Source organism: Solanum lycopersicum, chromosome 6, assembly GCF_036512215.1.
Source record: "Solanum lycopersicum chromosome 6, SLM_r2.1".
In the NCBI taxonomy this organism is placed as follows: Eukaryota; Viridiplantae; Streptophyta; class Magnoliopsida; order Solanales; family Solanaceae; genus Solanum; species Solanum lycopersicum.
This window is the reverse complement of record NC_090805.1, coordinates 36331225-36475403: the sequence shown is the minus strand read 5'-3', so window position 1 is coordinate 36475403 and position 144179 is coordinate 36331225. Positions and strand designations below refer to the sequence as shown.

At 33.8% G+C, this 144179-nt stretch overlaps 4 protein-coding genes, 1 long non-coding RNA gene and 1 pseudogene across 7 annotated transcripts; 1 reads left to right on the top strand and 5 right to left on the bottom strand.

The window, feature by feature from the left end:
* The first annotated feature begins 30526 nt into the window (after nt 1-30526).
* Nucleotides 30527-31780, top strand: LOC104647955 (LOB domain-containing protein 12-like). Its single transcript, XM_010323861.4, has 2 exons — nt 30527-30753; nt 31393-31780. Exons 1-2 carry the CDS (start codon nt 30595-30597, stop codon nt 31747-31749), a joined length of 516 nt encoding a protein of 171 aa, XP_010322163.1. The 5' UTR covers nt 30527-30594; the 3' UTR covers nt 31750-31780.
* A 4387-nt stretch (nt 31781-36167) lies between these two features.
* Nucleotides 36168-60503, bottom strand: LOC138349372 (uncharacterized; annotated as a pseudogene).
* A 2626-nt stretch (nt 60504-63129) lies between these two features.
* Nucleotides 63130-73761, bottom strand: LOC138349144 (uncharacterized). Of its 3 annotated transcripts, XM_069299183.1 has the most exons (3): nt 71901-72501; nt 70923-70992; nt 69145-70386 (listed from the first exon to the last, which is right to left on the bottom strand). In XM_069299183.1, exon 3 carries the CDS (start codon nt 70090-70092, stop codon nt 69145-69147), a length of 948 nt encoding a protein of 315 aa, XP_069155284.1. In that variant the 5' UTR covers nt 70093-70386; nt 70923-70992; nt 71901-72501. The 3 variants fall into 3 exon arrangements, with proteins under 3 accessions (XP_069155285.1, XP_069155284.1, XP_069155283.1); XM_069299184.1 differs by adding an exon at nt 63130-63424 and having other exon boundaries at nt 68790-72501; XM_069299182.1 differs by adding an exon at nt 73370-73761 and having other exon boundaries at nt 69145-71976.
* Nucleotides 65521-69051, bottom strand: LOC138349371 (uncharacterized). The gene is made up of 6 exons (XM_069299697.1): nt 68916-69051; nt 68532-68762; nt 68121-68444; nt 66858-67004; nt 65991-66248; nt 65521-65927 (listed from the first exon to the last, which is right to left on the bottom strand). Exons 1-6 carry the CDS (start codon nt 69049-69051, stop codon nt 65521-65523), a joined length of 1503 nt encoding a protein of 500 aa, XP_069155798.1.
* A 1345-nt stretch (nt 73762-75106) lies between the features above and the next one.
* On the bottom strand, nt 75107-84037 carry Endo-LE (endo-beta-N-acetylglucosaminidase). The gene is made up of 11 exons (NM_001312885.1): nt 83458-84037; nt 82954-83091; nt 82366-82475; nt 82094-82205; nt 81903-82010; nt 81092-81204; nt 80217-80298; nt 79563-79643; nt 78759-78814; nt 76722-76857; nt 75107-76064 (listed from the first exon to the last, which is right to left on the bottom strand). Exons 1-11 carry the CDS (start codon nt 83956-83958, stop codon nt 75321-75323), a joined length of 2181 nt encoding a protein of 726 aa, NP_001299814.1. The 5' UTR covers nt 83959-84037; the 3' UTR covers nt 75107-75320.
* Nucleotides 84038-93540: 9503 nt separating this feature from the next.
* On the bottom strand, nt 93541-94540 carry LOC138349049 (uncharacterized). The gene is made up of 2 exons (XR_011221579.1): nt 94068-94540; nt 93541-93971 (listed from the first exon to the last, which is right to left on the bottom strand). It is a non-coding gene; the product is annotated as an uncharacterized lncRNA (long non-coding RNA).
* Nucleotides 94541-144179: the final 49639 nt, after the last annotated feature.

The following is a 144179-nucleotide window of genomic DNA, read 5'->3' as shown; positions in this document are numbered from 1 at the left end:
TCTGTTGTAGGAATGAAAATGAGTCCTCATTCAAAAACAACGAAGGACATCTACGACCAGTAGACCCATCCACAGTCCGTGGATGGGCAACCGTGGGTGTTGGTAGTTTTTGGTGATTTCATTTTAAGTTAGACTTTCGGGATTAAGATGGTTAATAAATTATGGGCTTAGGGATAGGTTTAGTAGTTAAATAAACTCCTATAAATATTTAGTAGACCCATAATCTAATGACTTAAATCATTAGAACTCAAGACTCTAGATCAAAACCCTCTCTCTCAAAATATCTTCTCTCTAGAACACCATTTAAGACATCAAGTTCCCAAGGCTGATTTCACCAAGAGTTTCAAATATTTTTCAAGGGGATTTATTGGATTCTCATATAATAGGTATCGTGATCCTTTATCTACGATTATCTTCACCCTAAGTCAATTAAAAAATGGTTTTCAAGTTTCCAAAATTTATGATAAATTATGATTATATTGTTGTTTATTTGATTATTTAAGATGAAAAACTCCATAAATTCATGACTTCTCTTCTCAATCTGACCTTATGAAATGGGTTTGTTGAATATGAATTAATGATGATGGATTCATGCGTAGATTGATTAGATTGTTTATTTGTATTATTATGTAAGTCAAATTATAGTGAAGTGTTGGTCAATTGAGGAATTGTGGTTATATCCTAGAAACGATGAGTTTGACCTAAGTTCATGTTAATGTAGAACTGATATAGAATTGTGATATATTTGATGTGTGATCTACTTATGGTAGAGGTGCTTATCTGATGGTTATATGAACGTGAATTCAATGACGTTAAGGTGATCATGTCTTGAAGTATATGTGCATGTGATTCCTAATGACCTTTTGAAAAATGTTTGCTTTGACTTTCTTCTTAACTTCTAGACTTGACTCTTAACTTATTTGACTTTGGTATTGACTTTTCTTGAATTGGATTATGAATTTGAGGTTTATGATTTAATGATATTTAGATGTACCTTAGAGTGTTGGAATCAACTAAGAAATATAGGTACATCACTAAGGAACTAGTATGGGAAGATGGGGGGGGTGGAGAGAACTAGCGTCCTAGGCGCTCTAAGAGGTGCGGGGAGACAACCCTCAAACTTCAAAGAGGTTCCTCTGGCACTCTGAATGGTATGACATGCCAGAGGCCAAAGTTCAGAGAAACTTTTGTGGCGCTATGGCAGGTGCGACACCCCAAGCCATGTCCAGAAAACCTCCCAATTTTCTCCTTCGTTTTTTCATCTCTAAACCCTCTAAACATCCATGGTTCTTTTCCCAAATTCTTTGGATAATTAGTACCTTCAAAATAAAATAGATTTAACTCAAAAATTCATCTGGAAACATGAATCAAATAATCAAGAAACTACAACAACACAAGCATGAAGAACTCAACAGAATTTTCAAAATTGTTCTTCAAGAACTTACTTTCTTAACATTCAAAAACTTAAAATTCGTTGAATTGAAGCTGATTGGCGTGTGGATCCAATGTTTTTTGTTAATGGGTAGAGAGCTCCCTTCAACGTAGAATTAATACCTATCATAAAATGTAAGAGCATAATATTTGGAATCCATCAATAAAATATATTTAAAGAAAAAATATAAACAAAGAAGCAAATGACTCAACAAAAAAGATATAAAAAGGGCAGGGAAGGAAATGAACATGAAAGCAAAAAAAAAGGAAATATTAACAAATTTGAAGAAAAATCAAGAATAAGGAAGCATAAAAAAAAGGACTAGTTGTACGAGATAAAATGAAGGAAAAGAAAAATTAGAAAAAGATAATGAATCTCATAAACATTTTTGTGTCACATGAAAATCAAACATGTGAACACTTTAAAAGCAATGCCATTTTAACTTCGGCTCTCAAAAAAAATACCCACACCAAATTTTATTTTGGGGTTATATTCAATGATTCGGTCTTGATTTATAAAATTTATATTTAAGGATGGATACATAGGTCATGAATGATTCAATTTGTGTTTGAGCACCTAAAACACTTTATGTGTATCTGCCCATACTAAGAATATCATAATATTATTCTCCTAATTAGGTGTAATTATGAAGATTATTACATGCATAAATAAATTTCTAAAAAAAAATACCATTAAGATTTTAAAGTCAACAATATAGTTTTTACTTTTATATATATATATATATATACATACATATATATATATATATATATATATATATAATTAAGGAAAATAAAAGCACACTAGCCAAGAAAGCCTCTGTCATTTTAAGAGTAAATGTAAGTGTATCTAGATCCTCTCTGGTGAAAAATAAAATAATAAGGCCTAAGTAAGTTATATATTTTATGAGTATATATACTAGTGAAGCCTAATATATGTATAAAAACTAAATAACTATATTTATATATTAGGAAATATAGTTATTTAGTTTTTAAACATATATTAGGCTTCACTAGTATATATACTCATATATAAATTACTTAGGCCTTATTATTTTATTTTTCACCAGAGAGGATCTAGATACACTTACATTTACTCTTAAAATGACAAAGGCTTTCTTGGCTAGTGTGCTTTTATTGTCCTTAATTCTTTCCAGTTTCAGCCATTTGGGTAAATGTGTGGAAATGGAAAAACAACAAAGTGTGAATGGATGATATGCACAAGTTCCTCAAGGATGCAATACTGCAGCGGATTGTACAACTTTTTGTAAATCTATTGGCTACAAAAGTTGTGGGTGTAATAATAAGCATTGTTGTTGCATTATTCCACCACCAAGTTCGTAAGTAAAGATAGTCTAGAACTTCTATTTTGTAAGATGTTATTTGAATGAAATTTAATTATAAAAAATGTCATGATTTATATATTATTTAATTGCTTGCTTTAGTTTTGAGAATTTTATTTATTTATTGCGCATCCTGATAGTATGCTTGATTCTCAACTCTCTCTCTCTCTCTCTCTCTCTCTCTCTCTCTCTCTCTATATATATATATATATATATATATATATATATATATATATATATTTAAAACATAAGTATACAAATTAAAGACCTTAATAAGTATATAGATTGAAACGTTTATGGAACAAAAAAACCACACACGATTTACTTTCATTCCATGATTTTCTCTCACTCTTTTACCTTCCACAATTTACTCAAACTAGTTATACATTCTCTTCCATAAAAAATATTTTTCAACCAAAATAAAACTCGATAATAAATCAAAACATCAAAATATTAAACTTTTGATCATAATACAAGATATACAAATTGCATCAAGTAAGCAGTAAAGTTTTAATTTTCTAATCTAAGAGACAAAGTATGACTCATAAATTAAGTCCACTCACCTTTTATGGTAAATAAACTAATGATATTACCCATCAATCACAAAATAAGTTCCCTTGAAAGAAGAAGTAATCTTCACACTCAGATCCAAGAATTCAATGTAAATTAAGGGCTAAGTTAACATCAAAAATTAACTCTCACACTTACATATGAATTCACATATGTGCAAAATAACGACAAACTTTTCCATTATATACATCTAAGCGAATTAGATATGTATGCACAAGTAACCCCATCCCCCAATCTTTGCCCGAAATTCCAGGGCACATAATTTAATAAAACTTCAATGGATTTATAATATTGGCTACAGAATCAGTACCTATATGACAGTGACTTACACTTTTCTATGTACTTACACATTTTGTAGACTTTATAACCCTTTATTCTCTTCTCTTAACTTTTGTTTATCCCAAACAAACACACAAGTATATGTGGTTTTCAATTAATAAAATGATAAAAATATAGTACCAAACCTACGAAGACTTGTAATTAATTGTTATCAAAATTAAACTAACACCAAATTTTAACATACTTGTATTTATCCTGTCCAAGTCACTTTCACGCCTATATGTCTATGGAGTGAAACTTAACAAGAATTTAGGTATATGTCCATCCTAATTGTGCATTTTTTCCGATGCTCAGGATTACAAACTTGCTCTATTTAATTCTATAACAATCTTGAATTCGAACTTTCATGTTCAATTTAAAATTTGTAGATAATATTTTATCGTTATCAAAACAAATTATTACTAAATTGGATCAAATGGGTAAGCAATATCATAAATGAAATATACGTCAATTATAAATTCAAAACATTAACATTCATATGTAGCTCCATACCCTAAAACTAAGAAACTATAACATTACAGACTAGAGTGGGAAAGAAAATTCGAAGACCTTAATTTTATGTTTCTTTCATACTCAAATTTTGATTCTACCAAAACCAGAGATATCACTCTAAAACTAGATTTCACACAGTACTATGATCTATAAAAATAATTTGGGTAATTTTTAAATACATTTATGAGTGTTGTCATTTTGATTATCAATTTATTTGCTTAAAATTGATTCAAGAGGGTTGTAGACAATAAAATTTGCATCGAGAAAATAATAATCAATTATAGAAAAATATGCAATAATCGTTTTATTGATTTCAAAGTGTGAGTGTTACAATCTCAATGATTTCAAAGTGCGAGTGTTACAATCTTGAATTTATCTTGAACTTGAACTTGAATTTTTCTTGATCCTAATATTGAACTTGAAATTTATCTTGATTTTGATTTGTAGTTGAATCCAAGGGCTTCGAGCTTGATCTTGTTTGTTCTTGAACTTGACTTTTATTTTGATTTTAACTTCTAGTTGAATCCAAGGGCTTTGAGCGTGATACTGATTGTTTTTACACTTGAACTTTATCTTGATCTTGACTTCTACTTGACTACAAGGGCTTCGAGCTTGATCTTGAATCCGGAGGTCTTTATCTTGATCGTTATTGAACTTGAACTTGAACTTTATCTTGACCTTAATATCTAACTTGAACTTGAATTTTATCTTGATCTTGACTTATTCTTGAATTCAAGGTCTTCGAGCTTGATCTTGAATCAGCGGTCTTAATCTTGAAAGTTCCTGAACATGAACTTTATCTTGATCTTGAATTCTAGTTGAATTCAAGAGCTGTGAGCTCGATCTTGAATTCGGTGGTCTTGATCTTGCTCGTTCTTGAATTTTTGAACTTGTCGCTTAAAGAGAAATTTGCAACTTTTGATCCTGGAGTTTTCTCTAGCTCTTCGATAAAATTCTTGGTTCTCTTTTCTGAATTATGAGGGCCCCTATTTATAGTTTTAAAATAGTGGAGTTGTGATTGAAACAGGATTCCCTTCAGCTAATCAAATATAAGTGACATGGACATATGAACTTTATGGAGCGGACTTTAATTAAACTCATATTTATTGAAATTAAACTAATTAACCAAATCATATTAATCCATAATATATTTGGACTATATATTTATGAATTTAATATAATCTGAATCATTGGATAAATTTATATTTAATAAATTGTAAATGATTACAAATGTCATTTCTTCAAGTCTTGTTGATATATATTATCTTTCAAAAACTAGGCTTGAAGAATTTAAAGACTTCAACTTACAGATTTAAAGAAATTAAAGACTTCAACTAGCAAACATGAAGATTTTGAAGACTTCATCTTGAAAATTGATTTGAGACTTTAACTTGAAGATTTGAAGAATTTGAAAACATCAATTTTCAAACTTGTTTGAATTAATATCCAATTTGTATACTTGGTTGAATTAAAAAAAAATTCATGTTTCTAAAGAAACTCATATTTTACAAGGGTTTCCCCTATGTTGACCCATCAATGCTTCGTACAATTCAAAAGTTTGATGAGACAAAACAGAACACAAAATACTTATCACTTTGACTTTCATTTGACAAATCAAGTTGGAACATGTAGCATTTTGACACTCATACAATTGAAGTGTTCTTTTTTTTGTATTGTATATAGTTTATACTCTTTCGGACCAAGAGCGAAATGCAGCTTAGACTTGTACCTTAAGGAACATTTTGACTTGAAGATTTAGCTCAAATTTAAAGAGCTTTATGATATATAGTTAGGATCGTGCTAAATAAGCATTTGAACTTGTAGATTTAGCTCAAATTTGAAGAGTTTTATGATACACAGCTTAGGCTCGTGTCTCAAGCAAAATTTAATTTGAAGATTTAACTTAAATTTGAAGAGATTAGTGACATACATCTAAGCTCATGTTTAGAGGGTAATTTCAATTTGAAGATTTCACTCAAATTTGAAGAGCTATGTGATATACAATTTAAGATTGTGTTTTGAGGAACATTTCAACTTGAAGATTTAACTCAAATTTGAAGAGTTTTGTGAATACAATTTAAGCTTGAGGAGCATTTCAACTTGAAGATTTAGCTCAAATATAATGAGTTTTATGATATATAATTTAATATCATGTTTCAAGGATAATTTTAACTTGAAGATTTAACTCAAATTTGAAGACCTTTGTGATATGCAGTTTTGCCTCATTTAAGTAGAGGCATTGTAATTTGTAGTTTAGGCTAGTGTGAATAGGATCATTATAAATTTAATTTTGAACTTGTTCATTAAGGAGCAGTGTAACTTGAAGTTTAACCTCATGTGTTAAGGATCATTGCAATTTCAAGTTTAACCGAAAGCGTTAAGGATCATTTAGATATACATTGACTCTTCTATAACGACCCTAAAAATGAACTAATGAAACTAGAGACTCATATTTGTGTTTGAAGTTGGTAACTTTATTCAAAATATGAGAAATTACCTTTTAATTTTAGTTTAAAGTGTTTTGAGGACAAACGTTAAAAAATGACTAACATCTGGAAACAAGTCAATTGAGCTTCTCTGTTCTAAGGCCTTGTCGTTGAAGTTCGGTGAGTTGGTTGAGGCCTAAAACTTGTAGAAGGGACACCTATACTTAGAAGATAATTTTAAGAGTTAAACGTACGGGTACAACTCCCCAAGTACCACCAAAGGAGTCCTTGAAGAGGACCCCAACTTTGCCCAAAAAGTTGTAAAAACAACCCCATCTACCCCCATGGTATACACCTCTTAGACCAATCTACACCCCGTAGGCCATGGGCATAGTTCAAGGTCTGTTTCAGGAAAAAAAATGAGGCCTCATTCACAAACAACAAAGTCTATCTACGGCCAGTAGACCATCCACGGTCCGTGGATGGGCAACCGTAGGTGCTGCCAGTTTTTGGTGGTTTCGTTTTAACCTAGACTTTGGGGGTTAAGTTGGTTAATTAATTATGGTCTTAGGGGATCGGTTTAGTAGTTAAATAAACTCCTACAAATATTTAATAGACCTCTAAGCTAATGGCTTAACTCATTATAACTCAAGACTCTAAATCAAAACCCTCTCTCTAAAAATATTTTCTCTCTAGAACACCATTGAAGAGATTAAGTTTCCATGGATGATTTCATCAAGAGTTTCAAAGATTTTCCAAGGGGATTCATTGGATTATTATATTAGAGGTGTGGAGATCCTCTATCTAGGGTTAGCTTCACCCTACAGTCAATTTTAAAATAGTTTTCAAGTTCCCAAACTTCTTGAAAAAGCCTAGATTTCACTCAATCTCACTGGTTCTTGGATCACACACTTCAAATGATATTATATTGCAGTTTATTTTATTTTTTTAAGATGAAAAACTCCATGAACCCATGACTTCTCTCAATTCCTCAAATTTAACCTTATGAAGTGGATTGTTGATTATGAAAAAATGATGACGGTTTCACGCGTAGATTGATTTATATGTTGATTTGTATCATTATCTAAGTCTAATTATAGTGAAGTGTTGGTGAATTAAGGAATTGTTGTTATATCCTTGAAACAATAAGTTTGACCTAAGTTCATGTTAATGTAGAATTGATATAGAATTGTGATATATTAATGTGTGATCCACTTATTTTGGAGGTTCTTATTTGATTATTATATGAATATGAAATCAATGAAGTTAATGTGATTATGTCTTGAAATATATGTGCATGTGATTCCGATGAAAAAATGATGATCTTATGTACAATGTGAATGTCTATGTTGAATTGTTAGTCTCAGGCATCCTATTCTTGTATGAATGAATGTATAGGATAATATGTATCTTGAATTGGAAGGCTTAGCATCCTATTCTTGTATAAATTGATGTAAAGGTAAATTTGTATTTTGAATTTGTAGGCTAGTGCATCCTATTCTAGACTAATGAATGTATCTTGACTTAATTGCTAAATGATCATGATTTAGTAGACCTATAGTTCGTAACCTTGTCTTGAATGAATGAATAAATTTCTTGGTTTGGTAAACCTAATTTTGTTAGCCTCCCTATGAATAAATAATTAGGCATCTTAGACTTCGTCTTGAACCGCTGGACCTAAGAGTGGTGGCCCTTCTTGATTAGTGTAGAACCCATGTGAATATAAATCCTTGAAGAGGTAGACCTAATGGTGAGTGCCTCTTTCTTGTCTGAAATGATGAACCTAGGAGCGGTATACCTAATGGTAATGGCTCTTCCTAGGAAGATCAAAGAGCTATCCTTTATACCTTGAAGCGAAAGACATAATGGCGGTAACCTTCTTCATGTGTATATGTCTTGGGTCGGTAGCCCTTATGTTGGTGGACCTCTCAAACACACCAATGTAATGTCAATGTATCTACTATATGGTAATGTAGGCTAAGCACCACGCGAATATGGCTATATGGAGGTCCTATCTATAGATCAACCAAAGCTTGATAAACTGGTCTCCCTTAGGCAAGGGACCGCCTTTTTACTATGTTGGGAAAGAACATTAGATTACATGAGTTAGATCTCATGGTCTACGCCGGTTAAATTCTTATTCCCAACATGTGGGATGTGCATAGTAGTTACTTGATAAGTTCTACAAAGTGTAGGTAGTAGTATGAGATAATGTCTACACATCGCACGAGTAGGCTTGGATAAGTCTTGAGTGAGTTCTCTAATGTGAGATAGTCCTCTAAATGAGCGAGCAAATTATTATCTTTATAATGTGATGCATGTTCTCTTATATTGATGAAATGAGTTACTTAACATGTCATACTGAAATATAATGGTTCTTGTCTAAATGTAACCTTGTGGAACACTTAGATGTGGCATGAAAAGGTAGTATGGGCTGCCACTTTATGTCTTACTTAAGAGTGTCTAGGATTTAGATACAGGCCTTAAAAATGATGCATGATCTACTTAATGTATGTGCTTATGTATTGTGCGTTGGTACTAGTTTAAGTATGATCACTTGAGGTGAAGGTCAAAAGGGTAAAGGTAATGGCTTACATGCGATATTGTGAATTGTATGCTGTTTGTTACTTACATTATGCCTCCAATGTTCAATGTTCATGAAGTTTTACCAAATGGCACAAAAGCGTGACTTTCAACAAAATGTCCATTTTTAGAATGTTTTTGTATGCTCATCATACTTAGTGTTTAATTGTACTAGCACCATCTTCTTTATGTTTTTATTACAAGTGTAGGTTATGGTAACAAAGTGGATTATCTAGTTGAAGGCTTGGATTTTTATTCCTCCAAGACTTGGTATGTTTTCATGGATTCAAGGACAGAATTCTTGTGTTTCATCTTTAATGTAATAGATAATTTAGTATTAATTTCAATTGAAAAGGGTTGTGTCCCTATGATGTTTAAAGATTGTGTCTAAGATGACCATGTGAGACTTAGTATTTACGTTTCTTTATAAATGATTACTTGAAGGTTGGTTTTATTGAAAAAGTTTTAACTCTGCGTTATTTTTATTACCTATGTGATGAATAAATGCTAAGAGGCTTGTCCAATACCCATTCGAGGTCAAGTACATTGTGCCACGACTTGGGGGTGTTCTCGGGTCGTGACAAACATGGTATTAGAGCATAAGGTTTTGGGAATGGTTTTTAGGTTGATGTCTCACAAGACACATCTAGTAGTGTCTTATTCATTGGTGTGAGTCGTGATACATATATGAGCGAGAGAGACTATAAGACGATAGAAAGATACACTTCTTTCATTATTCTTGAAGTCGTGTCGTGGAGTTGAGTTCTATAAGTGACCTTTTCCTAACTCTTCTCTTGTGTTTATAGGATATAAATACGAGAGGGAGACCCGAAAATAGAGTGGAAGAGGAGATTGATAATGATTAAATTCCTCTCTAGGTCCACAAGATGGACAAGCTCCTCTAGGTGAGCAAGTCTCAGTGGTTCCCCCAGACATGACAAATCAAGAGATTAGGACGACTTTTCTACCTTTGGCCCAAGCTATGACGGCCAAAGTGAATAGATATGTGGCCCTTAGATTTAATGCTTCGGAGAGTACCATGTCCACTATATTGAGAGATTTTATGAGGATGAATCCTCCTATATTTCTTGGCTCGAGAGTGGGAGAAGATCCCCAAGAATTTTTTGATGAAATTTATAAGATAGTGGATGTTATAAGGGTAAATTCTAGGTAGAAAGTGAAGTTGGCTTTCTATAAATTGAAAAAAGTGGCCCAAGTGTGGTTCAATCAATGAAAAGCCAATAGCCCAGTTGAAGCGGGTCCTATAGGATGGGGAGAGTTTAAGAAGGCGTTTCTTGGTAAGTACTTTCCCCGTGACAAGAGGGAGGTGAAGGTTGAGGAGCTTAAATCTTAGGCAGGGTACAATAAATGTGGAGGAGTATTCCTTGAAGCTCACCCTATTGTCTAAGTATGCTCCAACTTTGGTGTCTAACCCTAGATGGGATTAGTAGGTTTGTTACCGGTGTATCTAACCTAGTTAAGGAAGAATGTCGTACGACAATTTCTATGCTGAGATGAATATATATAGACTTGTTATGTATGTTCAATCTATTGAGGAGTCCAAACTTAAGAGGATAAATAGGGATGTAAAAAGGGGGAAGATCCGATGAGAAAGGTCAACCTAGATTCAAGAAGAGAGCTCGAAGAGGAGGAAAAACTTAAGGGTTGGGATTCAGATTTTGAAGAGGAGGCAGTGCTTGGTATGAAGTGTTGGTCTAATGAAGATTTGACGTGGTTAAGTCGATGGTGGAAAGATTTTGAGTAGGGTTGGAGGGTGGGTTATTTAGGATATGTTCCCAATTTGAAGTCAGAGGAGGAAAATGGAGTGAAAGCCTTCCATTGCCTAGAGTGTTAATATCAATAGTCAAAATTGACAAATCTTATTTTTTTCTAGAGCTCAACCCTCAACTCAGCAATCTGTTGCATCAACTGCGCAATTAACTCATTTTGTTGAACGGAAGGAGGTTGAACTACAACAACTTCAGTCAAGCTGGTATTCTCATTATTGTGAGTCATTTTTCTTCTCTCTTTCAACAAATTTCAATTGGGAAAGTAATCTTTGAAAACTTTGAATGTTCAACAACTAATCAACACAAATAAGTTTAGAGTACCTGACAAGGAAAAGTAACTTAAAGGCAAATATGTTTGTCTGTGTAGGTAGTAGGTAATAGAAAATATAACACACAAAGCTGTAAGCACACAAGAGTCGCTCCATTTGAAGAAAGACTAGCCCAAAGATATAAAGAAATGATTAGATAGACAGGAATTTGTCTATCTGATTTTTAGCTTTGTGAGTCAAAAATGTCGACCTGCGTCAGGATAAAATCGATTGAATATTTTATTGTCGTTCTTCTTGTTTTTGATTGAGTTGTAACTCTAATTTCTTTGTAAGAGTTAAAAAAGATAAAATTTCTCAGAATGGGACCAAGCCTTAGAAGGCTGCATACGTATCTCACGAGGGGAGAATTCAGGTCCTACGTAGTTCCACCCGCTTGAATTTTTTTGTTTTTATTTTTTTCACTTTGAGATGAATCTTTTATGATATGAGAGTAATAATTTTCAAAAAATAATGTTCAAATTTTATCGGAAAACTAAAGACTCGAAGAGTATTTGGACGCACTTTTGATAGTGACTTGACATTTGTGCTTATGGATTCTTAAAAATGAAGAAGAGTGAGCTATAATATCTCCAAATAAAACAACATATTCACATAGGCAATTATAACACATAAATAGTTATTACGCGGTCTAAACATATATGTGACCCTTTTGTGCCAAGGTAGGTCTAACGATTTGACGGATGTATACATGATTTGAAACATTTCATTGCCCCCAAAACACTAATTTATACAAACTTCATAAGTAAACCGAATGGGGATATATAGTAGGGAAAGCGGGATACAGAATAATCAGTCTCACGCAGGGGTATAACTCTAAATTATGCCTCCACGAAAGATTCTTCTTTTTTCTTGATATTTTTGTCATCTCCGGGTGACAACGTCTTTGGATGGACTAGTAGTTTGTGAAGCGCTTTCATCAACCTAAATAAACTATAACCTAATCCTTACCCCATGAGACAATTTTCAAACAACGTATACATCCTTCAAATTTAAACACATAAATATAAACATCCGCTTTGGACATGGGCCGTTCTGAACTTAAGGTGGTCTCTTTAATGGGCCCAACACACCTTGGGTGTTTGGTCGTCTTAGGCTAATGCTTAGATTTGGATTTGGTTCGCTCTACTCTAGGTTGACTAGAATGGTTTAGAAATGACGGTTACCCTAGTCGGACAAACAACAGGGTGAAGATTAATAAACGGCGTTGGATGATTGCAAGCCAACTATTCATTTATTACTTTCAAAGATTAGACTTCTGTATTTTTCTTAAGAAAGTCGTGGTAAGCCACGTAATTGTCTTTGTCCTAATGCGAACTATTATTCGTTCGGCAGATTTGATGCCATGAAATGCAACGGTTTAATTATACGCTAAAGAAAACAAGTAAACAGTTATTCACACATAGCCAAAAAAGTTACTTTAAGGTTAGAACCCTTCAAATCCCCAGAAGAAAGTCGTCATTCTGTTTTGTTTTGGAAAACAAAAAATATTTTATTAGTTTTCGAGACTTAGTTTTAGAATCATCATTCTGTTTTATATCGGAAAAAATATATTTTATTAGTATTTGAGAATTAGTTTTAGACTCACCACTTAGTTTTTAAGAAAACTATCCTTTCAATCGATTAAAACAGGAAACCGGTTGCAAATGTTTAAGGACGTTCGGGGGTTTCTAGTAGAATTTTAGGAAGGTGTTTAAGACACCTAAAATACCCGTTAATATGATTTTCCGACAACTAACTTGTATGACTAAAAATTAGACTTAATTCAATTCATTTGAAATTCCTAAAAAAAGCGAAGAAATCAACTTATTATCTAAGTGAATTTTTTAACTTGCGAAATTTGTATTTTTAAATATATTTAGACTAGGATGATTTAACTTAAATTGTTAGATAGCGTCTTGTGGAGATTTAAAATTTTTAAACCCTAATACTATCGACAAATCAACAATTAAATATGCAATAAAGTAAAAGATTGAGAAAGAGAGAGTTGAGTCTAAATCCGATTTATGTCCACCTGAACCGGTGTTGTGACCCATTTCATTTTTGGGTCTTTAGCCCATTTCAATTGTACCTGTCCTAAACTAATCTAAATAATAATAATACAACATGATAAGGGGCTCAGACCTAAAAATAACAATATATAATATTTTGAAAATAAAATTAAACTCTTCAGCCCATTCTCTCCGACTTCTTTGCATGTACGTCGATTTTTAGTTGGCTGACTCGAAAAAAGGAATTTAAGCCTTTACGGCTCTCCCATGATGCAAGAGGAAAGGAATGGATTCAATGGACCCCAACGATGTTCACATGTGACAAGAATGAGAGAATACACAAGTAACAAGTCATTGATTTAACTAAAAAATATTAAATTAAAAGAAGACCATATGCTATCGTTCCGAGTATCCAAATATTATAAAGAGACAAAAGTACCTAAAAAACATGATTTGTACTATAATATCAAATATTTTCATTTACGATAGTAAATCATTATTTCACAATGAAATTTAATAGTAAGCAATAAAGCAAATGAAAACAACACTAACCAAATTCGAAATCGAAAATAATAAGTTACTATCAATTCAAGTAAGATCACTAGGAAAGAATGACCAAACTACTGGCCAAACGCTATCTAATCTTAGGCAAGTACTCTTAAATGAGAGGAGATCACACTTTAGACATGAGAAAGGACACGTACAGAGAAAGTTGAACCTAATGCAGCAGGTTGAAAATTTTAGAGAAAAGACATAAAGTGACACCTAAAGTTGTCCCGAATTTTTAATAAGACACTTTAACTATATGAGTGTCCTATTACCCGACGAAAGTAGGAGATATTTTTGTAAATACGCCACTTTGACCCGTTTTCTCCCTATGTTCGTTTTCACGCAAATAATGCGCGTGAATGATAGATTTTTCTTCCAAAGAACGAATTAACAAGTGACACGCGTCATTTTTTAATCTATTATTTAATTCTTTCCTTTTTAAAGTACTCATCTTCCCCAACTTTCCCCCATTCTTTCAAAGGAACCATTTTTGACAATTGTTGTTTTTATTCCATATGGTCTCCTTGTTGCCTCTTGTTATACTAATGAAAAAAAATTCTTTTCTCTTTAATGAAGGTACTGCCGAAGTGAATCTTGCCCAAGCTCGTAGATAAATGCTTCGAAGCAGGCAAAAAGGGTAAGGCAAACTAGAGCTTCATTGAATCAAATTTGATGAAAGGCGTGAGGATCTTGGTCCCTCTGTAGAGACTTTCCTCTTCTTTTTTTTCAAATTCTTTTCTTTTTTTAAAATTGGTGATTTTTTTTTTGTTTGTCTGAGTCTTTTTAACCCAAGTTGTAATTTTTTTCTCATTTATTATTAATAATAATGGACCATTGGTCCAAGATGAATTTTTTAAAAAAAGAAGGTAAGATTCTAATACTTTTTAGTTTTTATCTTAAAATAATTTCTAACATGTGTTTTTCTCCGGAAGATCACAAATCCATGAAGAAAAAAATATAATCTTTATCAAATACTAAATGAACATGAAAACTTCTTGTTTGCTCAGCTAATTTCCCAAGAAATTGACCAACAAATGGCAAAATTGAAATAGATGTAAACTTCAAAAGAAGTTGTAATTGAATTGCAATTGAGAAAGAAAATAAAATATAAAGAAAGAAAGTGAGAAATTTAGAGAGAAGAAAAGAAAAGAAAGTGTACCATTTATCTTTTTAACGATTTGGGTCGGGTTAAACCTGTACTTAATTGATATTTAAATTAAATTAATTAATTAAAAGGAGAGTGTGTCTCACGCGTGTGAGGTTGATGAGAAAATGAGTCAAAATGGTCAATTTACAAAGATATTGAATACTTTTGTGGGGTAATAGGACATTTACATAGTTAAGGTGTCTTTTTAAAAATCTGAGACAACTTCAGGTGTCATTTTATGTCTTTTCTCAAAATTTTATCATAATAACTTCCTATGCATCCAACAAGGGGCGGAGCCACGTAGGTTCCAGGATGTCCAATTGGACACCCTTCGTCGAAAAAAAATGTTATATATACACGTACAATTTTGATTTAATATTGGTATATATAAAAGTTGGACCTCTAAAATAACTAAGTGAGATGCAGTGAATTTGGCAATAGATGTCGCATCCCTACATTTTAATTGGGTTCGATTCCCCTCTAACACTAATTATTTTTTTCCAATTAAAATTAAATTATATCCTTAAATTTTAATATCTTTTCACTATGGAATAAGATCTCCTAAAATTTAATATTTTTTCCTTGAGGATATTTTTTCAATTCAAATAGAATTATTTCCTTAAATTTTAACAACTTTCCTTGTAGAATAAGATTTCATTTTAAAAAATTAAAAAAAAAATTTATGGAATAAGGTTTTTTCTCTATAAATAGGAGACACGATTAACCAAATTATATCATCATATCATTAAGAATAGAATCTCAATAATTTCTATCTCTTTTTTTTTCTAGTTCTTTTATTTTATAACAAAATACCAACATAATATTTTAGTTTCAAGTTTCAATAGACATGAGGAATTATTATAATAGATTACTAAAAAAAAGTTCGACTTCTCTAATATTGCTTAACTTGATTATTTGTTTTGATAGTTTAAATTATCGTTTTATTTTTTAAAAAAATATTATTAAAAATTTGGACACCTTTAATGAAATTTTTGGCTACGCCACTGCATCCAACGACAGCAAGTAAGTTTGGTGATAAGAGCATAATATATGAAATTCACACTTAGCCTATCAATCACATAAAGAAAAAGTATTTGGTCTCAATTTATGCCTAACAGATGGCAAAATAACTACTATTCTTATTAACGAGTAAAAAACCACAAAGGCATTCAAGAAATGGATGACTCTAACTATTGGAATAGGCCTGCACATATATCAAACATTTTAACCATATAGTTGAGTTGAAGACTTAAACTTTCATGAGTAACAATTATTAAACAGTAATCATGCTAAACCCAACACACCTTATACGATCTATACTCTCTAGCCTCTCCATATGCATGACGACAAACATGAACACTAGTTCAACAAAACAAAATAAACAAAGCCAAACAAAATAAACAAAGCCACAAAGACAATAAGATGGAGTAAACAAGAAGGCGCCACTGACTTAATAACGTCAGGCAAAATATTTGGGAAGAAAAAAAAGGACGAGCAAACTCAACAGATGTTAAAGAATGACAAAAGTCTCGCATCTTTGTAAGACTTGGGCAATCTTTCTCTCTTTGATCTAGCTTTTGGGGTGTGAGTTAGGCCTAATACCTAATTTCACATGGTATTGACAAAAGTTCCACATCGGTGATTAATGAGATGGATAGACTCTTTATAAGCTTGAACAATCCTCATCCGTGTGAGTTAGGCGTAACTTAATTTTATAGTGACCCAAAGACGACAACCTATAAGATAAACTAAAAACCCGACTCGGTCCAATCACGTAAGCTACTACGAGAGGACTCTGTAATTATCCATGTGTCCAACCTTTTCCAAATATTTTTTCTCCCAACTCTCTGTAACTCTTTTTCAACCCCACAAAATGAAGAAGAAGAAGCTATTTATAAACGAAAATTAGGGCTGAAAAAGGTTGGAAATCGGGTTCAACTTTTGGATGGATTTCGAACTTTTTCAAAAACCTCCTAAGGAGATAAAGTTGAAAGCTAGAAGTTGTACTGTTCTTGTCTCATTCCTCAACAGAAAACTATTTGAGCCACTGGATTGAAAGTGAAGGACGAAGGAGGTGCGAGATCGAGACACTTGGTTCTTTTTACGAACGGATAAGGGAGAAGGAGAGGGTCACACGATTTGGGCTCGGTCGATTCAAGGGTTGCTGGATTTTTGGATCGAGTCGTGCAAGGGAGAAGAAGAGAATGCGCAAATCATTTTTTGGATTCTCTACTGTGAACGAACAGGGGAAGTGGGTTGGGTCAGAGGAAGAATGGGTAAGCTGGGAAATGGGTTGGGCTGATTTCAATTTAGAGGAATTGAAACATAAGCAGACTTGGGCTGGCAGAAAAGGGGAAGAGGGCCCAAAATAGTTTTGTTTCTAGGAGATTTGACTATTAAGTAAATGAAAACGAATTAACATAAATCAATTATTGAGCTCATAATCTTAACAAAATAAAATAATAAACTTAATTATAAACTAAATAATTTAAATTATGAACTATTATATAACTAACTAATTAATTAAATATTAAAACAAAATCATTTTGAAACGATTTTTAAATATTTTTAAAATATACTAATTATATAAAAAAAATTTATGTGAACCATATATCTTATCTAAAAAATCATAAAAAGTGACAAAACTATTTAAAATAACGTGCAAACTTTGTATTTTTTCTTAAAATTTTATAAAAGCTAATTAAATCATTTGAAATCGAAAAAGCTCAAATTAATTAATTTGTATTATGGGGGTCAAAAACCGGGTGTCAACACATGCTACTACAAGATACTTGGCATTTAACACCTACAATGCAACACACTAACATAAAAAAAAAAGGTTAGAAGTTTTGAAATAGGTAGTAGTTAATTAAGGTGCACAGGCTTAAACTGTTTAGTTGCATCTAGGAATAATATGGTATACTAGAGTCATTCCAAAGGCCGTTACAAAGTTCTTCTGCTTTAATCTCCCAAATAGAAGCTCAGGTGATTGTACTGATTCATGCAAAGATGCTCCTTTTAAAATTTGGCAAACTATCATCACCTATGGTTAATTTTTTTAAAACAAAAAATTGTTTATATAGAGTTATAGTCTAAAAGTTTGAGCTTTAATTAGATTTTAGACAAATCTTATAAAAGATAGATCGTAATTTTACTTCTTTTAGTAAGGAATCTTTTAAGGTAATTACATCCCACACTTTACTTTCTTGTTAGATGCTTGGCTCTTCAATGCATTAGGTGACAACTTAAACTAATAATATGAAAAATAAGTGGACGGCAATGAATCTCATTTCACAAGGAACACCATACGTTATTGTCAAACCAAATAAAAAGGATTGTGTTACAATAATAGAAGACAAGAATAGAAGCTCGAATCATATGAATTGATTTGAAATTAGTTACATAGTTAGAAAATAAACGATTCTTTAAATGTGAATAGAAGACGACTAAGTCATGTGACATGAAAGAATGAGACTTGTCCTTGAATTGTAGTAGTTGATCAAATTACAAGTAGAAGCCATGGACTTATTATGTAAAGTGTCTTTTGCTCTTATTCACTTGCATTATTTAAATTATACTCCTCCTGTCTCTTTTTACTTGTCAAATTTTTACTTGTTACACTTTGTATAATGAATTTATCATTTTACCGCTAGTAACGGATAAAAAACTTAAACATATTTACTCACAATATTTTTTTTAAAGATACTAACTCATTGTTGATAAATCAAGGATATAATAGAAAGAAAAAAAATTTGACAAGTAAAAAAAGAAATTAAATTAAAAAATATCTGATAAGTAAATAGATAGAGACAGAGGGAGGGAGTATTAGCTACAACTTGCTAGAAAATTAGTTCCCCTTATTAAATAACATGGCAGCTAACAAAGTTCAATGAACACATACTGGTGTGCAAGAACTGTTTTATGCAAGCAGACTAGCTCTTTCTAGTGAAAATCTTAGTCCACTCTATTATTCCCGTGATATTAACACTGTACTCATCAACTTGATAGTCAAAAATTCGAGAGTTTGTAGGAAATTTCTATTATTTTTGCCCTTTAAAGTGATAATTTCAAGAGAGCTGGAAATTTATATTTATGATTTTACTTTAAATTATTTTTATTTTCAAGAATAGTTTGAAAATAACTAAAAGGTCAAAAATAAAAAGAATGTGTTCTATTTATGTCCTAATTTTTTCTTAGAGCCTATTTGGCGTAGCTGTTAGTGGTATCAATGGAACAGTTCGATCTTTTATTTGTAGAAAATTATATAATCTCAACTTTTCGAGTATTTTATAATGTATGACAAAAAATAAATTTTTTAAAATCATCCACTCGTTTAGGTTTTTTTTCTGGTATCACTATGGTTCGGTTAATTTATTTTTCTTTTTTTTACTTTTAAAGTATCACCACAAAATATACTTCGATTAAAATATCATTTTTGCAAGAATGTTCTTAAAGAACCGTGAAACCTTGTTTGAGCGAGAGAAACGGACAACAGATAAAGAGTTGTAGCACTATAATTTTTCACCAGGAAGTCAAGAATGTAAAGTTTGATCTTGAGCATTTAATAGGAGTGTTTGCACAACTTTTGTCGTATTTTTTTGATGGAGTATAGATTATAATATCATTTAATTATAAACCTCATAAATTAAAGACTAATTAAAGAGTAAAGACCCGAAGTCATCCGGTCACTATAGGTCTAATTAGACGTAGGTTATATTTATATTTGAAAAATATTATAAAATATATTTTGTAATGACCCTCCGGGTCATATTCGCCGTTTTCGATTTTTTCAGCGTTTAGAGCTTTTCCATAGTGACCCAAGTGATTTATGACTTGTTTGAATTGACAGTTCGATCGTCAGTTAGTTGGTTTGGATTTGTGCAAGTTTCTGTATTTTGGATCCTCTGAAACTTGAACATTTGACTTTGGTCAAAAGTTCAGGAAGATAACTTTAGAATGCAGTTTTTACAGTTAAGTCAACTCCGAAATGGCCATTTTAGGCTTGGGGCATAGAATTGTCGAGCCTCAAGACTTCTGATGTGAGTTTGTTCATTAGGAGTTTTCACTTTGAAGTTTAAGTCAAGGTTTAACTTTGGTTGATTGCGGAGCTAACTGCGGTGATGAAATTCTCATCCGAGCATGATTACCAAGAACGTTGACCAAAATTAATCCTTGACTTAATTTTCAAAGTTAAAACGTCTTACATCATAAATTCACACCAAAATCTCGGAGCCCTAACCAACTATGGCCCTAACCTAAAATGGTCCTTCTGAAGGGGTTACACTTTAAGATGGGTGCACCCCTAACATTTGAGACACATTTTCTTATATTTTCTAGGGATCTCTTCTCCTTAGCTCAATTCCAGTTAATTGTTTTTCAAATTTTTCAAGTAAGAGCATCGCAATTTCTGAATTTTTTTTCATCGATTTAAATTGAATTTTCTTCTATTGATTTATTCAAGACCACAATTAGTAATCTGCATGCAGATTCAATCGAACTCAATAAATTTTACTCAAATAATACATGTCTGTTATTACATATGTACAATTATTAAATTCCAAAAACAATTATTATCAATTATAAAATTCAAAACTCATTTAATTGAACTCTTTAGTTTTGTCGTTGATTACTGATAGACCATGTAGACGTGCATTAAAGGATTTTCTTTTTTATTTTCGTTGGTCTTTATGAGAGAGAAAAACAATTGTTGGTAGGTTTAGCTCGTAGAAACTTCATAGGCGCCTATTGTAGGCTGTAGCTTGAAACTTAAAAATTTGAAAATTAAATCCTATTTCAAATGGGTATTTCTAGAAAATATTGAATATGCATCAAGGAAACTGAATTTGAAATGCAGGGTGATTTGATGTGATTTTTTTAGGTGTTTTGGATGGATTTAATCCTTGGTTTTAAGAAAAAAAAAAAAGGACAGTCAATTTCTGTACAGTAATATGTAATATTGTATAGTATATGAATATATATACACCTCCTTTAATTTTGTATTACGCCGTGTATGGGTGTATTGTATTGTATATCAAAATTTTAACGATGTTATATAAAAACATAACCAAAACTTGGTGTGTGAAAAAAGAGCTCTATCAACATAAAAATTTGGCTACCTAAATAACGGTTAAAACACTATTTTTCATCGAGAATGGGCTTATTATATTTTTGAGCTAAAAATTGCAATGTAAATTTCAGATTATATTTTTATAATTGAAACTAAATAATAGTTTATTATTGGATGCACACGGTGGGGTGGGTGGGCGGGGAGGGGGGGGTTGCATGTTCACGTGACTGCGTAACAAACATTCACGTTGAGACTTGAGTCTCCTCTCAAAAGTCAAAATGAAACGAAGGCAAGTGTAGACCGACCGGGCCACTAACTTTCCCATCATTTTATTTTTTATTACCACTAAAATAATTTCACAAAGCAAATAGTATAATACGGAATTAATAATGGCGCTAAAATTTTTATCAAGAATATTTAAAAATAATGGTGTATGGCTGTTAGTATAAAATAAAAAATATTATATTATTTAGAGTTTAAATTTAAATTTTTTTTATTTAAATGAATATTTATTATCACCATATTATAGGTATAGCTTTTGTTAAAGATATCTAACCTTAAATATATATTCTTTAAACGTAAAATTTTACATATATATCAACGCCCCCCGATCAGAGTCATCTTAAGCAAAGAATGGACCAGTGTATATTCTTCATTAAGAAAATTACATGATATACAAAAGTTAAAAATTAGCTATAATGAAATTAAATTTTATACACCTTTCATACAATTGAATTTTTTTTTATATATCCTTTGTTAAATTTCTGGCTCTACCATGAAAAAATAGCTGGTAAGACCATCTCCAACTCACTTCTATTTTACTGTCCATTCTCTATATTTGGAGAGTAAAATAGAGAATGCCCTCTCCTACCCCCTCTTCATATTACTCTCTATACTCCATTTATAGAGAGGTGAATAGTAGTTCTTCAAATTTAAAGAACTACTATTCATGCTCTCTATTTCACTTTTTCAATATTTTAATATTATTTTTATTACTTTTCAATTAACATGTTATTTTACATATAATTTCATTAATTAAATATCTAATATTCATGATTCCTTTTAAAATGTATATATTATTTTAAAAAAATATATTATCTAATATATACTACTTTATTTTCAATTAATATATTTTAATAATTTTCTCCAATAATAAAATTTTATTTATTATTATTTTTCCTTATAAAGAATACACAAAATTAAAATGGTAAGATGAAAAAATTAATTAATATAAAAATAACAATACAATACATAACAATAATTTAAATACAAGATAAAATACAATACATGACATAATAATATATTCGCTATAAAACAAGAATCACGTCGAAAAGATGTGGAACGTGCATTCGGAGTTCTGCAATTATTGCAATACCGACACGTTTTTGGAGAAAGGAAGTACTACCTGATATAATGACTACATATATTATACTACACAATGAGATAATTGAGGACGTGATCTTAATGCGCCAATTTAAGATGTCGTAAAGGCTCCACCTGCAACGACAGAAATGGTGGTAGATAAAAATCTCCGATTTGAACAACTTTTAGCTAGACATAATAAAATTAAGGACAAAAATGTTCATTTTGAACTCAGTAATGTATTAATAGAACATTTATGGGAACAACGTAATAATTTCAAAGATTGAGAGATTATGTAATGTTTATGTGATCGTATTTTACTTTTATTTGAATTTGTTCATTAATTTATATTATATAATACTTTCGTGCAATTTATGATATTTAAAAATTTAGAATAAGGTATTATTTATATGAAATAAAAATTTTGAAAAGATAAAAATTTTATCACATGAGAATTATACAAAAAATCATCGGGAAAAAAATAAATGATTTATATGAAATAAGAAATAAGAATAACTAGAAATAATAATATATTATTAAGGACAGAGAGAAAAAGATTCTTTTTAGAGAGTAAAATAGTGAATTCAATTAGATTGATTGTCTAAAAATAAACACTCTATATTTGAAGAGTAATATAGAGTATAGGATTGGAGATGTCCTAACTATGAAAAATTTTATTACGTATGAGGCACAACTTACTGTATTAGGGAGTACTTTATTACTATTATATTTGAAAATGTAGAACCTGCACTTTATTTTTATTCTTTTTCTCTTATTTTTCTTTCTTTGTTTTTTCACTTTCCTCTTTTTTTTTTCTTTAAATTTATTTTGAAACTAATTTAATTACTCTATCATTTTGTACATATGAAAATAATCTTTTTATCTAATTATTTTAGTTGAATTTTTAAATTGTTTTATTTTTTCATTAATTCAAAAAGGCATGAGCATACAAAAGTTCAACTTAATTCTTTAAATGATCACTTATATCATAAAATTGACCACTAATTTCTATTTATTTTCTTCTATTTTTCATTTATAGTACTTTAAAAATTTTCACCTTTATATTTCGTATTATTTTAATTTTTACTTTTAAAATTTATCTAAAAAATTCCATATATATATATATATATATATATATATATATAATATTAATTGTATTGTATTAGAGATTCATTTTACTAATTTAATCTTATTAATTATATTATTAAAAATTATGTTAATTATTAATATCTTACGTAATTTTGATAAAAATAATATTTTCTTAAAAGTACTTTTTGCTAAAACAAAAAAATAATCTAAAAGAGTAATTGAATACTGTTATAGTAAATAATCTATTTTTTATGTGTTTTTTTAACAAATATTTTTTTAAAAATAGGGAAAATGCATAAGTACTCCCTCAACCTATGCCCGAAATCCCAGAGACACACTTATACTATACTAAGGTCCTATTACCCCCCTGAACTTATTTTATAAGTAATTTTCTACCCTTTTTTAGCTTACGTGGCACTAGTTTGAAAAAAAAAGTCAACTATCATTGGGCCCACAAGATAGTGCCACGTAGGCTAAAAAGGAGTAAAAAATTATTAATAAAATAAGTTCGGAGAGGGGTAATAGGACCTTAGTATAGTATAAGTGTGTCTCTGGGATTTCGGGCATAGGTTGAGGGGGTACTTGGGCATTATCCCTAAAAAATATAATTTTTGTAATAACTACATAAAATATTAATAATTAACATAATTTTTTCTAAATGTTATTAATAAGAATAATTTAGTAAGATGAATTTCTAATACAATACAATTTAAAATAAGTTTAAAGAAAAAAAAAAGAAATGAGAAAAAAGAGGAAGGAGAAAAACAAGAAAGAGAAATAAGAAGCAAAGAAGATAAATCAAGTGTAAACTTCATGAGTTCAAATTTAATAATAAATACTTCCTCATACAATTAGTATAAATTGTGCCTCATTCATGATAAAATTTTGGAAAAATTTCTTAATTACACATCATTTGTTATCATATTTTCTTATTTTCCCTATTATTTCAAAAAATATCAAAAATCCCTTCTTTTTCTTTTAGCATCTCCTTTTCCTGATACATTAACTTGAAATCTCATACCCATGATTTTCTTGCATTTTTTCATGCCACAAATCTCTCTATAATTACATCAATTAATATATTTTTGAATTTTAAATCTTTTTATTTCCAATTAATAATTTCAAATTATTCAATAGGTAGATTTCTTTCCATCTCTTCAATCTCCGATTTTTTTTATTATTATTTTTTAGCTTTTCATCTTAAAAAATAAAAATAAAATTATCTCCTCCCCTTGATCCTATTGAAATCTTATTGAACCTTTGTAATTTTAGTTAATCATATCGTCGTTGAAATTTTTTCTTGAAAAATATTTATTTTCTTTTAATGTATCTACAGTTAAAAACGTCCAAAAAAATAAAATGTTGAATCTGCCATTGCACGCCATCACTGTCAAAGATACATAAGATACATATTTTTAATGTATCTCGTTTATTTAGAGTCTTAAATTAGTCTTTGTTAGTGTTATCATTGATCTGATACAGTGCTACAATAATCTTTGTTGTATGCAATGTATCATGTTCATATTTAAGGTAGATACATAACTCTAATATTGTTGAATCTTCAATTAGTGTTTATCATGTTCAATATAAATGTACTTGATACATAAAATTTGTGTTATGTGTCACACAAAAAATGGAAGCTAATTTGATACAAATACATGTATAATGTATTTTTTTAATTTTAAATTGTAGAATTTCTCAAACAAAATAAAATACATAAATAATAATGTCTCATCTACTAATTTTTTAGCTTTGATATATAAATTTGAATTTATACTAAATGTATATGATACATAACAATTACCAAACAATAATGTATCGATCTCAAATTAAAATCTTATGAACAACACTTTCTTATTTAATGTATCAAGTAAAAATATTTGAATCAGTACAAAGAAAGTGAAATATAAGAATAAAGAATCAACAGAAAGATGGTCAAGAAATAATTATTTCCAATTACTACAAACTGAGAAAACAAAGTCTACGGCAAAAATAAAAGTTTTTTGTTACATATGTTCTTTTCAAAATTTCTTAACAGGAAACAAAGTAACTAAATAGAGATTTTTCATGCTTTAACTTTCAAAGACACGGACGTTCTTTTTGCCAATTCCTTCAATTATGGACAAACCTTCTAATTAAATATCTTTACAACTTATTTTCTCTTGATTTTGGAAGGATCTTCATGATGTGTCTCCTCAAATTTTTCGATATTATGAATAAAAATTTGAAAGGATCTTGAATGAACTGGAGATGAATTTTGAATCTCAAAATTTTCGACAATCTTGTATCAAAATCGAAAGGATATTCGATGAACTTGAAGATTCACAAAAGAAATTGTTTGTCCAAAAACAATTTCATCACTTTTGTATCCTTCATAACTCACCCTGCTTATCCAAAATTTTGACAAAAGTTTTTATGAAACAGAGAAAACGATGAATAAGAAAAAATTCAATTTTTGATTTTTTTTGGATAGTTATACTATATGATTGAATTCTTGACAATATGGAAGGAAATAACACAATTTATGGGACTTATATTATTTTCAACTCCCCCCCCCCCCTTAATTAGTGTAACAGATGGATAAGATCGTAATTTGATTTTTCAATTTTTTTTCCTTAACAAGTGCAACAGATTGATACAGAATGTATCAACAATAATCCTGATCCTTTATTATGTATCAAAAATACTTAAAAAACATGGAATTTATGTAATTAGAAAAATAATAGGGATAGAAGATAATTAAGATCTTACACTATGGAATTTATGTAAGTTATAAAAATTTTCCCTAACTACCCATTGTTTAACAAATATAAACCACTTCTTGTGTATTTAGTAAAATTTCTTTTATTAATTTTACGTATAAATTAAGTCATAAAATTATTATGTTTTCATATTAATGTATTTCAAATTTATCGACTATAACTATATTATCCCGATTATTTATTTAGACATCTCAACTAGACGTACTACCTATTGAACACTTCAACCATTCTGAATTTGAACCATTTGAACATTTTTTTGAGAATAAACAAAAAATAGAGGATGTGTGAAATACACTCGCGCTGACATGTCAATTTGACCATTTAAATAATGACAAGTGTTATATTTTAATCCAAAAAATTATTTAAACATTATATTATAAAGTAAAAAAAATAAAAAAATATTTAAAGTTAAAAAAATGAAAAAAAAGAAGTAAAACTTAAACACCCACTTCCCTGCCTTCAACTGGAATCCAAAACATACATTTCCCTCTAACTCCATTAATGGCGACCCTCCCCTCCCTGTACAGTTTCATCTTTAACCCGACAATTTTTTTTCATCAGTTTTTTTATTAATTATAACTTTTTACTTTATCTCGTTTTTTAGGTAGAGAAAGATGGGAAAAAAATCTATCCGAAAAATTTATAAATGAAACAAAATGTTAAGAATTTTGAAACCATTAGAATAATGGGGGAAGAAGATAACCACTGATGTTAAGAATTTTGAAATCATTTGAATAGTGGGGGAAGAAGATAACCACTGGTGCATGGGTATAGGGGTTGGGGTGGAGTTGATAGAAATAGGAAAGAAGAAGACAACTGTTCTTCTTCTTTTTTGTTAATTATTTTTTTTAAAAAATTAACTTAGGGGTATAAATTAAGAAAAAAAAGAAAAATATTATTTTTAATAAATTAACGCGCTCAAGGAAAGTGAATTACATGTTTTTTGTCATGTCAGCATTTTGTGTCTAATAAGAATGACTTTTGAACAAATAAAGTGTTCAATTGGCATAAGGATTAGTTAAGGTGTCTAAATGAATTATGCGGATAACTTTGAATGGCTGGAGATGACTTTTATATATATATATATATATATATATATATATATATATATATATATAGTATATTCTTTCTTTAGCTCTATTTAGTTGTTTATTTTAAAAATGAGACACATATTAAGATAACAATAATTAACATAATGAAGCTATAATTTTACCTTGATTAATTACTCCCTCTGTCCCTATTTACTTGTTCATATTATCTTTTATATTTATTTTTATTTACTTGTCCATTTTAACAAATCAAGAAAGAATAATAATTTTTTTCGTAATATGTCCTTATTTAATTCTAAAAAATTCTCAATACTACAAAGTTGTAATGCATGCTTTTTGGAACTAGAAAATACATTTATTATACTTGGGGAGTTGTATAAATTTTTTAAGTTTAAGAGTAAAGTAGTAACTAACCTATGATAATCATTGGTATCTTAATTTGTGTGTCAATTTTAAAATGAACAGCTAAATAGAAACAGAGGGAGTATAATATTAAAAATAAATTAAAATTTAATTTTTTTTAAAAAATAAATAATAATATATTTACAATAAAATAAAAACTATCGTTTCTTAATTTATCTTAGTAATTTAACTTAGGTATCAATTTTCGAAGGTACGAAAAGATGTGTTTTAGTAGTTTAGTAAGCGCAAAAACCATGAAGTGATTAATGTGAATAAAGTGGAAAATCAAAAGAAAGTCAGGCGAAGCTGAATAAGATAAATGGGACACGTGTTTTAGCCTTTGGAAATAAAGGGACACGTTATTTATCGCTGTCTCCACAACGACATCATTTTTAACCTCGCTCCTTCCATTAAACTCACGCTTACTAAAATGTTTTCTTTAAAAAAAATTACACTTACGAAAAGTTATTATTATTTAAAAAATTATTTTATTTCAATCCATATGAACCTGTTGTGATTAACGAAATAAATCAAAGGTAGCTAATTATAAAATCAAATTACTTTATCACCAAGGTGGCAGTAATAAAATGAAGAATGTTCAAGGTAAAATTATGTAAAATAGCAAATATTTAACTTATATTATGTACTTTAGTTATAGTTTAAATTATAATTTATGAGTGCAATTTTTTTAAATTTATGTTATTCGTTTGATTTGTATAATTTGATTTATGGTTATATAAATTAAAACTTTTATATATGAGTATCCTAGCTATTTGTATACGATTTATAAAAATTCATAATAAATTATCCTATTTGTATATTGACAAACAAAATATTTAAACAAAATTCTGGAAATTTTTTAAATGTATAGATATAAAATTTGTAGATACTTATCATATTTGTATCTTTGCAAACGGAATATAATGCAGGGGAGGACCAACGTGCTTTTTCGGGGTTCGTCAACAAAAAGTTATACCGTATATAGAGTAAATTTTACGTGTGTCTGTAGATATATATATTTTGAACCTCTCTCTGCCAAAGGGAATTGATGACGTATTGTTAAGGCCCCTTGAAATTAAGCTTTATGTCTCGTAACTATTGTTACAAATCGCAATTAAAAAACTATATTTACAAAATATACTCTATCGGTTTAAAAAAGAATGACCATATTTCCTTTTTAGTCTGTTTAAAAAATAATGTCCCCTTTTATTTTTTTGCAACATTTTAATTTTAACTTTTCACATGACATATTTAATACCAGAAGATCAAAGGACATTTTAATATATTTAACACAATTTTAATTTAAAATCACAAAATTAAAAAATCTCCTATTAATTTTTTAAAAAATAATTTTAAAAAAGGGTCTCCTGTTAAGGCCTTTTTTTAAACGGATAAAGTATATGTCTATTACATTTGGTAATCGTAAAATTTTTCTAAAATATTAAAATTTAATTTTCTTGGGGGCTGGAATTGGTAGACTTTTGATGGTAGTGGAATTCGTTTGACTAACTAGGTTCTATACCTATTATAAAAATAAAAACAATAAAAAAAAAGAATTTTTTAATATAGTATAGAAAAAGAAAATACAAGTCAATTGTAGATGCTCAAGGTGGAGTATTCAATTGGAAGTCCTCTTTAACTCGAAATGCTTTCCTATTAATCAATTATACTTATTTGCATGATAAATAAGTTGTCATTTTTATCATGTGGAGAATCAATTAATACTTACTATAGAAAAAATCTATTTATATCATATGACTATCAAAATATGTTTTCACTATCAATTATATTTAACTTAAATTTTCATGAAAAATATTATTATAAAAAATATCTAATTAAAGTACAACGTGCTTAGGAATTAGGACACCACATTAGACCAAGAGAGGTCGTAGCTATTTCTTGATTCTGTTTAGCCTTTTTAACGCTCTGCCACATGATTTCTCATGATTCTGTTTAGCCTTTTTAACGCTCTGCCACATGATTTCTCAAAACTCAATGAAAGAAATATGGCTAGAAACTCATTTGAAATACTTACTTTCTCAAATTCAATTTATTTATTCTATTTTTTATTTGATAAAACCTTTTTAAGAAGGTAAAAATAATGTTGAATCTTTTCATTATCAACAAAAAAATGTGTTAATATATTCTTGGAATCTAATTTATGAACTTAATCATGTTATATGAAAATTGAAATTAAAGAATTATCTAAAAAGATGAATATTTTTAAATAACTAAAAAGGAATTAATTGAGCCTCTATTCCAAACATATAAAGCACTTTTTTTATAATTCTAAAAAGAGTAAAATATTTTTATGTTGAGTAATAATCAAACTTTAAAAAATATCTATTTTATTTTTAATGAATTAAATAATCACATAAATATTTATAACTTATTTTAAATTATAAATTTTCAACTTCTTTAAACATTAGCCTTAGTCAAAACACCTTTACCAAAATTGAAACAAGGGAGAACTGACTAAAGTAATAACAACTATTATTCATTTGTTTTTATTCATGTTAATTACTTCCTCCCTATTAATTTGTTGATCTTAATATTCCTAGAAAATGAATTCATATTTTTTTTCTTTTTAACAATTCGTTAATTTCCACTTTAAACTTGTCATATGTAAATTATTAACTAAATGACATTTTAATATGTTTTACGTAAATATTCTCGTACTTTCATAAATTTTATGTCAAATTAAAATAGATTAAAAAAAAAGTAATTACTTTAAATTAATTAAAATAAAATGTTGAACGCGGTGAGGTATGGAAGCTATAAATATATAGAGTTCCATTCTCTAAAATTAAGACAAGTCACATATTATAGGAATAGGAGTAGTCAAATTTCTTTTTTATTAGTGTTTGAATATTCCTATGGGTGCAGGAAACTCACCATGTGCTTCATGTAAGCTGCTGCGACGCCGTTGCGCCAAGGATTGCATATTTTCTCCTTACTTCCCTTGTGATGATCCTCACAAATTTGCCATTGTTCATAAGGTCTTTGGCGCAAGCAACATCAGCAAAATGTTACAGGTACCTACGTCTATAATAACGATGCTTCTTGTTAAATTAGGTCTAAAGGAAAGAAGATTATCAAAGTCTAATTAGGAGTCTACCATTTCATTAATCTATCAATACTTTTGTCATTCTTTTAACACCTACTTCACGTCCAGTGACGGCGGAGATAGAATTTTTAATAAGGGGCTCAAAAAGTAAACATACAAATAAATTGAAGGGAGTTCGACATCTAGAATATATACATAAGAAATAATTTTAACAATGTGCAAATAGTAAGATTTTTTGTCGAAGGACCCCTTGACACACTGCTGGCTTTGCCCCTGCTCACACCCGATGTTTAGCATCTGATTTGATTTTCTTGAGGGGTCTAACATTGAGTGGCTTTGATATAATGGACCAAATTTGGTCCGACAGACTTTTCTCAACTATGAAATTGAAGAGTTAAAATAGAATAAGATTGAGATAAAGTGTTAAAAATGAAATTTCAGGGTGCTTGTCGATATATGTATTTGGCCGATCTTTATTAAATTGCAACATACACATACGTTATAATTAATTATTAGATCATAAAAGTGTGCTCTATCGCCTCACCGCTATCTGTTTCCGATATGATTAACTAATAAAAATGTGAATTCTCGAACCGGTTTCTCTCAGGAGGTTCCGGTGAATGAAAGAGCAGATGCTGTGAGCAGTTTAGTGTATGAAGCAAATGCAAGAATGAGAGATCCTGTATATGGGTGTGTGGGTGCAATATCCTACTTGCAGAACCAGGTCATGCAATTGCAAATGCAGCTAGCAATGGCTCAAGCTGAAATACTTTGCATCCAAATGCAGTCTGAGACACCACAAGTAGAAGCAGCAACAGTTTTGCCCATTACACCAGATAATCAATTAGTAGAAAATGATCATGACATTGACAAGTCCTTTTTTTTATCAGATCAGTACCTCAACTTTGACTCTACCTCCCATAAATCTTGTAATTCTCAAGATGGACTCTTTCTTTGGAGATAATCAAAACAAAATCTCACTTTTAGTTCATTAATACTTTTGTTTTCATGTTCATCACTTTAGAATTTATGTTGGTGAAAAATACACATACTATTGTTGAAAGTAAAACTAATATAAATAATTAAATATTCAGGTTGAGACACATGTATCTCATTTCTCCTAAACAGATTCAAGCTTATCGATTCAACAATATATTGTTGAATTGCTTTTTGCATGATACAACAACGTAACCTAATAATATCAATCGTATAACTCAAACAATTTAAGATAGAGGTTAAAGAATTAAAGTTTCATCAAAACGATATTTTTTATTAATAAAAAATAATAACACCACCTTATATCTACTTATAATTGTCACATTAGGAGTATTTTAAATTTATTATTTAAATGCACTTAGACATCGACATTTATATATTTACTCCTATTACAATATTGTATTTTTGTCTTTTTTCCCCTCTTGTTTTGTCATGAGGAATAGTATTAGACAATGAAGGGTTTTTTTGTTTTGTTTCTTCTACTCATCATGTGAGGCTATAGTATGAACAAGATAATGCACTATTATAGTTGAGTTAATTAAAAATTAGATTTAATTTGTCTGTTGAGTACTTGATAATTAAGTCAACCAAGCATGTGGGAGGTGCAAAATATTATAAATCTATATTATATAATATTCCTAAACATTATTCTTATTACTATGTCAGATTTGATTATTCAACCAACTGTGCAATGGGCAAGGGTCGGTGCCCATACATGACAAGAGAAAAATTGGACAATCCTCAGCAACATCAACAAATTAAAATAATTTTTCCCATAAACATAGTTGTTTGTTATTGTATTAGTTATTATTATCTGAACATAGAAGTTTTGATGTTTAATTTATACCAACAAAAACCTAAAGTAAGCACAATTAGCCTCTTATTGTGAGAAAAAAAAACACCCTAATGAAACTTTATGAAATCTAGAAAAGGTAGAACGTACGCAATCAAATTTCTACCTCATGAAATTTAAATAAACCTATTTTTAACTCGTTAATTCACAAAGAGAACGATAGTGGAAAAGTCAACCAAACAACGGATTCAAATTTATATATAACAGTGACATTTTAATATTAATTAATTAAGGTCTATTTGACAGCCTCATTATTATGTGGTGAATCAGTTTATTGGTTAAGGTGGACAAGTGATCTATAAATTAGAAAAAAAAGTCCTATTTAATTAGCTTTGTTTTGTATACATGGAAATTAAACATGTATGTCCCACACCAAGGTCAAACTTTTTTTGTTTTCTACAATCACAATCAGATCCGCCTTTTGTATAATTTTTATATATGTTATCAATGCCTTTATGGCCACTTTGAGTTAGGTATGCTTTATACAGCAGCAAAAATAGTTTTATCATATACATATGCATATGCCAGATGATTCAAGTAATTATCACTAATTGGGCATTTCAAAGCTCTTAAACTCATTATGAAATAAATAATTTAATGCTTTGAAAAAGTTCAAATACTTGTGTTATTAGAATAAACAATGTAGGTGATAGCCCTGTTTTATTATTCTAGTAGAGTGGAAGAAACTATGAATGTGACTATTAATAAGAATAGAGTATCAATTGTTAGCCATAATTCTCCAAATCATATATGTACCCCTTCATAAGTTTTAACAACATTTGCATGCTTTCTCCTCCTCTTTCTAATACTTGTAACGATCTCTTGTGTCAATAACATATTTTGTGAAACATTCCTTCCCTTTATAAATCCTAACTGATTGTAGGAAATTAGTGTAGGTAATAAGCTTTCCAACTACAAAACATATGCTAATTAATTGATGTGAAGTCTTAATTAGACCACCTCAAGTTTTAAATTCACATTTAAATATTACAAATTTTAAGTATAATTACATACCGATGGTAGTTATTACGAATGTAAATTTCTGCTTAGATTATTACCATGATATTGCTGGAAAACTATATATGCACAGCGGAAGCATATTCAGATCTTTAATGCTTACATGAATAAATGGTAATCAATACACATTAACCAGGCTAGAACACATTAACCACGCTAGAACACATAAACATACTGAAATTTACTCCCTCCATTTCAAAAAGAATGACCTCCTTTCCTTTTTAATCTGTTTAAAAAAGAATGACCTCTTTCTTTTTTTTGGTAACATTTTAATTTCATCTTTCCACGTGGCATGTTTAAGGCCATAAGGTCAAAGGGCAATCTTGTATATTTAACCTAACTTTAATTTAGGACCACAAGATACAAAAGTCTTCTTCATACTCTTAAACTGCGTGTCAAGTCAAACCATGTCATTTTTTGTGAAAGAAGGGAGTAATTCGATAAATACCTCTTGAAGCGTAAACAAATACCTTCAAGCGAATTCCTACGTTAGACAATCCTTCAAGTGAATCTTCGAGATAGTTACGGTCTTCTATAGTGATTCCAAATCATATCTGAACTCTCTCAATACTTGGGTGAACAAGTATATAGAAAACTAACTTATCTCTTTTCTAGGTTATGAGAATCCCTATTTATAATGATTTCTTCCTAATCAAAAAAAGACTAGAAGACCTTGTTTTTCTGCAATTACTTGACGGGTCAAATAAGGAATGGCTTCAAATGCCCAAGCCTGTAAAAAAGAAAAACATGCCACTAATCAAATGTTGAATTACTTAATATAATATAAAAATATTAAGAACATTTAGTTTTACCATGAAAGCCCATGGAAAGCCAAATAAGTTATTGGTCTTTTCTCCTAAAGGTTCCAACAAATATTTGAGAGTTAATTCAAAGCTCTCATGACCCCAAGGGTAGTTGTTGAAAGCCTCAATATCTTGACAGAAATTCACTCATTTAAAGAGTATGTTGTTGTTGACATCCCTCGGCAAAAATATATTATGTGTAAATCAGAGTAAGCACAATGGCTCCTTGTGCTTCCTTGGTGTATCCTCGTGTTCTAGCAAATTTACTAAGTCGGAACTTTTGATCTTTTGTCAACAAGGAAATTAAGTCCTGCACCTCAATTGGCAGTGACTTTGTCCTGCTTCTGCTATTTCTTTCTTTCTTCTTTATGGTTCTTTTTTGACAATGTATTCAGGGATGGGCTCAAGAGGAGGATGATATTTTAATCCTGTAACTATGACAAACTCTCTTTTGCCAAAGAAAACTGGCGTGCCACAATAATTAGTTACAATCTCAATCTTCTTTTTAGGATTTTTAAAAATGAATCTTCTTTTCAGAAGTTCATACACAATGGTCATTTGAAAACGTATCAGATGTATCAAGTTTTCTTTTGATAGGAGCCATTATATTTGTATCTGCAACCACAAAAATAAAATATTTGAATGCCACACATGAGCTACAAACAAACAAACAAACCACAAAATCCTTCCAAAACAAACCACAACGTACTACAATGAAGTTTTTTGAAATCAAAAAATATTTCAAAAATAACTACATAACCAACCAAAAAAGTGATAAAACCACTCAAAACAGGACAAACAAGTAAGCAGATAAGCACATGAATTTCAACCCTATATTACCTGAGAATATATATCAACGATAAACTATAAATGATGAGGATAACAACGCCTTGCTGTAGAAGAGGATCGCAACAGATTACCACTAGCATTTTAGAAAATATCGCAAAAACAATGATTTGTGAAAGAAGAAATAATGGAAGAGAAACAAGAGAAAAGAAAACTGAAATTAGTATATAAATAAAATTTGAAATATGAAACGACTTTTATAGAAGAGAGGAGAGAGGAGGGAAAATGAAAATGAAAATTAAAGCCGTTTTAATTTTCTTGAATTATGACAATTCAAACTGTGACATATGTTGCCACATATATACTTTCTGTTGGGGGACATATGTTATATTTATAGTATACTGTTGCCACATATTTCATTTCTATGACATATCTTACCACGTATCTCTTTTCTGTGCTATATGTTGTCACATGACCCCTTTCTGTTGGTACACATGTAGACAAGCGATGATTAATATTATCAGCAAAAAAATTGAAATTACTTTTATAGGAGAAAGGAGAGAGGAAAAATGAAGGGACGATTATATTAAAGCCATTAATTTATTTTTTTTAATTTTGACAATTCAAACAGTGACATATGTTGCCACATATATGCTTTCTGGGACATGTCTTACCACATGTCACCTTTCTGTGAAATATGTTGTCACATGTATCCTTCTGTTTGTACACATGCAGATAATTGTACTAATACTTCACTAATTTTTTTTATACAACTTATCAACAAAAAGGTAATTCACAATGATATACATAACCACCCATCTAATCAATGGTGGTAATCGCAATATTTTCATCGATCTTTGCTTTTTTAGGTCTAGGCCTCTGTGGGTCTTCATTGTCACTAACATAGTCATTCCGATCCTTTAAAATTCAATAATTCCATAGGAGTGAAGCATATCTCATGCGAAGTGTGTCTGCACTAATTCCACAAGATGGTATTTCTAATCCATCACTCGAAAATTCAGCGTATGCAGCAACAAAAAGTTCACAATATCTGCATGGTATATCATCAATTAGAAAATATAATATCATCACATTTTTTTATAGTCGTAAGATAAAAAAATAATGTGATACTTACAGACTACTGCTTTCTTGTTGTGCAATACCAGTAACATGTCTGTTTTCGAATGGGTGGGATTTGTTCTTTCCTTGGTAACATTCAAGAATAGACCAGTTGGTTCACTCTTTTTGCTCAAAAAATCTACGTAACTCAAGATACTTTGGCAACATTATAGACAACTTTTGAAGCTCGGATGACAATTTTCTATTAGACCTAGATGAGGACATGGAATCATGCACTTTCATGCATCGTTCCTTCAATGCAACGACTGCCAAGACCCAATGAAATTCCCCATTACTATTTACACAGACATAAACATCATCTGTCAAGTGTCAAGGCAGTCCACAAGGTACAACAAACCCTTTCATTATGCCAACGATTTTATCCTCATATTTACTAGCATTGTCATGTATGTTTTGAAAAAATAACTAGTTGTTGTATATCGATATTTAGAATGACTCTGTTGTTGATTCGACTTTTTATGCAAAATATTAAAAAATGTCATCCACATACTGCACAGATGCATCAAAAGAGTGTATCTCTGTATAAATATATTCGTATATATTCATGTATTAGTCAAACATAAAAGTGGACATGAATTTACCTCATCAATCCAACACTTATTGGGATGAGACATTACGTGGAACCAATCCTTATTCTTTGGAAATGCAACTACAAAATCAAGTTGGTCAAAATCAAGTTTTGAGCAATTGTTTAAGTAGAGATCGTCCTTGTCTTTTCTGCAATTCTGTAATCATTATAAGTAATTATTTAGTGGACAACAAGAAGAAATACTAATATAGTTGAACGACCTTACTTTTTTGCATGATGCCTGTAAAGACTCTCATTTATCCATTGCGAGAAGGATGACATTATTTCAGTTGGACCCTCGTCGTCAATGTTAAAACCTTCGAATGAATATTTTCGCTTCACATCACAAATGGCGACTTCGACTTTCTTCTCTTTCTTTTTTGCTTTAGCTTTTTCTTTCTCCTTCTCCTTTTCCTCCTTCTCTTTCTTCTTCTGCTTCTTCTTCTTATCCTTCTCCTTCTCGTGCTCTGTCTCCTTCCTCTTATCATCCTTCTTCTGCTTCAGTTTCTCCTTCTCCTCCTTTTTCTTTTTCTCTTTCTCCTCCTTTCCCTTTTTCCCCTTCTCCTTCTTCTCACTAGTTGTAGAAAGTGTTTGGGAAATAGATTTTTTCAACCTCCTACACTTCAGAGGCTGTGAATTCTTCTTGGATCATTGGACATCAATATTATGAGATATTTTCTTAAAAGTATTAGTGAGTTTTTTAACACGACTAATAAAATAATCATGTTGCTGCTCACATTCTTCGCACAGACAAAAAAAAAGCATTTGATGTTAGAAGAGGATGCAAGACCAATAAAAGATTGATTTGTTGTCATGGATGAAGATTCTTGTATCATTTCATCTACAAGGCAAATTAAAAAGATTGAGACTTTTCAATTTATTATAAATAATATTAACATTATGTTGCCACAGATGGATAGTTTGTTGCCATAAATTAATATTATGTAGCCACATATGTATCTACTGTTGCCACACATGAAATTTGTGTTGCCACTATTGAATCATGTTTTGACACATATGAATCTTATATTGTCACAGATGAATTTTATGTTGCCACAGATGAATCTTATGTTGCCACAGATGAATCCTAAGTTGCCACAGATGATTCTCATGTTTCCACAAATGAATTCTAAGTTGCCACAGATGAGTCTTATGTTTTCACAGATGACCATTTTGTTGCCCTAACGCATAAGTGAGATGTTACAATATATGATGAATGTTGAAAAATGCACCACCATATCACTAAAATGTGACAACGTACAATACATCTTTCAACAAATGAAATATATGTTGGACAACACAACAAGACTATATTTCTAAAATCATATCAACAAAATAGACGTAAAAATAACAAGAAAAGCAATAAAAACTGACTTTTCACTAAAATGTTATAAATACATATACATTTCCTCAAAATTAGGGGTTTTTGGGGTTGGTTGATTGTCTTTAAAAAACAATAAGTAATAGGCACCATTACATCATTATTCAATTTTTACATCTATAGAACATTTTATTGTTCATTAATACAAGAAAAAAACTTCGAAAATTGTAAAATCTTTCAAAATAATAACTTACCAGTTTAAGACGAACACGATTTCAGTTCAAAAAGAGGAGAGAGTAACGATTGGAGATGAGGAGAAAAATAATAGAGATAGAGATAGTCGGGGAGGAATATAGTGGAGGAGAGATAGTCGAATTTTTCGATTTATGAGGAAAAAGAAGAAGAACAATCCCAAAGAGAAGAGAGAGAACGCTAGGAGAAGAAGATGGAATGATTTCTTTTTTTAAATGATTTGAATTAAATTATAGAAGTTTAAAAATGAAGTATTTTTTTTTGTATAAAAGATTAGAAAGTATTAGAAATGTTAATTTGGTCCCATATTTATTTAATTACATTTTAAAGATGATTTGACCACCTCTTGGTCAATCTATCACCAAAAACAAAACCAAGACTTATTTGACACCTTTCGCTTAATTTTCTCATGAAGCTAAACCTTTTTATCACTAGTTTGACTAAAAGTTACATAAAGTCACTGCGAAATGAAATAATACTGTATTGTATAGTTGTTGCCGTCGAGTGCAAAATGCATTACTTTTTTAAAAAATTGGAAAACAAACTTAAAAAAAATTAGATTTTAATCAAGTTTCCACAAAGTTTGTGGAAACTAGCCAATAACCAAACCTCGTTCTTTTATTTCTTTGTTTTTCTTGAAGTACCAATTAACAATTATTAATTACAAAAGAATCAAGAAAGAAAATGATACTGAAAATTGGAGTTTTAATACTTATGCAAATCTGCAGATTATCTACTTCACAATGTTTAGCACTCCATTTTCTTCGCTTCTTTTAATTCTTTTTAACTTCACAATACGATGTAACTCATCTTGCAATGATAAAGAACTTTTAAGATTGGTTTACATATGCAATTATAGTGATATACACCACTATTAACAATACTTACACAAAAGTGAACTTGGCTATACACCCAACTCTGGTAAAAACTGCATATTAATATATATATATCGAAACCATATACAAAAAATGAGGTAAAAATGCCTTTTAAGTTTTCAATTAAAAAAAAGGGACAAGTGGGTCCCTCCCCCCCCCCCTCTATTTTCTTGTTTTTAATATTAATAAAAATGGATCAAACTACTAATTTTAAAACTTAAATGACTCAAAATAATATTTTTAAAATTTTGATAAACTTCCAACTTAAAAGGACTTTGAGGAGTTCTTCATTAATAGAATAGAATCAAAAGATTGGAACGGCAAAGAAACGACAAGTTGGAAAAACATTCAATCTTTTTCAATTTTAAAATCACTAATCAATAATTTATACTGTGTTTTCTTCCTAGTAAATTTTCTTCTCTTTTCTATTTCAAAATATCAAAACTAGTTTCATAAAGAAGAAAATTATTATCATATATCTATAATATTTTTTTGTTATTTTGCATTGCACTTATTCGGCTTGAAATTAAAATTAACTCAAAAAAGCTTTTTAGTCTGTATAAAATTATTTTGTGTTAATGATTTAGCCAATTTAGTTGTTTCAGCCAACAACTTTTACAGCTGCCTAGACAACTACCAAAGTTATTTATAGGAATAATTATGCATATCTTTTCAGATACAAAATGATCCAACAACTGCATGTAGTTGCCGAACGAGTAGATAAGTTGTTCCCACAACTATGATATTTGTTAGACAACTGTGTTCAGTTGTTGATCAATTGATTAGTTGTAAAAAAAACAATATAATTATTGATGTTTAATGTACTATAATTATGTATTTTCTATTGATCCAATTAAGTTAATTTTATATCATTTACTAACTTTTTAACTATTTTAGTAAGATATAATGTGTCAATATAAGAGAAAAAGTATTGAAACATCTTCACCGAATCCAGATTCTGGAGAAAATGACGAGAGTTATACGACTACTAAGAAAAGAGGTACTGCAACACTTCAAACTAGTTAAAGCAATAATGACTTATTAGCAGAACAAAAAACTGATGAAAATAGCGAGAAGCAATCTAGTGAGATGGAAAAAAAAAATGTAAGAGCAGCAGTGACCTATAAGGTGAAGAAAAAAGTATGGAAAATAGATAAAATTCAAGCGAAAAAAATAAGATGATGGAAGTGATGGAGATAAATCTAGTGGAGAAGAAAAAGATGATGAAAGCGAAAGTGATGCAGAAAGCTTGATTCAAGTTTATGATTGCAATATTCATGTGTGCGATGAGTTGACTTTTTTCACACTGATCCAACTTATTCTCATATTGTGGCCCAAACTACTCAAGTAAAGCGGGATGTTCAATTATTTGTCTGAAAGTTTGTTGAATGATCCATGGTTATATGAGCGTCTAAAAAATGTGTCAAGTAGCCATTCTTGTGCAGCATATGGACCATATGCTTGTATTTTTATTGATCACTTGCTTGTTGGGATGAGCTGACTTATCTTAACTTAGTTTATACTTAATAATGTATAAAATGGCTAGATTGATCTTCAATTATTATTAAACGACTTAGTCTATACTTAATAGTTTACAAAATGACTAAATTGATATTAACCTAGTATTAAACCACTTAGTTTATACCTAATAATTTTACAAAATGGCTAGATCGATCTTCAATTATTATCAAACGATTATTTTATACCTAATTATTTACAAAATGTCTAGATCGATCTTCAACTATTATTAAACAACTTAGTCTATACTTAATAGTTTACAAAACCACTAAATCAATCTTCAGTTATTATTAAACGACTTAGTTTATACTTTATAGTTTATAAGATGACTAAATCGGTCTTTAGTTATTATTAAACGACTTAGTTTATACTTTATAGTTTATAAGACGACTAAATCGATCTTCAACTATAATTAAATTACTCAGTTTATACTTAATAATTTACAAAATAACTAGATTGATCTTCAGTTAAGATTAAACGACTTAGTTTATACTTAATAATGTACAAAATTGCTAGATTGATATTCAATTATTATTAAACGACTTGGTTTATTCTTAATAGTTTACAAAACGACTAATTGATCTTCAATTATTATTAAACGATTAGCTTATACCTAATAATTTACAAAATGGCTAAATCGATCTTCAGTTATTATTAAGCAACTTAGTTTATACTTAATAGTTTACAAAAACACTAAATTGATCTTCAACTATTATTAAATGACTTACTTTAAACTTAATAATTTATGAAATGACTAGATCGATCTTCAGTTATTATTAAACGACTTAGTTTACACTTAATAGTTTAAAAATGATTAAATCGATCTTCAATTAATTATTAAACGACTTACTTTATACTTAATAATTTACAAAACGACTAAATCGATCTTCAATTATTATTTAACTATTAGCTTACACCTAATAATTTACAAAATGGCTAGATTGATCTTCAGATATTATTAAACAACTTAGTTTATACTTAATAGTTTACGAAATGACTAAATCGATCTTCAACTATTATTAAATGACTTAGTTTATACTTAATAATTTACAAAATGACTAGTTCGATCTTCAATATTATTAAATGACTTAATTTATACTTAATAATTTACAAAACGACTAAATCGATATCCAATTATTATTAAACGACTTGCTTTATACTTATTAATAGTTTACAAAATGACTAAATCGATCTTCAATTATTATTGAACGACTTAGTTTTCACCTAACAATATACAAAATGGTTAGATCAATCTTCAATTATTATTAGACAACTATGCAAAGTTGTTAACAACTCTCCAATATTGTTAGACAACTCTTCAATATCGTTGGACAACTAATGTAGTTGCTTGAAGGACTTGACCCTTCAACTGCTACAGTTGTCCAACAACATTAGAAATTGTTAATATAAAAATTAGAAGCTTTTGATAAAAATTAAAAGTTGTTAAGATACAAAGATTAAGTTGTTTGATCTAATAATCATATCATTAAGTACATGTTATAAATACGACAAAAAGTATATTTTTATAATTCTTCAATTGACCAACAACAAAACACAATTGTCGAACAACTGCACTAGTTGTTGGGACAACTTCTACTATCACCGGACAACTAAAGACAGTTGTTGGACAACAACAAAGACATATCTAATTATTTCAATAAACAACTTCGATAGTTGTTCGGACAACTACGAAAGTTGTTGACTGAAACATTCGTTTTGGGTTCACTAAATGCAGAATAAGAATTGACACAAAGTGATTTTCATACTTATCAATAGTACTCTTTTTAGTTTATTCAAAGCTTTAACAAAACAAATACAATGCAAAAAAACTCAAACATATATATTTTGATATTCTTTTTTCATAAATTTTTCTTGATAGATCTTCTATATAAAAGCAAGATGAAGAACAAGAAGAAAAAGAAAGAAGGATTGACAAATATAGCTGCAGTTGAATAGGATCGGTGGGAAGAGAATGAAGTTGAGAAAGAAGGCCTTTTTTTGGTCAATTTTGTAAAATTTTCAATATTTAAAGGTAAATAAATGAAGAATATAAGGACAAAGTGTACAACTTAAAAGTTTGGGGCTATTTAGAGAATACTTTCTAATTAGAATTAATATTATTTATTTATTTGTCACTTTTACTCAATATTTAAAACATAAAGGACTCTCACCTAATTACCTAACTTCTTTGTCCCTTTTAATAGACCATCCCCACGTATATCATGTTATCAAATAAGATGTAAGTGTGACTCTTGATGCCAATTGCTGGAAAACTATATATGCACAGCGAAAGCATATTAGGATATTTACTGCTTACATGAATAATAGATAGCCAATACCGTGAATAAATGCCTTCAAACGAATCACCAAGTTAGACAGACCTTCAAGTGAATCTACATGATAGCTATGGTCTTTTATAGTGATCCCAAGTCACATTTGCACTCTTTCAATACTTGGGTCGGCGGGCAAGTATTGAATATAAAACTAACTTTTCTCTTTTCTAGGTTAGGAGAATCCCTATTTATAGAGATTTCTTCCTAATTCAAAAAGGACTATAAAACCTTGTTTTTCTATAAGACTAGAAAAAACACATATTATTCTTCCTTTTTGCATAGAAATAGGATTATGAATTCTAGTTAAATATGGGTACTATAGGGACCACATAATTAATTACCTATAGGCTTCCTATTATGGAAATAATCCCAAATAATTAATTTGAATTATTCTTAGCATAATAAATTACAAATAATAATTGCACTCCTCTATTTCGTAATTTCCTATTAAACACTTAGGTAATTTCCATTTTAAGATTTCAGATACTAATCAATAAATTAAATTACTAACAAATTTAACTTAATGATTAATTTTTTTACAACATTACTTAACTTATTTCATGTGTTGGATTCATAAATGCACTTGCAAGATTTGACACTGTGAAAACTTATAAGTTTCTTAAAAAGGTATATCAATCAATCTCTATAACGAGACATGAATTCCATCAACTAACTTATTATTTCACCAATATATACTTATCAGGCATATTTACCCATCTCAGAATCTCACCTTTGAATAAATAAAAACGATAATCAATATATATACATATCATAATAGATATATCATGATTAAGAATATAAGTACATTTAATAGTTTAGCGAATATGTTTTTGTCAGTCAGTCCAAAACAATTATCTCTACTCGATCCCGTTCAATACATACAAAATGTACTAGCACAAGAAGTTGAAACTATATCGTTTTCATAATCAGGATAAACTACATATAATCTTGTGCTACAATCGTATCCGTTGACATGTCCAATTTTCATCCTAGATTATGAACAAAAAAAATTATACTTACGAATCGATGATTTAATACTCTCTGTATAAGCTAAAACTCTACACACTAAATCATCTACTATATAAGTACATAAATACCATAAACGAATATATGATCTATTAAAATTGAACAAATATTTATTCTCTAATAAATATTATTTCTTAATACATGGTTAATAGTATATATCCCAACAGATATATCCTTCTACCTTTAGAGAAAACTTCTCGTAAAATTCCTTAAAATTGAAAAAAAGATAGTGGCAACTAAAAAGGAAACTTACTTAAATATACTATATTAAAAAAAATTACCATTTATAGCAATAACATTTTTTTTCACTTAGGGTGTGTTTGATATGAAGGAAAATGATTCCATGAAAAATGTTTTTCCTCGAAAATGTTTTCTTAGAAAACAAGTAGATTTTTGACTTACTTTCTCATGTTTGGTTGGTGAGTATAAAATATTTTCCGTAACATATTTTAGTGTTTGATTTTGAATGAAAAATATTTTTGAGAAATATCTTTTATTTTTTTACTAGAGAAGAAAAATTTTTTAAGTTAATTTTTTTTAATAAAAAATAAACTTAAAAAAAAATCGTCGTGGAGGTGGAGGGTGAGGGTACGAGGGTAGGGGTGAAAAAATTAAAATTTGAAATTGATTTTTTTAAAAAAACAATATAAAGTTTTTTTTTGGGTGGAGGGGGAGGGGGGAGGGCTGGTAGGGGTGAGTTGGGGATGGTAGGGTGAGGTTGGAAGAGAGTTTTGAAAAATGTTTTCCTTGAGTTCTTAAGGAAAGTCATTTTCCTTAAATTTGAGGAAAATGAGTGGATTTGGAAAACATTTGACCCAACGAAATATGAGAAAATTGAAAAATATTTTCCTTCATACCATTCACACGTTTAATCATTTATAATACAATTTTAATACATATTAGAAAGAACAATTTATTATTTACATATAGAGAAAAAGACATAAAATCACCATTGAAGTTATTTCTAATTTTCAAAAAGATACTTTAACTTTGTGAGTATCCTATTACCCCACGAAACTATCTAAATCTACAATAAATATACCATTTTGACTAATTTTAACACCACTCGTGTTGTCACAACATATGGGCGCGTGAAATACTGTTGATACGCTTCATACCAATGTAAAATTGTCATTTGGCACTTCCAATTTGCCTTGTTGGAAAAAAATATAAAAACTCATGTATTAATTATTATTTTTTAACTTTATTAAGAATAGTTTTTAATTTTTCAAAACAAAATTCTCATCTTCCCTACCATCATTAGCTTACTCATGTTTCTTGAACATCCATGTCTTCATTTTTTTTCTCTTTTTCCTTTCTGGCGTTCTTTTTTAAGCTCATGTTATTGAGCTCTTGTTGTTGTTTTTTTTTTAAAAATAAATTAGTTTAGTGATTTTTTTTCTCTTACGAATTAAGATTAGGATCTGGGAGTAGTTAAACTATGAAAATTCAATTTGGAAGTAAGAGTTGAAGAAAGTGGTGATTTAAATATCAGATTTTGACTTGGTAATATTTGAGTATTTAGATTTTAATTATTTGACGATATTTATTTTTATATATAAATTAATTGATAGTAATTTGACTAAAAATTGATAGTTACTGCGAAATTTGCTCAGCCACAATGGATTTGAAGATTCCTGCAGCACAAAGAGAATGCGAAAGAACAGAGTTAAGGTGAAGAAGAAAGAGAAAAAGAAATAACAGAGTTGAGGTGAAGAAGAAAGAGGAAGAAAGAAAAAAAGAAATACAAAAAAATTAGATAAATTATTTTTAACACGTGGCAAGTGACTATTAGTGCGTGACATACAAATATTTTTGTATAAATGGTATTGAGTGAAAAAGGGGTATACATTCTATTTTGAAGTTGTTTAATGGGGTAATAGGACACCCGTAAGTTTAAAGTGTCTTTTTAAAAATTCGAAACAACTTTGATGGTGATTTTATGTCTTTTCTCTTTACATATAATACAAGTTTATTGATAGATAATACATTTATCACACATTTTAATACACTTGTAATACAATGTGTCAATTTCTTACAAAACAAGCATAATATGTTTTTTTAACAATATAAATGCATGCATAGTTACGGTAAAATGACTGAGGAGTTTGTACCAAGGAACCTACTAATGTGACAGGCAAAGCAAGTGTAACGACCTGTTTAGTCGTTTTGAGCAGCAGATTTTATTTCTGGAAAAACAGGCTGAGGCGACGGACCCAACGACGGACCGTCGCAGGGCCTCGTTTCAAAACACTTAGAAAAACTGAAAATTGGGTACTGAAAATCGACTCTCTGAAATTCGTAACGAAATGGCAGGACGGACCGTCACAGGTGTGACGGACCGTCACAGACCCTTGGTGGAAATTTGAGTCTCTGAACTTTGCGACGACCTGCAAGACGGACCGTCGCAGGCACGACGGCTCGTCACAAGTTGCGCAATCCCAGTCCTGGTCGGATTTCTTTATACGTTTTAAGGGACGTTTTTGACTATTCCTGCCTTAATTATAAAGTTAGTGGGTTAATGTTAATAAGTCTAATTACTTGGGGGTTAAAAGAGTTAACCTTAAGTTAATTAGTGGGGTATTACTGCCATCTTTTATCCTTAATTATATGTTAATTAGGGTAAAAGAAAGAGGGTTTGAATAAGAAAAAAATAAGAAAGAACAAAGAGAGACAGAAAAAGAAAGAGAACGAGCAGAGAGAGAGAGAAACGAAGATGATAGCAAGGATTCTGAGAAGATAGCTTGTTGATCGCAATTCTTCAGTGGAGGTAGGTTATGGTTTTCATGCTTTCATAGTAAACTCTTAATAGAGAATGATATGTATTGATAGTATTGTAAACCCTGCTATGTGCTTAATTGTATGCATGCATGAACGTGATTATATAATTGTGATTATATTAAGCATGATGAAGTCATTGAATCCCAATTCTTGATAAAAACCTAATCTCTTTTTAATGATGATGCCTTGGTAAGGGAGAAGGCTTGATGAACTAAAGTAATGAGAAGTGATGATGCCTTGGTAAAGGAGAAGGCTTGATGAGTTGATAGAATGAGATTAGGGGATCGGGTGTCACGAACCGACATGTAGATTTAGGGGATCGGGTGTCACGAACCGACACATAGATTTAGGGGATCAGGTGTCACAAACCGACACGTAGATTTAGGGGATCGGGTGTCACGAACTGACACGTAGATTTAGGGGATCGGGTGTCATAAACCGACACGTAGATTTAGGGGATCGGGTGTCACGAATCGACACGTAGATTTAGGGGATGGGGTGTCACGAACCGACACGTAGATTTAGGGGATCGGGTGTCACGAACCGACACGTAGATTTAGGGGATCGGAGTGTCACGTTCCGACACATAGTAGTAGGGGATCGGAGTGTCACGTACCAACACATAGTAGTAGGGGATCGGAGTGTCACGTACCGACACAAGAGGATTAATGAATATGAGGGAGCGGAGTGTCACGTACCGACACAAGAGAAATAAAGATAATGAATCTTGAAAGATGTTAATATACTCAATCTAATGAACATGATTCCCAAATGAGTATGGTGTTGAGGCTTGAGTCCTCATGTGTGAACTTGACGGAAATTGTTAATGATATAGTGCTTGTTGTTGTTACATGTTGAGTATCATAGTTGAGTTTATGATATTACTTGGTATATATTGTTTTCTATTTTGAGTTGGCCGATGATATCTACTCAGTACCCGTGTTTTGTACTGACCGCTACTTTTATGTTTTCTTCTTGTTTATTTGTGGAGTGCAGCAAACGTGCCATCGTCTTCAACTCAACAGTAATTCAAGCCAGTCTTACTATATCGGAAATTCAGGGTGAGCTAATGCTTCTAGCTTGGACTGGATCTTCTTCTTCAAGTCTTGATGCCTTGAACTTCTTGCATGGACTAGCTTCTTATGTATTTTTAGCTTTTAGAATACTCTTAGTTTAGTCATTTGATCATAGATGTTCTTGTGATGATGACTTCCAGATTTTGGGGAATAATAGATGTTGAATTTTAGAAGTTAATGAATTGGTCTTTATTTAATGAGTTTAAGTCTTCCGCATTACTTTCTGTTGATATTATATTGAAATGTTAAGGTTAGATTGGTTGGTTCGCTCACATAGGAGGGTAAGTGTGGGTGCCAGTCGCAACCCGGTTTGGGTCGTGACAAACTTGGTATCAGAGCATTAGGTTCGTTGGTCTCATCACACAAGAACAGGTCTAGTAGAGTCTTAAGGAACGGTAGGGGGACGCCTTTACTTTTCCTTGAGAGGCTATAAGACTTTAGGAAAATTTCACTCTTTCATTCTTTCTTTCATGCTACTACTTGGGTCCAATTGGTATCTAGGTGATACAAATTGGTATCTGACCATCTTCACTCTTTTTCGCAGATGGTTAGAACTAGAGCAACAACTACGCCAGCACCAACATCAGCACCGGCGGGACAGGGTGAGTCTGAGCCAGCCAATGGGGTTGTAGCTCGAGGAAGAGCAGCGGTAAGAGGCCGTGGTAGAGGTCGTGGGAGGACGTCCTCTAGTGGAAGAGGACGAGCACCTAGTCCATCTGATACTAGGGCAGTGACTCCTCCACCGACTGAGGAGGTAATAAGAGAAGGGGAGGATGGGGAAAATGAACAAGTGCAGAATGAGGGATTGCCACCCCAGCCTACCCCAGAGATGATAAATCAGGTGCTCGCTTATCTTAGTGGGTTGTCCGATCAGGGTCAGGCACCTCCAGTGTTTTCTGCACCAACACCTCCAGTTTCAGAGGTACAACATGCAGCCACTATGGCTCATCGTATGGATGCCTCATTGGACATAGGCACGTTTCCACGCCTGACTACTGGGCCTATAATGACAAATGATCAGCATGAACTTTTCAGTAAGTTCTTGAAATTGAAACCTCCTGTCTTCAAGGGTGCGGAATCTGAGGATGCTTACGATTTTCTGGTTGACTGTCATGAGCTACTACACAAGATGGGTATAGTAGAACGGTTTGGTGTTGAGTTCGTGAGTTATTAGTTTCAAGGGAACGCCAAAATGTGGTGGCGGTCACATATTGAGTGTCAACCAACAGAGGCACTACCTATGACTTGGGCCTCATTCTCTAGCTTGTTTATGGAGAAGTATATCCCCCGAACTTTGAGGGATAGGAAAAGGGATGAGTTCTTGAGCCTAGAGCAAGGTAGGATGTCGGTCAATGCATATGAGGCTAAGTTTCGTGCATTATCCCGGTATGCCACTCAACTTTGTTTCAGTCCACAAGAGCGGATTCGTCGTTTTGTGAAGGGGTTGAGGTCAGAGTTGTGGATTTCAGCCTTACAGGTAGCGGCTACGGCAAAATCCTTCCAAGAAGTGGTAGACTTCGTGATAGAGGTGGAAAGAGTGAAGCCAGATGACTTCACCACTACATCGACATCAAAAAGGTTTCTAAAGGGAGGTGAGTTTAATGGTTCTTACTCTAGAGGACAAGGTTCCGGAGGTTACTCAGTTCGAACCATTCAGTCTTCACTACAGACTGTAGTTGGGGGTCCACCTCAGACTGGTCAACACTTCTCTGAGAGACCTATGCTTGACTCCAGAGAGTGTTATGGATGTGGGGAGACTGGACATATTAGGAGGAATTGTCCAAAACAGAGTTATAGACCCCCAATGGCTAGAGGTAGAGGTGGTCATGGTAGAGGCCGTTATTCTGGAGGACGTGGTGGTCGAGGTAATGGTGGTCACCAAAATGGCCGAGGTGATGGGCAAACTGGAACCACTACATCACAACATGGTAGGGGCAATGGACAGACAAACGATAGGGCCCATTGTTACGCTTTCCCTGGGCGGTCTGAAGCGGAGGCATCTGATGCTGTCATCACAGGTAATCTTCTGGTTTGTGATTGCATGGCTTCTGTATTGTTTGATCCTAGATCCACATTTTCTTATGTATCTTCCTCATTTGCTAATGGTCTAAATTTACATTGTGAATTACTTGATATGCCTATTCATGTTTCTACTCCGGTGGGTGAGTCTGTGGTAGTTGAAAAGGTATATAGGTCTTGTTTGGTGAGCTTTGTGGGGAGCAACACTTATGTAGATTTGGTTATCTTAGAAATGGATGATTTTGATGTAATTCTGGGTATGACTTGGCTTTCTCCGCAATTTGCGATCTTGGATTGTAATGCTAAAACGGTGACGTTAGCCAAACCTGGGACAAATCCGTTAGTGTGGGAGGGTGACTACACTTCCAATTTGGTGCGTATCATCTCCTTTCTTCATGCTAAGAAAATGGTTAGTAAAGGGTGTTTAGCTTTCTTGGCACATCTCAAGGATGACACTACTCAAGTACCTTTGATTGAGTCGGTTTCGGTAGTCCGCGAGTTTTTGGATGTGTTCCCTGCAGATCTTCCTGGTATGCCACCAGATAGGGATATTGACTTCTGTATCGATCTTGAACCGGGCACACGCCCCATTTCTATACCCCCTTATAGAATGGCTCCCGCAGAGTTAAGGGAGTTAAAGGCCCAACTTCAAGAGTTGTTGAGCAAAGGCTTCATTAGACCAAGTGCATCTCCTTGGGGTGCTTCGGTTTTGTTTGTGAAGAAGAAGGATGGGAGTTTTCGGATGTGCATCGACTACAGACAACTGAATAAGGTAACTATTAAGAACAAGTATCCTCTTCCTCGCATTGATGACTTGTTCGATCAATTACAAGGTGCTTGTTTTTTCTCTAAGATTGACTTGAGATCTGGTTATCATCAATTGAAAATACGGGCAACGGATGTGCCAAAGACTGCTTTTCGAACGAGGTATGGACATTACGAATTTGTGGTGATGTCTTTTGGTCTTACGAATGCCCCTGCTGCGTTCATGAGCTTGATGAACGCGATTTTTAAGCCATATTTGGACCTCTTCGTGATCGTATTTATTGATGATATATTGGTATACTCAAAGAGCAAGAAGGAACATGAAGAGCATTTGAGAATGGTATTGGAAATGTTGAGGGAGAAAAAGCTTTATGCCAAGTTCTCTAAGTGTGAGTTTTGGCTAGATGCAGTGTCCTTCTTGGGGCACGTGGTTTCTAAGAAGGGAGTGATGGTGGATCCTTCTAAGATTGAGACAGTGAAGAATTGGGTAAGACCTACTAATGTGTCAGAAATAAGGAGCTTTGTTGGGTTAGCTAGCTACTACCGTCGATTTGTCAAGGGATTCTCTTCTATTGCTTCCCATTTGACGAACTTGACTAAGCAGAATGTTCCATTTGTATGGTCGGACGAATGTGAGGAAAGCTTTCAGAAGCTCAAGACCTTGTTGACTACCGCACCTATCCTTACCTTGCCAGTAGAGGGTAAGAACTTCATTGTTTATTGTGATGCATCCTATTCTGGTTTGGGTGCAGTACTAATGCAAGAGAAGAGTGTGATTGCTTATTCTTCAAGGCAATTAAAGGTGCATGAACGTAACTATCCGACCCACGATTTGGAATTGGCTGCGGTAGTATTTGCATTAAAGCAATGGAGACACTATTTATATGGGGTTAAGTGTGAGGTCTACACGGATCATCGTAGCCTTCAGTATGTCTTTACTCAGAAAGATTTGAACTTAAGACCGAGGATATGGATGGAGTTACTAAAGGACTAAGATATCACTATCTTGTATCATTCGGGAAAAGCGAATGTTGTGGCAGATGCTTTAAGTAGAAAAGCGGGAAGCATGGGAAGTCTAGCTCACTTGCAAGTTTCTAGACGTCCATTGGCTAGAGAGGTTCAGACTCTGGCTAACGAATTGATGAGGTTAGAGGTAAATGAGAAGGGAGGATTGTTTGCTAGTGTGGAGTCAAGATCTTCTTTTCTTGACAAGATTAAGGGAAAACAGTTTAATGATGAAAAATTGATCCGGATCCGAGATAAAGTGTTGAAAGGAGAGGCTAAGGAAGCACAAATCGATGAGGAAGGTGTTTTGAGAATCAAGGGAAGGGTATGTGTACCCCGAGTTGATGATTTGATTAACACTATTCTGACAGAGGCTCATAGTTCAAAGTATTCGATACATCCCGGTGCAACCAAGATGTACCGTGACCAAAAGCAACACTTTTGGTGGGGTAGAATGAAGCGTGATATTGTTGATTTTATTGCCAAATTTCCAAACTGTCAACAAGTAAAGTATGAACACCAGAGGCCCGGAGGAACACTTCAGAGAATGCCCATCCCTGAATGGAAGTGGGAGAGAATTGCAATGGACTTTGTGGTCGCTTTTCCCAAGACATTGGGAAAGTTTGATTCTATTTGGGTAATTGTTGTTAGGTTAACTAAGTCTGCTCACTTCATTCCGGTCAAGGTGACTTACAATGCAGAGAAGTTAGCCAAACTTTACATCTCGGAAGTGGTGCGATTGCATGGGGTTCCATTATCCATCATATCAGATAGAGGTACGCAGTTTACTTCTAAGTTTTGGAAAACATTGCATGCGGAATTAGGTACTAGACTGGACCTCAGTACTGCATTCCATCCTCAGACCGATGGTCAGTCTGAGAGAACGATTCAAGTGTTGGAAGATATGCTTCGTGCATGTGTGATAGAGTTTGGCGGCCATTGGGATAGCTTCTTACCCTTAGCGGAGTTTTCATACAATAATAGCTATCACTCAAGCATTGATATGGCTCCATTTGAAGCTTTGTATGGTAGGAGATGTAGGTCTCCCATTGGTTGGTTTGATGCATTTGAGGTTAGGCCTTGGGGTACTGACCTTTTGAGGGATTCGATAGAGAAAGTGAAGTCTATTCAAGAAAAGCTTCTAGCGGCGCAAAGTAGACAAAAAGAATATGCAGATCAAAAGGTTAGAGACTTAGAGTTCATGGAGGGAGAACGAGTCTTGCTGAAGGTTTCGCCCATGAAAGGGGTGATGCAGTTTGGTAAAAGGGGTAAACTAAGTCCAACGTACATTGGACCATTTGAAGTACTTAGGCGAGTAGGAGAGGTGGCTTATGAGTTAGCCTTGCCTCCAGGGCTGTCCGGAGTACATCCGGCATTCCATGTGTCGATGTTGAAAAGATACCATGGGGATGGAAACTACATTATCCGTTGGGATTCAGTTTTGCTTGATGAGAACTTGTCTTATGAGGAGGAACCTGTTGCCATTCTAGATAGAGTTCGCAAGTTGAGATCAAGGGAGATTGCATCCATCAAAGTTCAATAGAAGAATCGACCCGTTGAAAAATCCACTTGGGAGAAGGAGGCGGATATGCGAGAAAAATACCCACATCTGTTTACAGATTCAGGTACTTCTTTTCGCCCTTGTTTTCCTTCTTGTGATCGTTCGGGGACGAACGATGGGTAAATTGGTATCTATTGTAACGACCTGTTTAGTCATTTTGAGCAGCAGATTTTATTTCTGGAAAAACAGGCTGAGGCGACGGACCCAATGACGGACCGTCATGGGCACGACGGACCGTCGCAGGGCCTCGTTTCAAAACACTTAGAAAAACTGAAAATTGGGTACTGAAAATCGACTCTCTGAACTTCGTAACGAAATGACAGGACGGACCGTCACAGACCCTTGGTGGAAATTTGGGTTTCTGAACTTTGCGACGACCTGCAGGACGGACCGTTGCAGGTACGACGACCCGTCACAGGCACGACGGCCCGTCACAGGTTGCGCAATCCCAGTCCGGGTCAGATTTATTTATACGTTTTAAGGGACGTTTTTGACTATTCCTGCCTTAATTATAAAGTTAGTGGGTTAATGTTAATAAGTCTAATTACTTGGGGGGTTAAAAGAGTTAACCTTAAGTTAATTAGTGGGGTATTACTGCCATCTTTTATCCTTAATTATATGTTAATTAGGGTAAAAGAAAGAGGGTTTGAATAAGAAAAAAATAAGAAAGAACAAAGAGAGATAGAAAAAGAAAGAGAACAAGTAGAGAGAGAGAGAAACGAAGAGGATAGCAAGGATTCTGAGAAGATAGCTTGTTGATCGCAATTCTTCGGTGGAGGTAGGTTATGGTTTTCATGCTTTCATAGTAAACTCTTAATAGAGAATGATATGTATTGATAGTATTGTAAACCCTGCTATGTGCTTAATTGTATGCATGCATGAACGTGATTATATAATTGTGATTATATTAAGCATGATGAAGTCATTGAATCCCAATTCTTGATAAAAACCTAATCTCTTTTTAATGATGATGCCTTGGTAAGGGAGAAGGCTTGATGAACTAAAGTAATGAGAAGTGATGATGCCTTGGTAAAAGAGAAGGCTTGATGAGTTGATAGAATGAGATTAGGGGATCGGGTGTCACGAACCGACACGTAGATTTAGGGGATCGGGGTCACAAACTAACACGTAGATTTAGGGGATCGGGTGTCACAAACCGACACGTAGATTTAGGGGATCGGGTGTCACGAACCGACACGTAGATTTAGGGGATCGGGTGTCACGAACCGACACGTAGATTTAGGGGATCGGGTGTCACGAACCGACACGTAGATTTAGGGGATCAGGTGTCACGAACCGATACGTAGATTTAGGGGATCGGGTGTCACGAACCGACACGTAGATTTAGGGGATCGGGTGTCACGAACCGACACGTAGATTTAGGGGATCGGAGTGTCACGTTCCGACACATATTAGTAGGGGATCAGAGTGTCACGTACCGACACATAGTAGTAGGGGATTGGAGTGTCACGTACCGACACAAGAGGATTAATGAATATGAGGGAGCGGAGTGTCACGTACCGACACAAGAGAAATAAAGATAATGAATCTTGAAAGATGTTAATATACTCAATCTAATGAACATGATTCCCAAATGAGTATTGTTTGAGGCTTGAGTCCTCATGTATGAACTTGACGGAAATTGTTAATGATATAGTGCTTGTTGTTGTTACATGTTGAGTATCATAGTTGAGTTTATGATATTACTTGGTATATATTGTTTTCTATTTTGAGTTGGTCGATGATATCTACTCAGTACCCGTGTTTTGTACTGACCGCTACTTTTATGTTTTCTTCTTGTTTATTTATGGAGTGCAGCAAACGTGCCATCGTCTTCAACTCAACAGTAATTCAAGCCAGTCTTACTACATCGGAAATTCAGGGTGAGCTAATACTTCTAGCTTGGACTGGATCTTCTTCTTCAAGTCTTGATGCCTTGAACTTCTGGCATGGACTAGCTTCTTATGTATTTTTAGCTTTTAGAATACTCTTAGTTTAGTCATTTGATCGTAGATGTTCTTGTGATGATGACTTCCAGATTTTGGGGAATAATAGATATTGAATTTTAGAAGTTAATGAATTGGTCTTTATTTAATGAGTTTAAGTCTTCCGCATTACTTTCTGTTGATATTATATTGAAATGTTAAGGTTAGATTGGTTGGTTCGCTCACATAGGAGGGTAAGTGTGGGTGTCAGTCGCAACCCGGTTTGGGTCGTGACAGCAAGACCATTTGACAGTTCAATAGGTTCATCTAGATCTAATAAATCCATAAAGAAGGTATGGATCATCAAGTGTTGTTGGATAGGTTTAAAAAAAGCCCTCTATTTATACAACATTTTTATACATTAGGCCATCAGAAATGGCCGACACTAACTTTACACTTGGCCTATATTAATTCGGCCGACACAAAACGACAAACTACTAGTGGCCCTTTACTTTATTACTGGCCGACATAACTTTACATATGGCCATCTTATCTTCTGGCCGACACTTCACGACAAACTACTTTAATAAAGACATAAAGATAAAATTACAAAATACTTTTTTTTACTCTAACTGTACGTCTGAAACGTAATTATCTTCTCCTTCACATTTTGAGCATAGATGGTCAAGATATTTCTGTCCTATTAGTTTGCAATATCTTGTCATTGAATTAGAAGAAATGAAATTCTTCTGTATTGCTCTTGTCGTAGGAGTTTGTTCTGGTCTTAGCAGACTTAATATCCACTGTCTTAAATCTTCCATATCTGCTGCTCGGATATCTCCACAGTTTGAGTAGATGATTGTCTGATCTCTATTATAGTAGCTCCATATTACATTTTCGTTTAAATAATTATTTGTTATCTCATTCAATATGGTAGCTATTCCAATAGTTCTCTTATTTGCGTAGAACTCCGGAATATCTACTTTCTGTATTTCCTCTTGTGTATCTATCTTTTCAGGGATTATCATTTCCCTAGTTATTCCAATCTTTATAGCTTGTACTGTTGGCTTGACTTTATCATATAATATTTCAGCTGTATCTGAGTATAACTTTATAAAAAATAGAGTTCCTTTAGTTACTCTTTTGTACTGTAAAAAGGCCTTATATAGTTCTGGTATCTTAGATATCTCTTCTCCTGTTATTGTATATACGGTACTCAATAGTCCATAGTTGTAGAAAGTTGCTACTAGATTTGGATTTGTTCTAGGTTGTGCAATTAACTTATTATAACCTTGTAGATATTGGGTTATATAATCCTCATTGGGGTTTTTTGTATCTTTAGCTCTGGGTTTTGGTTTATGAAGGTTTGTACTTTGTATATATTTTCTATATATGTTCTACTGATGTAGTTGTATGTCTGTTTCTGAGAGTCTAGGCTGGCTTTATAGGTATTTGTCTGTGGAGGGACGAATGTATCTTTTTGGGTATTCTGAGGAGTATATGGTTTTGAAAATAATTTATTCATGTTTATATTTATGTATTTTACCTTAGTTTCTTCCCTTTTTGTAGGTTGTCCTGCTGTAGATGTGATGGATGTAGCTGCATTTAAACAAACATTGTTATGGATTTTATGGAGTTTCCCAACGTCTCCTTGTAGCTTTGGAATTTTTCTGTCTTCCGATCGACATAGCTCCGCATTTTTATAGTCATGCTGCTGACTTATATTAGCTTTAGACTTCAGGTTATCTTCATTAGTCTGTAGCTTTTGTATCTCATTATCCATTCTGTCCACTTTGGTACAAAGTGTAGCAATGACTTTGAATAGCTCTTCAATTGTATGTTCATTTTTGTCCTCAGTTTGAGTAGCTTTGTCTTGATAAGTAGTCTGCAACCATATTTTTGTCAGTTTTAATTACCTCAATTGTAAATGTAAAATTTAATATGTTTAATACTAGTCTCCTTATTTCTTTTGTTGTAACTGAATCTTCTACCTTTTTAGTTATCCACCATTTTACCTGAGTATTATCTGTTCTCAAAATAAATTTATTGTAAAAAATATATGGTTCAAATGCTAATAAACATTTATATAATGCAAATAACTCTTTTCTATTTATTTCCCATTTTATTTGTGCTTCTGTATAGGATCCTGAATAATATCTACAATGATGTTCTATTTTATCTTTTTCATATTTGTATTTTAAAACTCCTCCATAACTATGATCACTTGAATCTATTTCAACAATATAAGTAAATGATTTATTTTCATCAGGAAAGTAAAGTTTTGGTAATTTTTTACATAATTTTTAAATATTTTTTATATGTTCTTTATCTTTATTGTCGAAATAGTATTCAACATCTTTTTTGAGTTTTTTATGTAATGATTTTAAATGTTCTACTAATTTTGGTATGTATTCTGTTACTTGATTTACTAATCCTAGAAAGGATTGTAATTTCTTTTTTGTATCTATATTTTCATCAAGGGTGGTTATTTTTGTACTATATGAGTTTGCATTTTTATTCCATTTTTGTCTATTTGTATTCCTAGAAATTCTATCTGTGGTTTCATAATTTCTGCTTTCTTTTTACTTAAGCTTATACCTGAGTGTTTAATTATATGTATAAATTTTTCTAAAAACCTTATATGTTCATCTTGTGTTTTAGAATATAGTAATATATCATCTATATAAACAATACAATTTTCTAACTGGTTAAAATAGTTATCCATAAAATGTTGATATCTACCTGGTGCATTTGTATATCCAAACGGTAAAACATTCCATTCATAGAAACCTTGCGGTGCTGTGAATGCTATTAGCTGTTTAGATTCTTCTTCTAGTTTTAGATGATAAAATCCTGATTTACAGTCAAATTTACTAAAATAGTTATATCCTTGTATGTCTTATTTTTAGTATTTTATTTGGTATTAGGTAATTGTATGTTTTAGTTTTAGCATTTAGATTACGATAATCTATGACCATTCTACTTTTACCTCTTTTTTGTTCACTATGTTTTATAACTATAAATGCTGGGCTTGTATGTTTACTATTACTTTCTTGTATGTAATTATTTTCTAATAGTTCATCTATATGTATTTTGAATTCTTTTAAATCATCGAAGTTATATTTTAATGGTTTCTGTGTTATTATACTATTTTCATCTATTAGTTCAATTTTTACTTTTGTCTTATGTTTTTTCCATCCTTGTAATGGATCTTCATTGTGTTGTTGTTCTAGTTGTTCATTAATTAATCTGACTTTGTCTATTGTAAATATGATAATTTCTAACTGTGTTATTTGTTTCTTATTTATATTTTCCATTTCTTGGTTTATTTTTTCACTTCCTTTTATCCATTCCATAGGTTTTTGTTGTTTATTATTTACTCTTTTTGCTCCTATCTTGTTTCCGCATGGTGTAGTAAACCACCAGTGTGTTTTTGTTATTATATGTGGGTAGAATTTATTTAAAAATGGCATTCCTAGTAACATATCTTTTGTTGTAAACTCAAAATTATACATTTCTTCTATTGTCAGTATTTTATCCCATATTTGTATTTTTATATTTTTTGCTTTGTATTTAATCATACTTCCTTCATTATTAAATCCTGTTACTACCATCGGTGTTTTTAATTTTTCCCATTTATCTTCTGGTAAACAGTTATATTTACATATATTTGCTTCTGCTCCTGTATCTATCATAGGGGTATAATATCTGTTGTGATATCTTTCTACAATAATTTTTGCAAGTATAAATATTTTCATTATTCATTTTGTTCTTTTTATAATTACTTTCTTATTTTGGCAAGTTATTGTTAATTGTTCATTTTCTATATTGTATAGTTTAACTTTTTCTAACCATTTTATTCCTAATATAACATTTTGATCTCCTTGGTAAATTTTAAATGGTATAATTAAAGGTATTCCTTCTATAATTACTTCTTTCTCTATTATTTCTTCATTTGTATTTACTATCTCGCTAGGTAGTCCAGGGCATAAGTGTCCTGTTTTTATGATTTCTGTTTCTAATACTAATTCTCTTGCTATGTAATTTTCTTCTTGTCCTGTATTTATTAAAATTTTATATCTTCTTTGATCTATTATTCCTGTTATAAAATAATGGTATGGCGTTATATCTTCTATTAAATTTTGTGGAATTTCATAGTTTCTTCTAGATGTACTCATTCTTGATGAGGTAACTCTTGTTAACGTATTTGGTACACTTGAAGTACTTAATCTTTCTTTTACAATTTCTAAATCTTCTTCTATGTCGATTTCTTTATAGCTATAGTCATTATTGTCTATTACAATAATTATTTTTTCGAAAGGATTTTCTATCTTTATTTATCAATTTTATTTCTTGTTGTTACTTTATGTTTTGTTGTTAATATATATAAGTTTTTACATCTTGCTGTAAATATTTTACTGTCTGGTGCTAGTTCTATTCCTGACATTTTCCAATATAGAACTAATGATTTATCTATATTTCTATCTGTTAATGCTACTGTATAATTGACACTTATTATAAATTTAAATTTTTGATATATTAGGTTTCCTTTTACTGCACTAATTACGCTTTTTTCTATGGGGTGTATGATTCTATCATCTGCCAAGTATATTTCAATAGGTGTATCTATTCCTTTTCTAAAACAAGCTTTTATTAATATTTCTGTTCCTCCTAAATGTACATATTTTATTGGTGTTTTAGCTTTTATATCTTGTATTTTTTTATTTATTATTCGTTTACTTAGTATAGGTATATGTGCTTTTCCTCTTGTATATTTGCAATCTATGATATGTTCTTTCTGACTAACTACATAGTATTCTTCTTTTTGTCTTTTAAACCAATTTCTTAAAGTATGTATTTCAAGTACTTTTTCAACACTTAAATCTAACTCTTTTCCTTTTATTTGTTCAAATATTGTATTATCAAATATAATTTTTTGTTCTGATAATTCTTCATTTTGATAATCTTCTTTAGATATTATTTTTATATCATCTTCAGACATTATATTTCTTCATCTGTTTCATTATTATCTAGATTAATATTTTCTTCTTCATTTTCAGTTTCTATATCTGATACTTCATATATACTATCATTTTCACTTAATTTATAGTCTATATATTCTATTTGCATATATTCATCATTATCTATGATTATTTCTGCAATTTATTTATTTTTTGGATCTTTGGGTAATTTACAATCTCTAGCTAAATGTCCTATCTTTCCGCAATTATAACAAGTACATTGGGATATTTTTCTTTTTGGTCTATATGGTCTTTTTATTTTATAATTTTTTATATAATATCTTCGTCTTGGTTTTTTATATTTATACTTGGTTTTAGTTTTTCTATAATTATTATATTGTCTAGGTTTTCGCTTTTTATAATATTTGTTTGTACATCCAAACTGTGGTGCTGTTTTATCTTTACAACATGCTAAATTTTTAATTAGTACTTTCTCCATTTTTAATTTTTCTTTCTGATTTTCACATAGTTGTACAAACCATTGATGTAAGAATTTTATTCTACCTCCTAAAGTATCTACTAGTCCTTCATCATTCCAATCTTTAATTACTTTTGTGCTAAATGGTTCTGGTAATTTTGTAAAATATTGTTGTCTTATTTCTCTTGCTTCATTTATATTGTATTTTGCTTTGTAGTAATATTCTTTAAATGCACATGTATATTCTTCTATGTAACACATTTTACATATAGCTAATTTTGTCATAAGTTGTCTATTTATTATTTTTTCTCTGTTTTGTTCTCTTATATCTGTGGTCATACCTCCAAATTCATTTCTTATTGCTGATTCATATTTATCTAGTATATCTATATTTGATGCTGATGGAGATCCATCCATTTTCTTATCACTTCTAAGTACTTCTAAACTTTCTGGGGTAAATTTTCTATCCATAATTTTGTTGTTCCTACAAATGTTCTTTCTATATATTTCGGCGTTTCTCTCACTGTTATTTTATTATCAATCAGTTGTTTAGATATATTCTTTATCCATATTAATATTGCTTTATTTATATTTGTAACACAATCTAGATCTAAGAAATTATATTGTTCAGTTATTGGTTTAGGTGTCCATTTTTTATTTAATCTGCTATTCCATATTGCATTTGCTCTGTCTGATTGTTCATAATTTTCTGTATAATAAGTTGGTGGTGTCCATTTAGGACTATTTCTAGGACTATTATCTGGGGTTTTAACTCCTGATGTGCTAGGTTTATTCATAACTCCTGTGTTTATTTCTAATTTTTTTTGTTTATTTACTTGTTCTAGGATTTCTGTGTATGTTTCACTTATATTACTTATTTCTGAATTTTGATCATTTATCGTATCTGATTCGTTTACTTCATCTATTTCATTTACTTCAAGGTTTTCCTTTAATTTTTGTTTTATATCATTTATTTCATAAGTTAACTCGAATTCTTTTTCTTTTTGTTTTTCTTTTTGTTTAATTACATATAATAATTTTAACTTAGTTAATTCTTGTTCTAATTCACTTATCCTTGTATTTTTTATTTCTTCTAAATGTTGTACTTCTTATTTTGCTTGTATTTTTATTTTTTCAATTTCTTTTGATTTATCTATTTCTTCATTTTCTTTTGTTATTCTTATCATAGCTGTTAAACTATCTTCTAATTTTGCTATTTCTTTTTCTAACATTAAATATAAATTATTTCCTATTTTTTTATATCGTCTTCCTAGGTTTGAAAATAGTATTTTTATCATTAATCCATCTTGATTTTCATATGTCTTTTCATCTACTGCAAACTCTTGTTTATTCATTATAATTTATAAATTATGTTATGTTGTAATTTATATTCAAGGTGATCTATTTGTATTTCTAACATAAATATAACTTTTTTTTTGTGCTAATATTAATTTATTACATACTCCTGCTAACATGTTTTCTATTAATCTTTCTTTCCTATGTTGTAGTTCTTGTCTTTTTTCATCTATTTTTCAATCAATTGTTGCTTATATATTTCTTTGTTCATATTGTTTTTTTAGATAACAAATATATTTATATTCCGTTTTTGAAATTATAAATTATCAAATGATTTGTCTTATCATTACTTGTCTTAGTGAGTTGTGATAGTTCATATTCTATGTATAAAGGTTTTAACTTTTTCCATATCTTTCGTACTTTTATATCTATCCTGATTTTTGTTATTTTAGTTTCTTTACTTAGTGTTGTATTATTCTTCATGTCTTTAAGAAAATATTTTTTCTATTAGCCTTTGTCTATGTTCTATTTTTTTTATCCATTTATATTTTTCTGTACAAAATTTTAAAAAGTTTACTTAATTTGCTTGAATCTTTAATAAATTTTATCTTATAAATATTATTACTTCGTTTTTGCCAAATTTGAAACCTTTTTGGTTCAATCATTCTTTTATAATTCTAATTCTTTTTTATCATATAGATCTATGTTTTCTTTAGTTTTTATCCAATATTGTAAGTACATATAATTTATCATTGATCTCTGAATATTTCTAGATCATCATACAAGTTTATGTCAAAATTATTATTATAAAAATCATCTTGTATAACTAATTTAGCCCAACCTTGAGTTGTTACTTCTATTATCTCATATGTTAATAATTGTCACGACCCAAAATCACGAGTCGTGATGGCATCTATATTCCCAACCAATAGGTAAGCCAACCAACATATTTTAACAAACTTAACTAACAAGAAGTGAAAAGACAACAATTTCCAAATCTCCAACACTGAGTTCTTATAAGTACGAATGCGGAAAACTGAAAAAAAATACTACCCAAGAAATGGTGTCATGAGTACAAGAGCTTCTAAAATACGATGCAAGTCTGAAACTAAAAAGGCAAATCTAACATAAGGGATATCCAGTCTGATTAATGAATAACAGAATAAGTAAAAGATAGAGGGAGGTGTGGGCCACGGAATAGCCAAGCAGCTCACCACAACTCCAAGACACTCCAAACTCGGACTCAAACTGCTCCTCGAGATGTGCTCCTACTTGGAATCGAATCTGCACCACAAAGAGTGCAACAAGCGTAGTATGAGTACGAAACCACGTGTACCCAGTATGTCTCATTGACCGACAACGAAGAAGTAGTGACGGGAGTTATATAAGAAAATAAATTCTTAGATTGTACAAGTATATATATATGTATTACACTTACTATTTAAGTATCATCAATAAAGGAAATCAACATTTAATATTTTCCAAACACCAAACGAAACATATAGTCATCAAGAATGAATGATGGGATGAAATGCAATGCAATATGATGTCATGTAATGATATGGCTCAGAATACCCAGTACTCACTCAATCGTATATACATGATACTCCTCGGAAATACATCGAGAGCTCATGACCCATGGGGGACTCGCGAGGTCCATATACCGACACGGACGATCTCCACGTGTCTGTGCGGACGATCTCACCGCACTATCATAATATCAAATAATTTTCGCACGGACGGTCTCCACGTGCCCAAATTACAATCTTAACATCTCACCATCCCCAGCACGGACGATCTCCACGTGCCCAACTTATACTCAGTCTCATGTCTATGCATGTGCACAATATTATTTCAATAGAGGGGATGATGCATCTCAATCAATCAATATGAACATAATACATACCCACCTAAATTATCACAACTATACGGGTGAAATAAATAAAACACAATCACACAAGGAATTCAAGTCAATAATATATCAGCTAATGCCCATATGCTTTGGCATTCTCAAATTTCAATCCGCATTCTATAATAGTAATTTTCCTTTTTATAACACCGGTACTCGTACCAATGCCCGTCACACCATTGATACGAGACCACCATCCTTCCCCCTTACCCCTTTGTCTATTTTCATTTTTAATCTTTAATTAGGAAAACGTCCTTCAACAAGTCTAAAAGTCTTAACATACCTCAAGTGTCGAGCTCGTGTCACGAATCCTCAAGATAGTTCTTTCCCTTTTCGTTAAGTTTTGGAATGTTCACGATCTACCAATGATGCAATATTCATAAGTAAGCGAGTTTGTGGACATTCAAATTATTATAGGTATATCATAGATCCTAAACTCACTCATATCTCTAATCAAACGTCAAATCTTGGTATAATTTATATGCCAATTCGTCAAATTTCAAGCCAAGAACTTAACCTTAACCTCTCCAAGTACCCTAGATTCAATGTTAAATCATATAATATACACCTAATATTTAATTACCTATCTCAATATCTTAAAAACTAGTAACTAATTTGATAAATAGATAAATAAATAAAAAAAATAAAAAAAAACAATATAAGAGAATAACGATTTGCACTGTGAACGAGACTGTGTTCTTTCTTTCTCCAAACTAATATGGCCAATTTCTATCCCTTTAATAATAATACATTCAATGCCAATCATTGGCATAATTGCCTAATTATTGGCTAACAAGTTTGTCCCCCCTCCACCATTTACTAACACAATACACAGCAACGAAAATTGAGAATTCGTCAACAACAATTTCAACCCTACTGACCGGGTTTTTCTCGAATCTAACCCCAACAATATAATACATATAATGAATCATTTTATACTAAATTAGATTATCAAATAATTCATGTAAAGTTACAGATTCTGAGAAGGGCGGTTGTACCTGAACGTGTTCTTCTCAGATACCAAGGAGAAGTTTCTCCAATTTTTGTTTTCCTCAGATTATGATATAAAAATTTTAACCCACTAATTTATTCCAATACATGGTCAAGTATAAAGGTATTAAATTAATTATATATATGACCCACTAACTATTAACTATATACTAATTTAATAAAAATTTCCTCAATTAGGCACTCGTAGTTACCGAATAGTTAAAATATCCCCCTTTAATTTTCTAAAAGGAGTCAAACTAGTCCTAGTTCTCAAAACGACCTAGCGGGTCGTTACATCACCTACCACTTAAACAAACGTTCGTCCTCGAACGGGAAAATACAAAAGCTAACCTGAATGATCAAAAAGATGAGGATATTTACTCCTCATGTCTGACTCTGTCTCCCATGTAGCCTCCTCCATTGGACGATGCTTCCACTGAACCTTTACTGAAGTAATCTCCTTGGACCTTAGCTTTCGAACTTATCTATCCAAAATGGTGATCGGCTCTTCCTCAAAAGTCAAATTTTGATCAAGCAACACTGAATCCCATTGAATCACATGATCACCACCCTGATGATACTTTTTAAGCATTGAAATATGAAATACAGGATGAACACCTGACAAACCAGGTGGCAAAGCCAATTGATACGCCACCTCACCAATACGCTCAACAATCTCGAAAGGACCAATATACCTTGGGCTCAACTTGCCCTTCCTTCCAAACCTTATCAAACCTTTCATGGGTGAAACCTTCAATAAAACCCTCTCTCCAACCATAAACTCTAAATCACGAACCTTCCTATCTGCGTAACTCTTTTGCCTGCTCTGAGCTATGAGAAGTTTATCTTGGATCAACTTGACCTTGTCCAAGGACTCCCTTAACAAATCTGTACCCCATGGTCTAACCTCAAATGTGTCAAACCAACCAATTGGAGATCGACATCTCCTACCATACAAAGCCTCAAATGGTGCCATCTCAATGCTCGAATGATAACTATTATTGTAAGCAAACTCTGCTAATGGCAAGAACTGATCCCAGTGACCACCAAAGTCAATCACACACGCCCGTAATATGTCCTCAAGAACCTGAATAGTCCTCTCAGACTGACCATCAGTCTGAGGGTGAAAGGCTGTACTAAGATCCACCCGAGTGCCCAACTCTTTCTGCATTGACCGCCAGAAATGAGATGTAAATTGGGTGCCACGATCTGAAATAATAGATATAGGAACCCCATGCAAACGAACTATCTCTTGAATATAGATCTTGGCTAACTTCTCTGAGTTATAGGTAGTCTGAACTGGTACAAAGTGTGCAGACTTAGTCAGTCGATCCACGATGACCCATATAGCATCAAACTTACCCAAGGTACGTGGCAACCCTACCACAAAGTCCATAGCAATGCGCTCCCACTTCCACTCAGGTATGGGCATCCTCTGAGTCACACCTCCAGGCTTTTGGTGTTCATACTTCACTTGCTGACAATTCAGACACTAGGATACAAAATCTACTATGTCCCTCTTCATACGACACCACCAATAATGTTGCTTCAAGTCACGATACATCTTAGTATCCCCCGGATGAATAGAGTACCTCGAAGTATGAGCCTCCTCCATGATCAATCTAGTCAAATCACCTGTACGAGGAACACATATACGACCCTTAATCCTCAAAACTCCCTCACTATCAAGAATTGCAGCCTTGGCTTCTCCTTTTAAAACCTTGTCCCTAATCTTACATAAATCACCATCATCAAACTGTTGAGCCCGAATCTGCTCCAACAAGGATGACCTAGCCTCCATATAAGCCAACACCTTACCAGATTCTGAAATATCAAGTCTCACAAAGCTATTGGCCAGGGATTGGACATCCCTAGATAAATGACGCTCGCCAATCTGTAACATGGCTAGACTACCCATACTTACCGCCTTCCGACTCAAGGCATCTGCTACAACATTTGCTTTGCCTGGGTGATAAAGAATAGTCATATCGTAGTCTTTGAGCAACTCCAACCATCTCCTCTGCCTCAAATTGAGATCCCTCTGATTGAATATATACTGCAGACTACGATGATCCGTGAACACCTCACAATGCACACCATAAAGATAATGCCTCCAAATCTTTAATGCAAACACAACAGACGCCAACTCTAAATCATGAATAGGGTAGTTCTTCTCATGAACCTTTAACTACCTCGAAGCATAAGCTATCACCCTTCCCTTCTGCATCAACACACAACCAAGACCAATCCAAGAAGCATCACAGTATACAACAAAACCCTCTCCCTCCACGGGTAGGGTCAAAATTGGAGCAGTAGTCAATAAAGTCTTGAGCCTTTGGAAACTAACCTCACATTCGTCAAACCACTGAAAAGTCACCTCCTTTTGTGTCAATCTAGTTAATGGAGATGCAATGGATGAGAAACCCACAACAAACCGTCGATAATAACCTGCAAGGCCCAAGAAACTCCGAATCTCAGTAACTGAAGTAGGTCTGACCCAATCTCTAACCGCCTCAATCTTCTTAGGATCCACCATGATACCCTCCTTGGACACTACATGTCCCAAGAATGCTACCGAACTAAGCCAAAACTCACACTTTGAAAACTTTGCATAAAGTTTCTTCTCCTTTAGAATCCCAAGAACAATCCTCAAATGATGCTCATGTTCCTCCTTAGTGCGTGAGTATATCAATATATCATCTATGAAGACAATAACAAAGGAATCTAAATACGGTCTGAACACTCCATTCATCAAGTCCATAAAAGCTGTTGGGGCATTAGTCAGTCCGAAAGACATCACCAAAAACTCGTAATGACCATAACGTGTTCGAAAAGCCGTCTTAGGGATATCCTCCGCCCTAACCTTCAGCTGATGATAGCCAGATCTCAAGTCAATTTTGGAGAAAACTGAAGCACCCTGCAACTGATCAAATAAATCATCAATACGAGGTATCGGATACTTATTTCTGATGGTTACCTTGTTCAACTGCCGATAGTCAATACACATACGCATAGATCCATCTTTCTTCTTCACAAATAACACTGGAGCACCCCAAGGAGATACACTTGGTCTAATAAAACCTTTGCTCAACAAATCCTGCAACTGCTCCTTCAACTCTTTCAATTCAGTCGGTGTCATACGATAAGGAGGAATGGAAATAGGCCGAGTGCCTGGCTCCACATCAATACAAAAATCAATATCACGATCTGGTGGAGGACCTGGCAAATCAGTCGGAAATACTTCTGAAAATTCACTCACTACTGGAATAGACTCAAGCATAGGAGTCTCAATACTAGTATCTCGAATGTGGGCCAAGTACGCCAAACATCCTCTTTGTACCAACTGACGAGCCTTAAGGAATGATATCACACCCTTAGAAGGATGACTAAGAGTACCTCTCCATTCTATTGTAGGAATTCCAGGCATAGCTAAGGTGATGGTCTTGGCATGACAATTTAAAATTGCGTGGTAAGAAGATAACCAATCCATACCAAGAATCACATCAAAATCTATCATTTCTAAGACCTTTAGATCTGCATGAGTGTCATACCCCATCAAAGTAACAGTACATAAACGATACACTTGATCTACAACTACAGAATCCCCGACAGGAGTAGAAACACGTATCAGCAAATCAAGAGACTTACACAATATATCCAGACTAGGAGCAAAATATGTGGACACATAAGAATAAGTAGAGCCTGGATCAAATAATACAGTAGCTGGTCGATGACAAACCGGAATAATACCTGTGATAACAGCATCTGAGGCTTCAGCCTCTGGCCTACCTGGAAAAGCATAACAGTGAGAACGACCTCCATCAGATTGTGAACCTCCACGACCACCACCTCGACCAGAAGGAGAACCACATCTACCATTCTGTGCACCACCTCTACCATTCTGTGCACCACCCCTAGCTGGAGGTTGTGCAGCCTTGGAAGTCGAAGCCTGAGAACCCTGATGTAAGCCACCACGTCTGGTCCTAGGGCAGTCTCTCACAAAGTGTCCCATATCACCACACTCAAAGCAACCCCTACGAGACGTAGGCTGATAAGAGGAACCTGAATGACCAGAATGCCCTCCACGAACTACAGGTCTAGAAGATTAACCCTGCGAAGTATGTACCGAGCTCAAAGAGTTATGCTCAGCGTAACCAGCCTCAGACGCTGGTATAGCAGCATGAATGGGTCTGCTGGACTGAGGGTGATAACCTCTGCCCAAGTAACCCCGACTCCTAGCCGGAGCACCACCATAATCACCTAAATAACGAGTCCTCTTGCCCTCTCGCTGCTCAAATCCCTCACGTCGAATCATCTCCAACTCCTTAGCAGCATCTACCACTTTCTGGAATGGAACACCAGAAGCAGCAACCTGAGAAACTCCTAGACGAATTGGAATAATCAGCCCCTTAACAAACCTCCTCACTCTCTCAGCATCTGTGGGAAGTATCATCGAAGCATGCCTAGCCAAGGCATGAAATTTACCCTCATACTCTGCAACTGACATACCATTTTGCTGCAAACCCTCAAACTCGGCCCTCTTGCGCTCCCTCTCACTGCGTGGAACAAATTTGGATAGTAATACCAGAGTAAACTCAGTCCAGGATAGTGGATGAGATCCAGCTGGCCTACTACTAATATAATCCCTCCACCACTGCTTAGCAGAGCCAGTCATCTGAAACGCTGTGTAGTCAACTCCATGAGACTCCACTAATCCAAGATTATGCAACCTCTCATGACAACTAACTATAAACTCATATGCGTCCTCAGCTAAGTCACCAGTATAAGTAGGAGGATTCATTAGTCTGAACCTCCCAAACATCTTTTTTTCATCAATAGTCATAGAAGGCCTGTTCACCAAATTTGATGTCATATCTGGAAACTCCATACTATCCAAACGAGGAGCTACAACGGCAGCTGGCTGAGTCCTGGGAGTCTGAGAATCTGGAGCAACTTTCGGATCTGGAGTTTGACCTCCAACACGGGTCTGTGAGCCATCAGAAGTGACAGGCAAAGCTCCTGCCTGGGCCATCCCCTCTAGGATTCCTAACATACGAGCTAGGGTATCTTGAAGCACTGGGGGAACAATAGTACTGGTTGGAGCCTGAGCTGGCCCATCCCCCTCGACACGATCTTGCACATCCCCATGAAGAACATCTGCGTCAGGAGGTACGGTCCTATCATGACCCTGGGTAGCTATTGGTACTTGACCACCCACAGGTGCTGCAATACGGCCCCTACCCCGACCTCGAGCTCACCCCCTACCTCTACCTCGGATAGTGTTCCCAGAAGCAGACGCAGGATTAGGATCCTGACCACCACTTGCCGATGTACGATTCCTCGCCATCTGAGAGAGAATGAGATATCAAGATTAGAATTTCTACAAGGTCAAGTGTGCACGATAATGAATAAAAGAACAGAATATTTTCTAAATGTCCTATAGCCTCTCGAAGATAGGTATGGACGTCTTCATACCGATCCGCAAGACTCTACTAGACATTGCTCTTGTACTCTTGAGACCGATGAACATAGGGCTCTGATACCAAATTTGTCACGACCCAAAATCACGAGTCGTGATGGCACCTATATTCCCAACCAATAGGTAAGCCAACCAACATATTTTAACAAACTTAACTAACAAGAAGTGAAAAGACAACAATTTCCAAATCTCCAATACTGAGTTCTTATAAGTACGAATGCGGAAAACTGAAAAAAATACTACCCAAGAAATGGTGTCATGAGTACAAGAGCTTCTAAAATACGATGCAAGTCTGAAACTAAAAAGGCAAATCTAACATAAGGGATATCCTGTCTAAATACTGAATAACAAAATAAGTAAAAGATAGAGGGAGGTGTGGGCCACGGAACAGCCAAGCAGCTCACCACAACTCCAAGACACTCCAAACTCGGACTCAAACTACTCCTCGAGATGTGCTCCTACTTGGAATCGAATCTGCACCACAAAGAGTGCAACAGGCGTAGTATGAGTATGAAACCACGTGTACCCAGTATGTCTCATTGACCGACAACGAAGAAGTAGTGACGGGAGTTATATAAGAAAATAAATTCTTAGATTGTACAAGTATATATATATGTATTACACTTACTATTAAAGTTTCATCAATAAAGGAAATCAACATTTAATATTTTCCAAACACCAAACGAAACATATAGTCATCAAGAATGAATGATGGGATGAAATGCAATGCAATATGATGTCATGTAATGATATGGCTCAGAATACCCAGTACTCACTCAATCGTATATACATGATACTCCTCGGAAATACATCGAGAGCTCATGACCCATGGGGGACTCGCGAGGTCCATATACCGACACGGACGATCTCCACGTGTCTGTGCGGACGATCTCAACGCACTATCATAATATCAAATAATTTTCGCACGGACGGTCTCCACGTGCCCAAATTACAATCTTAACATCTCACCATCCCCAGCACGGACAATCTCCACGTGCCCAACTTATACTCAGTCTCATGTCTATGCATGTGCACAATATTATTTCAATAGAGGGGATGATGCATCTCAATCAATCAATATGAACATAATACATACCCACCTAAATTATCACAACTATACGGGTGAAATAAATAAAACACAATCACACAAGGAATTCAAGTCAATAATATATCAGCTAATGCCCATATGCTTTGGCATTCTCAAATTTCAATCCGCATTCTATAATAGTAATTTTCCTTTTTATAACACCGGTACTCGTACCAATGCCCGTCACACCATTGATACGAGACCACCATCCTTCCCCTTTACCCTTTTGTCTATTTTCATTTTTAATCTTTAATTAGGAAAACGTCCTTCAACAAATCTAAAAGTCTTAACATACCTCAAGTGTCGAGCTCGTGTCACGAATCCTCAAGATAGTTCCTTCCCTTTTCGTTAAGTTTTGGAATGTTCACAATCTACCAATGATGCAATATTCATAAGTAAGCGAGTTTGTGGACATTCAAATTATTATAGGTATATCATAGATCCTAAACTCACTCATATCTCTAATCAAACGTCAAATCTTGGTATAATTTATATGCCAATTCGTCAAATTTCAAGCCAAGAACTTAACCTTAACCTCTCCAAGTACCCTAGATTCAATGTTAAATCATATAATATACACCTAATATTTAATTACCTATCTCAATATCTTAAAAACTAGTAACTAATTTGATAAATAGATAAAAAAATAAAAAAATAAAAAAAAACAATATAAGAGAATAACGATTTGCACTGTGAACGAGACTGTGTTCTTTCTTTCTCCAAACTAATATGGCCAATTTCTATCCCTTTAATAATAATACATTCAATGCCAATCATTGGCATAATTGCCTAATGATTGGCTAACAAGTTTGTCCCCCCTCCACCATTTATTAACACAATACACAGCAACGAAAATTGAAAATTCGTCAACAACAATTTCAACCCTACTGACCGAGTTTTTCTCGAATCTAACCCCAACAATATAATACATATAATGAATCATTTTATACTAAAATAGATTATCAAATAATTCATGTAAAGTTACAGATTCTGAGAAGGGCGGTTGTACCTGAACGTGTTCTTCTCAGATGCCAAGGAGAAGTTTCTCCAATTTTTGTTTTCCTCAGATTATGATATAAAAATTTTAACCCACTAATTTATTCCAATACATGGTCAAGTATAAAGGTATTAAATTAATTATATATATGACCCATTAACTATTAACTATATACTAATTTAATAAAAATTTCCTCAATTAGGCACTCGTAGTTACCGAATAGTTAAAATATCCCCCTTTAATTTTCCAAAAGGACTCAAACTAGTCCTAGTTCTCAAAATGACCTAGCGGGTCGTTACAATAATATATCATAAATTGTTCTTTTTATATCTGTATTAATATCTTTTAATATATAGAATATTAATATCTTGTAATTAACATCATCATCTAATAAATAGGAGTTCATTTTATTCATTTTTTCGCTAAAACATTTTATTCCTTTCAACCTCTTAATAGATTATACTTATTTATTATGTAATAATAATGATATAATAATCATCTCGTCTGGTCACTACTACAGTTTTCTTCTTTGATCAGTTACCCTAACAGCGCCTCAACTTTGTTTACTCCCCTAAACGGCCTTCTTGCCTATCGGTTTCAACTTTAGGATGGCATAGTCTGGGCATACCTATTCGCAGAATATTTCTGTAGCAAACTTTCTAAAGATGGTTATTAGAACATTATTAAAACATGATAAACAATTATAATCAACAAGAGATTATCGGGAATAAATTGGTTTAGCTACTCATGAACTTAAATGAGTATACCTGTTTCTGTAGATTTGTTGCTTCAGATTTGTTTTTCATATCTCATTATTTGTTTATTATCTAGCTTTGATACCAATTATGGGTGGAAGCGATTTTTTAAGTGAAGAGAGAATAAGAAAGAGAGTGGAGAGTAAGTAGCTTTTTTCAGCTTGTTTATTACTGAGGGAGAGCCCTCTATTTATACAATATTTTTATACATTAGACCATCAGAAATGGCCGACACTAACTTTACACTTGGCCTATATTAATTCGACCGACAGAAAACGACAAACTACTAGTGGCCCTTTACTTTATTACTGGCCGACATAACTTTACATATGGCCATCTTATCTTCTGGCCGACACTTCACGACAAACTACTTTAATAAAGACATAAAGATAAAATTACAAAAATATTTTTTTTTAACTCATGTTCCACAAATTTGTAATATATTCACAAATATTAATGAAGATCAATAAATGTCAAGAAGATCTATATTATCCTAACTCAAGATATATGTTAGTAACAATCTTTATGGAGAAATCTTAAAAAAACTTAGAAGAGAATTAGAGAGTATCTTAAGAGATCTTAGGAGAAAGTAATCAAGAAATAAACACGTTTATACTCACAATATTTATTAATAAAATTATATTTCTTTATATTTTTTTGTGATTACAATTTATTTTCTACAACTTTAAAATTTATGACAAACAAGTTTTCAAACTATATTAGAAACTAAAATCTGAACATCACTTTTCCTTCGTTGCAAGTAACTTGCGCTTTTAAAATTTGGTTCCACCTTTAGCTTTTCGTCGTCTTCTATTATAGGAAACTTACATAATATACCGTAACAAAAAAATATTTATTATTTATAGCAATAGTATTATTTTTTTTCACTTAATCACTTTTAATTCATTTATAATACAAGTTTAGTATATATTATAAAAAACAATTTATTATTCACATATAATACAAATTTTAATGATAAATATACATTTATCACACATTTTAATACACTTATAAAACAATGTGACAATTTTTTTCCAAACAAACATAATATGTTTCAAAAAACAATATAATTCATATATATTGCATACATAATTCACTTTTAATACATATTACAGATTTAACAATGCATTACTACAAATGATAATAAACAAAAAATATTGCTAAAATCATTAATTATTTTTTAAAATGAATTAATTTATGTAATTTTTCTTTCTTTTATTATGCTCATCTAAGTTATCTTATTACGTATTAACCATTTAGAGTTTCAAAGAACACATACTTTCTTAATCCTAACAGAAATAATCATGTGCTACAACTCAAAGGTGATTTGGCAACTTTTTTCCTCAAATCAAAAGGTATTCTTTCAACTAGTATCATCTCAATTAATGTGGTATCGCTTTTTGCAATTTAGAGGGTTCAACTATTTAAATGTTTTATAATTCTGGCCAAACTTCGTAAATTAAGGCCTAACCCACTTGTTTGTACTTATTCCTATTGATATCTTCTTATTTTCCCTTAATAAAGACCGCTAAATAATCCGTACAGTAGTTAAGTTGAAAGGAAAAAAAAAGCCTCGGAAGTTGGATTAGGATGTAGTGAGAACTTGCCCTTTTGAACTTTATTCAATTGTTTTATTCTAATTCTAAAATAAAATGACCATTTGATCAACATGAATAATTTCCAAATAAGACTAGTGTTCCAACCATGGTACCAATTCCACTACAATATACCTTTGATTGATAACTCTCCTTATCAAGCCTTTAACTGTTAACCTGATACTGCAATATCAAACATTATGAAGAGGAAATTTCCGCAATTACCGCCTTCGCACGTTCAATAATTATACATTATTGTACAGATACAACAATCTGCATACATAAACCACATTATTCTGCATCACGTCTAAATGTGCAACACTTAATTTTAGTCCAACCTGGAACAGTTGACAATTTAATTTATAGATTTAAGAACCTTGAACATCTAAATCAAGAGATGGAGACTCTTCTAGCTTTTGGAGAGATCCATCCATACTGCAAACTTGAATGATGAATGTAACGCTTGAAGTGCCAGAGGGAACTACAAGATCAGATACATAATATGCTTCAAGTACCGTAACTCCCAGGTACTCATGGACTAGCTGAAGTGATCCATTTGATTCTGCAATTAAGAGATTGGGTTGTTTCTTGACGTAGATATTATACTTAGGGAAAGGGTGAGTCTTCCCGCCTTTCAATTTCCAATCAAGCTTGACATTGAGTTTCCTGGAGCCATTTGAATTGGAAGATGACAATTTAGTGAAGTTACCTTCAACAAGCCATGAAGTTGATGGTGGGAAGCCGGAATTCAGCGTCAAACTATTTATTGCAAGATGACCAAGCACTGCATGATATTCTGATGGAGAAAGCGCCATGGTTTTACCTTGACTTTCTGATTTGTGAACTTCAGGTCTTAATTTATAGCATACAGCATGGATTTTTGTTAATGTATATCCTTCCATTGATATACTACTTTCTTGTATGACCCATGATGATTCACTCTCTAATTTAGTAACACGATGAGGCATTATAACATTGTCAAAATGTCTAACAAAACGACTCATAGTCAGCAAAGAATCACCCGAAGAAGCAAGTAATACTGATTTTTGCTCCGTGGCAGCAGAAGTGAACTCAAGAGATAAGCCCAACAGAGAGCTTCCATTTGATTTTACCTGCATTATAAGCGTAGCAGATTATAAATGAACAAGCACAACAAGGGAAACAAACATACATGTATACCATCACAACATGAACTTTTCATATTTCTGCAGAAGTTGGGCCATTTGGAGGGGTAATAAATCTCAGGAAACACACCAAGCAGGAAAGAAGGATGAGTCCATACAAAAAAAAGAGTAATTAACTGGCAGTCCCTAGGGGTAGGATATTTTTTGGTAAGGGCCTTAAGGGTAGAAATTGATAATTCAAAGTCAGTATTTGACATTGGCCACTTGAAAAAATAGAATATAAAATTTAACATAGGTACACATTCTTTAGAAAAAACCTGTAAATTTCAATGTCCTAGAGAAAGGTAATGTATTTATTCTTGTTGAGTAAATTAGATCACCTGGAGAATTTTATTACAGGATCCTGAGATACAACACAGCACTACTCTTAGGTGAACACTAAAACAACTGGCCTTAGGTAGTATAAATCCCCTCCACAAGAGAGGTAACAAATCTTTGTAAAAGGATTTCTGTGGTTGGTGAAAATTATCAGTATGTCTTTGCAAGTGATTTGTAACAATTAGGAACTGCAACAACTATTATCCCAAAGAAAAAGGTGGCTTACAGATAAAGTTACCAGTTACCCACAAAAAAAAAGTGGCTTACAGAATATGTAAAATGAACAGGTGAATCTGCTAACAGAAGCTTCCCTTCAAACAACCTTGCTGAGAATTGAAAATCACCCTCAAGTGTTCCATTGAATGTTAGGTTCCCTCCTCCATTATAAGATGGCTCCTTGATACTGCAACATCCAAGCATTGGTCAAATCCAATACAGATGACTAGTTCCCAAATCAAATCATTGAACATAAACGCACACCAGCTAGAAGCTATTATGAAAAAAGGAATAACATAAAGCCCCAATATGTTAACATGCGTTACATATAGACACACGCGTAAGCGTGTGCGCGCACACACACACACATATTTATATATATATTTATGTGTGTGTGTGTGTGAGAGAGAGAGAGGGAGGATATTTTGCTATCATACCAAATGAAAGTAGTAGCCTAGTAGGTCAGCAATCTACCCACTTCTCTTCCCATTATCTGCACCCCTAATTACCCTTTCCAATTCATTATTTGAAGAAAAATTTTTATCATTAATTTTCCACATTTTCTCGCTGTTGTCTATTTTATCCGTGTTCTTTGAGAATCCACTCCAGTTGCATTGTTTTGTCTAAGCTTTGACTCGACCTGTCTCTGGTCGGTGGCTTAATTTGTGTTTCTGGTTTGGCACATTATTCTCATATGTTGATTGGTTATTTCTAGTGAGTCTTCTATGGGAAACTAAGGCTGCTTTTGTTGGCTAGTGAGCAGCTCCAAATTTTTTCTTTTGGTGCTATTTGTTTGGGTGCTAGTCTGCAGCAAACCTTGGTTTTGTTTTCCAATTCTAGAGGTTGAGGTTCTGGTGAGTGATTGTGCTATTTTGATTCGACAACTGGAACACCTGATATATTTGATACAAGTTCCCCATGATCAACCATAGGCATGGTCCATGGATTTGGTGGAACATAAGCCATCATTAGAAGTGATATGCAAGGAAGGTGAAAATGGAATCTAATGGTAGAGCAGGATATTTGTTTACATATAAAAACTTACAGGGTTCTGTAACCTACTACATGGTAGATATAAGGGTTATGAGATGGACGGGTGCTATGTGGGATTTGACTGTTACGAGGATTCAACTCTAGTCTCTAGAGGTATTCTTCCTCGTGATTAATTGTGACCAGTAAGAAAAAGCAAAATATATTTTGAACTCAGAAAAGGATAGGCATGCTGCTTATATATCATTCAACCTACAAACATGAAGGTACATCTAAATGAAGATGTGAAAGTCCCATTTGCTTATGCTCTTCAATGAAATCAAAAGAAAAGAGAAATAACAGATGATTTTCCAGTGAGGGAATAGCTAATAGGAGATTTGATGATTGCAGGGACTAAAAACTTTCTGAAAGAGAAAAAGGGGAAACGTGATTTTTCTGGGTTTGTTAAGAAGATGATAACCTGGGGTCCCAAAATAAGGTGATTGGAAATGGGAAGATAGCTGGAGATAGGGAAATATTTTTGTTGAAAGGCATAACTGTGCTTACTGTTAAAGAGAATGTAGGGACATTAAGGAGAACTAAAAAGTAGGAACTGCTATAACCTACTAATAGCAGGATAGCAAAACCAGACAGCTTTCAGCTGAATTGCTGGTTAAATCCTCCAATGTTCTGAGTTGCTGAACTGGTGGGCTTTAACATTCCCAATAAATAGGCATTTCTAAGATTCTTCACTGATAAACTATCAAAACAAAGGGCATGTTTGGTTATCTCGAATAAAGCTGCTGTCACAAACTGCATTGGGTCTCAGAGAGAGACAATTTAAGGTTCACCAATGTCACAAAAATTTCTAATTTAGAACAGCAATGCAATGGAGGAGGGCAAAGAGACACTACAGTTTACATGTGCTGGTGTCCAACTTTGGTCATTTTTATGTATTTATGACGGCTTATGTTGAAAGATTTACATATTAAACCATTTTCTCCAGAATTTAAGTGTCAAATGCTTCAATAAGACTTTACATGTGATAGATCATCAGACTGAAACAAGGGACTATCAGGAAGATATTGAAAACTAAATGTAATAAGCACAGAAACTTACTCAACAGCAACTTTTAGATTCCCTCCAGTTGATTCTCCAGAAAACCTCAGGAAAGGCTGAGAAGAATGTCTATATGTTAGAAAGGGTGACAAGTTTGTAAAAGGGGATGGATTATCTTAGTGATGACATGGTATAGAATCTAAGAGCTAAGATAACATCAGTACACTCATAAACATATTAAGAATTACGTAGATTGCAAACAACAACTCTTACCAGATATTCAATTATTTTACTGTGCAGTGGTTAAAGAAGAATTTTTGCAAACAAAACTCAAGAAAGATATTTCACAAGGTGTTAGACAAATTCAAGTAGGGAATAACAACAAGGAAATATTATTGTGCTGTCAGTTCTAGTCACTTACACTCTATTTAACTTATTATCTTTCAAAAATTAATCTGAAGAGCAAATCATGTAGTTCAAGACATCCCCGTGAAACGGAGGACAAGAATAACATGCCTCTGTAAAAGGCTTCAGAAATTACTGAAACAGTCTGTATCTCCATATATTGTGCCTAATTGCATGAATACTTTTGACGATAACAGTAACATTATGTAAAACTAGAAAGTACATGAGATGATATGAACATACATATTAGTTGTAGGAACTGTGCACCAGACAAATCAATGAAATTGTCTATAATTATTGTAAGTTTTAACATGTAAAAATTGGAGTTCAATGCTTTGTTTTAGATCTTAGAGGACAACTACATTAAACAGAAATTTCTCCAAAATTGGAACTCCTGACAAATGCCATACTTTTACTGCATTTAATAACAATAAGCTCGAAAAAACATCCGGAAGACACCTGAAAGCTTTGGGACGAAATGTTGTTCCAAGGAGTCTGTGACATTTGCTTTCCATCGACTGTAAACTGGTAACCATGACCCTGATGATGATAACATGGATGTTAGTGGCCATTACCATCTCATAGAAGTTTTGAATAGAAATCATTTTAATTGCCTCAGCCTTCTCCCTATTATTCATAAACAGCCATAGAAGCACCTTTGGACCAAGATGGGGACCCTTTTGGGTTTTGGGAACTGCTTGCATCTCTCATTAACTTTCAGTACATGACAATTTTATCAGATACCTATTGTAATTAAGGACACCTTTCTGCTTATGCATTACATGGCGTCTTCAGCTTTAAGTTTCACACTGGACCATTTGATCATGCTTTTATCTGTGTTGCTAATCAAATTAATTAATATACAATGACATACATAATTCCTTCCCTCTCCGACATGCAGAAATCACGGAAATGGCCTAGACTCTTCTATTCACTCTTGAATCATAATTATTTGCTTCTTGAAATTCAGGTTAAACATGTTTCTAGTAAGAGTACAAAAGTTTCTAAGCATGCTGGTAGAAGATACAAGCAATAAATCTGCATTTTATTTTGTAAAAAAGATGAAGGAAGCAGAAAACAATGTTATGAAAAACAAACAAGCTCAGAACATACCTGATCAAAATTAGAGTAGAACGGAAGAATTTGGGGGTAATTTTGTGAGATATCCCATGATTTTTCTACAAGTGCCCACCAACTGCATGTTAAAGCATTTAACAATGATATGGTTAACAGCAAGCATATATTACTTTTTGATAACCAAACAGAGAAGTGTAATCAATTGCAGATATGATAATTAAGCAGTATTTACAAAATCTGACAATATATTGATATTCAACACAGCTTTGAGACATACAATCAGGCTGTTTCATTTTATATTGACATAGTTTGATTGGAAACAGAAACTAAGAAATCACTTTAAATTGCATATGATAGCATAGTAATAGAAGAAAAACATTGAATTGAATTGTTGAAAGTTTAGTTCACAAGGGACGCATCCTTCATGGCTAGAAACTCTAATTACTTGAATGTAACTTCTATACAGTAGTATCATTTTGGAAGTGCATAAAACTTTCTGAGACATTTTAAAACAAAATATGTCATATAGATTCAAATGAAGAGACATCCATTTTCAGCTTGGTTGCTTAAAAATATAAAGAAATGGAGAGACTTCCACTTTTGCCTTGCCAATTTAACTAATCTCTTGGACCTCATCTTTCCATATTGCTAGCAGGGTGGTTTATCATTTGCCAAGGAAAGACCAAACAAAGAAAAGGAATTTTCTTTTTCAAATAACTAAAAAATCATGAGAATATCCAAGTGGTGCAGAGGGTGTTCTGTACATGAAAAGAAATTAAACCATGGAATCAGGATATGGAAATATTGTGAATCTTCAACAATAATCTGAAGAGTAATCTTCAGTGGAAATCTGTAAACGCATTCTTTTAGAGTAAAGCATTTAAGAGATATTATGGCAGGCAGTGCCGGACCGGTTCTGTGCAGTTTGAAAGTCAGGTAGTTGTTTTGTCTCATACACCCATCCAGGAGCAAATATGGCAGCTGACACATTATCCCTCTTAATCACATCAAGTGCCAAATTTGTCTGCATAAGAACAGGATCAGATAATTTTACAAGTGAATAGTTCTTTTTAACAGGTGGTTTAAGAAAACAGAAGTGGCAACACAGCCTACATGAAAGGTGAAACTAGAGTATGCTTTTAACAATGAAATGTATTTTATTTCTAACTGTCCAAACTAACTACTTACTAAGAAAGACACTGATACTAAACCTTACATCAGAGAATCAGCAACCTCCTTCCAGAAGGTCAATTTTGAATTACTCTGTAATATAGAAAGTTGATGATTATTTTTGAGGTTTAATAGCTCCTAATTGCCTACTCACAGCATTATTACATCTGGTCCCAATTATAGTCTATGATAAGAACCTAGCTAACTGAAAAAGAATTACTCTCATAGTAAAGGTAAAATACTGGTTACAAACATTTTTAGGTTGAATATCAAATATTCTTTTAATCTATTGATAAATATGGTAACAGGCCCAAATTCTCTCTCCTTGAATAATCAAAAATACAAATAAGGAAGGACTTCTTACTAAAACAGGTTCAACCAAGAATACCCTGTAAATTTTCAAATATTTCTGTCAATATCAAACAGTATAAAACATAAACTTACAAGATAAATAAGAGAACGATGATATGTATTATGTATTTAGCACCAAGACATGAACATAGAGGATGAGGTGTTAATTTTTTATTTCCCATACGTGGTCTACAAACTCACCGTCCATTGTCCACCACCATAAGTGTTTCTTCCAAAGACATCAATTCCCATGTAAACATCGAACTTCCTGTCAACAGCAACCTCAGCTGAGAGCTTAGGGTAATTCTCCTATAAGTAAACAAGAAAACAGCCTTTAGCAATTATTATTACTAACCTGAAAAAAAAGAGAACAAAGAATTAGCAGAAAATACCCGCCAAGTGTAGTTTACAAATATACCATCAGATATATCAAAAAAGGGCTTGTTTTTTTCGTTTAGTTGATCTTGCCAACTAAGTTTCCCATCAATTGTGACGCTATCATACCTGCAGCATAACCATAAGAAAAGACAATTATGCTTTTTTTTCACTTTGAAGAGATGGTTTATTTCATGATATTACCATGGGATCAAAGATCCACAAGCAGAAAGAAAGAAAAACTACGCTGCTTTTAACTTTGAAGAGAGGTTTTCTTTCATGATATTACCATATGACCAAAGATCCAGGGACAAGGGAATGCATGGACTGAGTTAAGTGGCTGACAAATTCTTTCAGGTTAGGAATTTGCCCGACATCCAGGGAAACTTCCATATTGACCTGACAGCAAGATATTTGAAAAAGAAAAAAAGGATTCTGGAATAAGACATAGTTATGCAAAGAACTATGACGCAATAAACTTATTCCTCAATGATTTTTTACCAGAATGCAGTTACGATTGTATGACTATACTCACCTTATTTCACAAACACCAATTACCATGGATTTTTACTTTGTAGAAATTTGTCCTACTCTTCAATTTCCAAATATGTTGTTGACCAAAAAACTATTTTTTCTACTCTGATATAGAGAAAGTTTCTCAAGATTATTCTTCCAAAAAAGGATAATATTATTTTTTTTTAAAAAAAAAAACTCACTTTTCAAGTCTAACAGGCATATCTAAAATTAAGAAAATCAAGAAATTTCATGCTAAGAAAGTAAAGATATGGCATCAAGTTTTGTGATTAGTAAATGTAAGAGAAGAAGAAGAAAGGTGAAGGGCCTGAAGGCCTATCAAACTTCAGAATCAATTGCTTACCAGCCATCCATCAAAGCCTAAAGCAGCAGCAAGCTCACTTAACCTCTCTGCATACATCTGAGCTGAGTTCTTTGATGACAATAATTTATTGGCAATATGTTTCCCTTCATCCCACTCCAAGATAAAAGTTCCCAATACCTTATAACAATAGGAGGAAATGACCAGACAGGCAGAAACTCAGGTGTTTGAAGAGTAGACAAATAACTCTTTAAGAGAAATTAGTAAATCCGTCAACTACAACTCAATCCCAAATTAGTTGAAGTCGTGTACGAATCATTGTCTCTATTAAGGTTTCATTCAACATAGTTGGAGAAGTAAATCGCATATATTGACATATGGATGAGTAGCAAATTAAAGATAGACTCGTCTTGTTTCAAAAGAAGTTAACCAAATTAATTAAGTGTAAAACCAGAAAAACAAAACATAATTTGAATCAATAAATTAATTAAGTGTAAAACGAGAAAAACAAAACATAATTTGAATCAATATTGTTAATTGTAATACCTTCACTCCATGCTTGTGAGCAGTGTTAATCCAACAAGGAGGCGGTAGAGTAACCAATGAATGAGAAAAATAGACGAATACATCAATTAAATACCAATGCCATATTGCATAAGCATCAGGATTATTCCCTCCTTGTATCCATTTATCGTCAAGGTATCCTCCAGCCATATCGTGACACACCAGAAGCCTACGCCGGTTCGGTAGTTCATTGGCGGCGTAAGGCGGCAACTTCACAGAGGCCTTACTGAAGGGGAAGTGAAAAGAATCGAAATAGGATCTCGACTCAAGTTCTTCCAGTGTTTTGAGTGGATATGATACGGGAATCGAAGGTTCTGATGGATCAAACGGCGGAGGATCATCGGAAGGATGAACTGAGTTTTGATTTGCGGCCATGGGATTGAATTTAGATAGGAGAGTGAAGAGGGAATTGAGAATAGACTTGAGGGAAGCTAGGGTTTGAGGATGGTGAGATTTGAAGTAGGAGCGAAAGTTGAATGTCATGGGAGAAATTGGAGATTTAAGAATTCATGAAATGAAATGGAGTGGACTTGAGGAAAAGAGTTGACGTGGGAATCACAATATTTGAACTTCTATTCTTCTTCCTTAATTTATACTCGTGTGTTTCAGTATGAAATTAATTTCATCCTCCAAAATCAATTTCCATCCACTTTTAGTTACAAAAGTTGATTTTGATTAATTTCTTAAAATTAAATTAAATTATATTAACTTAATATTTTAAATAAAAAAATTATAATACATTATATTTTTTTCATATAAATATGATTAATATTGTAAATCCATTAAATTATGAATTGTCCATTTGATTTTTGTCCATTTGATTACTTCAGGAATTATGATGAATTCATGTATGTATAATTCTAAGGTGATATCAACCTTGGTGGATAACTATGTATCTACTAATTGGATATTTTTCATGGTAGCCTTTGGGTAATATCTCAACTCTATAAATAGAGATATCATTCACCTTTTGTAGAATACACTTGAATAGAAGAAAACTTCTCTTCTTCATCTCTATATCTTGTCTTCTTCTCTTTATACTTATATTGATTGATATGAGTTTGATTTTATAACACGTTATCAGCACGAGACTCTAGTCAATTGAGATTGAGTTTTAGTTTTCTTTAGATAATGTTTTGGTTGATCTCGTTATGAGAATCAAGAAATTATATTCCACAAAATCGGGTATGTATTTTTTAAAATCTTTTTATGATTAAGAATACAATAGTGTTCGATCACTAACATTGACTAGGAACCAAAGTCATATACTACTATTGATGGAATATGACATGATATACAAAAAAAATTTAGTGGAAAAAGGTATAAAATTTTAATAACATTTAAAAAAATTCAAAGGCTGAGTCATGTTGTACTTCGGTGTATTACACCGTTGGGTAAGGGTAAGACGGTGGATTCAAGTTTTATCGCACCAAAAGAGTAAGATATTAGGTTAAAGTCCGGATGCACAATAATAAAAAAAATGTTTGAGGATAAGACGGTAGATTTATGTTCTATTGCACCAAGAGGGTAAGACATCAATTTGAATTTTGATGCACCATAATGACAACGTATTGAGTTCGAGTCTCAATGCACCATAATGATGATAAAATGACGACTAAGACAAAAATAGTATATTTTTTATGAAAAATCTTGAAATTCATTATATTGATTTGCTCCATTCCTTGAAAAGAATGTGGTAGCAACATATGATAACTTTAAAAATATACTATCATATAAATGTGGTAGCAGTGAATAATTACTCTGAAATATGACAAATAATTGACGACATGAATAAGGGTGTGGAGGGACGAAATTATAATAGTTATCATTGTGGTATTATAAAAGGAAGAACACTATGTGTTCTCCAAATACTCCTTCAAAATGTAAAGGTAATTTTAATTATCAAAATGATATGAAAGGTCATTGGATATGCGGTTCATGTCGTGCGATCTTATTTGATAAATTTTATAAATCCTCCATTAAAATAAAGAATATAAAGTGGTGGTGCACTTTATCTTTCAAAGTAATTTCGAGGTGGATCATGTAAATATGTCAAATATAAAGGTATGACATGTTTTAATGGTTATAGTCAACTCACGGAGAGTCTGTGACTTGTAGTAGACATTGGTGAATGTTTGTCTATTCTTGAAAGTGAATATTGAAAAATATGAATAAGAACATATTCATATATGGTTGGGTATATGTCAAAACTCACCTCTACGGGAGGTCTAAGAGGAACAAATAAATTTTATTTGGCAGAAATGGTTAATGGTATTGTATGTTTATACATCATAAATATTATGATATGTTTATTATAAACTATCGAAAGAAGAAAAAAAAAGTAATTCTTGCCTATAAATTAAAGTTGTGGTCATTACCAAAATAATATTATTGTATGGTAATACAAACTTGCCATTGGTTGTGTACCTACGGTACAACAAAAGTAAAGCAAGAAATATGTCTTGCTCGTAGTAGTTTTAACCATGACAATAATGATATATTTCTCCTTGGAGATGTTCACCATATGGATGGTGTCATGGAATATGTGATAGTACACAAAATTAATTGCAAGCTTTAACGAGTTGTATTATTATCAGAGGAATAATAATGGGGTTGTAGTAAGTCTTAAAAGAAACTTTTAAGTTTTGGATGAATTGAAAAGAAATATTGAGACTATAAATTGTGAAAAGATTTAATATCTTTGAATTACAACAACAGAAGCGGATTATAAATATTTTATGTAAAAGGTTACCCATTGTTTCCTCTAGTTTGTTGCACACAAACATGGACATGCTGATGAAATCACATGCAAAAGTAAATCATAAGTATACTGAAATAAAGATTAGTTGGCATGACCAGTTGACCATTCTGATTTAAATGTGATGCAAATATAATTGAAAATTCATGTAGATTATATGATGAAGAAATAAGAAAAATTCTTTAAGAATTTTCTTGTGTTGTTTGTTGTCTTCATGAAATGATCATTGTATTAGCTAAGGTTGAGATTGTAATTCCCCTGAACTTTTGGAACATATAAAAAGGTGAATATGAGTCCATTCGCCTGCCATGTGGATCATTTGTAACTATATGATAGATGCATCTATGTGATGATCACATGTGTTTTGATGTCAACTTACAAATTGGTGTTTGTAAGGTTATTTGCTCGAATTGTTAAATTAAGGGCACAGTTTCAAATTATAAAATTATATTGATAATGTTGGTTGATTTATCAGAAATTATAAGCATCAAATCATAGCTAAATCATGGTTATAAGAAAAGGACTCCCAAATAAGATTTGCTATGAGATAATTTTATTTAATATGAAGCAACACATGTATGCATCAAGCCAACAAGGTTTCCCAATTAAAATTGGTTCAGGGTCAGGAACCAAATAATTTTCATGTAAAATGTTGAATGTGTGGTTATGATTTTAATTGTTCCACCACGCACAAGGATGAATTCTCAAATAAGGTTGGGACGAATGTTAGATTTTCTAACATTAGGGGGAGAGATAATTGACTGCTGAAAATTATGTGTAAGGTTAATTATGAATTATCTAGATCCTCCTTAAATAAATATGTGAACTTAATTGCATGATGTTGCAAATCAATTGCCAGATGAATGTACTGACTCTATGATATAATTCAGCTGCAAATTCTCCAATGTGAAGTCCTTGAAGGACAGAGTCTATGATACGCCAGAAGCTTAATAGACCAATCAATTTCAAATATAAAATTCCTTGAAAAAGGAAGGATCAAATGATCAATATGATCATGATAATGAGGCAAGTGCTATAAAATAGCATATTAATATAACACTTTATAAAACCTCAGAAAAAGTTCAGGTACCTGAAAAATAATGAAAACTAAAGAGATCTCGATAAGTTATGTCTAGTTGGAATCGATATCAAATAACCGTCAACAATATCTTCGATATGAGGTAGCGCTCAATGATATAAATTGTGACGAGGATCTTGAATTCAAATCTATCATAGAGTGTGAACAGATAAATGTTTGACAAAGTAAAATGCATAATCCAACTATATTTTGTTTCACTTATAGAAGTGATGTTTTGGATTGATAGTCCATAAATTAAGGTATAATGTCAGTGGGGCACAAATAAATTATTATGCGATGGTGTAATCGTAAGATATCAAGAAATGATTATGCCTTGGGGAATAAAAGTTTGTCGCAAAAATTCTGACATTATTGGAGATGTTTTTTCCTATGGTGGATGTAATGAGATTTATTTTGTTCTGGCAACATATGAAAAACTTGAATGCATATAATGGATAATTGTCATGTCTAGTTAAACAATGAAGGTTATATGAAAATCCTTGAAATAATCGAGGTGTTTGAAGCATATAAAAGTTTGAAGAAAAAAAATATTTAATTAATCTTCAAGAATCCTTACATGGATTGAAATAAATCAAGGAAGAAAATGTACAAAAAGAATGACCCTACTTATCGTTGCATTTTTATGAAAAGATCAGGATCTGAAGTTGTTATAATAGTTGTGTATGCTGATGACTTGAAATCAATAACACTCTTAAAGAGCTTTCAAAAATTGTTGAGTGTTTGAAAGGTGAAAAGGTCTTGGTAAGACAGAGTTTTGTCATGACCTACAGATTGATAATTTAACGAATAAAATATTTGTGCATCAGTCAACATACAGAGAAAAGTTCTGATGCAATTTTATACAGATAAATCACATTCATTGAGTACCCCAATGATCATAAGATCGCTTAAAATAAATGATGATTCATTTTGATCTCAAGAGAATGATGAAAAGCTTCTTGGTGATGAAACTCCATATCTTAGTGCAATCAGAGTACTAATGCATCTTGCTAATAATACTCGATCAGATATCTATTTTCAGTAAATTTACTGGCAAGATTCGGTTCCTCCCCAACAAAAGAACATTGAAATGGTGTTATGTGTACACTTGAATATCTTTGAAGGACCATAGAAATGAGTTCATTCTATTCCGAAGAATTCAAATCAGAGCTGATTAGTTACGCAGATGCAAAATATTTATCTGATCCACATAAAGTACGATCTCAAACATACTATTTGTTTGCATGTGGTGGCACAATATATCCTGGTGATCAATGAAGCAAATGTTGTTATACAGAAATAAAAGCCCTCCATGAAGCAAGTCGAGAGACACACACCATACTCAGAAAATGTATGATTTTTCTTTTGAAAAAAATATACCAACCATAATATACGAAGATAACCAACTGCAAATGAAAGTGTCCACAAGATGATTATTGATGTGAACAAGTTGAATGAATAATTTACTTGCAATAACGAGGTCATGACGAATAGATTGATATTTAAATTCAGCTAAGCTCAAAGCCTCGTCATATACATTAAATCAGAAAATGATATATCAGGATGAGTTTAATGATGCAATATCTTCGTGAATGTGATTTGATCACAAAGACACTGTCAATATCAATATTTGAGAAGCTGGTGTACAAGATTGGAGACATCACCGCAAGAAATTAAGTGATGTTTTGATCATGGGGAGTATATACGTGTTGCACTCTTTTTTCCTTGACCGAGACTTTTTTCCACTGAATTTTTCGGGCAAAGCTTTTAATGAGGCAACAAATAGTACGCATCAAAAGATATGTGTACTCTTTTCCCTTCACTAGAATTTTTTCCCACAGAATTTTTTCTAGTAAGGTTTTAACGAGGCACATTGTCCAAGGGGGAGTGTTATAAATCAATTGAATTATGGATTGTCCATTTGTTTACTTCAAGAATTATGATATGTATAATTCCAAGGTGATATGAACCTTGGTGGATACCTATGTATCTACTAATTGGACATTTATCATGGTGGCCTTTGGGGTAATATCTCAACTCTATAAATGGAGATATCATTCACCTTTTGTAGAATAAATTTGAATATAATTTTTTTTTCCTTTTCATCTCTGTATCTTGTCTTCTTCTCTTTATATTTATATTGATATGAACTTGATTTTATAACAATTAAAAAATACATCATAAAAATATTTTTATCTATTGACTCTAAAAATAAAAATCATGACAAATAAAACTGAATCAATGGGATAATTTTTTTCAAAATACAAAAATGTATTTTATTACTCTCTCCATCTCTTATTAGTTCACCATCTTACTAAATCAACAAAGTAGTAATTAAGATTACTATAATTTTTGTAATTAATTCTTTTTGAATATGTTTACCTTTGTTTGTAAATTTTCAAGAAATTTTTTCACAAGTAAATTAATAAAATTATTTTCTTATTTATGATTTCTCAATATGAGCGTAAAAGGAAATATAATCAACTTATCCGTAATAGAGGGAGTAATTTCTCTTTGATGAATTTTTCAATCATTCTACATTTTCTAAGATTCAGTTACTTTTTTTACATTTTCTAGAATTATAGTATTAAAGTGAGTATTTTCATGACAGGAATTAAATTAAGTATAAGAAATATTCTATATTGCTAAATTATGTTTTAACGAATGTCTTTAATTAACTTTCTGTTTCACACAAAAGAATATATATTTTATTTTATAATGGAGTAGGAAATATTTTACGTCCATACTATTGACATGGTTAGATTTTTACTACCTATAACATTTACGGATAGTTGTTTGATAAAATAAATTATAATCTTACAAATATCTATCACTTATATAAATTATAAGTATTAAAAAAAAATTTCTTAAATTTTATGAAACTAACTTATATTAAAATAGGACAAAAAAATAAATAATTTTAAACACCAAAATTGAAAAAGAATATCAAGTGCAAATTTAAAAATAGAAATTAATGATTTATCATTTATGGACACTACACAGCATGTGGATTGAGTCTAAAAAGTAGTGGGGTGATTGTGTTTCCAACAGAGCTACATACGGCAAAGTTTATTCAATTGATTGATGTACACTTTTCCTAGGAAATGTATCATTCACACATAGGACTGCGCAGCTTTTTTCTTTCTTTATTTCTCATTACAATGTTTCATGTTGTGATTAGAATTCTATTGAATTTTAATGTACATTAAATTTTTTTTTTTACATTGAACATAAAATGCTTTTTATTAAATATAACTTTGTATTCAAGGAATTAAAATCGATATATTTATTTAAAAATGAAAGACTATTTATTATTTTATTATAATCCTTATTAATAATATCACATTTATCATGCTTTACGCAACTACTCGATGAAAAGGCAAAAAAGTTGTTAATAATTGCGCAGCTGCTATGCTTTACGCGGCAACTATCCGACGTAAAGGCAAAATAGTTGTTAGTGATTACGCAGTTGCTATGCTTTACGCGGCAACTATCTGACGTAATGGTAAAAAAGGACACATGAAGGAGGAGGAAATTGGTGAAATCGTCCCATCTTTGTTTTCTTTATTTTTTCGAGCAATTATTATCTTCCTTGCTTTAGTGGCCAAGCTTGTGGACCCTTCAATTTAAATTAACGGGGAAAATAAATAAATATTTTCTGTGTCTCAATTTATGTAATATATTTTAAATTTTAAAATTAAAATAAGTCTATTTTTAAATCATCAATTATTGAGACTTACAAATATACTCTCTCCGCCCCATATTATATATAGTCATCTTTTTTATTTGCATTGGCATAAAAAAAATAAGGTAATTTTACCCCTATATTCTTATTTAATTAGTTGTAGATTTTCAAGGTTAGTCAAAGTAAATATATTTTCAAAATTAATTAATTAATCAATAAGGTATAGTAGGCAAAATATGATATTTTATGTATAGATTTTATAAAATAACATATATTGTGGTCCAATTATTTTTAGAAAGGGGTGAGTTATAATATAGGGACGGAGGTAGTATAAATTTCATTTTAAATAATTTAAAGATTTCATGAATAACTTATCAGTCAAACTTAAATTGTTTAATTCTTGAAAAGCAACATAAATTGAGGCAGAGAATATATTATTTATTACTCCTTAAAAAAAAAGATTTATATTGATGGAATTAAACAAATCTTTAAACTGATTTTTCCACTGCACAATCAGCAGATGTTGCTCACACTAGATACTAGAAATTGAGGCCAGTTCAAAAACTTGGTTTTAACATCCGAATTAACTCCCGCACATAAACCAAAAGTGCAAATCGATTATAAAATACATTTCGTCATAATTTTGAAATGGTGTTGAATGAATGTCAAAGTCCAAACTTAAAGCAACTCCATAATGCTTGTCAACTAAAAATGTTGACTTTGATCAATCCTCTTGTAAGTTCCAAACTTGTAACCACCCCGTAAGTCATGTGTCAGGCTAATCTAAGTCCAAAACTATGATGAAGACAAGGAGATACACACACCTTACCAGTCTTTTCCAAAAAGCACAAAAGTATATCACAATTATGACAAAGAAAACCAGATCTAACATTTAGTCTTTGAAGTCACAAGACGCATTGGAACTGCCTATCTGTATGATTATTTGCAAGCTCAACAATAAACAAAGTCAAATGGTCTACTAGTTACAAGAAACATATGAAGATCAAAGTCAACTTAGCTTGTATTGTCTACTAGTTACAAGAAGAGCATGCGTTGTGGAACAAATTCAGAAACCATCAACCATTTCGTTTTTACTGCCCAATGGTTTCACAACTTTAGACTTATTTCTGAATGTGCTGGGATTACGATGGAGAATGTCTGAAGATAACAATTGAATTGATGAGAAGCTGGTATAGAAGGAACTTGTCAAAAGAACAATACAAATTGAGGAGAACTATCCCAGCTGCTATCTGTTGGACGATTTGGAAAGAGATGCTTTGAAGATATAGCTCTATACAGAAGATATAAACAAACAACTGTTTTCTTTTTGGTGAAAAGAGTGTTTGAATAATTGTAAAGATGATCAACAATGGTGATTCACACCAAAACAGAATGTATCCATAGTAATTGATTAAGGAGAAGAAGAAGAGAAGGAAGAAGAAGAAAAAAAACTGCAGATACTGATTTGGAGGAAAAATGAATTACTTCCTTTCTTGTATTGATTCATTCACATATATACAAGAGAATTGTAGCCAATACAAGAATGTGAAAGATGAGAAAAATGTGACTAACTAACTTTCAAAACTATAACTAACTTGATGTGACATCTAACTAACACTCTAACTAACTTAACTAACAAATTGATTATAATTATATTGCTAATATAATGATGCAGAATCTCTGTTAAACACACTTTGCTGATTTGATGTGAGCTGTCTTTTGAAAATATTCAACCACAATTCGTGTTGCATTTATAATACTTATACACCCTTTTCTCAATAGAATAAAAGGTAACTAAACAAACTAGAGGAATGAAAGCATTGCCACTACGAAGCAAAGGTAAAGAGAAATATGGCACGATGGCATAGTTTAATTCCTACTTCATCCATACTATCGGGAGCCTCAAGAGGCACGTTCCCCTCTTCTAAGAAAACATTTTTAATACGCAACAACTCGACTTATGCTTTTTCCTAAAAAAAACAAGATAGATCATAGTTAATAAGTAGGGTGGGTCCAAATGGCCTCCAAAAAGTTTGATACAACTATAGAGGTGCAAGACTTGACCTTCGGCACAGCATAGCTGTTCAGTCTACTCTATGTATAAACATTTTATCATCCTGAGGACGGGCCTTAGACTGCACCAGAAACAAAATAAGAGAATATATATGATGCATCCGTGTAAGTTCCAGCTTCTTATTATCATGCTCATAATTACACGCACGATTGACTATAGAAGTTAATTAGGAGAGTTGGTGGTCCATATTTCTACCACAAATATCCATCTGTATACCTATTCATGAGGAATTAAATGCCTTTGGTGTGGCTGGTTGGGAGTGTACAAAACCTAACTTACCCGGACTCTCCAAAATTGTTGCCGCACCTAAGCCAGATCCTCCAAAAATGCGCTACTTTTGGAGGATCATCCGACACACACCCGTCCACATTTTTGAAGAGTCCGAGCAATATAACACAAAATCCCTAAGCATTTACGTACAGGTGACATTTGTTTCAAATTATTTCCTAAATTATTTTGAGATTGCAAAAACTGAACAACTTTTCTCTGGTGTTTGACCAAATGAAATTTTCAGAAAAATTGAAGAAGTTTGAGTTTTCCACAGTTTCTTGAAAACAAATGTCAACTAGATTGTTCCTTTACATAGTGTCTCTGTATGAACATATCATTTTAATACTGTAGTTTGACTCATATATAAACCAGGTAACGTTTTGGTATAACGATATCATCTTATTGAACAGTGGAAGTACGTTATGAAGTAGCTGCAAAAGTAAAAAATATCAGCTACCGGACACCAAAGTAATCTTCAACCAGCTATGCGAGTACACAAAAAAAGAGTATCTAAATATACAATTCAGGAATCCGGGGAAGATAATTCACATTATAATTTTTTTTTTGACTTGTTCTTCACTTGGAGATGTACAAGGTGTGATGGTTTCTTGTTCACTTCACATTCAATATACTGCAAAATTGAAGAGAAGCTAGAACACGGTAATATGCATCTTGACATTAATAATTCCTTAGGACTAAACAAACACTTTGAAAATTCGAAGCATACCTCAATAGTTTTTGACGAGGTTGAATTCCCAGACGCAAAATCGCTCAACTATTCCCAAACTTCAACCCTGACAGGATTTCTCAATCATGCCTTTGATAGTTCTTCAACAGCCTCATTTTGAGTAGCAGAGAAGAGATCCGTTACGTAATGAGAAACGATTGAATTTATCTGCTTCTCGAATCCCATGCCTAATAGCCGATCAGCCTCATCTGATATCAGGTTCTGTACAAATGATATGGTTGTTGCTGAGTGGCGATTTAAGATGTAGCATTCATCATATATCACTACCAAATCCCAAACACTACGGACAAAAGAAAGGTTGGGGACTCAACAATCAAAACCCAGTGATCCATTTATTGACGGCCTATAGATCGTGGTACATGTGTGACCACTTAGGTGAGAATGTGATAATAGGCAATCATGAAGGTCAGCCTTGAATACAAACTTATGATCTACAATAAGTTCTTTTGGTAAACCTGAACTTAGCATTACCACAGTGCACAAGTGGAAAGAAATTTTTAACCAAATTAAGTCATTATACAAAATAATTTACCAAAATAATACATTTTTCTAAAATTTTACAAAACTAGTATAAAGTATATCAACCTAATGCTGTTAGTTTTTTAAAAATAAAATATACCCTAAAACGTTACTATGGAATACGTTTATACTAGTTTTGTAAAATTTTAGAAAAACATATTATTTTGGTGAATTGCTTTATATAATGGCTTAGTTTGGTTAAAATCTCAATGGAAAGCTTTAGACAAATTTAGCACAAAAGTATGCAGCTAAATTGTTTTAACACAGGGCGCATGACACTTGCTTTTCTGTTTTGAAGTATCATAAGTAATAGCAGCTAAAAAGATACTGAAGGAATATTGATTGTATTGAAGTATTAACCTAATAAGGGAATACATGGGAGATATATATAGGAGATATAAGAAGAAGTACTAATCCTAATAGGACTAGGATTAAGGAGTACTAATCCTAATAGGACTAGGATCAGTACACAGTAAATACTAATATTATTTAATACTATTTATTTAATACTATATGTTATTATCCCCCTTCAAGCTGAGCTGAGCGGAAGCGAACGGAAGCTTGGAACTGAGGTAATCGTGCTGTCAGCTCGGAGAGGCTTGGTGAGAATATCAGCCGGTTGTTCTTCAGTGGGTACATACTGCACAGTCATGGTGCCGGCCTGAACTTCATCGCGAACAAAGAGACAATCGGTATCAACATGCTTCATTCTGGTGTAGGACAGAATTCTTGGCCACACAGATGGTTGATTTGTTGTCACAATAGAGAGCAGGAACAGTGTGAGTGGCGCGGAGTTCGCGAAGAATATATGTGACCCACATGGTCTCAGCAGGAAGAAGAGCAAGGGCGCGGTATTCAGCTTCAGTCGAGGACCGAGAGACGTTGGGTTGTTTTTTTGTACACCAGGAGATCAGGTTCGGCCCCAAAAAAATGAGAAACCCCGATGTAGATTTTTCTGTCATTTTTATCATTCGCCCAATCTAAATCTGTGAAACCCCGAAGCTCCAAGTCCCAGGGTCGAATGAGTAAACCACGACCAAGAGTGCCAAAAATGTACCTGAGAATGCGTTTTAGACAATGGTAATCATGTTCACTTGGTTGATGCATGCGCTGAGCAACTCGGTTGACAGCAAACTGGATGTCAGGACGGGTAATGGCCAGATACTGTAGAGCCCCAATGAGGCTGCGGAAGTGGGTGATATCGGCAAACGGGGTGTCGGCTCCATTCGTAGACGAAGAGACTGCCATCGGTGTTGGTTGACTGGTGCATTTTTCCAGTCCAGCTTTCTGCAACAGATCTCGAGCATATTTTGACTGATGAAGAAACAAGCCGCTGCCTGTCCGAGAAACCTCCATTCCCAGAAAATAATGTAACGGGCCAATGTCCTTCATTTTGAAGGTAGTATGCATAGCTCGAGTGACATCCTGAATGAGAGCTGCAGTAGAGCCTGTAATAATGATATCATCTACATAGATAAGAAGAATGACTGTACCGTGTGCTGAATGTCGAGTAAACAGACTCGTGTCGTATACGTAACACGTGAAGCCGAGTCCCTGGAGGAACATTTTTCAGACGTGTGTACCAAGCACGGGGGGCTTGCTTGAGCCCATACAGAGACTTCTGGAGTTTGCAAAAATGTTGAGGGAAGCGGGGATCAACATAGCCCGGTGGTTACGTCATGTAGATAGTTTCATCAAGCATGCCATGAAGAAAAGCATTGGAAACATCCAACTGATTGATGAGCCAATTGTTGCGCACGGCGAGTGACAGTACCAGGCGAATGGTTTCCTGCCGAATAACAGGACTGAATGTCTCGGAGTAATCAAGCCCATACTCCTGATTGTAGCCTTTAGCAACCAAAGGAGCCTTGTACCTGGAAATACTGCCATCTGCATTGTGTTTAATTTTGTACACCCATTTATAGCCCACTGGGTGCCGCCCATGGGGCTTAGGTACAAGAACCCAAGTTTTCTGATCAGTCAAAGCCTTAAACTCGTCATCCATAGCATGACGCCAATAAGCATTTTTTAAGGCAACAGAGTAAATTGTTGGTTCACTATCGGGAAGGGGTGTATTTGGTAGTATGGTAGCCTGAAAGGTTTTGGGTTTAAAGATACCAGCTTTGCCACGGGTTAACATGGGATGATTATTGGGGGGTGGTACGGGCGGTGGTGATTCGGGGGTGGCTGGGAAGGACCCAAAATGGATCGGGCTGGAGATGTTGTGGGTATGGGGTGGTTCGGGTTGGTTGTGAGTGTGGGTGGTGGTTGCGTGTGCATTGTGGGTGACGGTCGAAGGGGTGATGAGGGGTGGTTGGGTAGTGGGTGGAGGTGTGGGGGAAGGTGGTGAGGGACCCTGTGAGTATGTTGGAAAAAGGGGAAGGACGCCAATGAATGAAGTATTTGTGGAGGGGGAAATAGACTCGTAGGGAAACTCATTTTCGACAAATTTGACATGACGAGATATGTAGACTTTATGAGTTTGTGGGTCAAGACAGCGATAACCCTTGGAGGTAGGATGATAGCCCAAAAAAATACAAGGACGGGGTCGGGGTTGTAATTTGTGAGTAATATGAGGGCGTAGCCAAGGGTAGGCATGACACCCAAAGACGCGGAGGTTGGTATAATTGGGAAGTTCTTGGTAAAGGAGTTGATAGGGTGATTTGTTGGAGAGAGTGTGACTGGGCATTCTGTTAATGAGGTAGTTTGCGGTGGCTAGAGCTTCTACCCAAAAGGAGACAGGGAGATGAGATTGATGTAGAAGAGTAACCACCGTTTCAATGAGATGGCGATGCTTACGCTCAGCCACCCTATTCTGTTCGGGAGTGTATGGACAGGAGGTTTGATGTATAATTTCCAGGGATTGCAGAAACTGGACAAAGATGTTATTGACATATTCCTTTCCATTGTCACTTCTAAAAAGTTTAACATGAGAATTGAATTGTGTTTTGACCATTTTTCAAAGGTGACAAAGGTGGTGTATGCCTGTGATTTGTGTTTTAGTGGGTACAACCAAGTGTATTTTGTAAAATCATCCACAAAACAAATATAATAGCGAAAACCAGCAAATAAAGGAACAGCAGTAGGACCTCATAGGTCAGAATGAATAAGTTGAAAAGGTGCAGTTGTACGCTTCTCAGGTAAAGTAAAAGGTAATTTATGAGATTTAGCAATTGAACAGGAGTCACAATTGTTTACATGAATGGAAGAAAAACCTAATTGAGACGTTAAAGAATTTATTATTTGAGTTGACGGGTGACCCAGACGACTGTGCCACAACAGACTGTGGCCATCAGCCGAAAGAGCCACCGGAGCCACAGGAACGCTTTCTGAAACTGGGTGGGCAGACGAACTTGTGCCAGGAAGAACGTATAGACCATGCTCACAGGGGCCCTGAAAAATCACCCTCTTGGTAGTATTGTCTAGGATCTGAAAATCATTAGAGGTGAACAAGAGTGAGCAATTATTGTCTTTTGTGAATTGGTGAACTGAAAGGAGATTGGTTTTAATAGAAGGGACATGGGTAAGGTTACCTAGGTGAAAGATAGCGGTGAGGGTTTTAATGGTACCCGTGCCAGTGTGAGAAATATTAAGGGACTCACCGTTGCCAACAGTAATACCATTGGATCCATGATATGGATTTGGAGCGTTAAGCTTGGATAGATCAGAAGTAACGTGCATGTTGGCCCCAGTATCCAACAACTATTCAGAGGAAGCGCCGGCTTGAGATGCATAATTGGCACGGTTATCACTATTTCGGCTTTCCTCATACCGAAACCACCAACGAACAGCGCTGTGTCCTGTTTTCTGACAGATTTGACAAGTTGGACGATCCCGCTCGTAAGTGCCCTGCCCGCCGCTGAAAGATGACTGCCCGCCGCTGCCGAAGGAGTGCAGGCTGTTGTTGCTGCCGTGCTGCTGACCGTCGTACGACGGACGACTGCCCTGCCGACCGTCGCGCCCGCGGCCTCCGCTGTTTCTGCCGTAGATGCCGTGGCTCCCCTGCCGGCCGCCACCACGCCCCCCGCGATAGTTCTGGCTTGCGGTGAGGGCGGTAGCCGGCTCCATAACAGCGGCTTCTCGGAGAAGAAGTTTGCTCTCCAGATCCACGTTGATTTCTTTACTTTTTAGCCACGAGGAAAGAGTAGCCAGGTCAACGGGCATTGGACTGATGCGAACCGCCTGTTTAATGGAGGAGTAAGCTGATGGGAGCCCCCGAACGACATACATGACGAGATCTTTTTCGGGAATGATTTCGTTCACGGTGTCGAGGGCTGTGATGATGGTGGAGACCTCGTCTAAATACTCTGCCATAGTTTTCGTGCCTTTGGTAATTGTGTGGAGACGATCACGCAATTGAAAAATATGAGAGTGGGAAATTGATGCATAGCGTGTTGCGAGGGCCGTCCACAGGGCTGAAGCAGTTGTGTAGGATCGTACGTGTTTCTGAACCGTGGGAGAGATGACCGCAATCAAACATGATTGGATCTGGCCATCCACGACTTTCTAGGCCGCATGGGCCGGATTGGTTTTTTCTGATTTGTCTGTGGCGGTGATGACTGCCGGCGGCGGTTCTGTGCTTCCATCGACGTATTTGAGAAGGTAATTGGCCTCAAGGGTTGTAAGAACGGTGATTTTCCATGTAGGGTAATTTATGTCTGATAATTTTTCGGGAATCAGGGCATGAAGATGCCTGAGAAGGAGTTTAACGCCAGAAGGAAGTGAATCGAGAGGATCCACCTCGGTTGTCATGGCTGCCGGCGCCCAAGAGAAGAGAGAGAACGATCAGTGCCCTAAAGAGAGAAAAAAAACCTAGAGAAAAGAAGATCTAGGTTTTCTGGCTCCTGATACCATGAAGGAATATTGATTGTATTGAAGTATTAACCTAATAAGCGAATACATGGGAGATATATATAGGAGATATAGGAAGGAGTACTAATCCTAATAGGACTAGTATTAAGGAGTATTAATCCTAATAGGACTAGGATTAGTACACAGTAAATACTAATATTATTTAATACTATTTATTTAATACTATCTGTTATTAGATACTAATTAAAGGAAAAACAGAAGCATTTCACAAGGATCTTTAATGGCTCAAACGGGTGAATTTGAATAGAGCATCATTTGTTTCAATGAAGTAAAACATGTCCGGCGATGAGTTGATTTTTTTAAGAGTTAATAACTTTGATGGTCACTCAACTATCATTTTTTTCCACAAAAATTCACTTAACTTTCATTTTCAACTCAAAAGTATTTATCTATGACTTTTTTGCACAGAAAGTCACTCAAGCTATTTTATTATTTTTTTCATTAAAATTTACTGACATGAAATTTTAATTATTAACTAAAAATTTAAGAACCAAATATATATCCATTTAAATTATTTAATGACCCGCCCCACTTACCCGACCTGCTAAAATATAATACTGAACTTTTTATTTTGCCATTAATTCCCTGATGATTCTCCCTTTTGTCTCCCCCCAAACCTTTCCCTCTACGTTCTTCTTCTCCTTTTTTTTTCTTTCCAATTTGTCAATTTAGTGGTTATTGAATACATGCACATTATCACAAATTTTGTATTGGGGCACATTCAATAGTCAAGGTTTGCTAGTGACACACCAACTGAATATAAAAATGTTTATTCGAACTCCATTCTCGCAAGTCTCACCATATCTCATTCGCTTTCAAATTTCTTAGATTTTTTTCAAATCCCCTATATTTCTCATATTTAATTTACTACTGCAACTGCCACTGCAAGTTTTTCATAGAACAGAAAATCACAAAACGAGAGGTTGATATATTGTTGATATGTGAAGAAAAAGTTGAAATTGAGAAATTTAAAAAGAAAAAAAAAAGAGAAGAAGAACGTAGAGGGAAAGAATGAGGGACACGAGGGAGATTGATTTAGGGAATTAGTGATAAAACAAAAAAATTTAATATTATATTTTAGCTGGTCGGATTAAATAGGGCGGGTTATTAAATGGATATATATTTGGTTCTTAAATTTTTGGTTAATAATTAAAATTTCATGTCAGCAAATTTTAATGAAAAAAAATTAATAAAATAGCTTAAGTGACGTTTTGTGCAAAGAAGTCATAGTTAAGTTACTTTTGAATTAAAATGAAAGTTGAGTGACTTTCTATGAAAATAATTCATAGTTGAGTGATCATCAAAGTTATTAACGCCTCATTTGTTTCGGTTAAGATTAAGAGGTCTGAATCTGAATACACATCTAAATATAAAAATTGACATTAAAATTTGAATGTTTTGATCTGAATACACATCTGAATATTAAGATGTGATCTCTAAATCTGAACATTAAATAATTAATGTTGTTTGTTTTCAATATCTAAATGTAGAAGTGAAATTGAACATTATATTAATAAAATATTATAAAATTTTCATTTCAACAAAATATATCACTTTTTATAAATAAAAAAGTTTTAATGATTTGAAGTACTATTTTTTCATTCAAAAACCTTGAAATAAACAATAATACACCAAAAATATTATTGCAACCAGTGTTCTGACACATATCAATACAAGAAAATTATTAATATAAGAAAAATACTTGAAAGAAATTATGAAAACTTACCAGTTAGGAAAAAATGGTGTTTGATTGAGAAAAGTAAGAAAAAAGTTTTTAGTTATGAGATAAAATGGCACGCCCAAAGTAGAGGAGCTATGATTTATTATTTAATAACTTATCAAATGAGTCTGAATGTTTTTTGTGTTAAGAGTCTCCTACAGATCTGATTCGTTCAAAACTCTTCAGATCCATTAAGAATTTATTTTAATAAATAAAACAAATAAACTTATGGGTTGAATCTGAATGATTAAGATTCAGACATCTATTAAGTGCAAACAAATGAGGCCTAACTCTTTTGTTAATCAATTGTTCAACGATTTTCTGTCTTTTCATTGTGATGTAAGGCCTATCTTGATAACACTATAAACTGAAATTTTATTCATGATTAATCTTTAAATTCATGATATGTTGACTAAGTCAAATTATTGGTTAATAAAGAATTAATATTTAAGTAAAAATTATACATCTTGAATCAAATCCAAATAACATTGGGTCAATTTAAGTTGACACTTGACAATTCTAAGCAAACTCATGTTCTTCAAGCCCAAGTCCTAAAATTACTTTAAGACCAAAAATACCCCCAAAACCCAACCTCCCAACTATATAAAGAGGTCTTCATAAGATAAAATGGAGGAAGAAGAAGATAAGAAATAATAGAAAAGCTCTGATATTCCGTAGAGATCTGCAAGTCTTCTGCATACAAAAGATTCTTCGTCTTCAAGTTGTGAGCCACAAGTTCCAATATGCTCCACATTCATCGTGAAGTTTCAACGAGTATTTTATCGATTCAAAAATAAAGTAAGCTCTTGAGTTATGACCGTGAGGAGAAGAATCAAAGGAATAAAGCTGTTTTCTTAGATTTCATAGAAAATGTAACATTTCGCACAAATCATTCTAATATGCTATTATTGTTTGTTCGCTATTTTTTTCTTGATTCCTATATTTCAAAAACAACTTAGTCGCTTAGAATTCGAGCTATTTATCAAGTTCTGAAGTACTCAAATTCGAGCTAAGTCTTCAAGTCGTGATACTCCTCAAATTTGAGTCAAGTTTTCAAGTCATAAAAGCTCAATGAACATGACCCTCCTGAGTTTAAGTCAATATGGTCCCAAAAGAAAATTCACTAGGTTGAAAACATTGAAATAGGTGGCCTAGGCAAACTAGAAACAAAATCACATATTTTGCGTTGAAGTGTAAAGTAAATATATTTTATTACTTTAACATTGCAAGAGTTTTTATACATCAACAATCATAAGGAAGGGATGTAGAAAAAAATTGACATATCGTCCTATACAAAAAGGCCAAGTAGAAAAGAAATCACACAACAAGAAGTGGCTTGTCAACATGTCTTGGATGTTCTTATGAAGTTATTATTTTCATCAAACATCATTACTTCAAATATTTTTATGGATCAATAAAGTCATGAGTTGTCTATCTTTGACATGGATACATATTGAAGTCTGATTGGTGGAGTTGATTTAGACTGGACAATGAATCGGAACGGGATCACCAGACCGGAATGAACCGGTACCGGACCGAATCGGGACGAGTTGATCGGTATTGGGATGAATCGGACCGGAATTACCGGGACGGATACTCGGTTTCGTCCCGTTCCACTATATACCGGGATGGAACCGAAACGGATCGGAATGAAAGGGGATGAGATAAGCGGGATGTCAATTCTAGCTATTTCAAAAAATGATTTTTTTGAATTATGAAAATATGAATATTTTTTTTCTAAGTTTAAATTAATATTTTTTAAATTTATAATGTAATTTTTTACTTAAGTTTATTTTAAAGATATTTTTTAATTTTTTTTTTACTTATTAAGTTAGCAAGTTAAGTCCAATTAAGTTTTCAAGATTTAAATCTTTTGAAGTTTATAAGTTATTACTTATTATTTATTAATATGTTATAATTTATAAATTATATTTATAACTTGTAATTTAAATAAATTAAATATGTAATTTTAAAAAACTAAATAAAAATAAGAATAAAACAATTACACAAATTAAAAAATATCAATTTAATTTATTTAAATTTGTATTACAAATTAAAATTTCAATTTACAACTATTAGTAGAGTGCATAGTTTACGCAGCCACCTTCTAGGAAGGATTCTGTTTCAACTAAGTCTCGAATGTAAACTAATAGGGGTAGTTGGGTTACTTGGGTAGTATTTATTATTTAATATAAAATATAAATTATAATTTATAAATTAATTAATAAATATTAATTAATTAGAACCGGACCGAACCAGAATAAGCAGGGATAAACTGGTACCGGTACACTGTCTCGGTTCAGAATATCCTATTCCTCTTAGGCAATCGACTGACACGAACAAGAATGATACCGCACCGGTACCGGTACATCCCGTTGCGTTGCCCAGCCTTAGAGTTGATCATGTGTCAAGTAGTTACTCTTAAAAACTAGGGTAGACTACACTTAAGTTTCTTTCTTGCCAAAGCGAAACTACAGAGAAAGAATCACAAAGTGTGATTTGTCGCTAAGCCGCAATTAAGAGGAAGATACACTAAGTGTAATTCTCGCCAAAACCACAATCATGAAAAGAGATGCACAAAGTGTGTTCGTATTTAAAGCTGCAACTACAAAAGAAGATGCATAATGTATTGTTTGTCGTCAAAGCCGAATTTGCAAAAGAAGATGCACCAAGTGTGGTTCGTCACCACCAAAGCAAAAATTGATTAAAAAAAATGCACCAAATATGATTTGTCATAAAAGTTGCAACTACAAACAAAGATGCACCAAGTGGTACCGCACCAATTATGGATTTACCCTTCCTTTTTTTTTGATTTGATATTGAGACTGTTTTCGGTCCATCTAAACCTGCAAAAAAATATATATAAGTGATGCATCTCATACTGGCAATAGCACGAAGGTTCAAATTGGCATGGTGAAAATTGTGGCATTTTCTCTCGTCATGATGAATTAAGGTCTTATTGATTTAAGAGTTGTGTTTTTTATCCACGTAGATGATGATAGAAATATCAATCAATGTGCAACTCTTCGGCGAAGAAGTGAACTCATGAATGTTGTCCAAAGTCAATTGGATTGCTAACTTTTAAAAAATATTTTTTGTCAACCCATAAGGACTTTGACTATTGGATATATTGTAGACTTAAAAGTCTATTTTCTATAGAATTAAGTCGCTCTATATTCAGACGCTCCTACACTAAGATACAAACGTTTTGATGAGACTCCACAACTTTGTAAAACAACAATGGCAGACCTGAAGATAAACTTCAAAAATCCATTCCCGTCAATCATGAAGGTTTTTACCTTGATTTTTGGATATGTTGGACTTTGAAATCTAGTTCCTATAAAATCAAGTTGCTGGTCACTTAGAAGCTCCATCACCAACGTACAAACATTTTGGTATAACTGCATAGAGTTGTGAGAAAAAAAAGACTAACAATTTTCAAAAATTAATCTCCATTAATCAAAAAGGATTTTGAATTTCGGATAGGTCGTAGCTCTATTAGTCTAGTTTCTTGAAAATCAAACGAATCATGATTTCGACAACAAGATATTGAATTTTCTGCAACAGGTGAGTTATGCTGCAAAAAAGTGATAATTTTTTTTAAAAAAGCAGTACCTAATAGAGATGATTTGATGAGTTTGACGATGACACAAATTGATGATCAACCACCATAAGAACATGGGTATTTATAAATATAAAAAGTACGTAAACTATGTTTCTACAAATTATGGAAAAACCATTGTTGAAAGTGAATCATTGTAAGTTTTCATAAGAACCAGATTATGGTAAGTTTCCAGAGGAATCAAGTTATGAAAAATTTCATTGGAATCAAATTATGGACAAAATATAGCAAATTTTGTTCTTACAAATTATGGTAAATTTCCATTGGAACCAAATTATAGATAACCTTCCTACGAGAAACATATTTGATTCGTGAATACTTCAGAGCTTGTCCTTAAAGGTTTAATAAGTCAAGTACCCGAACAAGCCTCGAAGCAGGGAGAATTTTTACACGGTTAAATTTTGTTAATAGATCCATATAAATTTTATATTAATCTTTCGATTCATGATAATCTTTTTTATTTATGACAAAATTCATGATAGGTTGAAAAGTCAAATTATTGATTAATAAAATTGGATTAATATTTACGTTAAAATTATAGGACTTAAATTAAGTCCAAATGATATTTGGGCCAATCTTAACAATACGAGCCCAACTCATGCTTTTCCCAGGTCTTCTAAAATTTTTGAAGATCAAAATACTCCTAAAATCTTAACTCACAACTATATAAATGCGTCTTCATAAGACCAAATAGAGGAAGAGAAGAGAAATACATAAAAAAAAAGTTCTGCTCTTTGGTAGTGATTCACATACAAAGGATTCTTCATCTTCAAGTTATGAGCCTCAAGTTTACATATCTCCACGATTGTTATCAAAGCTTGGCTCCACATTCATCGTGAAGTTTCAAAAAGTACTTCATCAATTTAAGAATAAACTAAAGCTTTTGAGTTGATGATCGTGAGGAGAAAATCAGAGGATCACATATTTTTTTTTCTTAGATTTCATAAATATTTGTAATTTTCGCACAAATCATTCGAATATCAATATTATTGTTTGCTTGCTATTTTTCTTTCTTGATTGTTATATTTTAGGGTCGAAACTTAGTCGCTTACTGCCAATATGTAAGCGACTAAGTTTCGTTCTTGAAATATAGCAAGCAAGCAATAATATTTATATTCGAATGATTGTTGCAAAGGTTACAATCTTTATGGAATCTAAGAAAAAAAAAAGATGTAACCCTCAGATTCTTCTCCTCATCATTATCAACTCAAGAGCTTTACTTTGTTCTTAAATCGATAAAATACTCGTTCGGAACTTCATGACAAATGCGAAGCCAAGCTTTGATCACAATTTCGGAGATAAGGGAACTTAAGTCTCACAACTTGAAGATGAAAAATTCTTTGTATGCGAAAGACTTGTAGATCACAACTAAAAAGCAGAGCTTTTCTATGTATTTATCTTATTATTTATTGGTCTTATCAATACCTATTTATATTGTTGTGAGCTAGAGTTTTGGGAATTTACAAGACCTTGGGCTTGAAGAGCATGAGTTGAGTTCGTCTTGTTAACTTAATAGACTGATCCACCTATAATTTGGACTTTACTTAAGACATATAATTTTCACTTAAATATTAATCCAAAATTTTAAACCAATTTGACTTGGTCAACATATCATAAATTTAAGGATTGATCCAAAATTTAATATGAATTTCAATGAAATTTCATTATATACAAATGTCCCCTTCTTCGGAGCTTGTTGCGATGCTCGACATGTTGATCCTCTGAAGACGATGCTTGAAGTATTCATCAAGTGTATATTTTTTCGTATGAAGTTTTTCAAAATTTTCCATATTTGATTCCAATGAAAAATTTCCATAATGTGGTTCTTATGAAAACTTACATAATTAAATTTTCACAATAGGTTTTTCATAATTTGCAGGAACACATTTGTTTCAAAACTTTTTATATATATGAATAAATGTAATTTCCATTATTTCATTCCAATGAAAATTTCCATAATTTTATAACAATGGAATTTTAAATAACTTGATTTTAATGGATTTTTTCATAACTTGATTTCTATGGATACTTACCATAATTTGGTTCCAGTCATAGTTTTCCATAATTTGTAGGAACAAAATTTATGGACTTATATATATATATATATATATCACTTTATTTCAGCTCAACACACCTTTATAAAAAATTCATATCTTGTTGTAGTAACATTGAAATCATGATTTAGTTTGATCTTTCAAATACTAAAGTCACATATATGCAACACATACAAAAATCAAAGTCATATTCCTTCTCAACTAATGGGAAATAATTTTTGAAGTTTGCTATAATATTTGTCTCTTTTTTTTCACAGCTCTATGCAGTCTCACCAAATCGTTTGTATTTTGGTGCAGGAACATCACAATGACAAGCGAAATGATTTTATAGTAACTAGAACTGATTTTTGAAGTTGTCCTTCAAGTTTGCCATTATTTTTTTTTACAGATTTGTGGAGTCTCACCAAAAGTTCCGTATTTTGGCATAGGAGAGTCTATATGGAGAGCGAATTGATTCTATAGAAAATAGACTTTTAAATCTAAAACATACAAAAAAATCAAGGACTAAGTCTTTATGGATTGACCAAAATTAAGTTTTTTAAAATTAGTGACATCTTCGCGAAATAACTTCATATTGAAGCCTGTAGCAATTGAGACTTTTGTCATCATCTATTTGGATAGACTACGCAATTTTTTTTAATTAATAGGTCCATATTCATCATGTTGAGTGTGAGAAACGTATGTCAGAATTTTTATCATGCCAATTGGAAGATTCCTGTTATTGGCACTATTAAGCACATCACCTCTTTCGTTTTTTTAGTAGGTTTATGATGCACCGCAAACAGTCTCAATATCAGACTAGAAATGTTAGGGTAGTTCATAATTGGCGAGTAACCACTTTGTGCATGATGTACCGTGGTTTCATGGTACTTTCAATGCTTTTTTCTTAAGTTTAGTGTGTGTCTAGAACTTTTTTGTAGTAACTTTAATGTGTTTTTATCTGTATTTTGAAGAAAAGTTGTCCAAAATGAAAATACAGAAGATTGTGCAAAAGAGGTGACCTACGAAGCCATCAACGACCCATCGTCCTATCGACAGTCCGTAGGTGGTGATCATCGACTGGAGGTCCAAGCATCTGGAAGCAACTCGGGGAATTCTGACCTCCCAGGCCATGCTATTCAATAATATTGGAAAAATGGCAGCCTAAGGTAACAACTAGTATGGAAAGCTGGTCGCATTTGGAAGCCCGTAGGTAATTCGAGACAATTCAAGAAGAATAAGATAAGCTAACACAAAAAAGTCGATTTGATTGACAATATTTCTCTGTAAATCTATTCGGATGATATGCTAATTTATACAGCCGAGTCACGAGGGCTTCTTCTTCTACTCCCTTCCCGGAAGATAGAGGGAACTTAGCCTCTGACCAAGTGTGGGGCTACGGAAGGATTGACGGTCTGTCGAATGATTGACGGATCATCCTGGTAAACCGTCGATCAGATCAGAGATTACTCCCAGTACCCGGTGTTGAAGAAACAACTAAGTATGGAACGACAAAGGCGTCGACGGACTGTGATGTTGGTCCGTCGATTGGATCAGAGAAGATGCAAGGATGAAGGCTAAAGAAGATTCTAAGTATGGACCGACAAAGGCAGTCGACGGTCCGTCATTCCATCGACGAACCGTTAGTGGACTCGTCGATTGAAGATGCGTTTCTGGACATACTTTTCTTATTTTGAACTCTTTTTTAATTTAGGACTTTGTTATTATAAATAGGGTTAAAAACCTCAGTTTTGGGGTTAGACTTTTTATTATTTTTCATACTTTAGTTCTTGGAAATTGAATTTGCAACTTGGGCAATTATATCAAATTTTCGGAATCAATTTACCAGTGAATTTTTTTTGCTATTTAAAGTGTTATTTATGGATTTTCTTCAAACTTGCCAAAGTAAGTACATAAAATATTTTTTAACAACCATCAATTGTGTATTATTAGGCATGGGTAACTTAATCCCCAACTGGGGTTGTGGGAACCATGGGTGATTAACAAGGTAAAACTAGCTAAATAACAATTCTAGAATAGATTCGTGCATGTATTGATAATTTTTTCGTTTAGAAGTCTTTTTTAACGAGTGCATGCGTTAGTACTTGCCTTATTTCTACTTGCCGGACCAAGGGGGTAGTTATTATGAAAATAATTATCAATATAGATTTAGTGGAATCTATCTAATAGGCTAGTTTCAATTGGTGCGAAGTAGTAACTTAGCCATACATTAAATATAATGCTTAATATGAGATAAAGGTAAGGTTTAGTAAATTAGACACACATAGCCGGACCAAGGTGCGGGGTGAAATTCTCTAGTTGCCGGACCAAGGACTTAGAGATACCTAACTTACCACTTTGCATGCAAGACACTAGAAAAGAATTGTTATAGCTAGGATTACCGCGTTATGAACCTACGAGGAACACTTACACCCTAGTTTTTCTTATCACTTCATCAATACCAAAGTTTTAGTTTTACTACTTGTTTTACTTAGAAATAATTGAACACTTTTGTTTCACAACCCCCCCCCCCCCCAATTTAATTAACTATTTTCGGAAAGGACTTGACTAAATATACGTAATTGTAGACTAAAGTTAAGTCTAAACTATTTTCCTCATGGGATCGACCCCAACCTAACAATTAGGTTATCTACTTGATACGACCGCTTATACTTCTTTAGGGAAATATAATTTGAGCGTATCAATGCATCTGGGTGTTGGGAAAGACAAGGCACTAACAAAGAATGCCTGACAGGATAACAGCGGAAGAATACCCAAGTCTATACTTTCCCTTTTCGATTTGAACCAAGAGAAGACAAACAACCACAAGCAATATGATAGTTAGGCAGAAAGTAATTCAACCAAACAAATATAACAAGACAATAATAAGCCAATCACACAAGACACCAAGATTTACGTGGAGAACCCTTCGATGTGAAGAGTAAAAAACCACGGGACCAAAAGCTCCACTATAATCACCAAGAGTTACAATATTGTTCTCCAAAATTGGCCACAAAACAAGTGCCAAACAACGAGCAACAACAAAATAAGATTGCACCAAATCTAGAGAATTAAAGGAGCAAAATCACCAATTTCTCAACTACTATTCACGACAGCAAAACTGAAGCTGCAGGCCACCAAATCCAACTCTGTCAGTTCCTAATCAAACATTGAGATGAAGATAATATGCTGTCTAAAAATCAGCTCAATCGGACAAGAAACGAAGCGGGAATCGCAATTTGAAGTTGGCTGTTAGGGCTGAATTTTGACTGCGAAAACTGCTCTTTTTCTCTCTTTTTGGTTGCTGAAAAACTCTCTGTGTATATGAAAAATGGATTAGTCCAAATTGGGATTTTATTTATCCACACAGGAAGGGAAAAAAGACCCATAACCCAACAGTTCTCTCCCTCACGACTATGTAGAGGAGACCGCCATCCCGGCGACCATGCAACAATCTTCAAACTTCCCTCTTGGCAAATCTTTAGTCATCATATCGGAACCATTGCCATTTGTATGAATATTTTCAAGCTCAAGCAACTTAGAATCCAACACATCTCGAATCCAATGGTATCTCACATCAATGTGTTTAGACCGACCATGGAACGTAGAATTCTTGCCAAGATGTAGAGCACTTTGACTGTCACAATAAAGCACAAACCTTTCTTGAGCACAACCAAGTTCCCCCAAGAATCTCTTCATCCAAAGTAATTCTTTACAAGCTTCAACGACAACAATAAGCTCAGCTTCTGTAGTAGATAGAGCAACACATTTTTGCAACCTAGATTGCCAAGACACAGCACCCCCTACAAAGTAACCAAGTACCCTGAAGTAGACTTGCGAGTATCAACATCACCAGCCATGTCTGAATCAGTATAACCACAAAGAATAGGCTTCCCTGTACCAAAACACAAACTCAGGCTAGAAGTGCCACAGAAATATCTCATAACCCACTTCACAACATTCCAATGTTCTCTTCCCGGATTAGAAAGAAAATGGCTAACAACTCCAACAGCGTGAGCAATATCCGGTCTTGTACAAACCATCGCATACATCAAACTACCAATAGGTGAAGCATAAGGAACTTTCTTCATATCTTCCTTCCCATCATCACTAGAAGGACACTGTTTCATGCTCAATTTGAAGTGCATAGCTAAAGGTGTACTGACAACCTTAGCTTTGTCCATACTGAATCTGCGAAGTACTTTCTGAATGTACTTCTCTTGTGATAATACCAATTTCTTGACCTTTCTATCACGGACAATCTGCATGCCAAGAATCTGCCTTGCTGGTCCTAAGTCTTTCATAGAAAAAGACTTACTCAACTCTTGCTTCAACTTCTAAATCCTGCAAGTATTATGACCAACAACCAGCATTTCATCAACATAAAGCAACACAATAATAAAGTCACCATCAGAGAACTTTTGCACAAAAACACAATGGTCTAAAGAAGTCTTCTTGAAGCCCTGCTGACTCATAAAAGAACCAAACTTCCTGTACCACTGCCTGGGAGCTTGTTTCAAACCATACAAGCTCTTCCTCGATTTGCAAACATAATTCTCTTTACCCTTGACTTCAAAACCTTTCGGTTGCTCCATATAAATTTCTTCATCTAAGTCACTATGGAGGAAAGCAGTTTTAACATCCATTTGCTCAACCTCTAAATCTAGACTTGCAGCCAAGCCTAGAACCACACGAATGGATGACATCTTCACAACTGGAGAGAATATCTCATCAAAATCAACTCCCTTTTTCTGATTAAATCCCTTGACAACTAATCTAGCTTTGTACCGTGGAACTGGATTACCATCTTCGTGTTTCACCTGAAAAACCTACCTGTTTTTCAAAGCTTTTCTGTCTTTAGGTAACTTAACCAAATCAAAGGTATGATTATCATGCAAGGATTTAATCTCATCTTCCATAGCATCAAACCACCTTTCTTTTTCTTCACTTTCCATGGCCTCATCAAGACTCTCAGGTTCTCCCCCGTCAGTCAAGAGTACATACTCATTGGGAGAATAACGAGATGAAGGAATTCTCTCTCTACTAGATCGTCTAAGAGAACTCTCTGGAGCATCTATAATTGGTTGTTGGACAACCACATCATCTTGCACTGGAGCATCAACAACATCATGCCGGTCATTCTGAACATGATCACCATCTTCATTATCAACTTGATTTTCATCATTATGAAGATTTTCTTCCGGTGCAATAGTCAAAGGAACTTGATCAACATCAACTAAGCTCTCACTACTCTAAAAATCAGCCTTGTCGGCTTTGTCAAAATCTTCAATTGTTTGGTCTTCAAAGAACACAACATCACGGCTTCTAACAAGTTTCTTCTCAACAGGATCATAGAAACGATAGCCAAATTCATCTTGACCATAACCAATGAAGACACACTGCCTAGTTTTAACATCCAACTTTGACCTTTCATCCTTAGGAACATATACAAAGGCTTTACACCCAAAGACTCTAAGATGATCACAAGAAACATTCTTACCAGTCCAAACTCTGTCAGGGACATCACCATCTAAAAAAACAGCAGGAGATAAATTGATAATATAAGCAGCAGTATTAAGTGCTTCTGCCCAAAAGGAATCTGACAGCTTAGCATCTGAAAGCATACATCTAACCCTCTCAACTAGAGTTCTGTTCATCCTCTCTGCTAAACCATTTAACTGAGGAGTCTTTGGAAGAGTTTTCTGATGCCTAATGCCCTGCTCTCTGCAATATCTATCAAAAGGACCAATATACTCACCACCATTATCTGAGTGGATGCATTTCAATGTCTTCCCTGTTTGTCTTTCAACCAAGGCCTGAAAACCCTTGAACACATCAAGTACTTGATCCTTGGACTTCAAAGGAAATACCCAGAGTTTGCGAGAATGATCATCAATAAAAGTCACAAAGTAAAGTGCACCACCATGAGATCTTACCTTAAAAGGACCACATAAATCAGAATGTACCAACTCCAGCAAATCGAGCTTTCTTGAAGGCGGATGACTCTGAAAAGAAACTCTTTTCTGTTTACCGGCTAAGCAATGAACACACTTCTTCAACTTTGCTTGTTTCACTCCAGAAAGCAAATTTTTCTTAGCCAAACTATCAATCCCCTTCTCGCTCATATGACTCAGCCTTCTATGCCATAACTCTGATGAAGTATCATTCTCCATCAAATTTACTAAGTCTTTGGACATGGAGCCCTGAAATACATACAAGTTAGACAACTTGTCACCACGGGCCACAACCATCAAACCTCTAGTAAGCTTCCACTGGCCAACACCAAGTGTATTAACATAACCCTCATCATCAAGATATCCCACAGAAATCAAATTCAAGCAAACATCTGGAGCATGCTTGACATTATTGAGAACTAGTTTGGAACCATTGTTACTTTCCAAACAAACTGTCCCAATGCCAATAACTTCAACTTCATGATTATTGCCCATTTTCAATGTTCCAAAATTACCTGGAGTATAAGAAGAAAATAATTCCTTCTTTGGCGTGACATGAGAAGTAGCACCAGAGTCCACAAACCAGCTAGACTCATCACGAACAAGATTAATGGCATTTGCATCACAAGAAACAAGAAGATCATCATTAGCAACAACAGCAACACGATTTTCATTAACGCCTTCTCTCTTTTGTGGTCTCATATCTCTCTTGTGCTTGTAACAATATTTCATGATATGCCCATTCTTGTGGCAATAGTCATATGTAATATTCTTGTATTTAGACTTTGACTTGCTTCTACTTTTACCTCTATCATTCTGACCTCTGGACTTGTTTCTCCCCTATCTTCAGTAACCAAAACATCGGAGTGTGAAGCTGAAGAAGATGAGGCTTGAGATCTTCTTCTCATTTATTCATTCAAGACACCACTCTTAGTATATTCCATGGTTACAACACCACTGGGAGAAGAATTAGTCAAAGAAACTCGAAGAGTTTCCCAAGAGTCTGGCAGAGTATTAAGAAGCCAAAGTCCCTGTATCTCATCATCAAACTTTACACCCATTCCGGACAGCTGGTCAAGAACACCCTGAAAATCATTAATATGATCAGAAATAGGAGTGCCCTCTTTATACCTGATATTCATTAATTGTTTCAATAGGAACAACTTGTTGTTGCCAGTCTTCGAAGCATAAAGTGTCTCGAGCTTGTCCCACAAACTTTTGGCATGTGTCTCATTCACAATATGATTTCTAACATTATCTTCAACCCATTGTCTAAAATAGCCACAAACCTGCAGATGCTCAAATTCCCATTCTTCATCATTCAAAGACTGAGGCTTATTAGAAGCAAACACAGGTAAATGCATCTTCTTGACAAATAGAAGATCTTTCATCTTGCCTTTCCAAATATGATAGTTACTACCATTTAAACACACCATTTTGCTCATATTTGACTCCATCATTCAAAAGGACAATCAACAATAACCAATGCTTTGATACCACTTTGTTGGGAAAGACAAGGCACTAACAAAGAATGTCTGACAGGATAACAATGGAAGAATACCAAGTCTATACTTTCCCTTTTCGATTTGAACCAAGAGAAGACAAATAACCACAAGCAATATGATAGTTAGGCAGCAAGTAATTCAACCAAACAAATATAACAAGGCAATAATAAACCAATCACACAAGACATCAAGATTTACGTGGAAAACCCTTCGATGTGAAGAGTAAAAAACCACGAGACCAAAAGCTTCACTATAATCACCAAGAGTTACAATATTGCTCTCCAAAATTGGCCACAAAACAAGTGCCAAACAATGAGCAACAACAAAATAAGATTGCACCAAATCTAGAGAACTAAAGGAGAAAAATCACCAATTTCGCAGCTACTATTCACGACAGCAAAACTAAAGCTGCAGGCCACCAAATCCAACTCTGTCAGTTCCTAATCAAAGATTGAGATGAAGATAATATGCTATCCAAAAATAAGCTCAATCGTACAAGAAACGAAGGGGAAATTGCAATTTGAAGTTGGCTGTTAGGGCTGAATTTTGACTGCGAAAACTGCTCTCTTTCTCTCTTTTTGATTGCTGAAAAACTTGTATATGAAAATAAGACCTAAATAGGCTTATATTTTCCTCATAAGAATGGGCCTATGGGCAAAAATGGATTGGTCCAAATTAGGCTTTTATTTATCCACATAGGAAGGGGAAAAAAGACCCATAACCCAACACTGGGTTTGTAGTTGCGACTTTGACGACGAACCACACTTAGTGTTTTTTAGAAATTGTGGATTGGATAACGACGAATCACACTTAGTGCATTTTCTTTTGCAAATTTAACTTTGATAACGAACCACACAAGATGCATCTTCTTTTGCAGTTGCGATTTTGACAATGAACGACACAATTTGGTGCATCTTATTTTGTAGTTGTGGCTTCAGTGAGTAACCAAATTTAGTGCATCTTCTTTTATAATCACAGTCATGGCAAAAATCATACTTGCTGTATTTTTCTCTAAATTGTGGTTTGTGATGAATCAGATTGTGATCCTTCCTCTGCAGTTTTGACTTTAGCAAGAAAGAGATTTCAGTGGTCTGTCCTAATTTTGGAGAGCAACAATTTGGCACATGACCAACTCCAAAGTTCTTTCTACCACCTCAAAGATGTTGCATCCTTGTTCTATCACATACGAAGAGGATATTTTTTTTGATTAGAGAAGATAAACCGAGAACATGAGATGACTTGGATGCTTGATGCACTACTGTTCCCAGCATTATAACTTTACTTCTAATTTGGCCGACAATTTCCATGGAAATTTTCAAACCATTTGTGGAGTCAACATTCTCCAAAGCATTGGTTTTAAGAGTTGATATTCATTGTGGCCGTATTAATATTTATTTAACTTTGAAGAGAGAATTTGGATCCAACAGTTTTTTCGAAAGTGGATGCAGATGCATATGCGGATTCTGAGTTGACCTTTTTGGAAGTCATCTCAGTGTTTTTGAACTTTAATTTTTAAGAGAAGAAACGAGAGGTAAGATTGTCCCATTGGGTGCGACTAAGTTTCATTCATGAAATATAGCAATCAAGAAACGAAAAGAGCAAGCAAACGATAATATTTCTATTTGAATGATTTGTGTGAATGTTACAATCTTTATGAAATCTAAGAAAAAATATGTAATACTGTGATTCTTCCCCTCATAATCATCAACAGAAGAGTTTTCATTTGTTCATGAATCAATGAAATACTTGTTGAAACTTCACGATGAATGCGGAGACAAACTTTGGTCAGAATCCAAGAGATATGGAAACTTGCAGCTCTCAACTTGAAGATGAAGAATCATTTATATGCAGAAAGACTTGTGTATTACTACTGAAGATCACAACTTTTCTTTGTATTGATCTTCTTCTTCTCTTTTGGTAGACCTCTTTATATAGTTGTGATCTAGGGTTTTGGGGTATTTTTGAATGTCGTGTTGAACTAATATGAAACTGATACAGATGAGCACAATTGCATCTGCTTCCAGCTTATATCAGTCAGCACACACGACAAATTGTTCCTAACAGGACACTAAATATTTAACATTATAGTTCTCCATCATCTTGATTATATTCATATAGAAGGCCTCTGTGGGATACTAAATTCGCTGCTCTTTATGAAGTAAATTAGTCTTAGTTCCTGCTCTTTGTATCATATCATATATATTATTATAAGCATGAAGCTCTCAACTTAAAAGTTGAATTACTATTTTGTCCTTATTTTATCTCTAAACTAAATAAATTTTAATATATAATTAATTTAATATTAGATAATATTTTTTTTATTTAAATTCATGCCTCTAGACACAATGGTTCAAATTCTTTTAGGAAATAGTTACAAGAAGAGGAAAGACCAAAAGTTGTATTTTTCTTAATAAATGTGTATATCGATTCTTCTTTATCAAAATCAATTTAATTTTGGCTTGGGACTGTGTCAGTGATTATTTCTTTATCACCTTTTATTGTTAATAGAGAAAAGATATACAAGAAGTAGTATAGACACTAAAGGTAATTTCATTCATATTGAATCTTTATGTTTTTTCTTTTTTATTATTTTATTTATTTAATCTTGATTTTGCCCGAAATTCCTCATAAAAGGGAAATAGATTTGGTATTGATTTTATTGCTGGATACTCAACCTATTTCAATCCCTCCGTATGGGATGGACCTGGTCGAGTTGAAGGAATTAAAGTCTCAACTCAAGGATTTGTTAGATAAGGGTTTTATTCAACCAAGCTTATCTCTTTGGGGTTCCTCGATGCTATTTGTGAAAAAGAAAGATGGGTCGCTTTGAAAGTGTATTGACTACCGACAATTGAATGAGGTCACCATAAAAAATAAGTATCCACTCCCTAGGATTGATGATTTTTTTGACCAACTCTAAGGACTGAGCTACTTTTCAAAAATGGACTTGAGGTTGGGTTATCACCAACTTAGAGTGAGAGGTGTTGATATTCCAAAAACGGTATTCTGAACTAGATATGGTCATTTTGAATTCTTAGTAATGTACTTTAGTCTTAGAAATGCCTCGGGGACTTTCATGGACCTTATGAATTGAGTTTTTGAAATTATCTTGATTTGTTTTGTGATTGTCTTCATTAACGACATCTTGATATACTATAAGAGTGAGAATGATCATATAAACCATTTGAGGATAGTGTTGCATGTCCTCAATGATAACCAACTTTTTGCTAAATTTCATTAATGTGAATTTTAATTGAGATTGAATTATTTTCTTGGTCACATTGTCTCCAGTGAAGGGGTAGAGGTCGATTTGAGAAAGACAAATGCGGTCAAAAGTTGGCCTAGACCTTTGAGTCCTACCGACATCAAAAACTTTTTGGATTTGGCCGGGCACTATAGGAGGTTTATTGAGGTAGTTTCATCTATTGCATATCCATTAACTGCCTTGAACTAAAAGTAGTCCAAGTTTGAATGGCCAGAATCGTGTGAAAAGAATTTCCAGTTATTGAAAGATAAACTTACCTCTGCTTTGGTGTTAACCTTACCGGAGGGTACTGAAGGGTTTGTGGTTCACTATGACGCTTCTCGAGTAGGTTTGGGTTGTATCCTCATGCAACATGGTAAGGTGATAGCATGTGCCTCTAGGAAACTCCAGGTGCATGAGAAGAACTACCCAACTCATGACCTTGAGATAGCGGACATATTGTTTGCTTTGGTTTGGAAACATTACCTATATGGAGTTCATGAGATATGTTCACCGATCACAATAGTCTCCAATTTTTTTTCACTCAAAAGAGTTAAATCAACGTCAAAGAAGGTGGTTAGAGCTTTTAAAGTATTATGATATGATCATCCTTTACCACCACGGGAAAACTAATATGGTTTTGGATGATTTAAGTTGAATGTCTATGGGTAGTGTGACTCATGTTGTTGATGATGAGAAGGATTTAGTCAAAGAGGTACATAGGTTGTACCGTTTGGGTGTTCGACTAGAAGAATCCCTAAAGGGTGGTTTCATGGTTCGACATAACTCCGAGTCATCTTTGGTGGTTTAGGTGAAATCTAAGCAACATATTGATCCTCTATTGATGGAGTTGAAGGAATCATTTTGTTAATAAATCTATAAAGACTTCCTTTCAAGGAGAAGATGGGTTCTTAGGTACCAAGGAAGGTTATATGTATTGGATGTGGATGACCTAAGGGAAACAATCTTAGAAAAGGCCCATAGGTCCCGATATTCCATACACCCTGGGCCACCAAAATGTATCGTGACTTGCGCGAGATTTATTGGTGGAATAAAATGAAAGGGTACATAGTAAACTTTGTGGCTAGATGCTCAAATTGACAACAAGTTAAGGCCGAGCATCAAGGACTAGGAGGTCTAACTCAAGATATTGATATCCCCACTGAGAAATGGGAAGATTTCAACATGGACTCCTTGGTAGGGTTGCCTCGTACCTGTAGGTAACATGACTCAACTTGGGTTGTTGTGGATACATTGACTAAATCAGCCAATTTCCTTCTCGTCAAGGTTTCTTATTCGACTGAAGATTATGCAAGATTGTACATTAAGGAGATCGTAAAGTTTCATGGGCCACTTTGTTGATCATTTTGGATAGAGATGCCCATTTTACTTCCCACTTTTGGAAGTCTTTCCAAAGTGGGTATGGTACTTAAGTCAAACTTAGTACCACATTTGACCCTCAAACGAATGGTCAAGCGGATCTCACCATTTTAACCCTAGATGACATGTTGAAAGCGTGTGTCGTTGACTTAAAAGGTAATTGGAATGATCACCTACCTTTAATAGAATTTTCCTAGTACAATAGCTACCATTCAAATATTTATATGGCACCATTTCAAACAATTTATTGTAGGAGGTGTATATCTCTGGTTGGGTGGTTTGAAGTGGGTGAAAAAGTTCGAATAATAAGATATAGGTTAAAACAACTTATAGTCGGCAAAAGTCATATAACGACAATAGAAATGGGGACCTTGAGTTTGAAATAACTGATTGGGTTTACTTAAAGAGTTAATCCTTGAAAGGGGTGATGAGGTTTGATAAGAAGGGAAAACTTAGTCCTTGGTATGTGGGCCCTTATGAAATCTTGAAGTGAATCGGGAAATTTGCTTATGAGTTGAAATGTCCAAATAAATTGGCCCCGGTTCACCCCTTGTTCCATGTTTTTATCTTAAGATATTTATAGGTGACACGGTTTGTATTCTCCCTCAGTTTGTTTAGGGGTGAATGAGAACCTTTATTATGAAGAGGTTCCGATTGAATCTTAGATCTTCAAGTTAAGAAATTGTGGAATAAATAGGTTGCCTCAGTAAAGTCCTGTGGAGAAACCATCTAGCTGATGGTGCAACATGGGAGGCCGAGGCCGACATGAAGTCCAACTATCCTCAATTTTTTCCTCTCACACTTAGACAAAGTTGAGGTTAGTAGTTTATCTTAAATTAAAGTTTTGTATAATGTTGAACTCATCATGATTTTTTAATATGTGCATATTCTTGTAGAATTTCATGCTTAAATTGAGTTTTCATGAATTATGTTCCTCATGGTTGACTTTCACTTATATGTATTGTGTTATATGGTTCTCATGCGAGTTGTATTGAGAATGCTTGATGTTGTTTTGATTATAAATTAACATGTTAACTCTTTAATGATCACCATTGATCTCATGTTGAAATGGAGAGGGTCATTCCTCTTTGTATGATATGAAATTATGAGCTTTTGTATGTGATGAGTTGTGGATGAATTTCCTATGTTTTAATGTTACGATTATGTGTTGAACGAGTTAATTTATCCTCTTATGAGCTGTGACTCATTTTTGATATTGCTTATTGTTGGGCTGTTAGTATTGAGTCTTTTCCCCTATAAAAGGTTTAAGGTGTCATTCGTAGATGAATGATCCTAAGGGGGGGATATTGTAACGCTCCAGAAATTCTATGACCCAAACTAGGGCCTACCCCAATGGCTTATAACCTAAAAAGGGGTAATTACAGTCCTAAGTATTTGAGGAAAGAGTTGGGGAAGTTGTGAGGGTTTAGAGATGAGAAACGAAGAAGAAATTCTGACAGACAAAATTTGGGATTGGCCGCGTGTCGCGCACCTATCTCCAGATCTTGAAAATTTCAGCTCCGTGTTGAGAAATAACACGAGGTCTTCTACCTTAGAAAAACCATTTTTGAAAAATAAATTTGGACCCTACTACGCATGGCGGACCCACCTCTAATGCTTGATAAATTTTGAGATTTAATGAAAAGCCAAGTTGGAATTTTATTTTAAGGTCCAAATAGTGTAGGGGCATTTTAAGTATTTTTGAGAGGGTTAGTATATATAGTTTTTAGTCATTTTACACTCATTCCCCAATCAAAAAAAATAGAACACTCAACTAGAAGTAAAATAAATAAATAAATTGAAGCTCTTCCTTCTCTCTAGCTTCTATCTCTCTCCTAAACCATCATTTAAGAACTTTGGAGTTCCAAGAAGAGGATCAATTCCTAAAGTATTCAACTCAATTTCGGTTCTGAATCTTCATTATGGTATAGTTTCTTTCACTCTTGATATTCCTTTCCTAAGATATTCTTACAAAGATGTTTTAAAAACTCCCCCAAATCTAGAGCTTTTCTCTACACAAGGGTCTTCTTTGAAAAACAAAATTGTGAATCAATTATGATGAATTATGATTACTTAGGGTTTTTTTAGGTGTATAATGATGGGTAAATGTTGTTTTTCACTTGGAATTCCCTTGGACCCATATTCTTCTCCAATTTCATAAATCTTTGATTTGATATAGTGAATTGATTGAGGATAATGAATATATCAATTGCTTATATTGATGTTAATTGTTTTATGCTTCATGAATTACCTTATATTATGTGTTGGTTAACATTGTTGGGTGGTTGAAGCATGATTCCCAATGAAGTGCAAGAAGGTATGATAGCTGGTTTTTCCTTGAACTTAAGTATGAAAGATGAATTGCTTAAATAGTTATGATTCTATATCTAATGTGTTATTGTGGTGTTGATGACAAGGTCCCCTCATCCTTAAACCTATACACTTGAATTAACTATGAAATATGTATGTATGATATGGTATGACTGTTATATGATTGAAAGGTAGTTCTCATGATTATAATGTAATTTAAAGTGAACGGTTTACTTACTTGCTAGTATTTCTAAAGTGAAAGGATTGTTCTCACTTATGAACCTTATGACCTATTATGAAAATATGTTCACATAAGAGTTTAGTAAAGGCTAATGTGAACTTGTGTGATGACAAAAGATGACTACTAAAGGGAATAAATTCTTACCACCGATAGGGCATGTAAGTTAGATGGGGGTCTCATGTTTAGTAACTCTGGCTCTCCACAACAGTTTCATCACGTTTAGAAAGTCTAGATTCCCAATATAGGTGTTGTATCATGAGATGGAAACCCCACGTTTAGCAAGTTAGGTTTTCTAGTAACAATCTTTTTGACCCTTAACTATGTGCCCACATAGGACTCTAGCTAAATGGATCCACCTAGATAGGTATGTACGAAATGTTACACCTTAGGCAAGTGCTAACCCTCTCTTTTTGGTGTGGGAGTAGAACATCGGATTCCATGTAGATGACATGGTCTAATATTTATTATTGCAACCTCTTTATCTAATGTAAAAGTAAATAAATAAAGGAAATGTATGAAATCTTACCAGGGCTTTTTTAAGGGGTTGTACATAGTGTAAGGGAAGGTATGTGACTTCTCTTACACATTGCACTTGTGGGATCCTAAGAGATGGTTGTAGTAGTGTTTCTTACGACTATGTTGACTATGACTTATGTATGATCCTTATGTTTATCGTAACTTCTGATATGATATGAGGAATGTATGTATGAAGTGGGTCGCCTAAAGTGATACTTAACATTAATAGGGTTATAGGATTCTATTCTTTGCATTGAACAAGTATTACTAGGGTTGTCTACATGTTGGGATGATGTCAATATGGGTTGGCTTATGATGCTTACTTTATGTTTGTAACGACCCGTTTAGTCGTTTTGAGCAACAGACTTCAATTCTGGAAAAACTGGCAAAAGCGACGGACCCCAAGACGGAACGTCATGGGCACGACGGACCGTCGCAGGGTCTCGTTTCAAAATACTTAAGAAATCTGAAATTGGGTACTGAAAATTGACTCTCTGAACTTTGTGACGGAATGGAAGGACGGACCATCACAAGTGTGACGGACCGTCACAGACCCTTGGTGGAAATTTGGGTCTCTGACCCTTGCGACGACACGCAGGACGGACCGTCGCAGGCACGACGGCCCGTCACAGTGTGCATAATCCCAGTTGGTGTCGGATTTCTGGTTAAGTTTTAAGGGACGTTTTTGACTATTCTTGCCTTAATTATAAAGTTCGTGGGTTTATATTAATAACTCAAATTCGTGAGGGGTTAAAAGAGGTAACCCTAAGTTAATTAATGGGGTATTATTGCCATCTTTTATTCTTAATTATATACTAATTAGGGTAAAAGAAAGAGGGTTTGAATAAAGAAAATAGAAAGAACAAGAGGGAGAGAGAGAATCGAACGAGGAAGAAGAATATCAAAGCTTGGGAGATTGCTTGTTGATTCCAATTCTTCGGTGGAGGTAGGTTATGGTTTTCATGCTTTCATAGTAAACTCTTAATAGAGAATGATATGTATTGGTAGTATTGTAAACCCTACTATATACTTAATTGTATGTTTGCATGAATATGATTGTGTGATTATGATAAGATGAGCATGATCAAAAATATTGAATCCCAAATCTTGAAAAGAAACTTTAATATACATTATTAATGATGATGCCTTGGTATAGAAGAAGGCTTGATGAATTAAAGTAATGGGATTGAGGATGCCTTGGTATAGAGAAGGCTTGATGATTTACAGAATGATATTAGTGGATCGGAGTGTCACGTTCCGACACATAGATTTAGTGGATCGGAGTGTCACGTTCCGACACATAGATTTAGTGGATCGGAGTGTCACGTTCCGACTCATAGATTTAGTGGATCGGAGTGTCACGTTCCGACACATGTAGGGGATCGGAGTGTCACGTTCCAACACATGTAGGGGATCGGAGTGTCACGTTCCGACACATGTAGGGGATCGGAGTGTCACGTTCCGACACATGTAGGGGATCGGAGTGTCACGTTCCGACACATAGAATTAGGGGATCGGAGTGTCACGAACCGACACAAGAGGAGGAAAGATAATGAATCTTGAAAGATGTTAATATACTCAATCTAACGAACATGATTCCCAAATGAGTATGGTATTGGGGCTTAAGTCCTCATGTGTGAATTTGATGGTACTTATTGATGATTATAGTACTTCTTGTTGTTACATGTTGAGTTTTATAGTTGATTTATGATAATACTTGATATATACTGTTCCCTATTTTGAGTTGGCCGATGATATCTACTCAGTACCCGTGTTTGTACTGACCCCTACTTTTATTGTTTTCTTCTTGTTTAATTGTGAAATGCAGCAAACGTGCCGTCATCTTCGACTCAACAGTAATTCAAGCCAGTCTTCGTCACACCGGATCTTCAGGGTGAGCTAACACTTCTAGCTTGGACTGGATCTCCTCCGTCACGTCTTGATGCCTTGAACCTCCGGCACGGACTAGCTTCTTATGTATTTTTAGCTTTTAAAATACTCTTAGTTTAGTCATTTGATTGTAGATGTTCTTGTGGTGATGACTTCCAGATTCTGGGGATAATGATAAGTTTTTGAGTTATAGAAGTTGATTATTGATTTTTATTAATGAGTTTAAGTCTTCCGCATTACTTTTGTTGTTATTACATTGAAATGTTAAGGTTAGATTGGTTGGTTCGCTCACATAGGAGGGTAAGTGTGGGTGCCAGTTGCGGCCCGGATTTGGGTCGTGACAAACTTGGTATCAGAGCATTAGGTTCGTTGGTCTCATCACACAAGAACAGGTCTAGTAGAGTCTTAAGTAACGGTAGGGGGACGCCTTTACTTTTCCTTGAGAGGCTATAAGACTTTAGGAAAACTTCACTCTTTCATTCTTTCTTTCGTGCTACTACTTGAGTCCAATTGGTATCTAGACGATACGAATTGGTATCTGACCACCTTCACTCTCTTTCGCGGATGGTTAGAACTAGAGCAACAACTACGCCAACACCAACACCAGCACCGGCGGGACAGGGTGCGTCTGAGCCAGCCACTGGGGCTGTAGCTCGAGGAAGAGCAGAGGCAAGAGGCCGTGGTAGAGGTCGTGGGAGGACGTCCTCTAGGGGAAGAGGACGAGCACCTAGCCCATCTGATACTAGGGCGGTGACTCCTCCACCGACTGAGGAAGTGATAAGAGAGGGGGAGGATGGGGTGAATGAACAAGGTGCTTGTGTCTTCTCTAAGATTGACTTGAGATCCGGTTATCATCAATTGAAAATACGGGCAACGGATGTGCCAAAGACTGCTTTTCGAACGAGGTATGGGCATTACGAATTTGTAGTGATGTCCTTTGGTCTTACGAATGCCCCTGCTGCGTTCATGAGCTTGATGAACGAGATTTTTAAGCCATATTTGGACCTCTTCGTGATCGTATTTATTGATGATATATTGGTATACTCAAAGAGCAAGAAGGAACATGAAGAGCACTTGAGAATGGTATTGGAAATGTTGAGGGAGAAAAAGCTTTATGCCAAGTTCTCTAAGTGTGAATTTTGGCTAGATGCGGTGTCCTTCTTGGGGCACGTGGTTTCTAAGGATGGAGTGATGGTGGATCCTTCTAAGATTGAGACAGTGAAGAATTGGGTAAGACCCACTAATGTGTCAGAAATAAGGAGCTTTGTTGGGTTAGCTAGCTACTACCGCCGATTTATCAAGGGATTCTCTTCTATTGCTTCCCAATTGACGAACTTGACTAAGCAGAATGTCCCATTTGTATGGTCGGATGAATGTGAGGAAAGCTTTCAGAAGCTCAAGACTTTGTTGACTACCGCACCTATCCTTACCTTGCCAGTAGAGGGTAAGAACTTCATTGTTTATTGTGATGCATCCTATTCTGGTTTGGGTGCAGTACTAATGCAAGAGAAGAGTGTGATTGCTTATGCTTCAAGACAATTAAAAGTGCATGAACGTAACTATCCCACTCATGATTTGGAATTGGCCGCGGTAGTGTTTGCATTAAAACAATGGAGACACTATTTATATGGGGTTAAGTGTGAGATCTATACGGATCATCGTAGCCTTCAGTATGTCTTTACTCAGAAAGATTTGAACTTAAGATAGAGGAGATGGATGGAGTTACTAAAGGACTACGATATCACTATCTTGTATCATCCGGGGAAGGCGAATGTTGTAGCGGATGCTTTAAGTAGAAAGGCGGGAAGCATGGGAAGTCTAGCTCACTTGCAAGCTTCTAGACGCCCATTGGCTAGAGAAGTTCAGATTCTGGCTAACGACCTTATGAGATTAGAAGTAAATGAGAAGGGAGGATTTTTAGCTTCTGTGGAGTCAAGATCTTCTTTTCTTGACAAAATTAAGGGAAAACAGTTTGATGATGAGAAACTAAGAAGAATTCAAGATAAAGTATTGCGAGGGGAGGCTAAGGAAGCACAAATCGATGAGGAAGGTGTTTTGAGAATCAAGGGAAGGGTATGTGTACCCCGCGTCGATAGTCTGATCAACACTATTCTGACAGAGGCTCATAGTTCAAGGTATTTTATACATCCGGGCGCAACCAAGATGTATCGTGACCTAAAGCAACACTTTTGGTGGAGTAGAATGAAGCGTGACATTGTGGATTTTATTGCCAAATGTCCAAACTGTCAACGAGTAAAGTATGAACACCACAGGCCCGGAGGAACGCTTCAGAGAATGCCCATTCTGGAATGGAAGTGGGAAAGAATTGCAATGGATTTTGTGGTTGGTCTTCCTAAGACAATGGGTAAGTATGACTCCATTTGGGTGATTGTTGATAGGTTAACTAAATCTGCTCATTTCATTCCGGTCAAGGTGACTTACAATGCAGAAAAGTTAGCCAAACTTTACATCTCGGAAGTGGTGCGATTGCATGGGGTTCCACTATCCATCATATCAGATAGAGGTACGCAGTTTACTTCTAAGTTTTGGAAAACATTGCATGCAGAATTGGGTACTAAGTTGGACCTTAGTACTCCGTTCCATCCCCAGACCGATGGTCAGTCTGAGCGAACGATTCAAGTGTTGGAGGATATGCTTCGTGCGTGTGTGATAGAGTTTGGTGGTCATTGGGATAGCTTCTTACCCTTAGCGGAGTTTTCATACAATAATAGCTATCACTCAAGCATTGATATGGACCCATTTGAAGCATTGTATGGTAGGAGATATAGGTCTCCTATTGGTTGGTTTGATGCGTTCGAGGTCAGACCTTGGGGTACTGATCTCTTGAGGGATTCGATGGAAAAAGTGAGGTCTATTCAAGAAAAGCTTCTAGCGGCGCAAAGTAGACAAAAAGAATATGCAGATCGAAAGGTTAGAGACTTAGAGTTCATGGAAGGTGAACAAGTCTTGTTGAAAGTTTCACCAATGAAAGGGGTGATGCGGTTTGGAAAAAGGGGTAAACTAAGTCCAAGGTACATTGGACCATTTGAAGTACTTAAGCGAGTAGGAGAGGTGTCTTATGAGTTAGCCTTGCCTCCCGGGCTGTCCGGAGTACATCCGGTATTCCATGTGGCGATGTTGAAAAGATACCATGGGGATGGAAACTACATTATCCGTTGGGATTCCGTTTTGCTTGATGAGAACTTGTCTTATGAGGAGGATCCTGTTGCTATTTTAGATAGAGAAGTTCGCAAGTTGAGGTCAAGAGAGATTGCATCCATCAAGGTGCAATGGAAGAATCGACCGGTTGAAGAAGCCACTTGGGAGAAGGAGGCGGATATGCGAGAAAAATACCCACATCTGTTTACAGATTCAGGTACTCCTTTTCGCCCTTGTTTTCCTTCTTTTGATCGTTCGGGGACGAACGATGGGTAAATTGGTATCTAATGTAACGACCCGTTTAGTCGTTTTGAGCAACAGACTTCAATTCTGGAAAAACTGGCAGAAGCGACGGACCCCACGACGGAACGTCATGGGAACGACAGACCGTCGCAGGGTCTCGTTTCAAAACACTTAAGAAATCTGAAATTGGGTACTGAAAATCGACTCTCTGAACTTTGTGACGGAATGGCAGGACGGACCGTCACAGACCCTTGGTGGAAATTTGGGTCTCTGACCCTTGCGACGACACGCAGGACGGACCGTCACAGGCACGACGGCCCGTCACAGTGTGCATAATCCCAGTTGGAGTCAGATTTCTGGTTAAGTTTTAAGGGACGTTTTTGACTATTCTTTCCTTAATTATAAAGTTCATGGGTTTATATTAATAACTCAAATTCGTGAGGGGTTAAAAGAGGTAACCCTAAGTTAATTAGTGGGGTATTATTGCCATCTTTTATTCTTAATTATATACTAATTAGGGTAAAAGAAAGAGGGTTTGAATAAAGAAAATAGAAAGAACAAGAGGGAGAGAGGGAATCGAACGAGGAAGAAGAATATCAAAGCTTGGGAGATTGCTTGTTGATTCCAATTCTTCGGTGGAGGTAGGTTATGGTTTTCATGCTTTCATAGTAAACTCTTAGTAGAGAATGATATGTATTGGTAGTATTGTAAACCCTACTATATGCTTAATTGTATGTTTGCATGAATATGATTGTGTGATTGTGATAAGATGAGCATGATCAAAAATATTGAATCCCAAATCTTGAAAAGAAACTTTAATATACATTATTAATGATGATGCCTTGGTATAGAAGAAGTCTTGATGAATTAAAGTAATGGGATTGAGAATGCCTTGGTATAGAGAAGGCTTGATGATTTACAGAATGATATTAGTGGATCGGAGTGTCACGTTCCGACACATAGATTTAGTGGATCGGAGTGTCACGTTCCGACACATAGTTTAGTGGATCGGAGTGTCACGTTCCGACACATAGATTTAGTGGATCGGAGTGTTACGTTCCGACACATGTAGGGGATCGGAGTGTCACGTTCTGACACATGTAGGGGATCAGAGTGTCACGTTTTGACACATGTAGGGGATCGGAGTGTCACGTTCCGACACATGTAGGGGATCGGAGTGTCACGTTCCGACACATAGAATTAGGGGATCGGAGTGTCACGAACTGACATAAGAGGAGGAAAGATAATGAATCTTGAAAGATGTTAATATACTCAATCTAACGAACATGATTCCCAAATGAGTATGGTATTGGGGCTTGAGTCCTCATGTGTGAATTTGATAGTACTTATTGATGATTATAGTACTTCTTGTTGTTACATGTTGAGTTTTATAGTTGATTTATGATAATACTTGATATATACTGTTCCCTATTTTGAGTTGGCCGATGATATCTACTCAGTACCCGTGTTTGTACTGACCCCTACTTTTATTGTTTTCTTCTTGTTTAATTGTGGAATGCAGCAAACGTGCCGTCATCTTCGACTCAACAGTAATTCAAGCCAGTCTTCGTCACACCGGATCTTCAGGGTGAGCTAACACTTCTAGCTTGGACTGGATCTCCTCCGTCACGTCTTGATGCCTTGAACCTCCGGCACGGACTAGCTTCTTATGTATTTTTAGCTTTTAGAATACTCTTAGTTTATTCCTTTGATTGTAGATGTTCTTGTGGTGATGACTTCCAGATTCTGGGGATAATGATAAGTTTTTGAGTTATAGAAGTTGATTATTGATTTTTATTAATGAGTTTAAGTCTTCCGCATTACTTTTGTTGTTATTACATTGAAATGTTAAGGTTAGATTGGTTGGTTCGCTCACATAGGAGGGTAAGCGTGGGTGCCAGTCGCGGCCCGGATTTGGGTCGTGACAATGTTCATATTGGATTTACTTGGTAAAAAGAATGTTTTGACTAAATTGTCAGTTTATACATGCATGAATGATTTTAATGCATAGAAGCCATACTTAGTACGTGTGATGTATTAGTCTATATTTTTTTTCTCTTTTCTCAAACATTGTAGGTTCGGGCCTTTGAGGAGATCTCAAGGCTATTTCTCAAGACACTTGGATTTGCTTGTCCAAGTTGGTGTGTACTCAAGTCCAAGGACAAGATCCTATGTTGTAACTTTTTAAATATTTTGCTATATTGAAAGACATTGTTGTACTTTCCTATTTCTAAACTTCTTATTGATGTAAGGGCTAAGTCCCAATTTCTAAACTTTTATTGTATAGATGGTATGATGTGACCAAGTTAGATTCTATTTTTTTCATATATGAAGTGAGGTGGAAGTTCAAAAGTAAAAGTTTTAAATTTTCTGAATTTTTATTCTATGATACATGCTATAACGAATGCTAAGAGATCTAATAACATATCTTCAATGTCGAATACGCTGGTAACGACTAGGGGGTGCTCTCAGATCGTTACAAACATGATATCTGAGCATAAGATTGAGAATAATGTAGGATTGATGTCATAAAATACCATGTCGAGTAGATTCTTGTTCATGGGTGTGAAGGACGCCACACTTATGAATGAGAGGCTATGAGATGCTTAGGAACTTTCACTCTTTTTATATTGATTAGTTTTTCCTAAGAGTCTTAATTCTATCTTGTCCTTCCTTCTAATCATAATTTCGGGTAACTTTCATTACTGGACAAGCTATCTTATCTTCCTCATACAAGCTCGAAATGTAGCAAACTCGATGGAGTTGGAAAAAGGATTCCCAGGACCTTTCATTTGATATCTGATGATTATCCTGACTCATCATATACTGAAAATTATGATCGTTTGAAGTTGACTCAAAACTCACAACTTAAGCATAACTTGCAATATTTTAGATTTTGCTATTTAGAATTTAGTTCTATCTAATTTTAGCTCTTTGATATAATAGGGTGTTAAAAAAAAACTTATATGAATAAAAAATTACTTTTAAGGCTCCAAACTTTAATACTTTATTATATAATACAATGGACTACTTCATTAATAAAATATCTACATATAATATATTAATATGTGTATGCAAAAAATGTAAACTACTAACATTGTAATCTCCAGTAGTCAATAATTATTGTTTTGAGATTTAATAGTACTCTAATATTTGTTTCGATTGTTAATTAATTGCTTAAACTTGATCTCATCAACAGGGCCAGATCTATGAATTGAACACCCTTCACCGAAAAGTTACATGATATATGTAGGTCAAATATTATTGTTTTTAATCAAATATGAGCTTGAAACTTGTTTATTCAATCATAAATATAATAAAAATACATGTATGTCGAACCCAACTTTATAAAGGAAAGTTAGCCCAAATATATTAATGTGAACTTATGTGATGACTAAAATCGAAAGGTAAATGAGATGGGGTCTTACATTTTGTAAGTCCGGCGCCTCACATGGGTTTCGTCACGTTTAGCAAATACATATTCCCAATTGAAGTATTGTTTCATGAGATGGAAAGCCCCACATTAGCAAGTTAGGGTTTCTATTAACAATCTTCTTGACACTTAACTATATGCCCACATAGGATAATAGATTAGTGGATCCGCCTAGATAGCTATGTACGAAAAGTTACACCTTAGGCAAGTGCTAACCCTCTCTTTTTGGGCCGGGAGTAGAAACCGGATTCCATGTAGCTTACATGGTCTTATGTTGGTTATTGCAACCTCTTTACCTAATGTAAAAGTAAATGAATAAAGGAGATGTATGAACTTTTACTAGGGCTTTGTTAAGAGGTTCTACATAGTGTAAGGGAGGGTATTTATAGTGTTCTCTTATGAATATGTTGACTATGAATTATGTATATCCGTAAGTATATGGTAACTTATGATATGATATTAGGAATGTATGTATGAAGTGGGTCGCTTAATGTGATATGTGGTTTTGGATTGGGTTATGGGATTCTATTCTTTGCATTGCACAAGTATTGCTTGGGTTGTCTACATGTGGGATGATATTATGCTGGGTTGACTTATAATGCTTACTTTATATTCATATTGGATTTACTTGGTAAAAAGCATGTTTTGACTAAAATGTCCTTTTACACATACGTTGATGATTTTTATGCATAAAAGTCATACTTAGTACGTGTGATGTACTAATCCATATTTTCTTTCCTTTTTCTCGAACATTGTAGGTTCGGGCCTTTGAGGAGATTCCAAGGCTATTTATCAAGACACTTGGATTTTTTTCTCCAATTTGGTGAGTCTTCAAGTCCGTGGACAAGACCATATGTCCTAGATTTTTAGTTCTTTTGTTATGTTGAAAGACATTGTTGTACTTTCCTATTTCTAGACTTTTTATTGATGTAAGGGTTAAGTACAAATTTCTATACTTCTATTGTCTAGATGGTAAAATGTGACGAATTTATATTATATATTTTTTCATATATGAAGTGAAGTTGAACTTGCAAAGTAAAAGTTTTAAATTTTTTGCATTTTTATTCCATGATACATGCTATGATGAATGCTAAAGGCTTGTATAAGACCTCTTCGAGGTCGAATATGCCGGTAATGACTAAGGGGTGATCTCGAGTCGTTACGAATCTAGTATAAGAAAATGAGGTTGAGAATAATGTAGGATTTATGTCACAAAATACCATGTCGAGTAGAGTCTTGTTCATGGGTGTGAAGAGTGCCACACTTGTGTATGATAGGGTATGTGATGCTTAGGAACTTTCACTCTTTTTTTATTCATTAGTCATTCCTAAGATTCTTAATACTATTTAATCCTTCCTTCTAATCATAAATTTGGGTAACTTTCCTTACTTGAAAGACAAAGTTCAAATGGGCATATCTTCCTCGTACGAGCTCGAAATGTAGCAAACTCGATGAAATTGGAAAGAGGATACCCAAGACTTTTCATTTGATAGATTGTGTTACACCAGACTCATCATGTACTGAAAATTATGATTATTTGAAATTGACTCAAAACTCACAACTTAACCATAACTTGCAATATTTTAGATTTTGCTATTTCCAATTTAGTTCTTTCTAATTTTAGCTCTTTGATATACCAACGTTTTACAAAAATAAACTCATATGAATAGAAAATTACTTTAAGGCTCCAAACTTTAATACTTTATTAAATCATACAATGAACTACTTCATTAATAGCATATCTACATATAATATATTAATCTATGAGTGCAAAAAATATAAATTACTAACATTGCAATATCCAATAGTCGATAATTATTGTGTTGAACTTTTTATAATAGTACGTTTTTGTTTGCATTGTTAATTAATTGCTTAAACTGGATCTCACCAACAGGGCTGGAACTATGAATTGAACACCCTTCACCGAAAAATTACATAATATATGTAGGAAAATATTGCTTTTTTAATCAAATTTGAGCTGAAAGCTCATTTATTCAATCATAAATATAAAAAAATACATGTATGTCTGGCCCAACTTTAAAAAGGAAAGTTAGCCCAAATATATGAATATCCTTTATATTTCTTGCCCTAGTTTTAATATTTTCCCCAATTTCTTCAGTAGGTACTGTTCCTCCTAATCTTCCTCATCTATTATGTTTCTAATCTCTCCTTTATCTTGGTTTAGTATATTCTTATTTCTAGAGCTAACTCCATTTTTAGTTGTGGAGACAAATGTGCTGCTCTCGATCTTCCTCTCTATGACAATGGACGATGTGCTTTGCATGTATAGTACTCAAATTTTGCAGATTTCTTCTTTTGTAAGCTCATAAGTCAGAGAAGGTAACTCTTTATTTATCACCGATTTTAAGCATTGGTATTGGAAAAAACATGAGGTGTACATATAAAATTTTGTGAGACTCACCACATCTTGATTAGTGTAAATATTGTGTATACTGATTGTTTATGTCCTTTATCTTTCTTGTATTGATTCTAGAACTTGCGATTTGTGCTTTTTTCATGTTTAGAACTCTTCTGCAATTAGCTGGTATCTTTTCGAACTGCTTGTATTCTTGTACCTTCGACTTACTTTAAGCACTATTAACAATGACATTTACTAGTAGATTTCCTCAACTATATAAATGTTGAACTTTGAAGCTGTATTTTCCACAATTTGTCTTGCTTATTCCATAATGTCTAGTATCTTCCATGATATTTTCCACAATTTGTCTTGTCTTGTTTCTACAATAAATTTCCCGAGCTTGTTTTTATGCAGTAAATTACCCCTCTTAGAACTGTTTCGGGTCAAATATTACTTGATATTGATATATTAAGTATTTTGAACACCCTAAATAACAACAATGAGCCATAATGTAGTGTAAAAAGTGTGTCCAATGTACACAATACCCAAGTTCTTACCAATCCATCTATGTTTTGTATATTTTGTTTAATGTGGTTTACTGTAAAACAGTTAATTAAATGAAAAACAAAATATTTTGATGTATTAGAGTGGTAACTTAGTTGCAGTAGTATTTTGTATATTTTGTTTAATTTGGTCTATTGCAAAATGATAAATTAAATGAAAAATGAGATACTTTGTTGTATATAGAGTGGTAGCCTTAGATGCAATAGTGTGAAGAAGGTTGTTTGTCATTGAGGTTTAGTTACCCATGGCCACATTTTTCTATGTTGGGCTTTATTTTGGACGCCCTTCATAGATTTTCTGCCTATGTCACTGCTCACCAATATAATTGTGCTAATTTCAGTACTTTTTATCAAGAGTTTAACTTAAGGTTATGAATAATTCATTCCTAACCCTTTGCCTTCCTAGAAGGGGGAGAAGACTCAAAACACCCAAACTTTTCAACATGGTATTAGAGATGACAAACATTATAAGCACGTTAAAATCTTTGTATCTCCAAAATGAATCAGGCCACATGTGAAAATGTGTGAATTGAAAACATTACTAAGTAAATAACTAAAATATGTGTTGTTTAATCAGTCAAACATAATTTTAAATGACATTGTCATATGCTTCAACATTTTCAAAGATAACTTGAAATTTTAATCCGGAAGTAAGAATTTAAATTGAAGTTCATGAGAAAATAAATTAAAGATGTGGTCAACATATATATATATATATATATATATATATATATATATATATAAACTAGCGATGGTAATTCCATAAAAGCCCTTTGCGAACTGACACTATTGGTTGGAAGGGAAAAAATTCAAGTGTTAACTCTTTATCTACTTTTCACGCTATATATAATATCCTTCTCTAGGTCTTTCATTTCACCAAATAATGATAGAGAAAGAAAATGAAAGAGAGAAACGGGATTTGGTGAATTAAAAGACTTAGAGAAGGATTCTATACATATAGTGTCAAAGATAGAGAAAAACTTATAATTTTCACTTCCCACAAATAGTGTTAGTTCAAAAGGGGTTTTATGCAATGATCATGTCTAGTTTTATGTATATATGTTGAACATCTTTAAAACCCTGGAAATACTATAACCTAAACTAGAGTCTAACCCAATGAATTATGACCTAAAAGAGGTAATTAGTCTTAATTGTCTGGGGAAAGAATCGGGGAAGTTGTGAAGGTTTAGAGATGAGAAGCGAAGAAGAAATTCATATTGACGAAATTTGGCATTGGCCGGCGCATGGCTCAAGATCTTGAAAATTTCAGCTCCGCATCGTAGAGCTAATACGAGGTCTTCTTCCTAAAAAATCATTTTCTAAAATTAATTTGCACACTACTGCGCGTCGCGGACCCACCTCCTATTCTTGACAAATTTTGAGATCTAATGAAAAGTGAAGTCAGACTTTTGTTTTATGGACCGACTAGTGTGTTTTTGGGTATTTTGGAGTTATATATATAGTTTTTAGTCAGTTTACACCCATTCCCCAATCAAAATAAAAAACACTAAATTAGAAGTCAAAAAAGAATTATTAAAGCTCTTCCTTCTCTCTAGCTTCTATCTCTTTCCTAAAGCTCCATTAAATAACTTTGGAGCTCAAAGAAGAGGATCAATTCTCAAAGTATTCAACTCAATTTCGTGGATAAATCTTTATTAAGGTATGGTTTTTTTACTCGTGGGATTCCTTTCCCCAAGAAGTCCCTTCAAAGATGTATTCAAAATTCCCCAAAATCTAGGATTTTTCTCTACAAATGGGTATTTTTTGAGAAACAATATTATGAATCAATTATGATAAATTATGCCTTTTATGCATTAAATTCATCAATGCATATATAAAAGGGCATTTTAGTCAAAACATGCTTTTGACAAGTATATCAAATATGAATATAAAGTAAGCATCATAAGTCAACGCAATATGATATCATCCCAACATGTAGACAACCCACACAATACTTGTTCAATGCAAAGAATAAAATTCTGTAACCCAATCCAAAACTAAGTATCACATTAGGTGACCCACTTCATACATACATTCCTAATATCATATCATAAGTTACCATATACGTAAGGATATACATAAGTCATAGTAACATACTCATAAGACAACACTACTACAACTATCTCTTAGGATCCCACTAGTGCAATGTGTAAGAAAAGTCTCATACCCTCCCTTACACTATGTAGAACCCCTTAAGAAAGTCGTAGTAATAATTCATACTTCTCCTTTATTCATTTACTTTTACATTACGTAAAAAGGTTGTAATAACCAACATTAGACCATGTGATTTACATGGAATCCGATGTTCTACTCCCGACCCAAAAAGAGAGGGTTAGCATATTCCTAAGGTGTAACCTTTTATACAAAAATAAATATGTATAGGGGAAGAATGAATGCATGGGAAGGAACATTTGTGGTTTGGGTAAAAATACCCAATGTTGAATCTTTTGGAGCAGCAACAACGACGAATGCATCAACATTGAGATCGCTGAAGTTTTAATCAGGTGTAAGTGGTTCAAATGGTGGTGAACATGATAACCAGTCAGAAAACCCGTCCTAGTTAGGAACATAAAAAATCAGTTCTAGATTAGATTGTATATGGATGATCAATGATGTTAGCTTACCAATTTCACATACATACTAGGTTCTCATGCTCTTTGACAACTCTGGTTATTCTGGTGCTGGTAGTGGTGCAGGTGGAGGCACAAGCGCAGAACGGAGGTGTATCTAGTTCAACATTTGGCCTTTTGGCCCAAACTTTAGATGTTCCTTCACCAAGCTTGAACATGTTCAATTCCTTTCAAAGATGTATTCAAAATTTCCCAAGATCTAGGGTTTTTCTCTACACATGAGTCTTCTTTAAAAAATGAAATTTTGAAATCAATTATAATAAATTATGATTACCTAAGGTTGTTTAGGAGTATAATGATGGGTAGTTGTTATTGTAAACTTGGAACTCCCCTTGACCCATGTTCTTCCCCAATTTCATAAATCTTGGATTTGATATGGTTAATTGATTGAAGATAATAAATATAACAATTTTATATATTGATGTTAGTTATGTTATTGCTTCATGAATTACTTTATATTGATGTTAGTTATGTTATTGCTTCATATCTTACTTTATATTGATGTTAGTTATGTTATTGCTTCATAACTTACCTTATATTATGTGTTGGTTATGCATTTTGGGGTAGCTGACGGATGAATTCCCATGAAGGCAAGTAGGTAGTTGGTTCTTCTTTGAACTTACGTATGAAAGATGAATTGGTTAGATAGTAATGATTGATATAATGTGTGTTATTTTGGAGTTAATGACAAGTTTCTGTCATGCTTAACCCTATACAATTGAATTAACTATAGTATGTATGTATGATATGGTATGATTGTTATACGATTGAAAGATAGTTCTCATGATTATAATATAATGTTAAAGTGAAAGGTTTACTCACTTGCTAGTTTTTCTAAAGTGACAGAATGTTCTCACTTATGAACCTCTATGAGCTATTATGATTAGATGTTTACATAATTGTCTAGTAAATTCTATGAGTGTAACAACCCTAAAAATAGATATGCTATGTAATGCTTAATATGTCTAGAATACCAACGATTAGACCGGGTTCACACGGATTGATGCGAGTAGAACAAAAACTCGAAACTCTTGATACATCCAAGACAACTAAATTGGGGAGTTATTTGGGATAGGAAAGGTTGGTTCCAACCATGTAGGGCTCTCGAATATGTAGATTTACTCGAAGGAGTCTTTACCGGACTTAAAAAGAGGAAATCTTTGGTTTGGAGGGTCTAGGGGTAAAATAGTATTTTTTTCAGGCTAAGGGTAGATCGTAATAACCCTAAATTTATAATTAATTATTTTATTAATAATGTGGAGGGGAATTTTGGGGAGAGAGGGCCGAAATTGGGCTTTTGAACTGAAGTCTTGCTCCACCCGGTTCAAACCTAGGTGGAAGCAATGAATTAAATAATTTTTTTTAATTTGGTAAATTAATGTAATTCATTTATATTTATTAGTTATTATCTGATTTAAAATAAAAGGAAATCGGATTTTTAGTAATTAAATAAAATCTTATTTGACTAAGTCCTAGACTTGACTCGTAAGCCTAAGAAAACTCTTCTCTCCCACGCTCATCTCCATCTCTCACATCTCTATCACTCTCATTCACGTTTTCTCTGCCAAAATAACTCCAAAAATAGTAGGTAAACCAAAGTTCTTCACACTTGAAGAACTCACACGAAAAAAATAAGAAAAACAAACATTAATGAATCACGTAGGCAAAGAGAAGGTTTTCCGTCGAGTTTGGTGTTGAACTTTTGGTGTTGGACGTGTGTTTGTAGGAGTTCTTTGTGCAACAAGTCGAGGGTTGAACGTCAAAAAGGTATTGGTTCTCTTCTCTCTTGGTCCCTTTCCCAAGAGACCTCCTAAGGTTCAAACGAATATATTCCAAAAACTAAGATTGTTGCCGGTTGCATGTCCTTGTCACTAGCTCCCATTGAATCATAGGTTGGTTATGTTTGCTGGTAGAAAACTGGGGATGAAACGTGTTTTCGTAATTATTAGGTGTTAATATGTATGTTTGGAATTATGTGACTTATGTTAATGTTTCCGAAAATGTATCTACGTGTGTATGTGTGTGTTGTCGTGGCTATTGTTCATGGTTTAGGACTTGAAATGGCATGATAGTTATTTATATTTCATGTACACATGTTGATGTAAATGTGATGTTCATATGAGTTGAAATGTGGCTGATTTGAGGGATAATCTCTTGTCTAAATGAATCCATGAAAACGCACCTAAAACGTTCTAAATGCACTAAGAAATTCCCTTAAGAACTAATGTGTAACTTGATGAAAGGATGCTGAAATATTAAAAGAAAATTTCCAGCTTCTAGTGATGAATTTCGGTCAGCAAAGAGGGTTCAAAATATTGAAAAAATGAATTAAAACAAGTGAGGTCATGGAGGATTGAACCTGTGAACTCACCATGTTATAAACCATGAAAACAAAGAACTAAAAAGAAATGTGGTGAAGGGGATTCGAACCATGGTATTGGCTAGAAAATGTAACTTAAAAGAAAAAAATATGAAATGAGAGGAGAGGGATTCGAACCCACCACCTCTCAATCAGATTTAAGGAGGAGAATAAAAGAAAAATAAAGGGGGAGGCGAGCGGGAATCGAACCCACGACCTCTTAGGCAGATTAAGGAGGAGAATTAAAGAAAACTAAAGGGGGAGGCGTGTGGGAATCGAACCCACGACCTCTTAGGCATATTAAGGAGGTGAATAAAAGAAAACTAAAGGGGGAGGTGTGTGGGAATCGAACCCACGACCTCTTAGGTAGATTTAAGGAGGTGAATAAAACAAAAATAAAGGGGGAGGCGTGTGGGAATCGAACCCACGACCTCTTAGGCAGATTTAAGGAGGATAATAAAAGAAAAATAAAGGGGGAGGCGTGTGAGAATCGAACCGACGACCTCTTAGGCAGATTTAAGGAGGTGAATAAAAGAAAAACAAAAAGAGGCTATGGGGTTTTGATCCCACAACCTCATAGTCAACTCGAAATAGACAAGGAGAAAAAGATTTAAAAAAACACAATAAAAGGGGCTGTGGGGGTTTGATCCCACAACCCCTCGGCCAAGTAAGAGTTAATTCAGAGGATAAAAAAATAAAGAGGAAACATTTATGTTGGGGCTCGATCTAGGGTTCCAATGTCATGTTGACCAAAATACAATAAATTAAAAAAAATTGAAGTTTTGTCTAAGGGACTCGAAATTGGGTTCCCTTGCCCAAATTCTGTATAGATGCATAAGTCATACGTGAATTAAATCTTCAAGAATAATGCTGCCTACTTAGATCGAAATTGTGATCTTGGCATACATACAAGATGCATATGTCTTGTACTACATAATCTTAAGAATATATGAATCACTTAAACGAACTATGAATGAAGCCTTATGGCTTGTATGTATAGACCTATAAGTCTAGCATACGTTTAAAAATAAGTGAACCTAAGATGTATGTAATGAAATGATGTAACCCTAAAAGGGTTAAGTACGAGTGTAAAACACACTAAATGGCCAAGTGCATTGGCATACGATGAAATGATTATTATGTAATGAAATCATGAAACCCTAGAAGGGTTAAGTAAGAGTGTGAAACACACAAATGACCAAGTGCATTGGCATAAGATGAAATTAACATTCACGTAAAAAGGGATGAGTAATTATGAAGAGCAAATGTGATAATATTGATGAATGTGGTGACAACTTGGTATGAGTATAATGTAAAAGATGATAGCAATCTCAAATGAGCCTAAGTAAATGTTGCCAAAACGTACTCACCTATGAGAGTGTAAAGTTAATGAAGAGACCAGTCTCTATGAACACTCTAATGAAAGTATTGACATTAATACACTTAATACTAATGATTAGATGAGAAATCATCTATTTATCTATGATGTCCTCATACTAGAAGCCAGCTTCCATGACGTATGAATTAAATGTAATGGAACTTTATACTGAGCACCGATAGACTAGCTATGAGAGATGATACCTTCTTTTGAGAAGGGTGGAGGTTCATGTAACTCTCATGAGATGAGACTGTCCAGCATGCCGGGTATGGGTCTCCTTATATCTCCTAGTCTTTGAACCTACACTGCCAATATATAGATGTGGCGAAGTTCAATTCCCATGTACGCTAGCATGTTTTGGGTCACTTTGGCCGGTGATTCCAACTCTTTTCGGTGTGGGGTTTCATGACACTGGATTTCATGATGCTCACATGATCTATGTCGGTTAAAGTTAAAGTTCCTAATGAATGAATGAGGCCAGCCTCAAAATGATACACATAATGAAACAAATGATACCAAATGTGTTAGGATAGGATAATCAAGAGGTGAGTTAGATTCAAGTAAGGACATTAGGTCATTCTTGGTCATTGCACAACGAACCTGATGAAAGTCTTAAACTACATCCTAGGTATAGTTGGTGTTTACACTGTCCCATGAATGAAATGAAATTAAGTACATATGAATGAACGAAGCAAACTCTGTGTTTGCTAATGCAGACTCCCTAGTTGGAGGCCCCATACGTTGAGCCCTCATTTTTGGGAAGTCTTAATGTCAAGTCCATAATTCCAAGGTCTCATAGCATATGAATGAATGATACGAACAACGTTATGTGTTATAGAAATTATGATATGTGCTATGTGTACGCTGTTGTGTGATGTGTGCAAAATGTTGAGTATGATGATGTATGTTACTCTCATGGCATAACTTTCCTAATCCAAATTTGGAAATCTCATAAACTTTCCTAATTCAAATTCGGAAAGCTCACTCACTTTCCTAATCTCAATTTGGCATGTCCACTGACTTGCACTTCTATAATCATGTTATTAGGAAAGAGCTAATCTTACTCATGCATGTCCTTGGTGTGTGCTTTCATATACCCATACTTAGTACAAGTGTTTACTAACCCTATACAACTCTATACTTTTAGGTGCAGGCACAGGTGGACGCTAGAGCTACAGGATCAACGCTGCACTTATCCGGACGTCGAACATTCATCCGGACTTGGTAGGCCCTCATGCTTTAAAGGATGCTTTCCCATTTACATTCTAGCTTAGTTGTAGGATTGAGCTAGTGGAGTATGTCCACTAGCGTTTCTTTTTCGTCTTTGTTCAGACATTGTATTGGTGCCATTTTGGCAAGTACATCTTTATTGTTATAATAAATTGTTTCTCTTATTTGATGATCTTAATGTTAGATGGTTGATGGTGAACAATTACGTATGTAGTAGAATGTTTATTAAGCATGTTAAGAAACAAAAATTTTCAAATTTTCCGCTAAAATTAACCTAGATGAAGTAAGAATGGCGTATGTAGGCTTGTTTGCTACCTCTGAGAGGTCAGCGACGCTGATCTCGTCTGGGGTCTACATTCCGATCGTAACAATGAGAACTTGTGTCATGACTAAATATGATTAATAAAGGGAATATATTCTTAATAACGAAAGGTCATGTAAATGAGATGGGGGTGTCAGGTTTAGTAAGTCCGGCTCCACACAATTTAGGTGTTTGTCTCATGAGATGGAAACCCCCATATTTTCAAGTTAAGGTCTCTAGTAAAATCCTTTGACCCTTAAATATGTGCCCACATAGGACTCTAGCTTAGTTGATCCGCCAATATAGCTATGTACAAAAGGTTACACCTTAGGCAAGTTCTAACCTTTTCTTTTCGGTGTTGGAGTAGAACACCGGATTCCATGTAGCTCACATAGTCTTATATTGGTTATTTCAAACTATTTACATACTGTAAAAGTAAATGAATAAAGAAAATGTATGAACTCTTACTAGGGATTTTTTAAGGGTTTCTACACAGTGTAAGGGAGTTTATGAGACTTCTCTTACACATTTCACTTGTGGGATCCTATGAGATGGTTGTAGTTTTGTTCTCTTACTATGTTGACTATGACTTATGTATATCCTTATGTATATGGTAACTTATGATATGATATTAGGAATATATGAATGAAGTGGGTCGCATATTGTGATACTTAGTTTTGTATAGGGTTTAAGATTATATTATTTGCATTTCACGAGTATTGCCTGAGATGTCTACATGTAGGGATGATATCATGTTGGGTTGGCTTATGATGATTACTTTATGCGCATATTGGATTTCACAAAATACCACGTTTAGTAGAGTCTTGTTCATGAGTGTGAAGCACGCCATACTTATGAAAGAGAGGCTATGAGATGCTCAGGAACTTTCACTCTTTTGATATTAATTAGTCATGCCTAAGAGTCTCAACTCTATCTAATTCTTCTTTTTTATACTTTTCTTGTGCTTAAAAGTAATGAATACAAGAAGGAGTAATACTAGGAGGGTCGAAGAGGATAATGTGAATCAGGTGGTTCCTTCTCAAGCTCCTCAAAACCCTCAAGTTCCTACTAAAGAAAGGGATATGTCTAATGTCGAGATAAGGGAAACTATTCATAGTTTGACTCAAGTGTTGGCAATTCAAGTGGCTAGGGACACTAGGGTTCAAGTGAACCCCAATGCCCTCTTATAAGATTAGGGATTTCACAAGAATGAATTCCCCTTCTTTCTTTGGCTCTAAAGTGGAGGAGGACCTGCAAAGGTTTATTGATGAAGTGTTCAAGGTGCTAGATGTTATAGGTTTGTCTTCACAATAAAAGACGGAACTAGCCGCCTATTAACTCAAAGATTTGGCTCAAGTTTTATATGAGCAATGGAATGAGGAGTGGCCTATTATAGAAGGTTTGGTTAGTTGGGATTTATGCATGATTAATTTCCTTAATAGGTTATTCCCCTTGGAATTAAGGGAGAGGAAAATTAAAAAATTTACCAATCTTAGTCAAGGGGGTATGAGCGTGAATGAGTATAGCCTCAAGCTCACTCAACTATCCAAACATGCTCCTACTATGGTGGCGGATTATAGGGCTAAGATTAAAAAATTTGTTACGGGGATATACGACCTTGTGGTTAATGAATATAGGTCGGCTATGTTGATTCCTAGCATGGACATCTTATTGTCTCTTGGTCCATGCCGAACAAATTGAGGAGAAAAATCTTAAGCATGTCGGTAAGGAGTTGAAGAAGACAGTGGCCGAAGATAGAAATTCTTCGAAGGCTAGGTTTCAGGTTCAAGATAAGCCAATGTTCAAGAAGAGTTTCTCCAACCAAATTCCTCCTATTACTCCAAGGGTCAACAAAGGTAAAGTGTTTTCCCCAAAGACTCAAGAGGGAAAAAATCTTGGTTCTTATGTTGAGAAGCCTATTTGTGCAAAGTGTGGTAGAAAACATGAAGGAAAGTTTCTATTTGGCACATGTAATTGCTATAGTTGTGGTAAAGTGTCCACATGAACAGGGATTACCCTATATTGAAGGATCAAGTAAGGGAAAATGCTCAAGCACAGGAAAGTGCTCCAAGTCGCAATGCTCCAAAGAAGAATCACTTCTATGCTCTCCAATACCGAGGTGATCAAGAGAGCTCTCCGTATGTTGTTTACGATATGTTTCAAGTACTTTAAATTAATGTTTATGCATTGTTGGATCCCGATGCCACTTTCTCTTTTGTAACTCTTTTAGTGTCTATGAAATTTGATATGTTTCTCGATATCTAAAATGAATCCTTTTCGATTTCTACTTCGGTGGCTAGATGATCAAATTGCCAACAAGTCAATGTCGAGCATCAAGGACTAGGAGATATAACTCTAGATATTGATATCCCCACATGGAAGTGAGAATATGTCAACATGGAGTCCGTGCTTGGTTTACCTCGTACCCATAAGCAACATGATTCCATTTGGGTTGTTGTGGATAGGTTCACTAAATCAGCCCATTTCCTTCCCATCAAGGTTTCTTATCCTGTAGAAGATTATGCTAGATTGTACATTTAAGAGATCGTAAATTTGCAGGGGGCCCTTTTGTCGACCATTTCAGATAGAATTGCCTAATTTAATTTCCACTTTTGGAGGTCTTTCCAAAG

Bases quoted from the DNA above. Each gene is read 5' to 3' on its own strand.
- Endo-LE (NM_001312885.1), bottom strand. From the start codon at position 83,958: ATGACATTCAACTTTCGCTCCTACTTCAAATCTCACCATCCTCAAACC. The intron at 82,476-82,953 runs GTAAGCAATTGA...TCTTGCTGTCAG, and splicing joins TAGGCTTTGATGGATGGCTG to GTCAATATGGAAGTTTCCCT. The intron at 82,206-82,365 runs GTAATATCATGA...GTTATGCTGCAG, and splicing joins CCTGGATCTTTGGTCATATG to GTATGATAGCGTCACAATTG.
- LOC138349371 (XM_069299697.1), bottom strand. From the start codon at position 69,051: ATGGGACACTTTGTGAGAGACTGCCCTAGGACCAGACGTGGTGGCTTA. The intron at 68,445-68,531 runs GTATGGATTGGT...TTCCTACAATAG, and splicing joins AGATTTTGATGTGATTCTTG to AATGGAGAGGTACTCTTAGT. The intron at 66,249-66,857 runs GTAAGGTGTTGG...CTATTATTTCAG, and splicing joins ACTTGATATTTCAGAATCTG to ATCGTGGCACCCAATTTACA.
- LOC104647955 (XM_010323861.4), top strand. From the start codon at position 30,595: ATGGGTGCAGGAAACTCACCATGTGCTTCATGTAAGCTGCTGCGACGC. The intron at 30,754-31,392 runs GTACCTACGTCT...GGTTTCTCTCAG, and splicing joins ACATCAGCAAAATGTTACAG to GAGGTTCCGGTGAATGAAAG.
- LOC138349144 (XM_069299182.1), bottom strand. From the start codon at position 70,092: ATGTTAGGAATCCTAGAGGGGATGGCCCAGGCAGGAGCTTTGCCTGTC.